Here is a 144,179-nt window from a genome sequence, read left to right on the forward strand (position 1 = left end):
TTGAGAAGGGAGACAATGATGCGATATGAATATTAACGACGAATGAATGATCATTGGCTTACACTTAAGACGGTTTGGATGTTTAGGTGCACCATGGTTGGAAATGGTTGATTTAAGTATGACAGGAGGCTAAGTGATGGCTAAGGAGGCTAGAAGGATGGGAACTTGAAGATTCAAGCACTCCTCACTCTTACTTGCTTACTATTTCTCTCTCTCACTCTTATTCTCTTTGTTGGTTGGTAATTGTTGGTGTGAAATGAGGAGAAATGAAGGGTATTTATAGCCTTTTGAGATGATTTTTAGGCAATTCTAAGAACTTTGAAGGGTAAATGATGATGTGACAGCTTAGGATTGGTGGAGGAAAAGGTAATGCCACACGACGCTCCTTATAGGTTTATAAGTTTGGTAGAATGGTAAATAGGATGAATTTTTTAGTCAAACATATCAATATAGTTGACTTTGGAGGAGAGCACTAGTTGTGAATTTTGAGGGCGCATCCGTTCCCAAAATTCAACTGGTGGGCTCTACAGGGGCACTGGGTGTGGCCCAGAGCCCGTTTTGAATTTTTGGCTAAAAAATTGGCTCGATTATGGCTTGAAAAATGGCTTGAGGGTGAGTTGAAAGATAGATGGATTTTGGGCATGATTTGGCTTGGGTGATGGCCTGAGTTAAGTTATGGTTTCGGGTAATGGGATGGCTCAGGTCTGGTTAGGGTTTAGATTAGTTTTTTTTTTGGGAAATGGTTGCGGCTTTAGGTAAGGTGTGGGGTTCAGGTTCAGTTCATAAGGATCATTCGTGCCTTATCAAATTGCTAGCCTAAGTGGGGTGTCTACAATATCATATCCGGAGATTTAGTCACCTTCTTAACCATTGGTTGTAATAGCGATCAGGCAATTTGCATGATGGTAGGAGTTAGTCAATCCCGATGGATTCTTTTTTCTTTATGTTCATGGTTTTTCTTTCATCAATAATTGCAGCCGATGCATTTCTCAATTAAACAAAGATTGCCAGATATAACAAAATAAGGCTAAAAACAATGCCATGTTTGTTAATTCAAGAATGATGCTCATTATAATCGACAGAGTAAAAAATAATATAAAATATACAAATACCTGAAATTGTTGAATGAACGGACGGTCCAAGCAAATGGTCGGTGGTTTGATTTCCTAAGAAAGATCTCAATCAATTAGGATCCGATAACAAAAGGTTGTGGATGATTTTACTAATCTTATGATGCTATAAAGGTGGTGCTGAACAATATTGATTTATGCTATAACTAAGGATGGATCGTGCCATGCTAAGATAAGTGTAAATGTAGTGAAGATAGATTATATTTGACGTGTGGCATGGAGCTCTTCATCGTGTTCTCCTTTTATAGCTCGTGAAAGTAATAAAACCCTAGATGAGTTTCCTCATTGGTTAGGATCATTCGTAGTCACAACTCTTATGTAGTGTTCCCAGAGGAGATCTTTGTAAATATGAAACCATTTTCAGATTTCACTTTTACATAGATGCTTCTTTAGGTCGAAACATTCAGGATATCGTTGCATCTAAATTTGGCTCAATTAGAGCCATCTCCACCCTTTTACTTATTGTGCTCTTGAATATTTATGGATTTGATAAGATTAGATCCATCAGATGCCGATCGAACTCCCAATCAATTAGTGTCAATCCGCTCATATGTTGGTCCAATCTTCTAATCTTAATAGTCTATATGTTCGCTGTGAGAGCTTCGAATATCTTTAGAAATATTTCTCATATTGGGAGGATTGCGAAAGATAGCCTTAGCAAGTACATCCGAATATGTGATAAGATCTTTGCCTCAATGGGTCTTTTGCAGGCATGCTACATGCATTACCTCGACCACGCACCTTAGGGCTATGTGTCATTCATCGGTTTGTTCTTCGAAAGGCATGCATATGGTTCTGTGCCACTACATTAATGACGAAAGGCACATCATTGAAGGAAATGTGGAAAGAGATATCTTCGGGTGCAAGTACAATTCTATTAGCATCGAACCGATAGTGCCTACATATGATGATATCTTATTAGTCCACATTGGTGTGTCGAAAATAGGTGTGAACATCGAAAACTCAAGCGGCGGCACGACGTGAAAAAATGGGTAGGAAAATGCTTACCATTGAAACATCCCTAGGTCGACCATAATGTTTATATGCCATCTATATAGTTAATAAGGTCGTTCCTACTCGGATGAACCGGAAAAACAAAATTAATAGTCAATACAAAACTAATGCGGTTTCCATAAATGTTTCAATAGTGGATGTTCGGTCCTAACTCTCTCTTGTCTTGTGGCTCGCTTGAATTTTGGATGTACCTCATTATTTGGTCACATGTCTTAATATGATATGGAAAAACATATGGCCTAAGTGGATTTCTCGCTAACATGGCGGTGGCCTCACTTAGCTTTATATCGCAGGCTTTGGTGGCAATTCACGTCCGTGATGGGGGATAGGAAATCCGCATGGTTAAAATTGAGCGTGGATTAGGTGAGAACCTAGCCTCACTCAAGATAGTGAAACCTTTACAATGGGCCCCGAATTGATGTATGCATTTTATATCCATGCCCTCCATCATTTTTTCATATCATTTTAGGGCACTGTAAAAATTTAAAAAAGAAAGAAAAAAGAAGCAAATCCAATTATCAAGTAGACCATACCATAAGAAACAGTGGCGACTGACCATCAATAGGCCACAAAAGTTTTAGATCAAGCTGATATTTGTTTTTTTCCCTTCATACCAACTTTTGTGACCTTGTAAATAGACTGGATGATAAATAAACACTACAATAACCATCAAGGTACGCATTAAGTATGCATGAAGAAATTTTTTATGGTATGTCGTTCAGTCACTGTTGTTCCCCATGTTCTTTATGGGATAATAACATAAAATGATATGACAAGAACTAATGGACAATGTGGATATAAAATACAATATCAAGGTAGGCTCCATGGTATGTGCTGCACCATCCAATTGTCCCCGGTAAAAACACTAATTTCCGATGTCCCAACTTTAAGTTTGCCGAGCACAAAGGGGAGCGAAATAGGTGAGGCCCCGGACTCACCCAAGATGGTAGGGCCCTTACTATGGGGCCCATCATGTTGTATTTATTATATAACAATGCTGTCCATCCATGTCAAGAGATCATTTCAGGCAATAAACCCAAAAATGGAGCAGATCCAATTCTCAAATAGATCATATCATAGGAAGCAGTGGTAGTTGACTAGTAACGAGCCATTAAAGTTTTGGACCAAGCTTATATTTGTTTTATCCCTTCACATAAGTTTAAATAAACTTATCAGTATGTTAGATGACAAATAGACATTATAGAAACCTTACCCTGGCCTTATTAAGTTTTCGATGGTAAGGCATTTTGTCACTGCTGCTTCCAACTGTAAGATCCACTTAACATTTGGATATTCTTAATTTCTGGGCTTATGCCCTAAAATGAAACTGAAAAGACAAAAATGGAACTGAAATACAGACAAATGGCATGGATGTAGAATACATACATCAAGGTAAGTTAGGGCTACACTGTCTTGGGTGAACGGCCGCTGTTGAAACATTTGTGGGGTCATAAAAGTTTTGTATTAGGCTAACTTTTGCGTTTTCCATTCATCCGTATAGGAAAAGACCCCAGGAACATTATGGATGGAATAAAGACCTTAGGGAGGTTTCAACGATGGGTATTTACCATCCTACCTTTTCGCTTTTTACAGCCTACTTAAGTTTTGGATTTGCATGATTTTTAGGTCCATGTATCAATGCCTCACAAACATCACTGTGGCCCTTCCGAGCTCCCTGTTGCTGGAAGACCCTGTGAAAAGAAGTGGTGTCCCTCAAGCAAGAAATGGACGCAGACCAACCGCTAGAGCCTTTTGCAGGAAATTCCTGCATGGGATGCCAGTGGGGCATTGTGATATTTTTTAGAAGATCCACGCCGCCCATCTTTGTTAAATCATTTTAAATATATGGGATAAAAATGAGATAAATCTAAAACTTAAGCAAGCTGCAATACAAGAAACATTAAAGATTGAGCTAATATTTTTGTGTTTTCAGTCAATCCTAGCAACAATGACCTTTTGATTGTGTGTTACGGATGACATATAAACATCGGGGGACCCATGAAAGTTTCAACCATGGGCATTTTCATACCTATTGTTTTCTACCGTGCGGCCCGCTTGAATTTAGATGTCTCAAATTTTTTTTTTTTATCCACATCCTGCAATGTTACGTAAGAACATCACGACAGCCCCACCTAGCTTCCCTCGTAGGAATTTCTTAGAAAAGTTTTTAGTAGAAATACATGTCGGCACCAAATTGATTTCAGCTGATCCCAATGTTTTTAAGGGGGCGTTGGGATGGTAAGTTGCTTAAGTAATTTATGCCACAATTATCTAATCTTAGTTTAAGATAAATATACTTGGTAAGTAATATATTTATTAGCTTCTTTCTTACGCCTGTCTTCGACAACTACTAAAAATAGAAAACTAAAAAAATTTACAAAATTGAGTAAAAAAGTTACTTAGCCAATGATAAATCAAAGGTACCTATCTAAAATAAGTTACTTTCTGCTATAAGTAGAAAAAGTAACTTATTTGATAGTATCCAAACGGGCCCTAAGAGCTTCACGGGTCCGTCTTAAAAGTTTGGCTGGCCCAATCTTTACGCTAACGAAACGTGGACGGCGAAACTGGACCGTTGGTCCAGCACAAAGGTGGACCCCCTTGTCAATGCACCATCCAGCTCATTTAGGTCGTGAATCTCGCACACGTGAGCAAGTGGCACGTGTATCGAGTCGAAGCTTGGCGCGTATAGTCTATAGGCACCTTCCTGCCTGGAATTTAGCAATTTCGCATACCTCGTTCCAAAGACCAGACCATAACCCGAAATTACAGCGTGGGAAAGACGGGCTGAAACTGGAAAGCTGCTTTTCCTATTTCAACTCGTCTCCTTCGTTGCCTCGTCCGATCGATTCCCTTTTACACACTCCGCTGCTCTACGAAAATTTCTGCTCGTTTCTCATCTCAGTTTTGCTGATATGGCGAGTGGAGGAGTAGGAGGCTACGGAGACGCTAACCAGAAGATCGACTACGTTTTCAAGGTAGTCCTCATCGGCGACTCGGCCGTGGGAAAATCCCAGATCCTCTCTCGATTTGCTCGGAACGAGTTCAGCCTGGATTCAAAGGCCACGATCGGGGTCGAGTTCCAGACTCGAACTCTCGTCATCCAGCACAAGAGCGTCAAGGCTCAGATCTGGGACACAGCTGGTCAAGAAAGGTACTTGAATTTATCAGAAAGTAGATTGAAAGGTGCAGATCTGATTCTAATATGGGCCTCCCTCTTTTCTGCACCGTACTATCTATAATTAGGGTTTTTATATTTATTTATATTTATTTTTATTCTTTTGCGCGCTCGTGAAGTGTTTTTGTGTAGCATCGGATAGCTTTTCTCGACAAGCAGAAATCCGAGAGAGATGCTTACGCAAATCGCGGGGCATGTAGGTCCCACCACGGCCTGAAAATTAGGCTGGTACGGCAATCAGGTGGGCCATGGAGTTTACTTTGAATAGTGACCATCGGCCAGAATTTTGTTACAACTTTACGCATGTGGTCGGCCTATTTTCAGGCCAGCGGCTGCTTACAGCGAGCCACACTTGAATGGCCGGCCTTCACATGCGGGCCATCTTTGTATCTTCACCGTGGATCGCCACAATAAATCTCAAAAACTGAAGATCTGAGCCGTCCATGGGTAGTATCATGATATCTTTCCCTTGTTATTAATCAAAACTAGTGAATGATTGGTGCATGCAATTAATATTTCATCGTAGGGCTTTTGTGAAGCATGCATCTGTATTTGTCCTGGGTCTGTCTCAACGTGCAAGTCCTGGGTACTCACCACCATGCACATGGCGTGGCTGTATGGATGGTGAATCTGAAGGCCCTGCCATAGATGACACACTGTAGGAAAATAACACTGATTGGATAAGCATAGGCATCCAGTTGGATGTTTTGGGTTTGAATATTGAAAATTGGCCAGTTTTAATTTTCATGAAACATTTGAAGCCTGTAGATCAGACAGTCGGCATTGTGGGATGATTCTTTGTGTGTGGTCCATGGCACAGTTGGGCGTAGAAGATGGATGGTCAGGATTCACCAATACAACCATGTGTATGATAGTGACAGAGTGGCAGCGCACCAGGTATTTTAGTAGTTTGATGGCCGAAGGACATTAGGCACGTCGAGTTGATACTTCAGAGTTACTGTTACACCCATTGCCCATGTTATTATTTATTTTTGTCTGCATAGTTATTCAGATAACCAAAATAAAAACCTTGGTCTTAGATCCACATGGAATTATGAGACTGCTTGAAGTCCCTGTTCCTATCTGTACCAAGGCTGCTGTAATGCTGTTGCTCCACATAATTGCAGCACTGTGCTCAGCTCATGAGGTTATGATGTGAGTCCATGTACTTCCAAACATAGTGATGGTAATCATTTTCATCAATGCAGACTAGCATGCTCATTGGTGGATGCTAAATAGAAAACATTATTGTCAATGCCACTCCTAGTGATACTGGTCGTAGATGTGGCTGTGGCTGGACATCTACATATTCATATATGTACTGGTTGTACACATTATTTGAAGTATCCCCGATTTTATCAAAATATCCCCAATATTATCCGTATCTCCAGCTTGGTGAGACTAATAACTCTAGTAGCGGTACTAATAACACTGGTAGTATCAAAATTCCAGGTATAAGCGATGCATCGCTAAGTATCGCCAATGTATCGGTATCACCAATGAATCGCCGATATTTTTGACCGTGTAAATTCCAGTGTCACTTTATTGCTAGTGTATTGACAATATTTCAATAATATCGCTAGTGTATTGATATTGCCAAAAATCGGTTTATTTAAAAACAAATTACATTTGAAATTTTTTTTTTATGGCCGTATAGTTGTATGCAGTGTTCAATTTATCGATGATAATATCACGATATTATTGTTATCACAAGATGGGTGATATCAAGAACACAATTTTTCCTTTCCTTTCCGGTTGTCGATGATTTTTCGGTGATACTGATACATCATGTGTTGTTGATATTTTGAAATATCGATGGATGTTTGTATGGAAGGTTGAATGATCGAATGGATGGTTGGACTGATTTCTCACAACAGAATATGCTTTTAGGCCCCCATTAAATTGAAAGTTATTATGTATGCATTCTTTTCACATTTTTTTTAAAAATTCCTAAATATTTTAATTCCACCATTTTCAAAATTTTTAGCTTCTCCTGAAATTTCATTGAAAAATTCCACCATTTTCCCCATGTTTCCCTGTATTTCTGGTTATCGGTGATATTATCATTGATATCGATATTGTTTCCATATCCCTAACCGGCGCGAAATTTGTAGTGATACCAATATTTTGAACACTGTCCATAGGCGTACCCCTTCCATATCAAGGTCTAAATTTGGTCTAAAACCAGCACCAGTTTCAATTCCTAATGGCATTGACCATACAGTATGCCTCACCTGTACAGAATAATACGGGGCTAGTTGGCTTGATCGCTCCTGAAACACCCACCATGGGTCGACTTGTACAAGTTAGGGTGATTTGGACTGAGTTGCCCCGGGTGACTCATTGAGTTGATAGGCAATGTTAGTGGTGTGGGTCCCATTGTTATGCTTATCTCAGGTTCACCTTGTCCATCTAGGCCTGGAAACTGGCAAAAAAAAAAGAAGTTATTCTGATGAGCCTAAAATCATGCCAATCCATAACTTAGGCGGGCCACAAAATAGGGAAGGTGATTTGGACTGAGTCACCCTGTGTGACTCGTTAATGGATAAATATGTTAGTGGTCTGAGTCCCATGTTACGTGAATCCACCCTGTCCATCTAGGTTTGGCATCGGTCAAGCTTGGGGCTGTTTAGGCCCTGATTTTGATCTTGTTGGCCTGGGCCTATTTATAATTTTGGTTTTGACTGGCTTAGGTCTGAACACACGCACAGACGCACACAAAAATGTTTTCCAAGGTGCCTGAAAATCAGGCCAATGCATGACTTAGGTGGGCTGCAAAATAGGGAACTATGGTGGGAGAGTGCCCACCATAGGAAAACACATTTTTATGGGGCCCACCATGGTGTGTATCTCACACCAATCCGTTCATAAAATGTGCTTAATCAGGATGAATGGACACCCGCCAATCCAAAATATTGGTGGGTCACACAACTTGAATTTGGAGGTTTGGGCATGACTTTACATTGTTCCCTATGGTGCGGCCCACATGAATTTTGGATTAGCTTGATTTTGGGACGTTCCATCTTCATAGGGGGCCACACCTAAAGCACAGTTTGGATGCCACACAAACATCACTTTGGGTACAAAAATCATTCCACCATCTGGGTACTAACACCATATGCTCGACTTCATTATAATAGATGATTTCCTTCTTGTTTTCAACAAGTGTTTTAAATAGTGCGTAGTGTATAGCATAGTGTTTGATCCTCTGTAGCATGTAGCATAAGCTACATAGCGTATAGCATAAGCTACACGATACTTAATATTTTTTAATTAAAATAATAGAAAATATGATAAAATTTACAAAATGCATAATTCCTTTGAGTTTGTAACTGCAAATTTGGATCATCAACCACATATTTTCATGTAAAATCTCTCTGTCTCCTTGCCTTTAGACATCTTTAAGTGTGACCTCTCTTTTTTCTTTACTGAAACATCACAAATTCACAATATGGATCACAAGTTGGATGGTTCGGATTGATCTAAATGCTCTATCAACAATATGAACCACAATTTAGATGGTCCAGATTGATCTAATGTAGTGCCACATGTGATGGGGCTGTGTCATCACCATTTAAAAATAGGCGTTGAACTAGCATAGAAGAAAACTAAAAAAAGGGAGGAGATTTCAGGTAGCATACGCTACCTGTGTTACATTGTATGCTACGCTACATGCTGTGTACACTACATGCTCCGTAGCTTATGCTACCTACATGCGCTACATAGCGTTTTAGCTACACTACACTACAAGGTCTACTGAAAACATTGGTTTCAACAGAGGGAGTTATTTGATACTCTAGTAGAGTACCATGCTCGATGCTATGCACTCATAAATTGTACACGTTGCGCGCGTGCGCGCACACACACACATATTTCGCGTTGCCTATATTTACTCGTATTAAACTTGCTAAATTGTGGAACCCATTGTCATGAAGTCAAGAGTTCCAAAATCAAGTTGATTGAACAATGCTAACCTAACCTCTGATTTAGGACAATTATTTGTTGAAATAGTGGTTTTCATTTTGAATGTCTAATAAATGCCCACCACCAATTTGGTAGTAAGATTGCCAAGTGTTTTTCTTTTTTGGTCCTTACTCGTGCCTCAGTGGCAGACTCACAAGAGTTTCAACACGAGGTCATGGGTTCGAGTATCCATTATGGTGAAATCCCACCGTGGTATGAGTGCGTGGGGTGTGAGTGCGTGTGTAAAAAAGTTTTTTTTTTTTTTGGGTTTCATTATGCATCTAAACTGGGGCCCATTATTTGGAAAGTTTAATTTGAATTGCTTGTATGCCACAGATGCAATTTCTAAGTGCTCATATGTTGGCCTATATTGGCTGATACGATCAACGTGTTGATTTTGGCGGCAACCAGCTTGGGTATACTAAAATTGATTTTTACACCTTGGTCTATATCCGTAGGCATACTAATGACCATAACCAGAGCTGGATGAGTAATCGCAAATGGTTTTTGTCATTGTTGGAGTTTCTTCTTGATAGCCATGCAGGCTACATATTTAAGGTGGCATGGAAGTGGAACTACCTTGTCAGTCACTAATGTCTATAGACCCAAGATTCCATGCAAAAGCCTCCTCATCGCATGCCAGCTATTTCTTTCGAAACACTGTCTCACTGTCCATCCATCATACATTAACCTAACCCCTTAAGTCTCTTCATTGGATCTATGTAATCCTTCATTTGCTTCATGTTATCATTCAAGTAATGTTCCATGATCCTATCAAATAAAAAAGTAAAAAAGGAAAACAGAGAGAAAAAGAAGAAGAAGAGTAATGCCCCATAATCTTAATGCGGTGTTGGAGGCTTCTCTAGATGCCCAACCGTCGCACTTCATCAATCATATTTTTACAGTGCGCTGCACATTGGATGGCTCATGGTTGAATATGAAGAACTTCAAAATAAATGAACCTATACTCTCCCTCACGATTTTGTTACTCCAAACATCCTTCAGCCACTTCTTCTTTGCACCCCTATGTCTATGCAATAATGATCTATCGGAGGGTCTGGCACCCCTGTGCTCCATGTGCAATGTATACCAGCCCCTTGATCTCCTAGTCCCTGAAATCCATTTAGAAGATGTATCACGATAAACTGAATATTGCCATATATCATCATGCATCAATGATATTATCATCGATGCATCAATTTTTTTGTATTCTAGGACTAACTTTATTGTGTCCCACACTTGCCAACACCGACACCGCCCAATATATGTGATACACAGAACACTCATGTCACCTACTCATAGAATGTGATTCCCCAAATGTACCCCATTCTTTTATCTGTGATCTCGCCATTCCATCTTTTTACATCCTAGTACTGAGTGAGCCGATTTCATGGTGATGTATGCATTCAATAACCAAAGTAGAAATCTATACTTAATTTCTCCGTGAGCAGACAACAAAGAAATGATGATTCACTGGCCCATGGTTTCACACGACACACGGCCCTAGAAATTCAGTTTTCCGTTTGTCATGATGATTTTCAAACAGTATCTGGTTTCAACTAGCCAAGCATGTGAACGGCAAGTCAAAAGGAATTATACTCTAAGCTGATTCCTCTTGTTTATTTGGACCAGTTTACTCTTTTCACTTTTCCCTGTTTTCTTTTACTTATGGAAGTTGGTGATAATTGGTGCTGCAGTTTTGAAAACTATTGGTCCATTTCATGCAATGCATCTATATTATTTTGGATTATAAAATATATCTATTGCTGGTGTGCATTCTGGTTACCAGACAATTTACAATTTCAATCTGGATAATAGAATGCGTTTTTAGCCTGCTCCATGTTTTATGATGCCATTTCTCGTACCAGATCCACTTTCCAGATTGTTCCTCTCTTTTGCTTCAACTCAGCAAGTCATTTCTTATAAAAAGTATCTGGTTTCTTTGAGTGAAGTCTAGCTATATATATGACTCTTCAGTTTCCTTCTCATTTTCCTGTTGGTGTTGCACGAGTATTGTTTCACAAGTGTGGCATCAACACTTCAATTTTGACTTCTTAAATTTGAGTTAAACTGACATGCTCCTTTACTGTGTCTAGCATGGGTTTATCATATAATTCAAATTGCTAAGAAAAAGTCTGAGATTATTGAATCTCAGTGGATTTGTCTTGAGCCATAGGCTCAAGATATCAACTGTTGCAAAAGTCCCTTTGTGGGAAACACATACTAGTTGTGCTAAGGTGTAGTGTGGGTGGGGCCTGGCTGTGCTGGCATGTGTCTTGGTAATCATGCATCTGTGGGTTCCTTGATACTTGAGCATGATTGTGAGATATCTGTGCTGAGCAGTTTGCATGGCATAGTTTGCCCCTCAATCACCCTACTCGCTAGACCTTTGGGGGACTACATGATGGGTGTTTGAGGAAGAAGTTTTTGTTCCATTCTCAATGTTGAGAACCTCAACAAAGTTGCACCCAGGGTGTGCAGGTCGACTATGATAACAAGACGATCAAGCTTACCCTGAGAAATAGTACCATGTAGGAAGTTACCAAAAAAAAGAGAAAAAAAGAAAGGGTAACATGCCCGGTAAATCCTTTGTTACATCTTCAACTTCTGTAGGATCATGCCTTGTGAAGCAATATTTTTCTTCAACATCCATCAGTTCCAACTTCCAACTTAAAAATTGGTAGTGGTTACCCCCTCAATTGCTAGCGAATAAAACAAACAAGATAATAGGAGTCTCAATGCTTGAAACTAGGAAAGAATTCAATTAAGATTTTCCCTGTAAAGCACCTGCTTCCTAGCTAGGGATGAGGCATTCTCCCCAGTTTATAGATTTCTAAAGAATAATCGAGAGGATGCATCACTTCTGCAATTATATGAGATATGACCTAGAAAAATTAAGAGAAAAATTGCGAGTGTGTTTCAGGAAAGATGTAAAGAGGTGCACGTATCTAACATGGCTGCAATGCAGTCAGCATGGACTTGTCACCATCATTGTTATGAATCAATACATTCTGTCTTGATATCATTGGGACTTTAGGTAACTTAAAATGGGCAGACCGAAGTACAAACTAGGTAGCTGTTGTTTGTAATGATTGTTGTTTGGGTTCGACTCCAAATGAAAAACAAAATGCAACCTAATGTTTGCCCGAAGGATACCAGATTAGCAGCTCAGTGCCCTCAATACTGTAATAGAGTAATGATTCAGAAGAAGAAAATGCAATAGTGTTCATGTTTTACATTTCTAGCTCCACCTTGATGATTTTGCTTACAATGCTTTTCCATTTTGGGAGTGATAGTACAAATAAAATAGAAAGTGGGTGTGGGCAGATCAATCAATGTGGGGCATGGTTATCGATTCCCCTTCTTGATTATTTCGGACTGGAAGAAAGATTGATAGTCTGCTTGAACTTTGGTCTTCGTGCTGCTATTAGCAGAAGACATGGTCAGTCCCATAAAAAAGCAATAGGGCCTGGTTTATTGTTTGTGCCCAGTGCCCACCGCTTGCACACCCAATAATGGAAATCTGAACATACTATAATTTGGGTGAACCACTAAACCGGGCCACTTGCATTCCTTCTGTAACTCTTCTCTCTATCCTGGACAATATCTTTCCTGGACTACTAACAATTCCTTTCTGTGATTATAATAACAAGCAGATACAGAGCTGTCACGAGCGCATACTACAGAGGTGCTGTTGGGGCCATGTTGGTTTACGACATAACCAAGCGCCAGACATTTGATCACATACCACGGTGGCTGGAAGAGCTGCGTGGGCATGCTGACAAGAACATTGTGATAATACTGATTGGGAACAAGAGCGATCTCGAGAACCAACGAGCAGTACCCACTGAAGATGCCAAAGAATTTGCACAGAAAGAAGGGCTCTTCTTTTTGGAAACTTCGGCACTGGAATCCACCAACATTGAGACTGCCTTCTTGACCGTGTTGACAGAGATCTTCAACATTGTCAACAAGAAGAACTTGGTAGCAAGTGAGGATCAAGGCAACAGTAACGCATCTTTGCTATCAGGAAAGAAGATTATTGTACCGGGCCCCGCACAAGAGATCCCGCCGAAGAGCACAATGTGCTGTAGATCTTGATCTGGTTATCCAGGATATGGGATTCAATTCCGCATGTTTTGCTAGGATCTTTGAGCTGAGTGTTTGTATCTAATTTATATTTTGTGAGAAGTGAGACGATTGCTTTTGTTCTAAGATGTCCAAGGAGGATTGCATAAACATGAGGAAATGGGTCGAGTTGGAGGAATTTGCTTTGTGTGTCTTCTCTAATGTTCCAAATCTCATAGTGACTGATTTCACCTTGTCTGAATGCTGCTAATGCTGCTATAGCTTTGCCAAGCTCACACGTGAGCACAAGATGGACCATCCACCTGACACCACACGTGCCATCCTTTAAAACAGGAGCAATGCCCAACCCTCCCATCAGCTGGGTCTGACTGTGTGGATGGTCTTGTTGAAATCACGCTATAACTCTTATCAAGTAAGCTTTTATGCTGGAAACAGATGGATGGCTTCTAAAAGTTCCGTGGTCTTTTTATTTTTATTTGGACCGAACTGATTCTTGGGCAAAAGACATCAACATAGTTGGACTGGCATGATGGATAGATTGGATCACATGCCATGCATAGGCTGCCCTTTTTTTGGCCAATGGCCAATGGACCCGGTAGCCCACTATATCAACATTCTTATGACAGATATGTTGGACACCACCTTGAGGGCTGAGCTGCGAAGATCTGCATTCTGGCATTCTTCTTTTCTTATTCTGGGCTAGGCTTCCTAACATTACCTACTCTGCTGTAAGCTTGTCCAAGCTACGGAAGACTGAGTGGCAGACTGGCTGATCCATAGCTCAACTGGCAGACTGAGCCCCGTTTGTTAAATCTGAAATCTGAAGCCTGAATCTGAAATCTGAAGTCAAAAAACTTGTTTGGTAATTATGGCTGAGGCCCTGTTTGTTAAATTTGAAATCTGAAGTCTGAATCTGAAATCAAAAGTCAAAAAACTTGTTTGGTAATTATGGCTGAGGTCTGAAATTAAGTACTGAATTTAAAATGAATCTGAAATCTAAAGTCAAAAAACTTGTTTGGTAATTATGGCTGAGGTCTGAAATTAAGTACTGAATTTAAAACAATCTGTTTGTTAACAAACATATTAAAGGTCTGAAATATGTTAATTTGACACATTTGCCCCTATCTCCGGTTTGGAAATGTTTTACATTATAAAGAAATTATTTTATTTAATTCAAATAAACTATAAAGGACTTAATAGAAAATTAAAATATCATTATTCAAAAAAACATATAAAAAAATTAATGATTTACATGTATAAGTGTGGCGGCATTTTCTTCTCGCATATTGGACATAATAATATGAGACAAAAAATGAGGTATATCCCAATCTCAAGTGGACCACATTCCAGGAAACAGTGTTGAATGAGCTTTGTCCATTGAAAATCTTTTGGAGGCCTTAAAAGTTTTGGATCAAGCTGATTTTTGTTTTTTCACTTCATTTGGGCATGTATGACCTAATCAACATATTGGATGTCAAATAAACAGTACAGTGGGCCCTAGGAGGATTTTAATGGTGGATATCTAATCACTATTGTTTTCCTGTGGTGTGGTCCACCTGAGATTTATATCCCTCTTATTTTTGGGATAGAGACCTAAAATGATACGTAAAAATGGATGAAACATAATATCATGCGGGCCACATAGCACCGACCACCACCCACCGGGCTGGTGGCAAGGGAGTAGCCAATCCGTTTCCGTGCCACACACCAGCTATATAGCTGGTGTAGATACGTGTCGTGGGAAGATGAACGCCGACGCTCCCCAGGGTCAACTTGTACGAATGGTTCAAAGGAGATCAAAGTTACATGGACCCTACAATAATGTATTTATTATATCCAAACCGTTCATCAAATTTTTGAGACCATTTTAGAGCATTATCCAAAAAATGAATCATATCCAAAACTCAAATGGACTACACCAAAAATAGCAGCGGAATAATGATTTTCACTGTTAAAAAATTCGCAGGGCCCACTATAATGTTTATTTTTCATCTAATCTATTCATAAGGTCAAAAATATCTATATGAAGAGGAAAAACAAATTTCATATTGATTCGAAACTTCTGTGACCCCAAAAGGGTTTCAATGGTAAATGTTCAATCCCCCACTTCTTTTTGCAGTGTGGTCCAGTTTATCTTTAGATCTGTCTTATTTTTCGGCTCAAGCCTTAAGACAAGCTTGAAAAATGGATGGACAGGTTGTATATAACAAATACATCATGATGGGATCCATGGAACTTGCTGACGTCAATACACCAGCCAATCCACTTCCCAATACCGTTCCCAGCCTATCCGCTTCGAACGCGGATTGCGTCCTACCCCTGCCGGGATGAATTACCCTCCGGGCAGGGCTCCGTGGGGCCCACTGTGATGTAAGTGTTTTGTCTAAGCCGTTTGTCATTTTTGCCATATTATTTTAATACATTATCCTAAAGATGAACTAGGTCCACAGCTCCAGTGAACCACACAAAAAGATGCTACAGTGATAATGACATCAACGGTTGAAACCTTTCTAAGGGCCACTGTGATGTTTTTTTTATACCATCCAACCTATTCATTAGGTCATGTAGATGTGGATGAAGTGAAAACACAAATATTAGCTTGATCCGAAACTTCTCCAGCTCCCAAGAATTGTTCCAAAGTCTTATGATCATATAAGAATAAATATGATCAAATATATCATTTTATTAAGTCCATTGAGATGAATATTTGAGCTAATTATTAAGTAAAACTAATCATCAAGTAGGCCCATGATTTCAAAATATATACAATATGAAGTAATAATTCAATTTAAACATTGGAAATGAAATCAAAAACATTAATAGCAAATATATTAATAAAAGTACATTAACAATGTCTTCTTGAATAATAAAAAATACATATTTTTCATCCGTAGTCGTTGAGCCATAAATTTAAGCATATGCAAAGCTCAAGTAAACCATGCCGGGAAAAGAGAAATTTACGACTGTACGACCCATTTATGGCCCAATTAGGAGACTAAGCCCACCTCATTTTCCTTTGCGAGAATACGCCCCAGCTGTACGGACGCCTTTCCAAAGGTCGAAAATGCCCCTCCTTTTTCAATTTTAGCCTACCGTCTCATTTACGCCCAAAAACACGTCCGGACTCGTGTCTATCAACCCTCTCTCTTCTTTTCACCTATTTTCTTCACTAAATCGCCATACAATCTTCATTTTCTTTACTAAATCGTCATATAATCTTCATTTTCTTCACTAAATCGCCATATAATCTTCATCATACTATCACATTACATATTCCCTGTTACATTCTCCTCGAGCCCAAGCGCATTCTTTTTACGAATGCACGCGAAATCTTGAAGACCTCTCTCCAAAGAACGTGTTTGACATCAACGCACTCTTATTCTTTTTCTCGAACACGGATTTCACTGAGTGTTAGGGAGTGATTGTAGTTCGCGGTCAACTACCTTGAAGTTTAAATTTTAGGTAAATTTGTAATTGTTTACATAGAAGACCATGGTCAATTTCACGTGGTCAATATCATGCATTGCTGAGTCAAATTTACGTGACCATCCAATTAGATGAAGTATCGTGGTCAATTTCACTCACTTTCCGGTCAATATACTGAATTGATCGGTCAACTTCATACACTACTTGGTGATTTTCACGCAATTTACTATCAAATTGTAGTGCATTTCTGTAATACGACGTTGAATCTGTAGTGCATTTAGTGTAATACGTTTGTGAATGTTATATATTGAATACATCCATTGCTTTCTTTGAGCCTGTTTGGTTTTCCATAATCCAGGTAAATCGCCGTAAAGAAGTAATTATTACATTTTTTCACTTGTTTGGAAACGAGTGAGTAATTTCACCTAGAAAACCAGTCTGAAAATGTTGCCTTAAATCCATGGGCCTACCATAATGTATATAATATATCCGTGTCGTCCATCTGTTAATTTAGAATATTTTGAGGCTAGATGCGAAAAAATTTGGAAGATCTAATGTTCAATTGGCCCACATGAAAGGAAACAATGGATTTAATTTGTCCACTGTTGAAAGTTGATTCTTTTACTGGGCCCACATTGAGGTTTATTCACCATCTAACCCGTTCATAGGGTCACATGGACATGGATAAGTGAAAAGTATAAATACAAGCTTGATCTAAAATTTCTAAGGCCCTCAACAAGTTTTTAATGGTAGGCATTCAATTCTCATGATTTCGTGTGGTGTGGTCCACTTGTTGTTTTGATTTGCCTAATTTTTGGGGTCATGCCTTGAATTCATTTGGCATAATGTATGGGCGGTAAATTCCTCGATTTATGAGTCAGCATTGGGAAAGATCTTACCTTGATAAATAATGATTACTCATTTACAAGATAATTACACTTGAGCCAGAAAACCAAATAGGCCCTGAAATTGCGAATTGTTATCACTACGATTCAAATTTCCAATAAGACATTCATTTGACGGTCAATACCATTCATTTGACGGTCAATCCCCTTCACTCCACGGTCTATTCCACGCATTTGTACGGTTAATTCCATGCGAATCCCCCTAACCTCACGGTCAATTCAATTCATTTCACGGTTTACATTGGGAAAGATGTTGTAATTACATAGGTAAATAATTATTACTTGTAATTACATGGTAAATACAAGTGAGCCCAAAAATCAAACGGGACCTGTTCACTTACTTTGCAGTCATTTTCAATCCTTTCAGGACCCAGAATTGAATGATAATTCATCGCGAAAAATGCGAACATTCCCTGGATGTGAGTAAAATTGACTGTGAAGTGAGTAAAAATCATCGCGAACTGAGTGGCATACATTCCTGTAATTTAAAACTTTGCGAATCTGACCGATAAGCCTGTCATATTTGAGTTGGTACAATGGTGGATTTCCTACTACTCGGTCAAATCCACCATATACATGTGAACACTAAGCGAGTTATATTATTGTGTTTGTTTTCAGGAAATGGCTTCAGTAATCATCCTATGCTCATATGGTGGGGAATTAGTTTGTGAAAATGATCGTTATACGTACAAGGGTGGAGAGTCGAAAACTACAGCTGTATGTGTTGACATTCCATATGAACAACTTCTATCGAAAATGTACAAAATTGCGAAGAGCAGAACTGAGGATTACGATATAAGGTTGAGGGTATTGTATCCTTGCACAAACCAATCAGTCCCTCCAGTTGTAATTGAAGACGATGACGATGTGAGAATATTCTTGACAACACAACTGAAGCACCCGGATCACTACATCCCTTTATTCATCGAGACAATGCAGCGCGTTAATGAACCAGTACTCGAAGACCAGGTCGGTTATAGTGGGTTCGAACATGACACCCCAGCAGTAGGAAGTTTGGGTGAGGAACATATCTTTACTTACAAATATAAGTGTTCACCTTCACAGGTTCCTCCAAGCAGCACTCCGGTACCCGTGCCGGCTCATACATTAAACTTCATAACAACTCCAGTTAGGTTGTCGGCTGACGTGAACCTCAAACTTGAATACATGGTAACACCTTCACTTACGAGAGTAGATTTGCCCTCAACATCCAACATCGGAAATGTGAGTGGAAGCGACATTTCATTGCCTGAGCAGGGTCGATCATTGGACTTCACCACCAGGCTTCCCATCGTGCCTTTCGATGATGCTGGTTTCACCAATGCGGACTTGTCACTGTATTCATGTTCTGTTGATGACCCAATTGATATAGCCGTTAACCAAATGTTCGAGGACAAGAGCCGGTGTCAGTATATTTTGAGGCAATTTGCAATCCGCAACAACTTTCAATACAAGGTGTTGTATTCCACAAAGAAGAAATTCGCCGTGGCATGTATGGAAGATAAGTGTGAATGGAGGGTGCACGCATCTAGGGTGAACGGTGCGGGAATATTCAAGATTAAGACCTACAAGGAAAAACATACTTGTGGAATGTCATGGATGAAGAGTGATCATCGGCAAGCAAGCAGTAAGCTGGCCAGTGAACTGGTTGTCAATCGCATTAAGCAATGCATGGGGTTAAGGCCGAAGGACATAATAGTCGCAATGCAAGATAAGTATAATATTGTTATTAGCTATAATAAGGCATGGCGCGCTAAAGAGATTGCAATGGATCGCGTAATGGGGTCTTATGAAGACTCTTACAAAGAACTCCCGATGTACTTACATGAGTTGATGATGGCGAACCCGGGGACTTTGACTTCTCTGCTTGTGAATCAACAGACGATGAGGTTTGAGAGATGTTTTGTTGCGCTCGGACAGTGTGTTAGAAGTTTTCAAACATCTCTGCGAAGGGTCTTGGCCGTTGATGGGACGCATTTAAAAGGTAAGTACAAGGGTATTTTGTTTGTTGCTACGGCATTGGATGGTGACAATCACATCTTTCCAGTCGCTTTTGGTATCGGAGAATCAGAGAATAGCAACAGTTGGAACTGGTTCCTTACATACCTCAACGATTCGTTAGGGAATTTACCTGGTCTTGTTATCATATCAGACCGTCATAAAGGTCTAATGAAAGAAGTTCCACAGGTCTTCCAGGCAGCAATCCATGGGTACTGCGCCTACCATATATACCGAAACTTGGTGGATACGTTCAAAGACAAGTCATTGGAAATCTACTACTGGCAGGCTGTAAAGACTTGTAGGAGGGCTGATTTCGATAAATTCATGCATCATATCGAACTTGCCAACCCCCCAGTACATGCATGGCTAAGGGAAATAGGTTATGAAAAGTGGGCATCTTCGCATTTCCCAGGAAAAAGGTTCAATTTGGTGACTACAAACATAGTTGAGTGTGTTAACGCTCTATTCAAAGAAGCACGAGAATATCCAGTGACTATGCTGATAGAGACGGTCAGATTGAAAATTCAAGAGATGTTTTGTAAAAGAAGAGAATCAGCCTCATCATTTGTTGGACCGTTGACACCGTGGGCCAAGAAACAAATAAAGGATCTCATACCGAAGGCACGAGATGTTCGTTGCCACGCAATTTCCCGAGATGAATACTATATTGTGGGAGACTACAATGATACCGTTAAACTCAATGAGCTTTCATGTACTTGTCGCGAGTTTGAAGTAAAGGGTTTGCCTTGTTTTCATGTTCTTTCAGCATGTATAAACTACAATCTTCTTCATTACTCGTATTGCTCCCCGTTGTACACGGCGAGGAATTATCAGATCACCTATGAAAATTCGGTGTACCCAGTACGGGACAAAAGTCAATGGGAAATTTCTCCTGCATTCAAGGAGTACTGTTCGAGAATCCGGCCTCCGCTACAGATGAGGTCAGCTGGAAGACCAAAGAAGGCACGGATCCTTTCCCGTGGAGAGGAACGAACTACAAAAATATGCGGACGTTGCAAACAAACGGGTCATAATCGTCGGAGCTGCAAATTTCCAATACCTTCCAAATAATGTAATTTGAAGTGCATTTTTTGTAATACGATTGTAAATGTTGTATATTGAATACATCTGTTGCTTTCTTTGAAATTGTTAGAGTATATTGAATTATGCCCATTCACTTCATGTTGTGAGGGCACTTCATGGTCATTTCAATGCATATCACGGTCATTCCTGCCTATTCCGTGTTGATTCACGGTCGTTTCGAGGCATTTCGCGGTCCAATCGCCTCACTTCATGGTCAGTTCCATGCATACCACGGTCAATCCCGCCTATTCCGTGTTGATTCATGGTCATTTTCGAGGCATTTCGCGGTCATGCCTCTTCATTTCACGGTCATTCTTGCCTATTCCGTGGATGATGTATGTTCTAAAGGAACAACAAGCATGGTTACTGGTTATCTTGTAAACAATTCCCTGTTGATTCACGGTCATTTCCAGGCACTTCATGGTCACTCCCCTTCACTTCACGGTCATTTGCGTGCACTTCACGGTTCACGGTCATTTCCAGGCATATCACTGTCACGCCCCTTCACTTCAAGGTCATTTGCAAGCATTTCACAGTCAATTCGCTTCAAACCATGATCATTTCCATGCATTTCACGGTCATTCCCAAACAATTTCGTGTTGATTCACGGTCATTTCCAGGCATCTCACGGTCACGCCCCTTCACTTCAAGGTCATTTGCATTGCATTTCTTCGTCAATTCGCTTCAAATCTTCGTCAATTCGCTTCAAACCATGATCATTCCCATGCATTTCACGGTCAATTCGCTTCAATTCATGATCATTCCCATGTATTTCACGGTCATCCCAAGCAATTCCGTGTTGATTCACGATCGTTTCGAGGCATTTCACGGTCATGGAAGGGTATTGAAGTCAGATGGAATTGAAATAGCCTTTCTGCTTTTAGCAGCTCTCTCTTCATTTGCAATAATATCCACCATCATTGTGGAATGATGCTTCTACCACATCAAAACTCTTTCTAGATCTAGTTTTATACTGGGAGGATACTTCCAATACTAACTTCTTCGTATCTACAACATTGCATCTAGTCCCAGATATTTCAACATCACACGAGCTCAAAGAAGCACTTCTACTTCTTGCAGCTCCAGGTAATGCACCTCTTGAGTTTTCAATGAATTGCCTAAAATAAGATATGGATAAACTTCAGGTAATACAAACCTCTCGATTGCTATCTGTAGAAACAATCGAGAGATTTGTAGAAACAAAATTGATGTAAAATCCATGCCTACTACAAAAACCAGTCATTGAGAATAAATACTCTTGAGATCGGATCCAGGTTCGAATTCATGCCTTTCAGACTGTAGTAAGAAACAGATAAGCACACACAAAACAGTAAATTTACTTCGCACCACTTTTGTTGAAGGGCCGTCTAAAAAAAAAGAGATTCATTTACAAACAACCATCTCAATTCCGGCAAAGCTTGTACAGTAGCTATTCCAGATTTGCTTGCAACATTTGTAGCCCCATTGACTATCCTTCCACCACAAACTCCAAACAGTTGTGTGGTTATTGATACAAACATCTTCTTTATACTTGCTCCTTGGAAGAGATATCTTGCAAATACACCATACTAAATTAGCTCCTCCACGAAAAGAAAAAAAAAAGGTTCCTCATAAGAGGTTGACCTATACCATCAATTTGCAAATAATTGAAAGAAATTTTCATTTTTATGCTGATATTAATTAAAAACTTATAGCACAATGTGTTTGGGGGGTATAATCAGTCTTAATCGAATGAATGGCTTGTGACGGGTGGCATGGAGGAACAAGATTCATGTAGTTGACCCCAATTAATATGGGTAAGGCTCAGATGATGATGATGATAACACATTGTTTGAGAAGTGTCGAATGAACTTGGGAAGTAAGTGTACTTGTGATTTGGGGTATTCTGCATATGGTTCAATGTGTAATAGAGTAACACTTTGATGATTTGGTACAATATGCCCAATTTGTAATCGTATTTTCTTCTTCACCAAATATCAGAAAAGATCTTTTTTTAAAGTAAACTTATGTTCGTATATTCTAATTAATCAACGGGCGGTTCAATGTGGGGTATCGACTCAACCCTCCGTCACTCCAGCGATCTTTGAACTATCTCCCCATTTACAAAGAATTCAGCTACAGTTCAATGTGGGGTATGCTTGCTTGTTCCGTCAAGCGGGTATTGTTTTACAGCTAGGTCGTATTCTTGCTTGTTCCGTCAAGCGGATCGGTGGTCGAAAATAATTCCGTGGAATGCATGGAATTGTCCGTGAAGTGGAGGGAATTGACGGTGAAATGCATGGAATACGACCATGGAGTGAAGGGAATTGACCGCGAAATGCCTCAAAACGACCGTGAATCAACACGGAATTGTTTGGGATGACCGTGAAATGCATGGGAATGATCATGGTTTGAAACAATTTGAGCGCGAAATGCACGGTCATGACCGTGGAGTGAAGGGAATTGACCGCGAAATGTCTCGAAACGACCGTGAATCAACACGGAATTGTTTCGGACGACCGTGAAATGCATGGGAATGATCATGGTTTGAAACAATTTGAGCACGAAATGCATGCAAATGACCGTGGAGTGAAGGGAATTGACCGCGAAATGCCTCGAAATGACCATGAATTAACACTGAAATGTTTTGGATGACTGTGAAATGCATGAGAATGATCATGGTTTGAAGCGATTTGACCGCAAAGTGCATGCAACTGACCGGGAAGTGAAGGGAATTGACCGCGAAGTGCCTCGAAACGACCGTGAATCAACACGGAATTGTTTCGGAGGACCGTGAAATGCATGGGAATGATCATGGTTTGAAGCGAATTGACCGCGAAGTGCATGCAAATGACCGTGAAGTGAAGGGAATTGACCGCGAAATGCCTCGAAACGACCGTGAATCAACACGGAATTGTTTCGGAGGACCGTGAAATGCATGGGAATGATCATGGTTTGAAGCGATTTGACCGCGAAGTGCATGCAAATGACCGTGAAGTGAAGGGAATTGACCGTGAAATACCTCGAAACGACCGTGAATCAACACGGAATTGTTTTGGATGACTGTGAAATGCATGGGAATGATCATGGTTTGAAGCGATTTGACCGCGAAGTGCATGCAACTGACCGGGAAGTGAAGGGAATTGACCGCGAAATGCCTCGAAACGACCGTGAATCAACACGGAATTGTTTAGGATGACCGTGAAATGCATGGGAATGATCATGGTTTGAAACAATTTGAGCGCGAAATGCACAGTCATGACCGTGTAGTGAAGGGAATTGACCGCGAAATGTCTCGAAACGACCGTGAATCAACACGGAATTGTTTCGGACGACCGTGAAATGCATGGGAATGATCATGGTTTGAAACAATTTGAGCGCGAAATGCATGCAAATGACCGTGGAGTGAAGGGAATTGACCGCGAAATGCCTCGAAACGACCGTGAATCAACACGGAAATGTTTTGGATGACTATGAAATGCATGAGAATGATCATGGTTTGAAGCGATTTGACCGCAAAGTGCATGCAACTGACCGGGAAGTGAAGGGAATTGACCGCGAAGTCCCTCGAAACGACCGTGAATCAACACGGAATTGTTTCAGAGGACCGTGAAATGCATGGGAATGATCATGGTTTGAAGCGAATTGACCGCGAAGTGCATGCAAATGACCGTGAAGTGAAGGGAATTGACCGCGAAATGCCTCGAAACGACCGTGAATCAACACGGAAATGTTTTGGATGATCGTGAAATGCATGGCAATGATCATGGTTTGAACCGCTTTGACCGCGAAGTGCCTGCAAGTGACCATGCAACTTAAGAAACTATAAGAAGCACACTACAAACACAACTTGGATAACATGTAGTGTGTACCAACATGGGCGTGTACTAACAAGCTAACCTATAAAAGCAAACAAAAATAAAATAAAATTCAAACACGTTAGAAAAAAATACAAAAAAATTACACTTCGATATATCGAATGTAACACGATATATCGAACATTATCGATATAATCGAAACTTAATCGATGAATTCTATAGTAAGTTGTCGATTATATCGAAATTTAGTCGATATAATATTAGTAAGTCATCCTTACAACCGACCGATATATCGACACTTGTTCGATTGATCGAAAATGGTCACACACTGTCCAGCGTCATAATGCGTTTTAAATTGTATTATCGATATAATCGAGTACATGTCGATATATCTAAGTATCGATATATCGAATAGTATTCGATATATCGAATATAGTTCGATATATCGATAAGTTTCAGAAAATGTCCTGCTTTTTATAGTGGTATGGGCTTTATGCCAGGGCTTAATGGAGATGACCGTGGTAACAGTCAATAATATTTACAACCTTAACCTGACGAGCAATAGTATTTGGAGTGCATAAGCAATGAGATGCCCTTTTGGCTGTTAATCTAAAGTTTCGGTTGAAATTCAGATTACACACACAAACATGTTGATGGTTCGAAATTATTTGAGGAGACCTTTTGCCGCGATGTATCATAAAAGGTGTCCCTGGGCATGGCATTTCTTACAGATGGAGTTGAGTGGAACCTTTTTCTTTTATATTTTTCGCATGCAACTGGAAGGTTTACATTCACCATCATTAAATTACCTTGGATTCACTAATGACCGCACTTTTTTCCATACTTCTCCTAACCCACAATATTGCAAGATATCAGCCACTGCCTTTCACTGTAAACACACTGTATCGAGATCGTCGATATCGATTCAAAATACGAAAAACTTTCATGGTTTGAAGCAATTTGACCGCAAAATGCATGCAAATGACCATGGAGTGAAGGGAATTGACCGCGAAATGCCTCGAAACGACCGTGAATCAACACGGAATTGTTTCGGAGGACCGTGAAATGCATGGGAATGATCATGGTTTGAAGCGAATTGACCGCGAAGTGCATGCAAATGACCGGGAAGTGAAGGGAATTGACCGCGAAATGCCTCGAAACGACCGTGAATCAACACGGAATTGTTTCGGAGGACCGTGAAATGCATGGGAATGATCATGGTTTGAAGCGAATTGACCGCGAAGTGCATGCAAATGACCGGGAAGTGAAGAGAATTGACCGCGAAATGCCTCGAAACGACCGTGAATCAACACGGAATTGTTTCGGACGAACGTAAAATGCATGGGAATGATCATGGTTTGAAACGATTTGACCGCGAAATGCATGCAAATGACCGTGAAGTGAAGGGAATTGACCGCGAAATGCCTCGAAACGACCGTGAATCAACACGGAATTGTTTCGGAGGACCGTGAAATGCATGGGAATGATCATGGTTTGAAGCGAATTGACCGCGAAGTGCATGCAAATGACCGTGAAGTGAAGGGAATTGACCGCGAAATGCCTCGAAACGACCGTGAATTGTTTTAGATGATCGTGAAATGCATGGGAATGATCATGGTTTGAAGCGATTTGACCGCGAAGTGCCTGCAAGTGACCATGCATTTCGAGGCATTTCACGGTCAATTCCCTTCACTTCCCGGTCATTTGCATGCACTTTGCGGTCAAATCGCTTCAAACCATGATCATTCCCATGCATTTCACGGTCCTCCGAAACAATTCTGTGTTGATTCACGGTCGTTTCGAGGCATTTCGCAGTCCAATCGCCTCACTTCATGGTCAGTAACATGCATACCACGGTCATTACAAAATTGATGTAAAATCCATGCCTACTACAAAAACCAGTCATTGAGAATAAATACTCTTGAGATCGGATCCAGGTTCGAATTCATGCCAGTGAGACTGTAGTAAGAAACAGATAAGCACACACAAAACAATTAATTTACTTCGCACCACTTTTGTTGAAGGGCCGTCTAAAAAAAAGAGATTCATTTACAAACAACCATCTCAGTTCCGGCAAAGCTTGTACAGTAGCTATTCCAGATTTGCTTGCAACATTTGTAGCCCCATTGACTATCCTTCCACCAGAAACCCCAAACAGTTGTGTGGTTATTGATACAAACATCTTCTTTATACTTGCTCCTTGGAAGAGATCTCGGTAGAATACACCATACTAAATTAGCTCCGATACGAAAAGAAAAAAAAAAGGTTCCTCATAAGAGGTTGACCTATACCATCAATTTGCAAGTAATTGAAAGAAATTTTCATTTCTATGCTGATATTAATTAATAACTTATAGCACACAGTGTTTGGAGGGTATAATCAGTCTTAATCGAATCAATGGCTTGTGACGGGTGGCATGGAGGAATAAGATTCATGTAGTTGACCCCAATTAATATGGGTAAGGCTCAGATGATGATGATGATAACACAATGTTTGAGAAGTGTCGAATGAACTTGGGAAGTAAGTGTACTTGTGATTTGGGGTATTCTGCATATGGTTCAATGTGTAATAGAGTAACACTTTGATGATTTGGTACAATATGCCCAATTTGTAATCGTATTTTCTTCTTCACCAAATATCAGAAAAGATCTTTTTTTTAGTAAACTTATGTTCGTATATTCTAATTAATCAACGGGCGGTTCAATGTGGGGTATCGACTCAACCCTCCGTCACTCCAGCGATCTTTGAACTATCTCCCCATTTACAAAGAATTCAGCTACAGTTCAAAACAAAGTTCAAAAAACAGGGCATAGGAAATTCCATCAATCTCGGTAGGCCTTGGGATTTAGAAATCTCACATAAAAAATTGTGGATCTATGATTGAGCCCGTAAATGGTCTCATTTTCATTTCAAATCTGACAACTGACAAAAGTAACAATGATGCCTACATAAATGAATCCAGGGATTGAAATGGGCCTACTGGATGAGCTAGAGAGATGAGTCACCTGCTTAAAACCACTATTAAAATATATGGGAGCGTTTAAAACCACAGCCGTACATTTGGCCATTGAGTTACAAATCCACTCATCAGGCAAGTCACCACATATGAGAACAACAGGTAGTTCAATATGGCCATTGAGTTATGTCCCGGTTGCATATATCATCACCAGCATTATATCTTCTGTTGTAGGCAGATGGATTATTTTACAGCTAAAATGAACTTCATTTTCCTTCATTTTCCGTCAAGCGGGTATTGTTTTACAGCTGGGTCGTATTCTTACTTGTTCCGTCAAGCGGATCGGTGGTCGAAAATAATTCCGTGAAATGCATGGAATTGTCCGTGAAGTGGAGGGAATTGACGGTGAAATGCATGGTAATGATCATGGTTTGAAGCGATTTGACCGCGAAGTGCATGCAACTGACCGGGAAGTGAAGGGACTGGACCGCGAAATGCCTCGAAACGACCGTGAATCAACACGGATAGAACATGAGGGAGAATTTTGATATGCGTCCATTAGCATTCAAAGCAAAACATTGACTTTTAAGGTTGTTTCACTTTGCAAAGTTGGACTGAGGATATAAGAAACACAATGTACATCCATAATCATTCTACTGACAAGAAAAATATAGTTTGGTCTCAATAAAATCAGTTTCCCTGCTTACTGATATGTGTCTCCATTGTACAAATGTTGAGAGAACTTTAGCTCGAGTTGATTAGCATTCAAAGGAAAATATTGCCTTTAAGGCTATTCCACTTTACCAAGATGGACCGAGAACATTAAAATCATGGCTTACATGACGCATCCATAGAATTGTATGTTCTCTCCATATTGATCTGCAACCCATTAATAGATGGCATATAATCTTGCCAGTCCAACAAGATGGGTTCCTTTTTCTGTGTTTGGCAAAAAAAAACATTAACAAAAACAAAAAGAAAATAAAATAAAAACAATTGCAATGCGTAGATGAGGGACAAAATCATTCTATAATAATCGCATTATAGAAATGTGTTGGGTAAGATATGTAGATGGGAGAAAAAAGAGGAGCTAATCAATTTGCAATGCCTGTTTTACACATCACATAATATACTTACACAGGCCCTCCAGGCATATGCAATGTTGTCAATTTGAAATCCATTCCCTCCATCAGGTGTACATGAAAAAGATCACCTGGATAGAACAATGTGACTTGTGCCTAGAGCCATTAAGTTTGAGTGTTGTGGCCCCACTATGGAGGCAGCAAGGGTAGAGCTATGCAAGAAACACAGCATATCATATACCCAACAATTTGCTAGACCACGTATTATAATCTATCACCCACACCCAGTAGCATGAAGGAGGCACACCTACATAAACAGGGCATAGAGACCGTCCAAGCAGAGGAAAAGCAAGAGGCTGATGCAGGATGACGGTAGACCTATACTACCTGCAACTGCATTGTTTGCATTGTCTTACGAGAAGTCACCCAGTGCATTGCAGTGATAGATAAATGCAATTCATCTACTAAATGCGTATACTACTAAGACCCAATCCATTGCTTGGTCCAACTAACATTTTCACGTGCCCCCTGTGCGATGTGGCCGCCTAGCTAGCTAGCTAGCTAGCCATCTCAAAAATCTCATATAGTTGAAAACCAAAATTATCATCATTCATTCATTGATTCACCATAGTCACAAGCAAAATTACTACCCCAAGTTTGGGTAGTATGATCATCGTCCAAAAAAAGAATAAGAAGCCCTTTACGGGCATACAAAATCCAAAATAATTCAATTTACATAATTTTGCAACTACGCATCTGGCTGGGCTGAAGGACCGGCACCATGTGGCACGGTGTCATCTCGTCTGCATGTGATCATCGACATCAGGTCATGCAGCTTCTTCTCCACTCGCTCGACGGCTTCTTTCGTCGCAACTGCGATCTTCTCGATCTGCGACAATCGTTGATCGTGCCGCTGAAGTTGTTCATCTTGCTGGCGAAGACGGTATATAATCGATGTTCGACGGTCTCGGTGGCCAGCATGACGACGAGTATGTGGGACTGGTGAGAACGTCGGTTCACTGTGTTGGGGCCTCTCATCTCCAGTGTCTGCTGCCCCAATGTCCATCGCATCAGTCTCAGCTCCTTCAGCTTCAGTTTCGGCCATGGTTTCACGTGGAGCGGAAGAGGAAGCTGGTGTGTCAATTCGCGGTCTCATTCTTTTTATGTTTGTTTCGTTAAATTTGCGAGGCTGTCGGGGACGGTCAGAAGTGGGAAGCAATCCCACATGTCGAGACAATAGAGAGATGAGATGAGGGAATGGAATGTACACATCTCTAGAGGATTGGATTGCCACGACCAGCTGATGCAACATGAGTGTGGGCAGACACAGTTCCACTTTTTAGCTGACGGCATAGAGAATCCCCAACATGAATGGGGTCAGATCAGACCTGTTGGTGCTCCTGGGATAGACGTTTGTGCAAAAAATTGCGTGAAGAATGCGGAATTGTGGAGACATGTGGGATGCACGCAGAGAGTTGCCCTCTGTCCAAGGAATGTCTTCGCCATTGCATACATGTTTTGTAATTTCTGAGCGTACTTCAAGTAAGTCGAAGTTGTAGTCTGCAAAGCCTTGTGATTTACATGGAATTCCAATTAACTGACCGATAATGGCGGGAGTGATGTGAGTTGTGGTTTGGCCAATGGTGACATCTATTGCCGGGGGGTCAGATATGGGGGAATGACAGTAAGATAAAAACCTGTATATTTGCTCATTTCGTGTCACTCCGCCAAAGTCAAGCATACGAGACCAGCCAATGGCCTCGAGCATTGGTATAATCCCATATGGAGCTAGACAAGACCTATCAACTTGCCTTTCATAGTCCATCTTCCTTCCCAAAAACTTTTGATATACATCCTCAGGAGGTGGTGGCACATTAGGGATTAGAAGTTCGGGTGGTGGAATGTTTGTAGGTGGTGGAGAGAGAGTTTGGGTTGCGGGCTGGGCACCTTTTCTCCTGACAACTGTTTTAGCACGTTTTGGCCGAGGATTGGATGATTCTCCCTGATGAACTGATTTACTCCTCTCTTTTCCCATGTAGATGAAAACTTGAAGAGGATATCCTGATAAAGGAAGTGGAAATCAAGGAGATTGAAGAAGTGGAGAGCAAGTAAGGATGAACAATGAACAGGAGAACAAAAAGGGGCAGAAATTATAGGGTTTTGAAAGATTGTCAAATAAAAACGAGTTACAAACCTTAAAGTGCTCCACCAAAAAGTACCCGTGAACGACTTCTTCGAGAGGTGCCGTCGCAGAGGAAGAACAGAGGAAGATGAAAATGAAATGGAGGGAAAGAAAAGAAACGTCCGACGCTAACTATAAATACACTCACAATTTCGATATATCGAATTAGACACGATATATCGACGTAGAAACCAACGGTCGGACAAACGGCTTATGCCCTTTCAAATATTTTTTCAATCGAGGGGACTTCGATATATACCGACAATTTATTCGATATATCGACTCAGTATCGATATTATCGATAATTCGTTAACGAGTCGCAGTTCGTCGCTGGACAATCGAGGAGCATTTTCGATATATCGATTATTACTCGATATATCTTTACTTCGATATATCGAAATATCGGCGATATAATCGATAATTGAACTAAAAAGGCAGTTCGACGCTGGACAAATCGGACCATTTCCGATATATCAAAACATTATCGATATATCGACAATATATATCGACATCTACTCGATTTATCGATAATTCAATTTAAAATGCATTTTGTCGCTGGACAGTGGGTGACCATTTGCGATCAATCGAATGATAGTCGATATATCGGTGGGTTGAAAGGATGACTTACCTTGTTTATATCGATTATATTTCGATATAATCGATAACTTATTATACGATTAATCGATTATATTTCGATTATATCGAAGTTCGATATATCATCTTATATTCGATATATCGAAGTTTAATCTTTCCTTTTTTTTTTCTAATGTTTATTTTATATATATATATATATATATTTTTTTTTGTATTCATTTTTTAGATTAGCTTGTTAATACACGCCCATGTCGGTACACACTCCATGTTATCCAAGTTGTGTACACGCCCATGTCGGTACACACTCCATGTTATATTCGATATATCGAAGTTGTGTTCATAGTGTGTTTCTTCAAGTCTCTTGAGGATACAATTGCATTCAGTGCTTTTGACTTGGGGCCAAAAATAAATGTTGCAGCAAATTGGTTGGCACTTCCTCATTATGAATATGCTTGCTAGGAAACATCATTCATCATCATCATAATCATTTCGCGGTCAAATCGCGACAAACCATGATCATTCCCATGCATTTCACGGTCGTCCAAAACAATTCCGTGTTGATTCACGGTCGTTTCGAGGCATTTCGCGGTCAATTCCCTTCACTTCACGGTCATTTGCATGCATTTCGCGGTTGATTCGCTTCAAACCATGATCATTCCCATGCATTTCACGGTCGTCCAAAACAATTCCGTGTTGATTCACGGTCGTTTCGAGACATTTCGCGGTCAATTCCCTTCACTTCCCGGTCAGTTGCATGCATTTCGCGGTCAAATCGCTTCAAACCATGATCATTCCCATGCATTTCACGGTCGTCCAAAACAATTCCGTGTTGATTCACGGTCGTTTCGCGGCATTTCGCGGTCAATTTCCTTCACTTCCCGGTCAGTTGCATGCATTTCGCGGTTGAGTCACTTCAAACCATGATCATTCCCATGCATTTCACGGTCGTCCAAAACAATTCCGTGTTGATTCACGGTCGTTTCGAGGCATTTCGCGGTCAATTCCCTTCACTTCACGGTTAGTTGCATGCATTTCGCGGTGGATTCGCTTCAAACCATGATCATTCCCATGCATTTCACGGTCGTCCAAAACAATTCCATGTTGATTCACGGCCGTTTCGAGACATTTCGCGGTCAATTCCCTTCACTTCCCGGTCAGTTGCATGCATTTCGCGGTCAAATCGCTTTTCCCATACATTTCACGGTCGTCCAAAACAATTCCGTGTTGATTCACGGTCGTTTCGAGGCATTTCGCGGTCAATTCCCTTCACTTCACGGTCAGTTGCATGCATTTCACGGTGGATTCGCTTCAAACCATGATCATTCCCATGCATTTCACGGTCGTCCAAAACAATTCCGTGTTGATTCACGATCGTTTCGAGACATTTCGCGGTCAATTCCCTTCACTTCCCGGTCAGTAGCATGCATTTCGCGGTCAAATCGCTTCAAACCATGATCATTCCCATGCATTTCACGGTCGTCCAAAACAATTCCGTGTTGATTCACGGTCGTTTCGCGACATTTCGCGGTCAATTCCCTTCACTTCCCGGTCAGTTGCATGCATTTCGCGGTCAAATCGCTTCAAACCATGATCATTCCCATGCATTTCACGGTCGTCCAAAACAATTCCGTGTTGATTCACGGTCGTTTCGAGGCATTTCGCGGTCAATTCCTTTCACTTCACGGTCATTTTCATGCATTTCGCGGTCAAATCGCTTCAAACCATGATCATTCCCATGCATTTCACAGTCGTCCAAAATAATTTCGTGTTGATTCACGGTCGTTTCGAGACATTTCACGGTCAATTCCCTTCACTTCACGGTCATTTGCATGCATTTCGCGGTTGATTCGCTTCAAACCATGATCATTCCCATGCATTTCATGGTCGTCCAAAACAATTCCGTGTTGATTCACGGTCGTTTCGAGGCATTTCGCGGTCAATTCCCTTCACTTCACGGTCATTTGCATGCATTTCGCGGTGGATTCGCTTCAAACCATGATCATTCCCATGCATTTCACGGTCGTCCAAAACAATTCCGTGTTGATTCACAGTCGTTTCTTGACATTTCGCGGTCAATTCCCTTCACTTCCCGGTCAGTTGCATGCATTTCGCGGTCAAATCGCTTCAAACCATGATCATTCCCATGCATTTCACGGTCGTCCAAAACAATTCCGTGTTGATTCACGGTCGTTTCGAGGCATTTCGCGGTCAATTCCCTTCACTTCACGGTCATTTGCATGCATTTCGCGGTGGATTCGCTTCAAACCATGATCATTCCCATGCATTTCACGGTCGTCCAAAACAATTCCGTGTTGATTCACGGTCGTTTCGAGACATTTCGCGGTCAATTCCCTTCACTTCACGGTCAGTTGCATGCATTTCGCGGTGGATTCGCTTCAAACCATGATCATTCCCATGCATTTCACGGTCGTCCAAAACAATTCCGTGTTGATTCACGGTCGTTTCGAGACATTTCGCGGTCAATTCCCTTCACTTCCCGGTCAGTTGCATGCATTTCGCGGTCAAATCGCTTCAAACCATGATCATTCCCATGCATTTCACGGTCGTCCAAAACAATTCCGTGTTGATTCACGGTCGTTTCGAGACATTTCGCGGTCAATTCCCTTCACTTCACGGTCAGTTGCATGCATTTCGCGGTCAAATCGCTTCAAACCATGATCATTCCCATGCATTTCACGGTCGTCCAAAACAATTCCGTGTTGATTCACGGTCGTTTCGAGGCATTTCGCGGTCAATTCCCTTCACTTCACGGTCAGTTGCATGCATTTCGCGGTGGATTCGCTTCAAACCATGATCATTCCCATGCATTTCACGGTCGTCCAAAACAATTCCGTGTTGATTCACGGTCGTTTCGAGGCATTTCGCGGTCAATTCCCTTCACTTCCCGGTCAGTTGCATGCACTTCGCGGTCAAATCGCTTCAAACCATGATCATTCCCATGCATTTCACGGTCGTCCCAAACAATTCCGTGTTGATTCACGGTCGTTTCGAGGCATTTCGCGGTCAATTCCCTTCACTTCACGGTCAGTTGCATGCATTTCGCGGTCAAATCGCTTCAAACCATGATCATTCCCATGCATTTCACGGTCGTCCAAAACAATTCCGTGTTGATTCACGGTCGTTTCGAGGCATTTCGCGGTCAATTCCCTTCACTTCACGGTCATTTGCATGCATTTCGCGGTCAAATCGCTTCAAACCATGATCATTCCCATGCATTTCACGGTCGTCACCAAAAATTCCGAGTTGATTCACGGTCGTTTCGAGGCATTTCGCGGTCAATTCCCTTCACTTCACGGTCATTTGCATGCATTTCGCGGTCAAATCGCTTCAAACCATGATCATTCCCATGCATTTCACGGTCGTCCAAAACAATTACGTGTTGATTCACGGTCGTTTCGAGGCATTTCGCGGTCAATTCCCTTCACTTCACGGTCATTTGCATGCATTTCGCGGTCAAATCGCTTCAAACCATGATCATTCCCATGCATTTCACGGTCGTGCGAAACAATTCCGTGTTGATTCACGGTCGTTTCGAGGCATTTCGCGGTCAATTCCCTTCACTTCACGGTCAGTTGCATGCATTTCGCGGTCAAATCGCTTCAAACCATGATCATTCCCATGCATTTCACGGTCGTCCAAAACAATTCCGTGTTGATTCACGGTCGTTTCGAGGCATTTCGCGGTCAATTCCCTTCACTTCACGGTCAGTTGCATGCATTTCGCGGTCAAATAGCTTCAAACCATGATCATTCCCATGCATTTCACGGTCGTCCCAAACAATTCCGTGTTGATTCACGGTCGTTTCGAGGCATTTCGCGGTCAATTCCCTTCACTTCACGGTCAGTTGCATGCATTTCGCGGTCAAATCGCTTCAAACCATGATCATTCCCATGCATTTCACGGTCGTCCCAAACAATTCCGTGTTGATTCACGGTCGTTTCGAGGCATTTCGCGGTCAATTCCCTTCACTTCACGGTCATTTGCATGCATTTCGCGGTCAAATCGCTTCAAACCATGATCATTCCCATGCAATTCACGGTCGTCACAAACAATTCCGTGTTGATTCACGGTCGTTTCGAGGCATTTCGCGGTCAATTCCCTTCACTTCACGGTCATTTGCATGCAATTCGCGTCAAATCGCTTCAAACCGTGATCATTCCCATGCATTTCACGGTCATCCAAAACAATTCCGTGTTGATTCACGGTCGTTTCGAGGCATTTCGCGGTCAATTCCCTTCACTTCACGGTCATTTGCATGCATTTCGCGGTCAAATCGCTTCAAACCATGATCATTCCCATGCATTTCACGGTCGTCCAAAACAATTCCGTGTTGATTCACGGTCGTTTCGAGGCATTTCGCGGTCAATTCCCTTCACTTCGCGGTCATTTGCATGCATTTCGCGGTCAAATCGCTTCAAACCATGATCATTCCCATGCATTTCACGGTCGTCACAAACAATTCCGTGTTGATTCACGGTCGTTTCGAGGCATTTCGCGGTCAATTCCCTTCACTTCACGGTCAGTTGCATGCATTTCGCGGTCAAATCGCTTCAAACCATGATCATTCCCATGCATTTCACGGTCGTCCAAAACAATTCCGTGTTGATTCACGGTCGTTTCGAGGCATTTCGCGGTCAATTCCCTTCACTTCACGGTCATTTGCATGCATTTCGCGGTCAAATCGCTTCAAACCATGATCATTCCCATGCATTTCACGGTCGTCCAAAACAATTCCGTGTTGATTCACGGTCGTTTCGAGACATTTCGCGGTCAATTCCCTTCACTTCCCGGTCAGTTGCATGCATTTCGCGGTCAAATCGCTTCAAACCATGATCATTCCCATGCATTTCACGGTCGTCCAAAACAATTCCGTGTTGATTCACGGTCGTTTCGAGACATTTCGCGGTCAATTCCCTTCACTTCACGGTCATTTGCATGCATTTCGCGGTCAAATCGCTTCAAACCATGATCATTCCCATGCATTTCACGGTCGTCTAAAACAATTCCGTGTTGATTCACGGTCGTTTCGAGGCATTTCGCGGTCAATTCCCTTCACTTCACGGTCATTTGCATGCATTTCGCGGTTGATTCGCTTCAAACCATGATCATTCCCATGCATTTCACGGTCGTCCAAAATAATTCCGTGTTGATTCACGGTCGTTTCGAGGCATTTCGCGGTCAATTCCCTTCACTTCACGGTCAGTTGCATGCATTTCGCGGTGGATTCGCTTCAAACCATGATCATTCCCATGCATTTCACGGTCGTCCAAAACAATTCCGTGTTGATTCACGGTCGTTTCGAGACATTTCGCGGTCAATTCCCTTCACTTCACGGTCAGTTGCATGCATTTCGCGGTCAAATCGCTTCAAACCATGATCATTCCCATGCATTTCACGGTCATCCAAAACAATTCCGTGTTGATTCACGGTCGTTTCGAGGCATTTCGCGGTCAATTTCCTTCACTTCACGGTCATTTGCATGCATTTCGCGGTCAAATCACTTCAAACCATGATCATTCCCATGCATTTCACGGTCGTCCAAAACAATTCCGTGTTGATTCACGGTCGTTTTGAGGCATTTCGCGGTCAATTCCCTTCACTTCACGGTTAGTTGCATGCATTTCGCGGTGGATTCGCTTCAAACCATGATCATTCCCATGCATTTCACGGTCGTCCAAAACAATTCCATGTTGATTCACGGCCGTTTCGAGACATTTCGCGGTCAATTCCCTTCACTTCCCGGTCAGTTGCATGCATTTCGCGGTCAAATCGCTTCAAACCATGATCATTCCCATGCATTTCACGGTCGTCCAAAACAATTCCGTGTTGATTCACGGTTGTTTCGAGGCATTTCGCGGTCAATTCCCTTCACTTCACGGTCAGTTGCATGCATTTCACGGTGGATTCGCTTCAAACCATGATCATTCCCATGCATTTCACGGTCGTCCAAAACAATTCCGTGTTGATTCACGATCGTTTCGAGACATTTCGCGGTCAATTCCCTTCACTTCGGTGCATGCATTTCGCGGTCAAATCGCTTCAAACCATGATCATTCCCATGCATTTCACGGTCGTCCAAAACAATTCCGTGTTGATTCACGGTCGTTTCGAGGCATTTCGCGGTCAATTCCCTTCACTTCCTGGTCAGTTGCATGCATTTCGCGGTTGATTCGCTTCAAACCATGATCATTCCCATGCATTTCACGGTCGTCCAAAACAATTCCGTGTTGATTCACGGTCGTTTCGAGACATTTCACGGTCAATTCCCTTCACTTCCCGGTTAGTTGCATGCACTTCGCGGTCAAATCGCTTCAAACCATGATCATTCCCATGCATTTCACGGTCGTCCAAAACAATTCCGTGTTGATTCACGGTCGTTTCGAGGCATTTCGCGGTCAATTCCCTTCACTCCATGGTCATTTGCATGCATTTTGCGGTCTAATTGCTGTAATTTCCAAAAGTTTTACGTATTTTGAATCGATATCGACGATCTTGATACAGTGTGTTTACAGTGAAAGGCAGTGGCTGATATCTTGCAATATTGTGGGTTAGGAGAAGTTTGGAAAAAAGTGCGGTCATTAGGGAATCCAAGGTAATTTAATGATGGTGAAAGTAAACCTTCCGGTTGCATGCAAAAAATATAAATGAAAAAGGTTCTACTCAACTCCATCTGTAAGAAATGCCATGCTTAGGGACACCTTTTATGATACATCGCCGCAAAAGGTCTCCTCAAATAATTTCGAACCATCAACATGTTTGTGTGTGTAATCTGAATTTCACCCGAAACTTTACATTAACAGCCAAAAGGGCATCTCATTGCCAGTGCACTCCAAATACTATTGCTCGTCAGGTTAAGGTTGTAAATATTATTGACTGTTACCACGGTCATCTCCATTAAACCCTGGCATAAAGCCCATACCACTATAAAAAGCAGGACATTTTCTGAAACTTATCGATATATCGAACTATATTCGATATATCGAATACTATTCGATATATCGATACTTAGATATATCGACATATACTCGATTATATCGATAATACAATTTAAAAAGCATTACGTCGCTGGACAGTGTGTGACCATTTTCGATCAATTGAACATGAGTCGATATATCGGTCGGTTGTAAAGATGACTTACTAATATTATATCGACTAAATTTCGATATAATCGACAACTTACTATAGAATTAATCGATTAGGTTTCGATTATATCGATTATTTTCGATATATCGTGTTACATTCGATTTATCGAAGTGTAATTTTTTTGTATTTTTTTTTCTAACGTGTTTGAAATATATATTTTTTGGTTTGGTTTTATAGGTTACCTTTTTAGTACACGCCCGTGTTGGTACACACTCCATGTTATCCAAGTTGTGTTTATAGTGTGCTTCTTCTAGTTTCTTAAGTTGCACGGTCACTTGCAGGCACTTCGCGGTCAAATCGCTTCAAACCATGATCATTCCCATGCATTTCACGGTCGTCCAAAACAATTCCGTGTTGATTCACGGTCGTTTCGAGACATTTCGCGGTCAATTCCCCTCACTTCCCGGTCAGTTGCATGCACTTCGCGGTCAAATCGCTTCAATCCATGATCATTCCCATGCACTTCACGGTCGTCCGAAACAATTCCTTGTTGATTCACGGTCGTTTCGAGGCATTTCGCGGTTAATTCCCTTCACTTCACGGTCATTTGCATGCATTTCGCGGTCAAATCGTTTCAAACCATGATCATTCCCATGCATTTCACGGTCGTCCGAAACAATTCCGTGTTGATTCACGGTCGTTTCGAGGCATTTCGCGGTCAATTCCCTTCACTTCACGGTCATTTGCATGCATTTCGCAGTTGATTCGCTTCAAACCATGATCATTCCCATGCATTTCACGGTCGTCCAAAACAATTCCGTGTTGATTCACGGTCGTTTCAAGACATTTCGCGGTCAATTCCCTTCACTTCGCGGTCAGTTGCATGCACTTCGTGGTCAATTCGCTTCAAACCATGATCATTCCCATGCATTTCACGGTCATCCAAAACAATTCCGTGCTAATTCACGGTCTATTCGAGGCTTTTTTATACATTTTTGTAGTATAAATTAGCACAGAACCCTCTTATATCTTTACTATTTTGAACTAAATGAAGGGCACCGATAACCTGATTTGTTCTTTATGTATAGATTTGTTTAATTGTGTGAGTGTAAAATAAACGTATCTTCATAAAATAATAAAATAAATAAAGTAAAAATAAAAATTGATGTGACGTGAAGGGCATGACCGTGAAATAAGACGAAAGGACCGTGAATCAAGATGGAATAGGAGGGAATGACCGTGAATGAACATGGGGTAGGCGGGAAATGACCGTGATGTGTGAAGAAATGACTGTGAAGAAAAGATATCATTTACTGCAAAATGTTGTCTTAACCATTCATAATGAAAATAATATTACAAATACATCATTTCCTTCAAATTTATGACAAAATATACAACACATCATTTACATCCTTTCACCATGAATGTTTTACCGTACATCATTTACAACATTTCACAAAATTTTTCGATTCCTCTTAAGCCTAAGACAAATATATCATATTTTCAACTCACTAAGGCAATCATAGGCTATTGACTCCCTAAAGCTGGAAGTGAATGGCTGCAAGTCTCTCCCTGTCAAAATGTGGTCGCTGCACAAAATGTCGATATATTTCATGACAAAAATGCCACAGTCATATCCATTCGTCTGCTTTGGTATAGATGTATCTTCTCTGACCGTCCAAGCATTTCCTTCCAGCGCAGCCCTATCTCCAGTGGCGTAAAATAATATAGGCAAGGCCTCCTTTATCAGATCAATATGTTGCCTGTATCGATTAAGTGCCCTCGAGTATAAACTGTCAAGTATAATGATTTCTCGGTCTCGAGGGTGGATGACCATCAGGTACCAATGACTGTTGGCGTGATTGACTGGTACATATGCCTGTCCATGTTTGGCAAGATAAGATATCAATATCCAGAAATTTAAGATTTGGGTATACCTAGCATTGATAACGTGTAACGACACCATTACCTCTTCATGTTGCCACATGGCCTTCTGCCCTTCATGCGGCTTGACAATGCTGATCGGAGAGAGTTTTTCTAGCCCTTCAAATAATAAACGTGAATCGTCACTGCCAACATCCAGATATATTCGCAATGTCGACATTTGCATGCCGATACATGGCTATTACAAACAACATAGTAAATTAGAACATATATCATATAATGGAATAGCATATTAACGATGATCCAAATCATATAGTCACCAGGAAATATGTGGGACAGAACTTGCAGTCCTTTGTATATAATAGAGGAAATGATCGGTGTCTTCTCTCCAAGAAATCGACGTACTTGTCAATAGCCTAATCAATAAAGAAGGAAAATTAACCTATATACTCTTTTATATACAAATTCTGAAAATAACCATATATGTATGTGTGTGATTTTCTTACCACGCTGTCAACCCAAGCATTCTTCTCCCAAATGGTCTTGAACCATCGAAATTCAGGTGATTCTTTGTTTGCGTTGGCCCAGCTTTCCAATTCATGGAGTTCGTCCTGCGATATTACCCTAAGTGGATCGATCATGGCCTGGAGGGGTATCGGAGAAGTCGGAAATTCTCTCTGTTTCTCATCGTTGGCGGCGTTGCTTGGAGTGGTTTGCACGGCAGAGATAGAAATGAATGGAGAACACTTGTAGACAGACAGCTTCAGCACCCTCTTAGGTCTCCTCGTATATACTGGAATAGATTGCAGTGATTTCTCACGTATATCAACGCCCAACGCGTCCTCGTCCTCCTCAGACTCTTTCTTCTGATTCTCACAGTCCTCCTTCCAGAATCGAATCTTCTCTATACGAAATGCCTCCATCTGCTTCTTCAACTCCACTTTACCCTCCTCCAACTCTTCCCTCTCCTTCTTCAATTCTTCCTTCTCCCTCAGCAGCATTTCCCTCTCCTTCTTCAAAACCTCCATCTCATTCAACTCCTCCTTCTCTAACCTCAAAGCTTCTTTCAGTTTCAGCATTAGTTCAACCTCATTAAGTACTACTTCTCTCTCCCTCTTAATCGATTCTTCTCTCTCTTTTAGTGTGCGTTCGAGAAGCTTCAACTCTTCCCTCTCTCTCTCCAACTGAAGCCTCTGCGCCTCCAGCTCCTCCCTATCTTCCATCGACTCCCCAGTGAGTTGCAACTCCGCTCCCTCTCCCTCTCCATCACCAGTACTATCTTCCTCTCCCCCTTCTCCCTCTCTACCCTCTTCACCCTCTCCCTGTCCCGATTTCTCCTCCATAACTTCATCATCTTCATCTTTAGTGCTCTACAGAATGAAGCAATGTATGTATCAGTTATATAACATGTCAAATTAAATATAAAATATCAACATAAAGGAAGATGTTTCTGACATCTTACATCAAATATATCACGGGCCAAACGAACGGACTCTGTTTCCAACTCCTCTGTGGTTGGCTCTAAGTTAACAATGATCTTAGCCTGCAAGAGAACATCTTCATTTTCTGTCTACAAAAACACACACGCAAACACACAAAGACACACACACACACACAAATATATATAGTTAAATGAGTGACCACTTAGTTTCATAGAAATTGACTTACATCTTTACTCTCTATAATTTCATGAATCTTCTTATACCTCGGAAGCTTCCATCCCCGATATTGTATGATTCGTGGAAATTGGAAGGGAACGTATGAAATTATACATTGTTGGAGAGCTGGTACTCTCTCAACGGCCCATATCTGTTACAATGAAATAACAAGATTAAATATATTTTGCTATAAACTATGAATTAAAAAAGACCAGGAAAGAATCCGTACCTGTAGGGGAAAAATGCAACCGGTGACATTATAATGAGGCCCTTGGGATGCCATGAAGGCATTCTCGATCCCTTCTGTCATCGTTTGGTAGGCCAAACTACCCCAGGGGTAGATATTAAAGTCTTCCAATGAGTCGACAAGGTCAATAAACTCTTTACAACGTTTAATTTTCGTGTCGGTACCCCTAACAAACCACTCTACACATAATATTAGGGCTAACTTCACGACATCTTTGTGCTCATTGCTATCAACTATCCTATTGAACACCTCCTGTACATGCTTCTTTAGGATAGGATATGTATGGAAGTATTTGTCTCTTAATGACTTCTTCGAATAATGGATATTGGGTATATAGAGATCACTAGTCTTCAGCCCTGTTATTAGGGTGAAGTCCATCTTGGTAAATTTTATACGGTTCCCCTGTATCTTGAATACAAGGTTGCCTATATATCTGTTAATAAGTGCGTGAAAAATGGCTCCTATAAACCTGAATGATGGAATGTCTAATAAAAATGAGAATGGGGTCTGCCTAAATATATTTAATCTAGTGTTATTCTTCTCCAACCCCTTCTTCACACTATCAAACCACCATGTCAATGAACATCTGCATGAGATGGTAGGGGCCGACTCGCCAATTCCCTTATGCAAGGGTTTGTCATCTGCAATGATGAATTAGAAATTAAATCAACGATAATATTCTGTATTTAACGACACATAATGTAAAAGTTGACTTACTGTGGTGAAAATTCATAAAATATGGTGTGACTATATCGAGTTAGCGGTCAGTTTTTGGCAAATTCCAAATGAAAGTACAAGACTTATTAGTGAATTTTCACAAGTTTTGGGCCTCTTTCACTCATTTGTCAGTGTATTTCATACAGTTCTTGGTAAATTTATATCAAGGTTGGCAGTCAAAAAAATGTCAATATCAAGCAGTCAATCGGGCATTTTGAAGAATTTCATGTCAAATGGTCATCTCATGGGTCACATTCAACAACTTCACGGCCAATTTCACTAAGATATGGGTCAATTTCAGAGTTATATGTTGCATTTTGGCCATGAACGTCATGAATTTGACCATGTGCGGATTTGTCTAAGGACTGTAATCGACCGTTAAGTGAAGGGGATTGACCATGAAATGCATGAAATTGTCCGTGAGGTGAAGGAAATTGTCTGTGAAATAGGTGGAATTGAACGTGGTGTGAAGGGTATTGTCCATGAAAAGCATGGAATTGACCATGATGTGAAGGAGAATGACCGGGAATTGACCGCGAAATGCCTCGAAACGACCGTGAATCAACACGGAATTGTTTCGGACGACCGTGAAATGCATGGGAATGATCATGGTTTGAAACGATTTGACCGCGAAATGCATGCAAATGACCGTGAAGTGAAGGGAATTGACCGCGAAATGCCTCGAAACGACCGTGAATCAACAAGGAATTGTTTCGGACGACCGTGAAGTGCATGGGAATGATCATGGTTTGAAGCGAATTGACCGCAAAATGCATGCAACTGACCGCGAAGTGAAGGGAATTAACCGCGAAGTGCCTCGAAACGACCGTGAATCAACATGGAATTGTTTGGGATGACCGTGAAATGCATGAGAATGATCATGGTTTGAAGCGAATTGACTGCGAAATGCATACGAATGACCGTGAAGTGAGGGGAATTGACCGCGAAATGCCTCGAAATGACCGTGAATCAACACGGAATTGTTTGGGATGACCGTGAAATGCATGGAAATGAACATGGTTTGAAGCGAATTGAATAACTCAGTGGGTCCTCGGTCTGTTAACTCAGTCAGTGCTCAGTCACTTTCATGCTCTTCATTTAGTTTCATATCTAATTTTATTCTTTGTTTAAACAACTCTCAATGTGGGCGATTTGAGTCCTGATTTCACTCATTTATCAGGACATGCCATACCATTAAGAATTTTAAAAAATTGAAATTGAATTGGGGACCGTGCGAATAAGTACTATAATATACAGTGGGGTCCACCCAAACAAAGCTTAATATTTTTAAAATTGAAAATGGATTGTGGACGGTGCGCATATATAGTAAAATATATAGTGGGGTCGAAAAAACGAAAGCAGGGATTACAATATACCTGCCATTCGAGGCTTCTTAGCTGGGGGGACCATATTTTGTCCTATCTTGGGCTCAAAAAAGTCGAAAAAGACGTCTGTAAGGTGTATATTTTCGACCAGATAAAGGGGAAAGAAGGAAGCGGTAAAAGAAGGGTTTTACTGCTTCAATGGACAGTCAGAGGGGGGAGAAGTGATCAGAAATTGGTAATCTACGGGTTGGATGAACGATCAGAGAGAGAAAAAAGGAAAAAAGCTAGGATTTTTTCGGTGGAGACGCAACTGGCAGCAACAGTAAAACCCGTCGTTTACACCAAGGGCATTTTCGACCTTTGGAAAGGCGCCCGTACAGCTGGGGCGTATTCTCGCAAGGGAAAATGAGGTGGGCTTAGTCTCCTAAATGGGCCATAAATGGGTCGTACAGTCGTAAATTACTCCCGGGAAAAAGTGGAAATACTGATTTCGGCAACTGAAACCTTTCTAGTACCTATAGTGATCTTTATTTATCACCCAACATGTTAATAAGATCACAAACACACGGATAAAGGGGAAAAATAAAATAAAATCACCTTGATCCATAACTTCTATCCCCTCAGAAATTTTCAACCGTATACACTTTCATACTACTTCCAGAGGTGTGGTGCACTTGATCTTTGCATATAGCTAATTTTTGGGATCAGTACTTAAAATTAGCTATTAAAATGGATGGACACTGTGGATCAAATACATGTGTCACGGTGGATCCGGCATTAATCAGCACGCAGTCGCTTCTCGCAGAATACTTAGCCACGCACCAGTTGGCAGGAGTTCTCCTCAGAACTTTTTTGGGAACTCATCATCATGCTTGATTTGAGTCCAAAATCTGAACGGTCCAAGTGATGAAGAGCCCCATGAAACCTCCATGACCTTTTACTTTGATCTAAAACATTGGTTGGCCATGACAAAAGAAAACATTTTCTTACCTTGATTTGCATCTTTTTTTTTCCTATGGCCTACCAGAGTTTTAAATCAGGGAGAAAATTGGTCCCTTATGGTTTCATGGGATGCCGCATCGCATGTACCGTTCGGATTAAAAGCTTATGACACGTGTGAAAAAATGCGGCACGTACGCACGTGCATAAGTGAGCATGCCTTGTATAATATCGTCAAACCACTTCCGTTTTCAAAGGAGAAAAAAGGACCGATGAAACCCTACCGTTTGCGTGCGGAGGGGACGGATTGGCTACTCCCCCTGACATCAGCCATTGGCTGGTAGTCGGTGCTCTGTGGGGTCCACCATGATGTATGTGTGTCATCCATGCAGTCCATCTATTTTTATATATCATTTTATGATATCATAAAAAAATTGAAATATATATCAATCTCAAGTGGGCCACATTATAGGAAACAGTGTTGAATGAATTTTGACCATTAAAAACGTTTTGGGGGCCATAAAAGTTTTGGATGAAGCTGATATTTATTTTCTCCCTTCATCTGGATCTTTATGACCAAATCAACAGATTGGATGTCAAATAAACAGTACAGTGGGCCTTAGGAGGATTTTAATTGTGAATATCTATTCATTATTTTTGTCCTATGGTGTGGCCCACCTAAGATTTATATCCCTATCATTTTTTTTTATCAAACCTTAAAATGATCCGTAAAAATGGATGAACGGAATGGATGAAACACTTACATCATGGTGGGGCCCACAGAGCACCGACCACCAGCCACGGGGCTGGTGTCAGGGGGAGTAGTCAATCCGTTCCCGCGTGGGGATTAACTACCGACAGGTTGAGTAGCGAGACCGCTACTGGAGTGACGTCACCAAGTTATGTGGACCCAGATGATGTACGTTTTGTATTCCGGCCGTCCATCCATCTGGAGAGATCATTTTAGGGTAAGATCCCAAGAATGAGTTACATCCAAAGCCCAAGTGAACCCCTCCACAGAAAACAGAGGGGGAGTGACACCACCATTAAAAACTTCTAAAGGCCAAAAACAAGTTTCCGATAAGCTGATATTTGTGTTTTACCTTAGTTAATGTCTTTATTAACTTTTGAATAGGTTGGATTTCGAAAAAAACATCATGGAAGGCATTTAGGAAGGTTTCAACGGTGGGCATCAATTTTACCGCTGTTTTCTGTGATGGGTCTACTAAAGCTTTGGATCTGCCTCGTTTTATGGTTCATGCTTTAAAATAATATTTCCAAATGAATGAACGTTGTGGATACAACACGCGGGGCCCACAGAACTTAGTGACGTCACTTCGGCAGCGAGTGTCGCTACTCAACCTGTCAGTATCTAATCCGCGTCCCTACCGTTTTAGGAGGAGGACAGACGGAAGGCGGTAATTGCAGAGAGGGAGGGGGAAAGAGATTGCAGAGGGGAGAGCTGTTGACTGGTTGATGAAAGGCGAGGAAATGGTGCGTTTCTCCCTCTTCCTCTCTTTTTAAAAATCCGACCGTTGAGCCTGTAAGTGACTTACAGGGAAGTGACTTCTCACCCCCATCCTCCTGCAGTTTTTTGGTAGATTTGCCTGTCGGTGACTAACAGGTGATTTTTCTCCCCCAAACACCACCTGTAAGTGACTTCCCTGTAAGAGACTTCCCACTTACCCAACTTACAGGCATCCAAACAGGCCCTAGGGTTAGTTATTCTCTCCCGCCCTTTGCTCTCTCTCTCTCTCTCTCTCTCTCTCTCTCTCTCTCTCTCTCTCTCTTCAGTCTTTTCCTGCAATGCTCAGCAAGAAACGCAGACGCATCGAACCCCCGACTATCCATCCCCGCAACAAATACTCGGAAACTCGACCCGACTTCAATCTCTTGGCCTCTCTCTACCCTTCATTCCAACCCTACGTCTTCTACTCTCGCGATGGACGGCCCAGGATAGACTGGACGGACTTCAACGCCACCCGAGAACTCACTCGCGTCCTGCTCCATCACGATCACGGCATCAATTGGTGAGCTCCTTCTCCCACCTTCCAAATTATTTACTACTTTGCCACTAATGTATGGAAAACGGTTGCATACCTCGTGTAGGCAACCTACGGTGGCCACTTTCTCTAACGCAGGGGAAACGACTCAATGTCATGAAATCCACCCCGACCATCAGGTGTATCCCAATGTGCTAATGGTAAATGATTACAGGGACTGTTTGGATTCTGAAAAAATGCCTTTAAATGATTTGCAGGCTCTAAATCATTTACAGCTTTGAAAACCTGCTGAAAAGCTCTGATTTCATTTACCTGCAAATGAAACTCGGCCTAATGGCTAGAATTTTGAAATTTGGCTATAAATTAATTACAGCTTAAACAGCTAGAATTTTGAAAATTGGCTATAGATTGATAACAGCTTAAACAGGTAGAATTTTGAAATTTGGCTATAAATTGATTACAGCTTAAACAGCTAGAATTTTGAAATTTGGCTATAAATTGATTGCAGCTTAAACAGGTAGAATTTTGAAATTTGGCTATAAATTGATTACAACTTAAACAGCTAGAATTTTGAAAATTGGCTATAAATTGATTACAGCTTAAACAGCTAGAATTTTGAAATTTGGCTATAAATTGATTACAGCTTAAACAACTAGAATTTTGAAATTTGGCTATAAATTGATTACAGCTTAAACAGCTAGAATTTTGAAATTTGGTTATAAATTGATTGCAGCTTAAACAGCTAGAATTTTGAAATTTGGCTATAAATTGATTACAGCTTAAACAATTTACTGGTTATCCAAACATGAACAATTATTTATCTGTAAACAGATTACAACATCAAGCCAAACAGGACAGGCTGTGAACAATTTACACCTGTAATTCAATTACCTGCAATTCATTTTCCACTTACAAAATTTACAGGCATCCAAATGACCCCTAAATACACGTGGTATGGTCCACCTGAGTTTTGGAGTAATGTGAATTTTGGCTAATTCTTTCATCCTGATGAGGAACGCTAGATGAATGGATTGGGTGGCATATAAAAGCTTTCAAGTTGGGAAAGTCACTTTCATGCCTCCTGTTTGGAGGGAGGGGGAGGGATTGCAACTTAAAGTAAAGTGAAACAACTTACCTGTATGCCTGTGCGTCACTTACAAATAATCTAACTTACATGCATCAAAATGACCCCTAATGGTAGTGTCCCATCCCAACTGTTTCCTCTGGTGTGGCCTACTTGAGTTCTGGACAGTCATAATTTTTCACTTCCAAGGTGATCATGAGGGCCTGATGGAGTCCGATGGCCTGCACTCTTTCATGAGATCATGGGTGGATCTCATGAAAGTTCCACTCCCATGGCTCTTGGTGTGCAATGTCTGCTAGCATGTCCCTCTATTTATTTATTTGTTTATTTTTCTGTCAGGGGGTGAGAAAGCCTGCACTATTTTGTAGGTGGATTCCCGATGGACAACTTTGCCCCACTATCCCCAATAGGTCAAATTACATCCATTGGATTGAAGATCTGCTCTCATCTGACTTTGTTGCCAAGATGGACAGCTGTGGAGATGGAGTGAGGGGCTTTGATATTGGAACTGGAGCTAACTGCATTTACCCCCTTCTTGGTGCTTCCATTCTGGGCTGGAGCTTTGTTGGGTCAGGTAAATTTTCTTTTCCACATTATTAATTGTGTCTAACTACATGTGTCTCACATTCAGTGATCTGGACCGTTCATTTGATGGGCACAACTGTGGATGGATCATATTGGAAATCCATCCTGATTCCTGATCGGACTGTATTGGTTATTGGACATTGACCTGCAAATGGATGGTTAAAAATGTAATTTATCCAATTGTTCCTATGTGGTGGAAAAATCTATGGATTTGATTTCTGGTTTAGTTTGACGGAGAAGATTATTAGTCTAGCACTTATCCACTGATAGACACATGGCATTACAAGCTTAATTGGGATTAAGTGCTTATCCCCCCCAACAATGAAGCCCTCATTCAGTCCACATTGACGCTCAGTGATGAGTCCATATCAGGACTGCCAAAAAAGGCCTATTCTAGAACTAATGCGGGCCCAACACGGTGCAGCCCACCAGACGAACAATCTGGATTACTTATCTGTGGACCCCACCTGTAATGAATGCCAGATGGAATTATAACCCTGCTAATCAGGCTGAGCACTGTATGCTCTTTTGTTCTAATGCAATTTCATTATTTGCCAAACTTGATTCTAGATGTGACGGATGTAGCTTTGGAATGGGCACGAAGAAATGTCGAGAGCAATTCACATCTTTCAGAGTTGATTGAGATAAGAAAGGCCGGGGAAAACCTACCGAGAGAAGAGGAGACTGTCGATCAATTGGTTTCTAGTGGAACTGCTTTAAATTCAGAAGAAGATACCAATAAAGATAGCTGCACTGTAGGAAATGAGGATGCAATTTCTGATGAGAAGATAAGTTCTGGTGAGCTGCCTGTACTTGTTGGAGTTGTCAGGGATGGCGAGCAATTTGACTTTTGCATGTGCAACCCTCCATTTTTTGAGAGCATAGAAGAGGTGGGAAGAAACCCAAAAACTTCATGTGGGGGGACATATGAGGAGATGGTTTTCCCTGGTGGAGAACAAGCTTTTATCACTCGAATTATACAAGACAGTGTCATGCTGAAACACTCTTTCAGGTTGAATCTTCTCGACGCGTATTACTTCTTCTCGAGGAATATATTATAGGTTCTTGATGCACCACAGCAGCATGCTTGTTATGTCCTGATGCATGAGTCCGTTCATGTTAGGCCCATGGTTCAATGATACAAACAGCTGATTGGATGGGCCCCACCCCATGGATTACCCTACCAGAAATCTCTCAGATTGGCGCGTTCTCTATGCCAAGGGTTGTATTCTTCTCTTAACAGCCTATTCATAGACTACTGATTTGGTGTTTCGGGTTTTCTAATCTGGGAGGTTTTTGCAGCATCGCCAGGTGAGTTGGGCCAGATCAATGGTTTGGATAACCAACCATGGGCTTCATTTATATGGATTAACACATCTGGAAATTAGACATGTCCTGCTGCTTCAGTCCTATAATTCCTCTTATTTTACTTAGATAATTGATCATGTACAAATGGTCGTTCCTTGTGGCTGCTACCTCAGCAGTTTTCTTGTATGCTCTTCTCGTTTTTAATGCATTTTCTTTGTTGCTTTTTTTAAAAAAATGTACAAATGGTCGTTTGTTATGATCCATTTTTTCATGCCTTCTGAGTTAGTCTCCACTTTTGCCCTTGAAAATATTGGATCGGGGAGGTTTGTGGCACCCCCATCCAAGGTGGGAGATCAATGTTTTGGATAACAAACCATGGGCTTCATTTATATGGATCTTCACATCTGGACACATGTCCTGATTCATCGCAGTACTATAATTCCTCTTATTTTATTTAGAGAATTGATCATGTACAACGGTCATATGGACCCAATTTTTCATTCCTGAATTTGTCTCCAGTTTTACCCTTGAAAATATTGGATATTTTCAAGGGAAAAATGCTTACAAAAATGTTTTGTAGGTTAAGTTGGTCTACAACTGGTTGTAGGTGATCAATTCTCATTTCATTTCTCTCATTATTGTGTTTGTTAAATGCGCAATGCTTATTCCTTGACTCGCTTTCTTTTAGGTGGTTCACATCGATGGTTGGTAGAAAAGAGTCCTTGAAACAACTTGCACGCAAGCTTCGTGAGGTTGGGGTGTCAATAGTAAAAACTACTGAGTTTGTCCAAGGCCATACTTCTCGATGGGGGCTTGGATGGTCGTTTATGTCCCCAACTAAGAAGATATCATCACATGTGCCTGAGAACAATCACCAGTCCTTCATGCTTGAGGTGTGGATATTTTAACTGTTTCTCAAAATTTGATCCCATTTTTGGATCTGTCTCTTCTCCTCTTAGTTTTCTGAAATTCCCCTAGTGGCACTTTATATTTTGTCTTTTGTAAATGAGCTTTGGTTAAGTGCCTCCAAAGTTTTTTCCATTTTTGAATCTTGAACCATGCAGACTGTAAATTTTTTTTATTCTCCTGGTATTCTAGTCCTTTTTTTTTTTTTGGGCAAATCCGAGCTCACTTTTAGCACTTGAAAGAGTTCTTGAGTCTCATGTAACTTGTTGTTTAAGTTTTCTTGTATGCACGGAAAGCTTCTGTCAAATGTTAGAAGTTAAGCAATCTCCTATTTTACTAATTCAGGGCTCCAGGAAGCAATGGCATATACGCATCTTGCAAGTCACTAGGATTGCATTTTGAACATCAGTCTGATATACTAGTTATTGCTTTATGATCACCAACATGTAAATCACCCACCTGATGGATCTTTTAAAATGGCCTCTTCCTTTAGGTACCCCTTCTAAATGAAACTTGCTTGTATCTCTCAACTGAACTTTTTGTCAAGTATTGTCATGCGAGATGAACCTTGATCCTCGGTCCTCCCGAGATACTATGGCCAAAATATCATCCACCACCGGGTCAAGAAGCGTGGGAGAGAGAGACATAGGTCTTTGAATCTCGCGAGAAGATGAGAAAATGGATGTAAGTTCCCCTTTACTTTTATACCCCAGAGATCAAGAAACTTCCTCCTCGACCAAGTATACGCAGGCACAGACGCTAGGGTCGAGTAAGGCGAAAAGATCTTTCTTTTATAGCTGGCCTTGCTGTAGGCTACGTGGCAAGCTCTCGCCCAAGTATTCAAAAAAATCCTTCTTCGCACGAGTGTTCGGAGAGGATGTGTTGTCACACAAGTAGCGGTGTTAATGGGCCGGGCTCAAGCTTGAAAAATCGGAATTTTGAATAGGCCCAGCCCAATGGTCCTGCCCGAAATAGTTCAAAATCTGGACTGAGACCTACCCTAGGCCCGACCCTTGACAGCCCTACACACGAGCGATTCAATCGGCTCACTGGATCGCGGGAGCACACAACCGGTGTGCCTTCACTTTCTTCTTCTTCTTCATGGGCTTCTGCTTTTCCTTCCTGAACCTCCTTCTGAGGGCAAGGGTTGAAGCCTCCATCATCTTTGTTCTCTCGTACAATTGGGATCCTCAATATTGTGTCTCCAACTTAGACAGAGATTTCCTTTGATCTACTGGTCCGAATACAGAGCCTTACCCAGCGAAGCTCCTCCCATTTTGCTGTCGCTTGATCCACCAGAATGAGCTCACCCAAGCAAGAACCTTGAGAAACAAAGAAATCATTATACCAAAGTTCCAAAGGGACTCCTGAAAATCGAAACCGGGAATCAGAGAAACCAAATAAGGACCATTCAGACCATCTGAAAATTGAATCCATTGGTCCAACCCGGATGGAGCCTATCAGTGAATAGAATCCTTTCAATATCTTCCCAGGGATGAAGAGATACCCAAATAGACAACAAGTTGAGGGGCCGCATCAGAATGTTATCCGAACCAAGATTGCATTAGAAGTGAAACCAAGATTCCAAGTATTAAGTCGTTAAGCCAGGTCGCATATAAACCACAACAGTGGATTGGAAAGTGCTCCAAGCTTTTGAGACAATCCCAGCAGGCACCGACACAACAAGATGCATCGAATCGGCCTTGTTGACCAACGGGACAACACGGTTCGAGGAAGAAGGGGACCGGGCAGGAGGGGAGAGCAAGGTGGAAGGAGGAGAAGGCTAGGGAAGAACGTGACTGGGTGGGGATGGGGATCCTACGAGGGCATCCTTGTAGGACAGAGGAGGTGAGGGTCGGGGTTCGGAAACTTCCAGAACCGGGGAGAGCCAAGGGGGATCAGCCTTAGGTGGTGAGGAAGGACCTTGCCCTTTAGGGAAGCTCCTATTCCGTTCCTGATTCACTTCCCTAGGGTCATGATGGGCCACATGAACCTTGAGTTCCTTACCGTAGAATCTCTTGCTATTTAAGCCTTCAATGGCCTTAGAGGGGTCTTCTTCCTCTGCCATCGGAACAAAGGTGAAACCTCGGATGGTAGATGATCCTTTAATTCTAGCAATGACGACCTCCATCATTTTCCCAAACTTTCCAAAAACCCTACAAAAGTGAAGCTCCATCCACTCTTCCAAAAACTGATTAACAAAAAGAGTGGGCAAGACTCGAAGAGGATTAAAGGAATTACTGTAATATGATGTTCTACCTTTCTTTCTTATCTTCGAAACTCGAAACCATTTACCTTGAGTAGAATTGTTTTGGCTGTCGTGATCGATGGCGATACGTTTACCTTTGGAGGTTTCACGATGACGGGAAGAGTTGTAAGGTTTGCTTCTTTCCTTTTTAAGAGAAGAGGATGGTAGTCTCTTGCTATGTTGCTTGGAGAGATGTTGTCAGCCCTCTCTTCGTCTTTCATACTCTTTAGCAAAATCCCCATCTAGATAGCTTCTATCATTGTTGCTACTCCAGAACGAATAGCCTCTCGAGGAAGTTGGATTCTTACCTTTGCTGTTTCTTGGAAACTCACTTCTGCCTCATGAGCGATGAGATCCACTGCGATATCATTCCTGAGAGGCATCTCTGCCTCGAGATTGGTGCCCATGAGATATGGACGGTTCAACGCATTCTCTCTCGAGTGAGTGATTTTTCGAGATGTGGGTCGGGTTTCTCGGGATTTGGGAAGGGTTTCTCAAGCTCATGTGGGTCGGGTTTCTCTCTCAGATTGAATATTTCAACCCTATGAAAGATAAATTTTTATTGCCTTTCTTGGACTGTTCAGGTTATCAAGAACTGGATATCATATAAGTGGGGATTTCATTGAAGGTGACTGTAAACTATTGTAGGATTCTAAAGCCTGAATCCATCTTGGAAGCAAGGAGATGGAAGAACTGCTCTTTGGAGGAAGTTCCTTTGCTGATGGGCCCCTGCACAATATCTGAAGGTGGTCTGACTCGGATGAGCGGAAGGGGGAGCTCAAGATGGTTTTGCCTTAGCAAAATCCCTTGGGTTGCTGGGACCTCTGGTACCATCATTGCCCTAGCATCTTGTGTCAGACGAAGTAGAGGAAATAACGACAAAGTGGCTTCGATGGATTTCGCCAGGGTCAGATCAGAAATCGTCAGGCATGGGAAGGGATCAAAAGGCTGAAGCTATGGGTTGATGATCAGTGTGACGCAGTAGAGGCAGAAATGGAGAATGAATATTGGCTCTGTAAGTCAATTCCATCTCGCTGATCAGAGCTCCGGAGGGGATTGTTGGTGGGATCTGATCAGCAACTCTGCCTCTGTGTTTGGAGGAGGAGAAAAAGGAGATGGCGCTTTGCCAGGTTGGCATCCATGTAAGTTTGGGTAGTCTGTCACATGGGTGCATTCAGGTGGGGCCAGGCACTGTCAGCAATGAGTTGGCAGTACCCAGGGGTCGACAGAGCCTTCCTCATTTACCTTTCAAATTGCCGGGACATGTGGCAACATCAGGGGATGGCCGCCATGTCACTTGTCTGGAATTGTCAGGCGTGATGCTCAAGGTGGGGGAAAATGACACAAATATCCCTATTACTTAGTATCAAATTAGAGCCTAACTAAATGCTTAAAAACATGAATAGCAGATTGCAGTTAAGGCTCTTCTGTAACTACTTTGACAATGGATTGGACTGGGATTTGTTTGTAAGTTAAATCAGCCTACCAGATTAATAGATGTTCAGGCTCTTCCTTACAACCAGTGGCTGAAGCTGATTTTGGAAGGCAGCAATAAAGGCAATCCTAGTAAGGTTGGTTTTGCGGTCAGGATCTCAACTGATGCATGCACCACTGATTCATTATCTTCACTTATACTGCATAGAGAAGGGTCATTGATGACTGCCGATGCTGAGGCTTTAGTTTTGTGGAATAGGACATGTTATTTCTTTTCTGGGCATTCTTATTTGAGTTGATTCTAATGCCATAAGATGACAATCCTGCTTAGGGAGGATTCGCCTCATCCATGAGGAGCCTGACACTCAGGTCCACACATTGGCGAATTATGGAGTGCACTATAGATCAAAGAGAATTTGGCTGTGAATTCCAGATGTGTGGTCGCTTTTGCTACCCTTAATTATTGTTCTCTATTGTTGCTTTTATATTTTATATTTCTCTTTTATTTTCTGATAGGATTCTCACTTTGTCAACAGAAAATAAAGAAAGATATGAATACCATAGGTGATCCTTAGTGCTTCTTCCAATGTATGTCCTTAATGCTCATGAGCATGTGTGTACCTATGCTATTCGGTCAATTTTTGTATATAACATTCGTAGGATTTTCTTGCTTGTTGGATAGATCATCGTTTTTAAGCAGGATACTGGCTATTGTTTCTGATTTGAACATAGTTTACATGCAGAGAAATCTCTGTGGGATTAAAGAAACGTTTTTGAGGGATTATTTTACAATTTGCAATCATTGAGATCCAAATATTTGAATGGACATGCAGAATGGAAAGTGGAGAACTAGGTACTTGTAAGGGGAAATGGGTTTCCAGAAAACTATGGATTTGATTTAGTGTATCATTACATGTAACAAAGAATCTGAATATTTTCTTCTTTTAGTAAATGTTTTTCTATGCAAGTGATATGGTTTCTAGTGTGCAAAGGGTGTCTTTCTTTGCAAGATTCACGTAAATAATTTCATTTACTTTCTTCATTCTTATCTTAATACCTTTTATGCTGGAAATATGGTCTTATTTTGATCCCTCTTTTGTTTCAGGGTCTTGGACGTCAATTTGGTGCCATACATGTATTGAAATCAGTGGAATCCTTTTTCCTTGCTAGCGGTGCATCTTGCAAATCTAATTTATCATCATTTATTGTTGATGTAAGACATGGCAATGCTGATAATGGTTTTATAGCACATTCATATTTTCCATTTTCTAACACAGAAAACAACGTCCTTTCTCATAGGTCACTGCATCGAATGAACACTTTGATGCAATTCTAAAAGATGGCCTACGGATTTCTGATGAAAGTGTAGGGCAATTTATATGTGATGGATCCAATGGCTCAAATAGTTTGCCCTGTCCACTGAGTGAACTCTGTTTCCGTGTCACGGTAAGCTTAGCTCCTTTTGGTCCTGGCTGAATTATGGTATATGTTTACGCATTTTGTCTCTGATTTGTTTGCTATTGGTGTAGGTATTTGAGCAAATTCCTGGCACACTTTTAGTCAGAGGATCTCTACTTCACAGACAAAGCCCACTTTCAGGTTCTTACACACTTATTATCTAGTTATGATTCATTGTTATTGCCTCAACATGAAAAGCATCGGAATTTAGGTGCTTCTATGTACAATTTTAACATGAGAAGAACGCCACATGTCTCAAGGATCGGTTTCTAGGAGCATTTACTTAAGAGTTATGACTTGAAAATAAATGCCTCTAGAATCTAGAATGACATTTAGTGTTTTTTTTTTTTTTTTTTCTTTCTATCACATGCACTCACACCCCCCATGCGCTCGCGCACTCACACCACAATGGGTGCTCGAACCCATGAGATCATGTTGAAACTCTTGTGAGTCTACCACTGACCCATAGGGTTGCAGGTAGAATGACATTTAGTTGCCTTTTCCCTAGAGTTCTAACATGCAAAGAGTGATCAATGTCGTAAGAAAAGGCATTTAGGTGCATTTATCTAGAATTTTAACATGAAAAGAGGGCTACACGTCCCAAGGATAGTCATTTAGATGCTTTTGGCTAGAATTTCAATTTGAAAATAGGGCTAAATGCCTTTAGGTAGGAATCCTAGTGCCTTCTCCAAGAGTTTTAACACAAAAAGAGGGCTAAATGCCATGAGGACAGGAATTTAGGTGCCTTTATTGATTTTTTTAATGGTAAAAAAGGGATTAATGCCTTAAGGATGGGCATTTATTTGACTTTACCTAGAATTTCAATTTGGAAACAGGGCTAAATGCCGTTAGGATAGGCATTTTGGTGTCTTTCTTGAAGAGTTGTCAACATGAAAAGAGGGATAAATGCTGCACACCCCGCCCCGCCCTCCTTTTTTTTTAACACACGCAATCACACCCCACGCGCACTCACGCCACAATGGGTACTTGATCCCATGACCTCGTGTTGAAACTCTTGTGAGTCTACCACCGAGGCATGAGTAAGGACCCAATGCAAACTGCTAGATAGTAAAAAATAAAATATAAAATCATGTGCCTGGAATGCACGGGGTCACGGGGGAGCTCCCTATTCTACCATTTTTCAATGGGATACACTGATGCTTGCATGTGCTTTGTTGTTGTATGAAACTGGAAGGTATCTAGTTCCTTTATCTATACTTTTAACATGAAAATAAGGAAACAAATCTCAAGGAGGTGTCTAGGTGCATTTCCATAGAGTTGTGACTTGTAAATAGAGCTAATACCTTGGATAGACAATAATGTGCCTTTTTCTAGCATTGTAACATGAAAAGAATAAATCCCTTAATGATAGGCATTTAGGTGCCTTTATCTAGAACTTCTAAATGAAGATAGGGATGAATGCTTTAGGTATATGCATTTAGGTGCCTTTATAAGTTTAAATTTGAAAATAAACCTAAATGCCCCTAGCATAGGCATTTATGTATCTTTTTCTCGAATTTTTAAATAAAAAGAGGGGTAAATATCTTAAAGATAGCATTTTAGGTGCCTTTATCTGGAATTTTAATATGAAGAAAAGGCCACATGTTGAAGGATAGGCATCCGGGTGCCTTCACATAGAGTTGTTTTCTGAAAATAGGGCAAAATGCTATTAGGATAGGCATTTAGGTGCTTTTTTTTTTTTTGGAAGGGTTATGAATGAATTTTATTGAAAACAACCTGGCAAAACCAGGAAAAAGAAAACAAGAGACTAGAAGGTTAGACTTCCAACATAGAACAGACTATGTTCAGGTCTAACTGACCGGGCCAGTAGCCCATTTGATTACGTCCCTTAAGACCTTCCTCAGAAACTAATCTTGAGAGGAGCACTTGTTATAAAAATAGGGCAAAATGGCATTAGGACAGGCATTTGGGTACCTTTTCCTAAAGTTTTTACATGAAAATTGGCCCAAATGCCTTAAGAATAGGCACTAGGTGCCTTTATCTTTCATTTTAACATGAAACAAAGAGATACATGCCTTAAGGATAGGCATGTAGGTGCCTCTACATCGACTTCCAATTTCAAAATAGGGTTTAATGCCTTTATCATAGGCAGTTAGGTGCTTCTTTTTTTTCTTAGTGTTTTAACATGAAAAGACGGATAAATGCTTTAAGGATATACATTTAGGTCCATTTATATAGAATTTTAAAATGAAAATAAAGCTACTTGCTCAAGGTTAGGCATTATGTTGCCTTTACCATGAGTTTCATTTTGAAAATAGGGCTAAAATGCCTTTTGTATAGGAAATTAGGTGCCTCTTCCTAGGGTGCTAACATGAAATGAGGGATAATTGCATTAAGCATAGGCATTTAGATGCATTTATTTAGAATTTTAACATTTGCCTTTATCTAGAATTTCAACATAAAGTAAGGCTACACGTTTAATGGATAGGATTCTAGATGCTTTTACCTAGAGAAAATAGGGTAAATGTAATGCAGAGGCATTTTCATATCTACCTCGAGTGGGGTGGCCAATGGGATGCAGGGGCACACTTGGGGTGGGCGGCCGCATAACCCATGTGATTTGGGGCCGGTGTGAGACGGGTGGCTTGTGCGAGGCGGAACCCATGTGATTTGGGGCCCACGAGGGGGCAGAACCCATGGATTTGGAGCTCACGTGGAGGGTTCGGCCGAGGACCTAACCCATGGATGTGGGGCATGGGCTTATGAGATAAAGGGATTAATTCGCCACGCTCTATCAGTTTGAACTTTTAGAGTAAGTGGTTTATTGTCCTGCATCAAAATGCCTTTAGGATAGGCATTTAGATGCTTCCCCAGAGTTTTAACGTGAAAAATGGGCCACGTCTTAAGGATAGGCATGTGCTTTCACCTAGATTTTCAATTTCAAAATAAGGTTTAAAGCATTTGGGATAGGTATTTAGGTGCCTTTTTCAAGAGTTTTGACATTAAAAGATGTCTAAATGCCTTAACAACAGGCATTTAGGTTTCTTCATTGAGAATTTTATCATGAAAAGAAGGCCACACATCCTAAGGATAGGTGTTTAGACGCCTTTACCTTAAGTTTTACTATGGAAATAGGGCTAAATGCCTTTAGGATGGGCATTTAGATGCCTTTACCTAGTGTTTTAACATGAAAACAGGGATAAATGCCTTGAGCATAGGCATTCAGGTGCCTCAAAAAAAAAAAAAAAACACACGAAAAGGGGAATAAATGTCTTACGGAATGTGCATTTAGATGCTTTTTCCTAGAGTTGTAAGTTTTTAACTTTTAAAGAGGGCCAAATGACTTCAGGATAGGCATTTAGGCACCAATACAATGAATTTTAATGAGAAAAGAGAATAAATTCCTTAATGATAAGCATTTATGTGCCTTATGTGCCTTTACATAAAGATTCAATTTGAATATAGGGGCAATTACCTTTTGTTTAGGCATTTAGGTACCATTTCCCAAAGTTTTAAGACTGGAAAGAGGGCTAAATTCCTTAAGCATAGGCATTTGAGTGCTTTTATTTAGCATTTTAATGCAAAAATAAGGGTGAGCATCTTCTTATTTATTTATTTATTTTTATAATGTGAAAATAAGGGAAATGAAAAGAAAAGAAAATAAGGGTAAACATCTGATGGATAGGCGATAGCTGCCTTTACCTAGAATTATGATTCGAAAATAGGATAGGCATTTAGATGCCTTTTCTTAGAGTTTAACATGAAAAGTGGCTACATTTCTGAAGAATAGGCTTTTAGGTGCCTTTACCTAGATTTTCAATTTCAAATTAGGGTTCGGTGTCTTTTGCTAGAGTTTTAACATTAATAGAGATCGAAATGCCTTAACAATAGGCATTAGGTTTCTCTATCAAGATTTTACCATGAGAGGAAGGCCACACATCCTAAGGATAAACATCTAGATGCCTCTACCTAAAGTTTAATTTGAAAATAGGGCTAATTAGGACAGGCATTGAGGTGCCTTTACCTGAAGTTTTAACATAAAAACAAGGGTAAAAATGCCTTGAGAATATCCATTTAGGTGCCTTTATAATAAAAAAAATCACATGAAAAGAGTGATAAACGCCTTAAGGATGGGCATTTAGGTGCATTTTCCTAGAGCTTTAGCTTGAAAAAAGGGCTAAATGCCTTCAGGATAAGAATTTAAGTGACTTCATAAAATTTTTAACATGAAAAGAGAGACAAATGCCTTAAAGATGGGTGTGCGAGGCAGATATAATTACACCCTCATACAGGTGAACTGGTTCGGTGATTGCAGATGTGAAACTGGTTTCGCATGTTTGTTTGAAGTCATAACATGATGTTTCAGTCAAATCCTGAGCTAGTTCTGCAACAAAGATCTTCAAAGACCCCAGTCATGCCTTGCTTTCTAGAAAGCACACTGCTTGAGTGGATTGACAGTAAGTGCTCATTCCTCTTAGTCATGTATACATCTCACAAAAATTCCTTCATGGAGAAGTGATGAGGACGGTCTTACATCCATGAAAAAACTGAAAGTTGTGCCACATCAACTACTATATTTTACGTTAAATGCATGTAGAAGTGGGTTTCTTCATTATACAGTTTTAGCACTCAGTGAATTAAATGTTGATGAAAGCTCTCAATTTCATTTGGATAGAATGGAAACTGAACTGAAATGGTAGTTGCTATTATATCTTTATGATTTGAACCTCGTCAGCATGCTTTTAATTGTCACTATTCAACTATCTATAATCTTGGGCATGAAAGACAACAAGTCAACAATTCTTTTTTCTTTACACAACCCATATGGGCACTCGAACCCCTGCCCTCGGTGTTGAAATCCACTCTGTCTACTACTGAGCCATGGGTTGTAACCCTAACAATAATTCTAGTTGCATAAGATGTTGAGCCATTTCTGCTTTTCAAATCTTCAATCCTCTGCATATTTCTTTGAGACTATGGCCACCTATTGGCTGCTGAAATAGGTGTTGACGGGACACCATTACTTTTCAGACTTGGGACCTTGCTTCCTCATCAATGGGGTTTGTAGTCCTCCTGGGCTACCATATTTCAGAATACTAAGATAATTTTGTCTTCATTTTTCTCAATTGCTTGGATGCTGATTTCAAGCCATGGATATCTTTTGTGGCAGGAATGTTTGCAGCAATTTTACAGCGATTGGAGGTTGCTCTGAAAAAGGAAATCTCAGGGAAATTCAAGAGATAGTGAACAACTTAAGAGTGCAAATGTAACCACACTGAAACCATGGAAAAGATCACGTGGATCCTACTAAAGCAGGACTTTGGCAATGAGACTCAACATCGGTGACAAGGATTCTCTAGTCTCATATTGTGGGTCCATGTTCCTTCTACGGTGGCAGGCTGAACAGACTGATGATCTGGATCACCGAAACATGTTCTCACTTGTACAAACTAAAAACATGAATATAACCATTGCATGTAGTTCGTCCATTCTCATTTTCATTTCCCTTCATAGCCTGTTGCTGAAGGTGCCTTACCCTCCCCAAATGGCTTGATTAAGCAAAAAAAAGAAAGAAAGAAAGAAAGAAAAAAGACTACTAAGCTATATCAATAGGTGTATCATCAGCTTTTCAGGGACACACATCTAACATTTGATTCATCCTATACCTTGCTAAATAGTTGGATTACATAAACATGTTATGGTGGTTCCAATGCCTCTTAACTAATTGCATTTACAACTATTTTTATAAGTTGGCATTTTCAAGACCTAGGATCCATTTGGTTTGCTTGGATGATCTGAATGATCATGAATGACTTCAAGAATATGCAAACTGAAACATGTGATACAAATTCATGTGAAGAGAGATTAAAGAGCTACTTTGCGGTAAGCATGTGCACGCAAGCGGGGCAATTCATCAGGTGGAGTACACAATAGTAAACAATGCACAACCATCCAAAATCTTCCAAATTCAAATTCGACCCTTATATCAGCTTGGTCTTTGGTGTCCCATTGTAACAGTAGTGCATCCTTATTGAATGAGTTGAATTAGTCAGAATATCATTCCAACGTGTTGGCAAAGTAGCATCAAATGTCATGCAGTTGGCATCTAAAGCTACCAAAAATGCATATTGTATTGTCTGTGAAGAGACTAAGTTTGCAAGAGTAAAAACTGAATGGGAAATTACTCTTTTATCTGATTTGAGGGTAAGGTTTTGTTCTCTATAATCTGGTTCATCCAATTATTATAACAACAAGCCTAATCTACAAGATGTGAGCTTTCCATCAGGTGGGATGAGCCGTTTAGATCTCACAGTGACAGTGAACGAAGTAAATGGATGACGGGAAGATCTTGTTTTAGCCACACATTAGTGTGCCGCATGAGTAAAACAACCTGGTTTTACATCAGAAGATCCAATTGATGCAGCCCACCTTATGGAAAGATCAGATCTAACATGTGTGCCATAAAAGCATGTTTGCGCGTCCTATTAAAAAGACGTTGATTTCCTATTAAAAAGACGTTGATTTGGATGAGCGAATTGAATTCTACATAGAATGTTCGAAGTGAATGGAAACCGAAGCCCTTTCTATTTACGACATGTGGGCAATATATTACCTGTATCTAATATCTGACCCATCGAAAAATTTGGCCTGGCCCACTATCTGTGGCAAATAATCTCAAAATAGGACCACGTTCTCTAAGAGATCATTATTTAGTTTCTATATAGATATATATATACACACACACGCGCGCACATACCCCACACACACACACACACGCTTACACACGCACACACACCCCTCACACGTACGCCGTGGGATTTCACCACTGATGGGTACTCGAACGCTTGACCAGGTGTACCACCCGGGTAAGAGTAAGGACCATATATATATATATATATATATATATATATATATATCTGTGTGTGTGTGTGTGTGTGTGTGTGTTGAGAAGGTCTTTAAGTCCAACTGGTTGGATCACTAATTATGGTCAGGGACATCAAAGCCGTCGCATAACTTGTCCCCACCATGAGGATCAATTTGTGAAAAAATAATCCATGTCCATCTGATGAATAAATATGGCTGATTTTTGCACTAGGTGATCCTTGGAGCGGATTGGGCGCGGATTGGATACTGACTAGGTCAGTAGCCAAATAGCTACTGAAGTGATGTCACCAAGTTCTGTGGACCATACCATGATGCATGTGTTGTATCCATACCGTCCAACGATTTTTAGAGGTCGTTTTATGGAGTTACAAAGAGAATGAGATAGATCTAAATTTCAAGTGGACCCACCACTGAAAACCGTGGGAGCCGTCCCATTGAAACATTTATAGGGCTCACAGTGATGTATTTTTTAGATCCATCCTATTCATAAGTTAACATAGAGATAGATGAAGTGAAAACAAAAATATCAGCTTCATCCGAAACTACTGTGGCCCCTAAGAAGTTTTGAACGGTGGATGTCAATGTCCCCACTATTTTCCATGGTGGGGTCCATTTGAACTTTATATCTAGCTCATTCTCTTTGTAACGCCATAAAATAATCTCGAACATTGGTTGGACGGTATGGATACAACACCCGCATCATGGTGGGGTCCACAAAGCTTGGTGACGTCACTTCAGTAGCGATTTGGCTACTGACCTTGTCAGTATCCAATCCGCGGCCGAGCGGATTAGCTGTTGGGTGTTACCCTTACCATGGGGCCCACCTTGATGTGTTGTATATCCATGCTGTCCATCCATTTCTCTGGCCCATTTTAGGACGTGGTCCCAAAAATTAAGCAGATCCAAATCTCAGGTGGACCACACCACAGGAAACAGTGGTCATTGAGTGCTTCACCATTAAAAATTCCAAAGGGCTCATAGTAAGGTTTAATGTTTATTTGCCATCCAATCTGTTGGTAATGTCAAGAAGACCTGGATGACGGGAAAATACAAAGATCAGTTTGATCCAAAACTTGTGGCCCACAAAGTTTTAATAGTCATTCATCACTGTTTCTAGTGGCATGATCTTCTTACGGTTTGGGATCGCGTCCTATAATGAGATGGAAAAACAGATAGATGGCGTGATAAACAACAAATACAGCAATCTGGGCTCCTCATGGTTAGGGTAACAACTAATCCACAAGTTTTCAAAATATCTATCAATTATCAGTCTTGGATGAACATCGAGTCAAGTCGTGTTTATGGGTTTTTGAACTAGATTTTAGCCTATGGTAGATTGGCATGGGAGTCAGTTTCTAATGTTTATCTAATGCATCGATGACCAATGTACTGGTGGGTATGGCTTGTGCAACACAGCTGGAGAGAGTACGTGATTTTAGCTGTTGGATTAGGGTTCTTTCAATGACCCACACTGGTCATAGGATAGGGTACACTTTACAAGTGGAATGTATATTCAACCCTTCGATCCCATTGGCTTTGGGGTCGTTTCAGTGACCCAAACCGTTTATGGGATAGGTACATCATGGATGTGAAAAGCCCAGAAAATTTCTAATTAAATATTTCAACCCATTAATCATACAAAGGTTATGGTGACCGACCATTTTAAAAGCACAAAGCCAAATAGTCAAAGAAATGAAATAATCCAATTTTCTTAATTGGAAGATGGCCCAGATTCCACAGGTTGAAGTCTTGGGGGCGCCCGCATGTACCTAAGCTACAGTTTTCCTGTGTCGCAGGCCACCGTGACTTTTCAACCTGCCTAGTTTTGAGGCAGACATCCTAACATGAGCTACATAATAGATTTAACACTGACGTCATGGTAGGATCCACAACTAATTTATATATTTATCACCAGTTCTCCCTCCTGCTTTTTTTTTTTTTTTTTTTCCTTTCTTTCTTTCTTTTTAAATGATTAATAGGCTACTTTGTAGGAAAAATTGTGCAACTCTCCCCAGAAAAGGAGAACCGGCCAAAGTTGCCGACCATGGTTCTAAAACTCAGTGACTTTACTCAAAAACTTTGGTAGAGTCACCACAAAACTCGTTGGTGAGCTCAACTCAATCATGACTTATCCACAACTCAGTAGAGTCAGATCACAGACTCAATCAACTCAAAAGCAACCGGCTGTGACTCAAACCGAGCCACTCACTGGGTAATTACTTTTCAGAATATTAAAAGTGGAGGATGGAGTGATAGATTGACACCTGACCTGACCTTGGAGAGTCGAGTGACTCTTCAAGTCATGCGCTTCATCTATGACTGTTTTTTTGCCATTTTTTATATATATTCCTAACCCATTAAATAGCTATTATCACTTAATTATAATTATTAATCTAATAATTAAATATCAAGTTGAACCTTGGAGTTGATCCAACCCAGCTGGTCATCGAGTTGAGTCTTAAGTTTTTTGGGTTTTTAAACTATGGCGCCAACACTCATATCAATTAATTCAAGAATCTTAGACCAACCTATAGTAGATCCCATTTCACCAAAATCTAGAAACTTCCCCCATCAATCATAAATGCATCACTATTTATCTGAATGACAACACCCTACTCCACCCTACTGTGGAATATATAAGATAACACAAAACCTTAAGAAAGATTGAATCTAAAAAAGCTTAAATTCACCTCAGTCTCAACTGACTTCTTGTTCAGCAGTTTCGAAATCCTCAATCAAATCAGCATCATTTGCATTTTCATCTACAGCCATAACAGGCTCTGAACTATCACACCCGTCCGCCTGTGCCAAGGAAACTTTGTCCTTCCCCAAACGTACGGAAAGCCTTTCAAGCAGCTCCTGGCTATCTGTCTGGGAGACCATTACACTCAAGTTGGTCTTACCTTTCCAGCAGCCAATAGCAATTGTGGATGCATCTAATACAATGGTCTCTGGTGAATATTGGTCACCTGCAGTCACACAACAGTAACAAAGTGGAAACTTTCAAGTTCACAAACACAACAGCTGATAGTGCCAACCTGGCACATGTAGGACATCCAAGCCATGTATCATGTAGGGCTCACCATACCAAAATCTCAGGTCATTCAACTATCAGGTAGCCAGATATGTCAAGTTTCTTTAGACCATCCATTGTTCCCATACTATGTGGCCTACCTGACAGTCAAAAGGGTGGAGTTTGTGACCAGAAGACCTAAAATGTTGGCTCTATGCCCTGAGTTGATAGTTCTGATGTCCTGCATGCATGCCAGATTAGCACTTGTGGCAGCGGGTGGAGCTCTAGGACTAGGAGACCTAAACATAGATAATGTCCACATTATCAAGAACTCATCTCAGTACAGGTGGCACAATTGCAAGGGATCCGCACTGTTTACAGCTGGGCTGAGCAACTGTACCCCAAAAGAACACCAATTGGATGTCCCGAGTCCCCAATTGGAGAACTTTTGGTAATAGGAAATGGAAGGTTATACTCAATATTCAACAAGCAAAAAAATCCTCCAACCAGTCGGTCGCTGGGATCACCCAATGTTGTGATTTTTGGGGTAAGGCCAATCCACTGTAGGGCCCAACTGATGGATGGTTTGGATCTCATGCATGTACACTGAATGTACAGATATTGAATGCTCAGTAATTTGAACAATATTACTAAGCACTGGATATTTTTCCCAAAAGAACATTTAAGTATCCTAGGCGCACCTGTGTTTAATACTACAATGCAGCAACCTAACATCAACTTTGATGCCTTTTCGCCAAAGGCAGCGTCAACAAAATCTGCAAACTTGATGATTCTGTATCGCAGAAGGTGCTCAAAGTCAGCATATGACACAGATAAGATCTGTTTGCTGATATAAGGGAGCAGCAATGGCAATCCTTCCGACGATATCCGGTACGCAATCTGTGATGGACCTTCTTTTGATGTCTGCCGCTCCTGAAATACATCATAAAGCAAGAAATGATGTTTCAGGTCATTCACAAACCAACTGCTATGAATTTGAATTTGGGGAACAAGAGAAAGCACTGAATGAAACTTAGCAAGTAAAAGAGAAAAAAGAGAAGGGGAGTCAATACAGAAAGACAGTGCTTACGAATATCTTCAGGCCAAGGGAAGTAATCTTAAGTTGCTGCCCCACTTGGAAATTCAGTTTCAGAGCATCACGAACTGATTTTGATACATAGTAAATTCTCTTTACGTGGTGGACATCACTGTTCCTTGTCACAAGGTGGCCATCGAATGGAAATGATTCACTGACACCATAAAAGTTCCTAATGCTATTGATTATGGTATCATCTCTGAAAAATACAACAGGGTCAACCCCTCTCCACTTGCCTTGAATCTGTGACTTTCCTTTTTCACCCTTCGGTCTCTCCAGGTCACTCTCCCTATTTTCACATGCTTTGGCTTCCAGTTTATTTTCTTTGGTGGTATTCTCATTGGCGTCAACTTCCAAAGAAATTTCCATGGGCATTATAGATGTTTGTTTGTCCAGTAAATCTGCATTAGAAGCTGCTTCAGCAGAAACTAAGTTTTGACTGGGACCATCTTTTGATGAACTTATCTCTGGCATATCTTCAATAATATCGTCCGATAATTTCTTGGGCAACAAAGTCCCCTTTTTAGAACACTTGCTGATAGGATTCTCTGAAACAACCGGAAGACAAACAAAAAGAAAAAGAAAAAGAAAAAAGAATGACATGAGTTGCAATACTGTAAATTATCCTAGTAAATACCAGATGATAAATGCAGAAGATAATCGATGAGGATTGCGGCTCTCTTCACGAGCACAAAAGCGTGGCACCCGTGTGCAAGATCCAAGAAGGCTAATTCAGTAATCAGTTTGACTGAAGGCGCACATTTGATGGGGAACATTAGTTTTTTTATCGCACATGTGGCCCACCTGATGAGCAGACCAGTCTGATTTTTAGCCAGGTCAAATTAACAGCAAGGCTTGCCTGAAGAATACCCTGGCTCTCACACGTGGACTGCTCACATGTGTCCATATTGCCACCAATATCTTTAAAAGGGCTCATTTTGGACAACACCTTCATATAAAGAAGGAAAATCAAGTACGTTCTGTACCATTGTAAACAATTGATTATAGAAGTTACCCTGCAAAGGAGAAAGCTTGTGAAGAACAGCAATAAAGAAGGCTCCACTGTTTTGATCATGAGGCAGTATCCTCATGCAATGTTCAAGTGGAAGAACTGAGACTTCCCCCTTGCAATCAGTATCCGAACTCTGTACGGCTGTGCTATTGGGAGGTTGCACCAATTCAATAACAGTTTCACCACCATCAGTTGTGGTCATATGATTGCTACCATTCTGATGGCTCCCTTTCAAGTCAGTAAGATTTCCCGTCTCACTTTCAATTTCAGGTTTGCCCATCTCATTTTCTAAATCATCAGAAACTCTTTCTTCCACCACGCAGCTTTCACCAGAAGGAAACATGCTCGGTACAATCCCAGTTCTCCTGTATTTCGGAACATCTTTGTAAGAAGTGAGCCAGAGGCCCTTATCTCGAACCTGCCATGTTAACATTTGAGGATTAAAAAAATTAGATGCTTCATTTGGACACAATAAGACTAGGTAGATGACCTGTGAAGTTGTTTCACAGGAAAAGGAGAGGCCCATGACGCTGCACTAGAGTGTTACACGTGCACTTGTCAGCCCCCAAGAACATATGCATGTGTGAAATTTCATATGTTAAGAAACTCTGCTTTAACTTCATCAAATATACACTAAGCTGGTACAATATGGCCTGTTGTTTCTGTAATTCCAATAATATACCACAAGCAACTCAAGATTTATGGTTGTATCCACATACATGTTACAACAGACTCTAATTGTTCGACATCATCATAGAATTTAGGATCGACTTATGGTAGCATACAAAAGAGAACAATTCATACACTTAGCATGTACAATATGACCTATTGTTTCTGTAGTTTCAATAATATACCACAAGAAACTCAGGATGTATGGTGGCATCCACATACATGTCACAACAGACTAAGTGTCTGATATCATCATAGAACTTAGGATCTACTTATGGCAGCATACTAAAGAGAACAATGCCTACACACGTCTGACGATATTACTAGCTTACCTTCCATTGTCTAAGACCTGGGCGACGGACTAACTGAGGGAGCTCAGCAGAGACATCAAGAAGCTCGACCGCATCCCCACTTCTTCGAAGAACCTGAAGAAAGGACAGAGAGATGGTGGATAAAAAAGAAAACATTTGTCCCAGACGTGAAACCAAGAAGAGAGAAACAACACCCCCAACAGAAAGATTAGAAAACTTAAGAGAAAAATGCAGCAACAAAGCATTAGAAATAATACTTGCCAAAAACCAACTAGAATACATAGAGAAAGCGGCTGATTTTCATTATTATCTTCTTTAGGATAGTGATCTTTATTATCATGGCAAAGAACATGCCTACTTGGTAGTAGCAAGGATGCTGCAGGTTTTGCGTCGGGTTTGGGTAATAAGATTAGGCAGATCAAGAATCATGCTCCTGCACTTGGGGCATTAGGGCCACAAGACTCACAACCTTGACATGAAAATCCAATCTAGATATTTAATGGATCAAACTAAAGGTTGAGAGAGAGGGAGAAAGGAAGGGATCGTTCTCTACATGAAACATCACATCATTGCTTTCAAAAGCTCCTGTGCACCAATCTGGGTTACGAAGTAGGCGGAACATGTCATCAGTTATTTAGCAAACGATGAATGGCATGCATTTCTTCTGAGAACATAGAAGTTGATGTATTAGGTATTAGAGCAAGCCAAACCTCTCACAATTTTCCTAAGGTTTCCTTGTTTCATCTCTTCTACTAAATTCCTTGAACTTTAGAAGGGGGGAAATCCATGATAAACTGGGTCCACAACAGTAGCCTCTAAAAGAAACCTGTTTTAAGACCTCTGCTTGCATCCCTTTGCATCTCATCCTCCTACCTATTTCCCTCCAGATAGTTGCAAGCAGAAGAAATCATTGTTCAGTTGGTATGTGCACTGCAACTTCAACCAGGTCTGTCTCTGACACATTCTCCGAAGTAGAGAACATTAGACTGGAAGAATTGATGGCATTCACAATAGCAGCAAGAGGCTGATGAAATGCATTAAAAAAATTTCACCTAATAAATGAAATATCGCAAGAAGTCGACAAACTAAATGCGTCCCACACTTGTGTGGTATGTCTATGGTTCTTGTGAAGATGTATTATGCAGTTTGGAGGTGTGCGATTTGAGGAGAGGGATATTTTGCATTTGAATAATGCATTCATTCATACAATATCCACTTGGGCTGGTGGTGTGCAACTAGATCATCGTGTGTACCTTCGCAACAGCGAAGATTTCGATTAGGTATGGGACTAACCTGAGATCAAGAGCTTACCACATTGTGTTTAGCTATCCAAACCATGTATGAGACTGGTTTGGATAGAAGCTCCTTGTGATGGACCCCGCAGCTGGTGGTACCGTGTACTATCATCCCAACTACACCATGTATTAGTTTTATTCTTTACTTGTTATAGCATGCTTAGTCATTTGCATGCATTCATGCAGCTTGGTATAGTAAAAGTGCAAATTGTAATCTTCGTGTGATCTTTCGTAAGCCATGGTCCTTAATAAATATGGAACCATTCCTGGTTGGAGGTTTTATCTTCTTGGAATCACGCTGCACGTTAGGAATGGGACTAATGTGGGTTGTGATTCTTGGTGTGAGGATCCTATTGGCCTATGACATTGCGAGTTGTATTCCGATCATTCTTCATGCATTCTACTCACATTGTTCTATGTCATGCTTTCTTATGGTAACATGCCTTATAATAGAATGTAGAGTTTAACCGTCTTGGATATGATCACTTGCTAGGCTCATGACTCATAGTTACATATTTAAGTGGTATGCTTAACATTGATGACATACCCATATGCTAAACTATGATAACATATCTACCTTTGGTAATGTGCTCATCAATGATAACCTGCTTATCTGTAGTGACCCGTTCACGTATGATGATATGTCCCATTATGATATGTTCATGATAACTTGCCCATATGTGATAACGTGCTTGATTTGATAACATGCTCATGGTTGTTTTGGATTTTTTTTATTATTTATTTATTTATTTATTTTTTTAAAAATTTTTACGGGAGCATCTTGACAAGCCGTGTTTTATTCCCGGCATGCCGTTGACTCACTGAGTCAGGTTTTGCTCATACCAAAATTCCCAACATTTTTCAGGATACACTCAGCCTTAGGATGCATGCAGGAGTTGTTGGAGCTTTGTTGTTGAGATGATTGGACCACTGTATGTATATGATGTGAGATGATGTATGTGAGATGTTAGGCGACCTTGGAAGGAATCGGTCTGCCGTTAGATGTTGATATTGTATGTGATGTTTTTCCCTTTCAGATTTTTAGTATTTGTAGATGTAGCTCACCTAATTAGATTACACTTGTTAGAAAAAAAAAATTCTCTTGTCGTCATCGGATTCAGGAGTCAGAAAGTAACATTTCTAGTTCTAGGATTCTGGATGCGACAATTTGGCATTGATTTCATGTGATTTTATAACCAAAAAAATGGATCAAAACTTGAAAATGTTCATAGGATCGGAAATGGCCCCAAATCAGCTTAAATCTTGATATTGACTTGAAATTCGTGTTAAAGGGATTCAAGCTGAAGGGTTGAAATTCACAATAGATCTAGTTAGAAGTAGAGAGGAATCAAGAAAAAGAGATGAATAATTTTGTTTCTAAAGAAAGCCTTGGACTTCTCAAGTTTTTGTGCGATTTCGATCAATATCAACCAATATCAAGAATTTTATAAAAGGGATTGGTCATAATATCCCGCGATATGTCACGATATTTGCGACATTATATGATACATTACGATATTTTTGTGATATAAAGAATTTTAGTTACTAACTTGGGGTTTCGTATCGCCCAAGTGGGATACATGATCTCCTGTGGGATATCAATCGATGTCGTCGATATTGAAAACACTGCTAGCCACCACTATAACAACCCCCATAAAATGAGATCCGTTTCAGTTTCTCACATTGTTTCCTGCATCCATTTCTTGGTCTGATCATTTATGGCTTTAAATAGTTACATAATATACCGGACTACTGGTAGATAAAATTTCTTGAAAATTAGAGAAAAATTAATTGTGGTGAGATTAATAAATTGGAAAATGAAACAGAATATTGTACATAAAGGAAGTATTGCAGATTAAAAACATGTGTGCTCAGATTGCAAACATTCAAACAGACAAGTAGCAAATTCAATTGGTGAGGAAACGTCAGGTTGGAAGAGAGAATTAAGTAAAATACAAATAATACAATGTAGGACAATTAATCACTTGCTCTAAAAGCTTGAACTGATATAACATGGCGAATTAATCCATTTATCTCATAGCCTAAGTCCCAAATCCATGGGTTAGGTTTTCGGCTGAAACCTCCTCGCGGGCACCAAATCCATGGGTTCTGCCTCCTCGTGGGCCTCAAATCCATGGGTTTCACAGGCCGCCCACCCCGAGTGTGCCTGCGCATCCCACAGGCCACCCCACTCAAGCCCAGTGTGAAAATGCCCCCACATTATAATATCCTTGCTAAATACCACATTACCTCAGCAACGACAGCCTCATTCTCAACTGGATTCATTGAGCATGTTGAATAGACCATTCTTCCACCGACTTTAAGCAATGCTATACCTGCAATGAACACTACACATCAGTAGTAGTACATATGTTGGTGTTTATAGACTCGGCTTCAATGACCTTCCAACCTTCCAAATAAACTACAATGAATACTGCTCTTAGCCACAACCCTTAGCTTGCATTTGTGAAAGCAATTCATGTAAATTCAATATTGAGGAAACAAAAGCAGCATCTAAAATTTCAAATTGCAAGATATACAAAAATAACATTTGGGCCAACATGGAATAAGCATACGCAAGTTTCCCTTAGTAATGAAATTCGGGTGAAAATGGAGTCATTCTTGGTATCAATCAGACACCATTAGGGAAGCCCATACTTTGGGAGATGTACCGGCTAAAGGTGTCTTCAGAAGGGCCGTGTAGCAGAACCTCCTATCCATTACCTCGATGGGCAGCATGCCTTTTTTTTTTTTTTTTTTTTTCATTTCTTATATTGATAAAAAGAAGATAAATAAGAATAACATCTAGTGAAGAGACTAAATAATGCTCTTGTTTCTCCATTTAACCATACCGCGCATAGCAATCTGCACTTGAAGGCGGTGGACCCCATTGCCCATTCCTGCATTCCTGACATAAATACATACAAATTCAATGAAATAATTCAAAGTATAAATGGCATTAAAGGACAAACTAAAGTTATAAAAAAACATCTACCATTTCCTCCAAATGTCAGGGGCCTTACGAAGTGTACCATCTCCACTGCATGGAACATCACATAAAACACGATCAAATAACAGCTGTCTTTTGTTTGGCTCTTCTGCTCCATTTGATTGAGGGCTAGCCAACCCACCATCTATGCTTCCCTTGTCCAAGAAATTACCATTCACACTGCAACTAGGGAAGTGTTGAGCTTCATGGTTTGTTACTATCAAGTTGGCACTGCACATTCTTTTTGTCTGATGGATGAGAAGATTGCATCTTTGCACGTCAACATCATTAGCTATAATCTGGATCATCCAACAAATGAGAACCATGATCAGGACAAAAGAAAATTCATAGGCAAAATAAAGTGGATACTAGCCAATAAAGCAGGAGAAATTATAGAGTTCGGAACACCATTAATAGGAACCCAAGACAATAAAAATAATGAAAGTGATGCTTTTTCCCCTGCTACATGCAGGTTTGAGGGGGCAAACCTCCAGAAATAAGACAGAATTTTCTTCCAGAGTAGATAAAGGAAATAAGTTATTTTATTTCATTGATTGATTGATGCATATTTATTTTCTACTCATTTATAATCTCTTATGTAGGATCTTCCCAAGTCCTAATGATCTCCATTAGATCTAAATAGATCCATCCAAATCCTAATACCTCCCAAAGATCTAAGTGATATTTCCAAAATCTTACTGATCTCCTACTACATGTAGGAACGCTTCCTTTGGTAATAAATCTATATTCAAATGCCTAAATGCAACTAAACTAATTATGATCATTTTTTTCAACCTTGTCGTCAATGGTGTTTCAAAGTTAAAACATCTTCCTGAATCCCATGTAATATTTTCATATCAATGATTTCTCTTTAAATCCCACAGCTTACAAAATGCATGTGATTTGTTGAGATTTGCAGAATTTATTTGATCAACTACCTTGAGGGCAAGATTGATTTCCTCAAGGAGTGATACAAGTAAATGAATCACTTGAAGTTGTTTGTAACTCTCTTCAGCCAGACTTTGTCTTGCTTTCGAGCATGCTCTTCTTAAGTTATCTTCATGTTGTCTACCTTTACACTCAAATCAATAATATTTATCACCAAAATAGAAATGCTCATTTTTGATGAGGACATCACTCCACGAACACCTTTGCGTACGTATCAAATGAGGTGGGCCACACCGATTTTCCTATGGCTACGTGCGTACCCGTGATCGTGTTGAAGACCCCATGTGCATGTGTAAGCATCTAGAAGACCCCACGTTAGGAAGATGCACATGGACTGCTTTATGGAGTGATCCAAACTGTTGGATTGGAGGGACGTGACGATCGGATCATTGGATCACATGATCGGGCCATTGATCGTGGATCATCCACACTAGTTTTTCTTAGATTTTATCAGCTTATAGGATTTAGTTTTGTTTATGTTATGTTTGGACACTGTTATGAGTGTTTTTAGTTGATTTTCGTTAGACTATGGCTATTTTCGTCAAAATTCACAAAATATGGTGTTTATTGTAATTTTTGAACTTTCTTGGAGCTATAAAAGAGGGTGGGCGTGTGGCCCTCTCCCTCGTTAGATTTTGTGATTTAAAAAAAAGAAAAGAAAAAAAGAAGAAGAAAAAGCTCCTACTTTCTTCTTCTTCTCCCATCTCCATAAGATTTGCAGATACTTTCATGTGATTTGAAAAGAAGATTGGTGTGAGGCTAATCTTCATCAACAAAGGTGTAAGATCTCTATCTATTCCCACATCATCATATCTTTTCCCCTCCATCAAGGTATTTTCTTTAAGTTATTCGATTTTCCCATCCTAAGCCTTCATGTTCTCCTAAACCCATCTTTCATTTACCTATTTACAATCCCAAACTCTAAGAGACCTAACCCATCCATTCCATGCCACACGTGTGCCGTACGGCCACACCTTGTCCCTTTTGGCTTCCTTTCACTCTTAAATCATAAATCCCTTCCTTCTCTACCAAAACTTTAATCCTAAATCTAGAAATCCCTAACTTTTCTAGATTTTTCCAATTTCCTAAAACCCTAATTTACCCTAGGTTGTATTAGGCCCCCTACTTTGAAATAGACTTATACCCTATGCTAATAGGATGTCCCTACATCCATTAGATCCTAATTTTCTTTTATTTAATGATCTTGTGTGACGATGTTGGTAATTTAGGCAAGGATTATGCATGATGTTCTTTTTATTTTCATGGTATTCGTGATGATTATGGCAATGTTTGTGTTTTTTTGTTAATTGTTTTAATTCTATCACTTGATCTCACATGTTATTTGGTTCAGGCATTGGTCCTGCATCAGTTTCCCTTGGCCTCTTTTCCAAATAACACTCCTTTACTAACAGGGTATTTAGATGGCATAGAATACTCAGATGATTTGCCAAAGCTCCCAATTGGGAAGTAGAATCCGTTCCCATTCCCTGCTAATCACTCTAGAACCTGCTCAAACTTATACTTCATGGAGAAAACATAGTTTTGATATCTTCCATAGTATTCTTGGAGTTCTCCTGGAATTGCTTAGCTTTGGATTCGTTTTTTGATAACAGGATTTGGTCATAGCTCAGGATTCCAGCTTTGTATTGCCATTTTTGTTGACACAACGTAACTGCAAGCATCAACGAATTTTTGTTGCTATGATACTAGATGAAACAAACCCAAAATAATAAAAAGTGTTTTTTTCTTCTTTTATAAATTGCACTTTAAGATATTCTTCTGGAGCAGCAGATAAGGAAAAGACATTATTTTACTTCATTCATTGATTGATGCATACCAACTCATTGATTTTAATCAACTTATGTGATAGACTATTACATGGAGCGTACGGGTGTAACAATATTCGTGCAGCTGACCACAATTAATTGGGATAAGGTTTAAATGGTGGTGATTGACGCGTACCCACTCGTGTGTGTGTGTGTGTGTGTGTGTGTGTGTGTGTGTGTGTGTTATCTTATGTAGAATCTCCCCAGATCATAATGACCTCCGTTAGATCCAAACAAATCCATCCCAAACCTAAAAAATCTTCCTAATATCTCTTCTTCTTCTTTTTTTCCAAAATCTTATCTCATACCTCATGTATCATTCCTATTCGAGGAATGCTTATTTTGGAAATACATATATATTCAAATACCTTAATGCAACTAGCCTAATTCTGATCATAACAACCATGTAAATCAACTTGATTAAAGCAACCGAAGGAAAAAAGTGGAAGGACACAATTCAGAGAGAAGAAGAAGAAAAAAAAGGAACAGCACCAATCCATCAGGTAGTGATCCAGGTTCAGTTGATTGGTGTATTATCTCAAGCAATTGGAATGTTTTTGAACCTGGTGCTGCACACACTGCATCAAAGCAAATAGAACAGTCAAAATTAAGAATGTAAAGAAGTAACATCAGATATGGTACTCGAAATGATAATGCATATAAACAATATAAAACTTTTGATAAAACTCCAAATTGGAATATTAAAACTATAGCAGAAAATTTACAAACTCCCCACAATTTTTATTTTTATTTTTTGAAGCAAGGGTAAAAGAAGGTACCTCGTTTCAACACTTGAGGTCTTGGTATCGATCCCTAGTGGGGGTAGCTAACAGTGAAGTGTCAACTGACAGTGGGGTGTACTAACAAGCTAACAAAAAAAAAAGGGTAAAAGAAGGTAGTCCACAGGTAACTATTTTATTTGGTTCAGTGAGTTCCCACTGTCGTTAAAAATGGGACCCGCCAGTAAAATGATAGGGAACACCGTTTTATCGTGTGAGCCCTCTTTTGAGCAAGAATAGACCCAACTGTTTCAACCAGCAGGATCCTGCAAAACCAAATAAAATGGTAGACTTTGAACTGCCACATAAGACATCTTTGCAGAAACTTTCCAAATAATTTCATAAGTGTCTTAAATTACCTAGGCTACCACACAAGTATATGTCTACAAAGGCATTAAAATTAAGGGTCAAGCTAATATTTGAGTTAATTTTAGGGACTTCACTGTGATAGAGGACCCATGATTTTGGGCAGAACGGGCGTTTTTTCCCAATTACAAAAAAGTTATACAAAAAAGAGGAAGAAGAAGAAGAAGGTTAGACTGGTTTTATTTATTTATTTATTTAACATTGACATTTTTTTTTGATAGGTAAGTATGGGCTCAATCCCAAGACCTCAACATTGAAAGGCACTCGGTCCATCACTGAGGCATGGTCTTGGACCCTTTAACAATTTGGAGCAGAGTCGTGTTAATCAAGCCAATCAATTTTATGAGAGATTGGGCAAAAACCCCAATTTGTTGGAATTACATTATGTGGACTTCTGTTTTTATTTTTTTAATGACAACAAGGTGCTTCTAAATGCAACTAGAACTAGCAATAGGCATGTAAAATCACAATCTCGGATACGGAGTTGTGTGAGTTTTGCAAAATTATCGATCCTGGTTAATGGATCTCCGAGTGGCTTCTTCTCAGCTACTAGGGGGTTGAGACAAGGGACCCCCTTTCAACATATTTATTCGTGGTTGTAATGGAGGCTTTGAGCAGATTGATTAATAGAGGGGCAGAGGCAGGTTTGGTGATAGGATTTGGGGTGAATAATACAGATATCTAGAATACCCACTTGCAGCATGCTGACGATACATTACTATTTTCTGAGGCAGATGATCTAAAAGTGGGAAACCTTTGATTGATTATAGTTTGTTTTGAGCCTGTATTGGGGTAAGAGTGAGATTTTGGGGGTGAGTATTTCTAAGGAGGAGATTTGGGTGTAGGGAGGGTTCCTTTCCTACTTCATATCCTGGTCTCCTGTTATCATTTGAAGACCAACAAAACATCCATGGGACAAAGTGATGGTCTCAATGGAAAGCTCAGCACTTATCTTTAGGTGGGAGAATAACTTTAATTAAGGTGGCAATCAATGTTGTCAAAATCTTTATCATATCGTAAATCGTAGTAGGGGTTGAATCGTATCGAATCGCAAATCGTAAGAATTTTTACAAATTTCTTAAAATTTTGGAAAAAAAAAATGAAAAATATAAATACATCGGACAAATTTTTTTTAAACTCATCAATCGTCCTTTTGCCATCAATGTGTACTAAGTAATACCATGTCATGATAGTGTTAAAGGATTCTTATTCCTTTTTTTCGCCTTTCAAGAAACTACCCTCAAAAAAATACAAGGATCCTTTAATAATTTATGTTCTTATTACCTTTCTTGAATATAGAATCATTGTGGAAAAGCGGACTTTGATACTGTAGACCAATCAAAAAAGATATTTTGATTTCCAAACATCATTCCATAATACATATAAGTAAGCATGGTTGTAACGATCCACTAAAACATTACATGATTTAACGTTAGATAAAGTATATATCATTTAATCTCTTATAAAGAACAAATAAAATAATTTACCTTTTTTAAACGATTCTTAAAGCCCACACCAATTTAAAAACATAAAATGAAAGCCTAGTGAAGCTTAAAATAGAAGAGAATAAGTATAATTTGAATCGTAGATCGTAGGATTCAAATCATAGTACCGTAGGATTCATATATAAAGGGATTCAAAGTCGGATTCAAATCATTTTGCTTAAGATTCGACTAGGATTTTGACAACGTTGGTAGCAATGTTTGATCTCCCAGTTTATTATATGTCATTGTTCAATTGTCTGAGGTCAATATTGAATGGATTGGAAAAATTAAGACGGGATTTCTTGTGGAAGGGAGTAGAAGATAACTACAAATTTCATCTCATGAAGTAAGATTTTTTTTTTTTTTTGGGGGGGGGGGGGGGGAAATTGGAGGATATGAATCTAGCTTTATTAGGGAAATGGATTGGAGTAGAAGTGGGTTCCCAATGATGCGAGGTGATAGGCAAGAAATATAGGGTGGAAGAAAGGGGGTGATGGATTAAGTCATCATAGTTGTACTGATCATCATATCAATGAAAATATAGGGCGTCAACAAAACAACAAGTCTGGGAAGGGGTTGGTTTCTATCTCGAAGATAAAAAGAATATTAGATTTTGGGAGGACATATAGGTGGGGGGTAAAAAATTAAGAGGAATTTTTCCATGTTTAGCAAGGATCTTAGGAGGCAAATTTGAGGGTGGCTAGTTGCTTCTTCATTCAAGGAGAGGAAATTACGTGAGCTCCTAAAAATTGAGTTGATGAAGTGGTTAAAAGATAAGTATGGCAAGTTTTCAGTGAAATGTTTTTATATGTTGCTAAGCAGGGATGATAGTAATGTTGGGTTTTGTCCGACTTCATTTGGCATTATGGCACTCCTCCAAAAGTTGTGGCGCTCGCTTGGCTAGTAGGGAGGAAGAAGGTGCTTACAAAGTTACAATAGATAATTTTCACAAGAGAAAGATGATCCTTCCGAATGTATGTTTGTTATGCCTCCAAGACGAGGAATCAATTACTCATCTTTTCATACATTTTTTGTTTATGAAAACAATGTGGGATAATTTTTTCAAGTTCTTTGGAGTAGCGTGGGTGTCGCCGGAATCCATTGATAGTTTCTTTTTTATGTGGCATGGTGGGAGCATAGGGAAAATTGGGAGGAACATTTGGCGGTAAAGCTTGTTAGCAAGTATATGGGTCCTACAGTTTGAAAGGAATGAGAGATGTTTTAGAAACCGAAAGGGGCAGGTTATAGAGGTGTTTAGTAGGGCTAAATCCCATATGTAATGGAATGGGTAATGGCATCAAAAGTCATTGCATGCTTCTTGAATGAGTTTGGGTTACATCTAACGGGCCGGGTTTGCGCCAGAAAATGAGACCCATGAGCCAAACTGACCCATCCCCTTACAAGAAGCTTATAAATAGTGACAGAATTATGCAGCCCTATCTTCTATTTTAAGTGCATTCATATTGTTCAAATTGAGTGAAAACACTTCCCACTTTTCTTAGACAAGCAGTTAGCTATCATCTGGAAAATTGATCAAATCAGCAGTTGGTTTATTTATCTTCATAGTTCATACATAAGAAAAGGGTTAAACTTCTAAATTGGACATTTTAGGAATGATTTAACCAGTCAAGAGGGGAAATTTTGTGGTGATTCTATTATGATGACTGTGCTATGCAATCAAGTCCTTGCAAAAAAAATTGGGACCTCAGCTATAGTTACCATCTCCAGCATAGATTCATAAAAGATATCGGTTTTGAGAGAGTTATTACACACATAGTTTGAAAGGCTTCCTTTTTCTTTTGAACTGACAAATTTTTTTTTTGAAAGATGAAGCAATTTATAAACCCAAAGCCAAAGAGAACAAAACAAAGATTATCAGGCAAGTTTTGAACTGACAATGAAAATCAGGCAAAAGATTATCGAACTTATTAAAACAGCCCCAGCAAGCATCTTCAAGGCAACACTGAGAAAATGCAAACTAACACCATCTATGCTAAAAAGTCTGTTAAAGAAAAGAATTGTTTTTGCATTTGCCACATCAACTGAAGATTAGTAACTATTTCAATTTGCTGAATTTTGTAGGCCATTTATTTTTCTTCTTATTTTACTTTTATTAGAATCAATTTTGTAGAACATTTCAATCCTTATGTATTAGAAGAATCCAATTTGAGTTGTTTAACTTAGTGATATGGAGGAATTTACAAAACCAAGTGCAAAACAAAAGAGAAAGGTTTCTCTTTTTAGTATTGTACTGGGTTTTTTCTTTGTAAGGCAAGAAATTGTTATGGAGTTTAGATGAATTCTAAATGCACAAATAGCTTACTCACTATCAAGCACACAGTGATCTGGACGTACATCCAAGAATAATGGAGGTACCTGCATCCCAAAGATTGGAAGACAAAAAGTAAATGTTAGAGCAGTGAGATAATGCGACTACCGACCCTAAAATACCAAGACTGCACAGGAAATGGCAGAAGAAGCAGAGGTTCACAGTAAGAAGAAAAAAGTCATAAAATCTACAGTTATTAGATGAATCTGCAGACCATGCTAACAGCCTCTTGTCTTGTTATGTTCCCGATTTCATTTTCCTGCTTCAGAAACTCATGGAACCTGAAATTTATCAAACAAAATAATGAGCAACAATGGTTGTTGTGGGCAATGTTGTCATATGCGACCGCCTATGCGCATATGAGATTGCACATGCCCATATCCATATGCGATCGCATATTGGTCATGGCACATTAAATGTTTTTATTTTTATTTTTTGCAAAAAAAAAAAAAAAAAAAAAAAACCAACAACAACAACATTTTTCCTATAAAAAAGGCTTCCAAACCTCCTCAATTTGCAATATTCTCACCCTGAAACTCTCTCTCTCTCTCTCTCTCTCTCTCTCTCTCGGAAATTGGAATATCAAGATTCAAGCACTTTCAAGTTTCAAGGAAGACAGCTTGTTGATTTTGTTGTTACTTCTTACTTCTCTCAAACGTATGTTAAATATGCAAAATTAGTTACCTACTAACTTAGGAAAGTTCCCCTTAGTTTCTTATATATATATATATATATATGCTGTTGCATATGCAATTGTGCAATCACACATGATCGCATATGCGATTCGACAACATTGGTTGTGGGCAATCCACCATGGGCTTATTCATTGATGACACAACAGAATAGGCCAGAAGACTGGGTAACCAATTGGTCGTGCATCAAGGTGAACAACCATGGAGCCAACTTGTGATTCTTCCCACTTCATTGCTGATATGTACATACTAGAATTATTATTGTTGTTTTCTTTTCCCTTTGGTATATTTAGTGTTGCACTGCCATCTTACAGCCATTGTTCGAAGTATCCTCGATATTATCGAAATATCCCCGATATTATCTGTATCTCCAACTTGGAGATACCGATAACACTAGTAGTATAAAAAATCAAGTATCTCGCCAATATTTTTTATTGTGTAAATTCCAGGTGTTGCTTGTATCATCTATGTGTTGGTGATATTTTCATAATATTGTCAACGTATTGATATCACCAAAATTTTGTTTATTAAAAAAAAAAAAAATTTAAATTATTTTTTTTGCATGGTTTTATGCAGTGTTCAATTTGTCGACGATAATATCAATAATATCACGATATTGCTATTATCGCAACATGGGCAATATCGAGACAACAATCTTTCATTTCCTTTCCAGTTGTAGACGATTTCTTGGCAAAATATTATGTATTGTCGATATTATGAAATATCCACAGATGTTTAGATGGAAAGTTGGATAGTTGAATGGATGGATGGATGGGATGGTTGGACTAATTTCTTACGACAACAACACATGCTTTTAGGCCTCCATTAAAAGAAAACTTATTATGTATGCATTCTTTTTGCAATTTTTTTATTCCTAAATATGCAAATATTTGTATTTTATAATCTCTTGAGGTTTTACTGAAAAATTCCACCGTTTTCCCCTATTTCCTGGCATTTTCGATTATTGGCGATATTATTAGTGATATCAATATTGTTTCTGTATCCCCGGCCAGCGAAACTTATAGCAATACTGATACTTAAAACATTGGTCACAGCATGAGACAGCAGCATCCCACTTCAGCTTTAAATATGGGAACTGACATGTCTTATTACTGTTCATAGTTTATCTTGCTTTTCATCTTTTTTTTAAAAAATATAATTTCTTTTTCAATGAAAGAACAAACCAACTCGCCGTTGTCACACTATAAGCACCAACTTAACTTGGCCGAGGAGGACCTAAGTCAGTACTAACATGATTTTTTTTAATCCTTGAACAAAATAGAAATGCAAAAGCACAGCCAAAATACAACACCTCACAGTTTCACTAGTAATTGAATCAGGTTATAATAGAGGAGAGGATTAATGAGGTACTTTCGGTCATGTTCTACTTCGAGTATTCTTTTCACCAATATGTTCTACTTATGGGCCAACAATAGCAAAACCAAAGTCAATGCATCAATTACCTCTCAAGGGTTTGATTTTTCCTGAGCTGCATCCGAGAGAAATTTAAATGCCAAGCAAGATTCTCCGGATACCAAGGCAAAGGTCTAATAGCCTCCAGTTCATTATCATCTGTGACCTGTTAAAAATATACAAAACAAAAACAGTACAAACACCTATGAAGGACTGCAAGATAATTAGTATAGAGTTAAAAATTTAGGAAAATTGCAGGGATGCATCTACCTCAGACTCAAGTGATTTCATAAAATCATTCTCCAATTGTGACCGGATGTCCTTGAAAAACTGGCCGCTGAAAAATAGAGAAGGAACTGGCATTTCAGTGATGAGCATTGACGTATAGAAGTATATATAGTCGTGCACATGAACAATGCTATGATGCCTAGATGTTGTTTCCTCATTTACACAATATAACCTAGCATATTACACTAAATACAACAGATCAGCTACAGATGGCTTCATGCTAACTTAGCATGCGGCCCTGCCTTTTCCCACCAACCCGTTGCATGTGTGGGAAATCTGTGCCATACAAATAGCAAACCTTACCATGAAGATCACTAGCACAAAAAACATGAATGTTCATTCGTCGAGTGGGCCATGCCTTCAAAATTAATGGACAGCTGAGCTGTGACTCACATACACATGTGGCCCACATAACAAGTGAAAGAGCCTTGATGGAGGGGCCCACCTTGTGCACAGGTCAGATGTCTCAAGCGACATGGTAGTGGGAAAGTCACAGGTACATGCTACGTTAGACTGCAGCCGCCAAATAGGTGATCAGTTATCTGCACCAAGTACATTCGAATTACAGGGTTCGAACAATTGAATGAAAATAAAGAAAAATCCATATCTCAAACATCAGTTCTCGGCAACAAATATATTTGATTTATAGCAATTGATTAAGAAGTAACAAAATCAAAATCTTGACCATTTTCACTACACCCACTAGGGTAGCAACAAAAAGAAATTACCATACTAATAGTTTGAAGGGCGGAAAAAAAGCTTGCTAAGTGGAGGAGTCTGTACTTTAGGATGCCGGATTACTCTCATCAAAGCAGCTTTATTAAATTTGCCCATTTTCGATGCTCACAATTAGCCATGGACAACGATAAGTTAAGAATAGATTTTTTGTGGTAAGGGGTGGAAGAAAAAAAAATAAAATCATTTGCTAAAATGAGGTGAGGCGTGCAAGAGTTATGATGCAGGAGGAGCGGCTATTAAAAATTTAGGAGTGATGAATAGGACGTTGTTGGGCAAGTGGTTGTGGAGGTTTGGGACTGATGATGATGCATTTTGAAGTGATATAATTATATGCAAATATGGTTGTATTGAAGATGGTTGGTTCATGAAAGGCTCTTCCCTGTATATGGCTTCAATAATTTGCAAAAGGATCGCTTTGATAAAACCGTGTTTTAACAATGGATACAATTTTTGCTTGGGGATGGTGAAAACATTCGTTTTTGAAACAATGTATGGCAGGAAGGAACCCTTGCAATCAATATTCCAGAGGATAGGTAATATATCTTCGGACCAAAATGTTTTTGTAGCGCATTGCTTTTCGATGAGTGGCAATCTCGTGGTCCTTTTGAATGAGGAGGTGGCGGAAATGGCTTCTTTGCCGAACCATATCAATTTATATCATCGGTGAAAAAGATAAGATGTGTTAGCAAGTAGATAAAACTTGATGCTTTTTGTCCGGTCCTTCTATAAGGGCTTCAACAATTTGCAAAAAAAAAAATTGCTTTGATAAAACTGTGCTTTAACAATGGGTAGAATTTTTGCTTGGGGATGGCGAAAACATTCGTTTTTGAAACAATGTATGGCGGGGAGGAATCCTTGCAATCGTTATTCCAAAGGAAAGCTAGTATATTTTCGGACCAAAATGTTTTTTTGGCGCATTGCTTTTCGATGAGTGGCAATCCCGTGGTTAGGTCATCTTCTTGTCATCTATTCCTTTTGGATGAGGTGACGGAAATGCCTTCTTTGCTGAATCATATCAATTTATATCATTGGTGAAAAAGATAAGGGCCTGTTTGATTTTCCATGATACATGTAAATCCAAGTAAATAAGTAATTATTACTTTTTCACCTTGTTTGAAAATGTGAGAGTAATTCCACCTCGAAAATCGATACAAATGTGTTGACTTAAATATGTGGACCCCACAGTAATGTATATGATATATCCGCACCGTCCATCTATTTTAGTAGAATTTTTTGGGGCATGAGTCGAAAAATGAGGCAGATCTAACACTCAAATGGCCCACGCGAAAGGAAACAGTGGCCTTAATTCGTCCATCTTTGAAAATTATTTCCTTCACTAGGCCCACATTGAGGTTTTTTCATCATCTAACTCATTCATTGGGTCACACAGACATGGATAAGGGGAAAACACAAATATCAACTTAATCCAAAACTTTTAAGGGCCCCAAGAAGTTTTTAATGGTAGGCGTTCGATTCCCACTATTTCCTGTGGTGTGGTCCACTTGAGCTTTGGATCTGCCTCATTTTTTTGCTCGTGTCCTAAATTCAGCTGGCCTAACAAATGAGCGGTGTGGATAAGTAACATACATCACGATGGGCCCCACATTGATTTTGTAAATTCCTCGATTTAAGTGTTAAAAAAGTAAGTTGTCACATTCGCATTGGGAAAGATGTGGTAATTACCTAGGTAAATAATTATTACCCATTTACATGGTAATTACAGTTGAGTCGAAAAATCAAACAGGCCCTAAATGTGTTAGCAAGTGAATAAAACTTGATGTTTTTCAGTCTAGTCCTTCTATAAGGGCTTTAACAATTTGCAAAAGTATCGCTTTGATAAAAGCGTGTTTTAACAATGGGTACAATTTTTTCTTGGTGATGGTGAAAATATTCATTTTTGAAACAATGTATGGCAGGGAGGAATCCTTGCAATCGCAATTCATGAGGATTGCTAGTATATCTTCAAACCAAAATATTTTTGTGGCGCATTGCTCTTCGACGAGTGGCGATCTCATGGTTGGGTCCTATTTTTGTCATCTATTCATTTTGGATGAGGAGTTGGCGGAAATGGCTTCTTTGTTGAACCATATCAATTTATATCATTGGTGAAAAAGATAAGATGAGTTAGCAAGTGGATAAAAATTGATGCTTTTCTGTCCATTCCTTCTATAAGATGGGGGGGGGGGGGGGGGGGGGGATATTTGGTCCTACTACACTACTTCGAAGATAGTTGTATGTGCTTGGTTGGTTGAAAGGGGAGGAATCCTAACTGTGGAAAATCTCAAGAATGAGGAACGGTTCTCCCAAATATTTGCTTGATGTGTATGGTTAATTTGGAGTCAATGGATATAAGGGTCTTGGAGACTACAAAACATATTTGGTCATATGGAGTTCCTTCGAAGATAGTTGCATGTGCTTGGTTGGTTGAAAGGGGAAGAGTCTTGACTATGAATAATCTCCAAAATGAGGAATGGTTCTCCTAAATATTTGCTTGATGTATATGGCCAATTTGGAGTCGATGGATATAAGAGTTGTGGAGATCTGGAATGAAGAATGGTTCTCCCAAATATTTGCTTGATGTGTGTGGCCAATTTGGAGTTGATGAATATAAGAGTCTTGGAGACTATGAACTTAGCTCTCCAAGGGAAGTGGTGGTAGTAATTTGGTACGGAGGAGAACTCTCTTGGGAGAAGTCGATTGCGGTCAAGTATGGCTATGAAGAGGGGGGTGGTGGACAAGAGATGCTTCTATGTATAGAGCGTCTAGAGTGTGGAGGGGAATTTTTAGAATGCAAGCAAAATTCAAGGGATAGGCTCCTTGATAGGAAGCAAAGAGAGGGTTAGATTTTGGCAGGACACTTGAGTGTCGAGTTCCTCTTTCAAGGACGAGTTCCTATATGTAGTCTAGTAGGCAGTGTATAAGGACACTTAGATGGGGAATTGTTGGTCAGGTAGTGGATCCTTAGGAGTGTGGTTGCCATCGTGTTGTTGGTCCTATCAGACGAGGAAATCGAAGATTTTGGTCTACTTTTGCAAAGAATTTACTTGGTAGACTATTTATCGAGGGAGCTCAATAGCTTGGTGTGGCGAAAGGATGGTACAAGTCACTTATCGGTTAGCTCTTTCTATAAATTGATATGCTCTAATTCGATCATTGGTCATACTTCGATGGTGATGTTATGGCATTTCGGGGCTCCTAGAGGCATTTGCATGGCTAGTTGGGAGGAGGGAGAGTTTTGACCATTGATGACCTCCGCAAAAGAAGAATGGTGATCCCAAACATGTGCTTGTGTTCAGGCAATGCTGAGATAGTTGATCAACTTTTCATTCATTGCCCCTTTTACTTAGGGGATTTGGGATTCTATTCTTTCCTCTTTCAAGGTGCAGTGGTCCATTCCCGCTTTGGTGAAGGGCTTATTGAAGGCGGATCATGGGGTTAGTCTCCGCAAAAAAGCTCAGGCAAAGTGGCGGTTGGAGATTCTTGTGGCCTTTTGTTCAATGTGGAGGGGAATGAATGGGAGATACTTCAACAATATTGAGAATGGCGTTTCTTTTGTCATCTATAGTGTGAAATCTTTTATAGCTCAATTGGCCTTGTAATGCTTGTATCTTGCTTTTTGCTTGATAGGGCTGTTAGCTTTCGAGCACCATCTCGGCAACCCTTCGAGAAACAAAATAAATGAAAGTTCGTCTCTAAATCAAAATTCAAAAAAGAAAATCAAAGAAGAACAAGTAATCCAATTCCAGGATCGCAGGCTATGGAATGATGAGAGTAAATTTTATTATACTAAGTTCCCCACCACTGCCACCTCTATAGGGATATGCCTCTACCCTGTCGAGTTCCTCATATGCATATAATATTCTATTTCAGAGTTATTTCATCAAACCAAAAGAGGACAAACACCCTCGTGCACTTTGGAACCCCAAGTGAAATCCATGATTCAATCCGCAAGACCACAACCATGATATCAGGCATACAGTTCATAGCTCAAAAAATGCAAGGTGATTGGACTATACAAGCTGTTATGGGAAAATATAGTCCGACCACCTTCAAGGTCAGCTCGGCCTGACGAACGCTCGTCCCCGAAACACCTCACCTAGGAAAGCTGGATGACTTGACAAAACTAAGGGACCATCTAGAACAGATAGATCTGACGAGAGATCAAGTCCGAGCTATAGCTCGAACTGATTTAGTCTTGATTAGATCAGTTCGGATCGTCTTCGGCTGACCAATGGAGCTCAGCTCAAGTAAGCTTGGCTCGGATCGTCCTCGGTTGACCAATGGAGCTCGGCCCAGATTAGCTCGGCGTGTGATCCTCTCTAGTGTCGCATGATTCAAAGGTAACTGCCAACTCTCATCACTTGCACATAACTGCCCAACGCATAATTCCAGGGTAACTATCGACACTCACCACTCGCGCACATCTCACTTAATGGCCGAGATAGTGCCTTAGATTGCGGGCCATGCGGCCCTATGAACTCTATAAATAAAGGACTCCTTGATAAGGACAGGTATGTTGAATCTCACGCCCTAAATCCCTTAACACAACCAGACCCAGATTCCTAGCCTGACTTCGGCATCGGAGGGTCCCCTGCTCTAGCCAGGGTCTCTTTTGTCTTCTTCCTGTGCAGGTGTTCAGATGTCGGAGGAGGGCAGTCCAGATTCGTGCATCAACACAAGCCATCGAATCAAAGCCCATAAGAATGGACGGTCAACTTAAAACATTAAAATTTTTTAAAATAAATAAATAAAAGAGCAGCAGTCCGACTCAAGCAGGCAAAACTTGCTGAGATACGATGGTCAGAGTTGTCCAATCACTATTATGGGGTCGTTTGGATGCCTGTAAGTTCTGTAAGTGGAAAGTGAATTACAGGTAAGTCACAGGTGGTGTTTGGGGGAGGAAATTCACCTGTAAGTCACTTACAGAAAAAAAAAAAAAAAAAAAAAAACTGCCAGGAAACTTCAGGGGATTGGGGTGAGAAGTCACTTCCATGTAAGTGACTTACAGCTGAAAGTCACAACTTAGAAACTGACAGGCATCCAAACGACCATTACGATTTTCCAATCCATGGCACATCTACGTCTAAACAGACAAGATCAATGGTCTCAAACACATGGTATGACAGCATCTATCATCCTTAGCATTCACTTTCCTAACAAAAAAAAAAAGAGAGTTTCATATCATGTTCAGGAAGAAATTCATTGAATGAAATCGACCTAGACACGTTGTGTTTCATACTTGCCAAAGGAGAAGCAGAGAGAGATGAAACTGGAAGAGACGGAGAAGGATGAAGAAAGAAAGTAGCATTAGAGAAATACCTGGAGTTGATTCTGAAAGCGGCCGGCAACGGCTTGCGGAGAACGTGAAGGAATTCTTCCCATTCTTCTACAGGCACTATTTCTTGTTCCTGTGAAACGAAGCATATCGTCAGTGGAGAGCGAGGTTCTTAGAGAAAGAGAGAGAGTGTGAGAGAGAGATGCCTTGTAGTATTCTTCGAAAGCAAGGTTTTGGGTGGCGAAGGGCTGCCAGTCGGGATTGTTGCTGGTGTTGTTGCTATTGCTGTTATTGTCGTTGTCTGATGGAAGAGCGCGACTCTTCTTCCAGACGTTCTCTCGGTTCTGCCTGAAATGCCTGCGTTGAGTCCGCCCGCGTTTCTGTCCGCCTCTTCCCCCGCCCATGATCGTGCAGCTGCGGAGGGACGGCGAATGCTGGAGAGACAGAGACAGAGATTCGCACGATCCACAATCAGGGTTACCCGGACTAAATACTAGGAAGGTCGACGCGGGCTACTGGGATTGGAATCCACTCGAGGCTATGCACGTGGGAGAAGTTGCAGCCGTTCATCAGTCGGACCATGTGCCCGGCGCAAAATTCAGGTCGTTTCCGTGGACCGCGTCTGGACGAAAGAGCGTCTTTGTCGGTTTTTTTTTTTGTTTTCAACGAGGAGGATTAGCGGTCAGAGATCCCTGGGTACGGACAGGTGTTAGTGATCAGGACCGTTCATCAGGGACGCAGATTTCCCTGCTCTGGGAACCCAGGTGGGTCCCAATGTAATGTTTATAAGAAATCCTCTCCGTCCATCCGTTTTGTGAGTTCATTTTAGGACATGAGGCAAAAAATGAACCGTATCCAATTCTCAAGTGGGCCAAAAACGTGATAATTGAACGTCCACAGTTAAAATATTCATGGCCACAGAAGTTTTGAAATGCTAACATTTGTGTTTCAGTTCATCCAAGTATGAATGACGTTATTAGGAATTTCTATAACCACACTTTCCTTTAATACGGCCCACTTGCGTCTTGGATTCTGTTCCCATTTGGTCTCCCATCCTAAAATGAGCTAACAAAACCGATCAAAAGAGTGGATTCCTGACATCACGGTGGGCGCCACCTAAGCTTACGGCGCAGGAACTTCCTTGGAAAGGCTTTCACAGGAAATCCGCATCCGTTCATCAGGTAGGATGCATCTCGAGCATGCCATGGGCCAAAACTAATGCTAGGCCGCTAATCAGGAAGAACAAACTTGAACTTGAATAACATGAAATTTGTGGTTAGAGCTAAAAAGTCCAACCGTGAAGATCAAACATATGCGTGCCTCACTTGATCAGTGTACTACCCCGAGTTTTTGGAAGCGGATTGGCTGGTGTACCTCACACCAGCTATTTATAGCTGCTGTATTGACGTCAACAAATTCTGTGGGTCTGATCATGAGGTATGTGTTATATCCAAACCGTTCGTCCATTTTGTATTAAGTCTTGAGACGAAAAATAAGACAGATCTAATTATCAAGTGGACCACACTGCAAAAAGCAGTGGGGGATTGAACGTCTACCATTGAAACCCTTTTTGGGGTCATAGAAGTTTTGGATCAATGTGAAATTTGTTTTTCCTCTTAATTTAGGTCTTTGTGACCTTATGAACAGATTGGATGGAAAATAAACGTTATAGCGGGCCCTACGAATTGTCTAATGGTGAAAATTATTATCTCCACTACTATTTGTGGTGTGGTCCAGATGATCTTTGGATATGATTCATTTTTTGGATGATGCTCTAAAATGATATCTAAAAATAGATGAACGGTGTAGATATAATAAATACATCACTGTGGGGCCTATGTAACTTTGATCTCCTTTGAACCGTTCGTACAACTCGAAGCTCGAGGAGCGTCAGTGCTCGTCTTCGCACGACACGTACCTACAGCAGCTGGTGTGTGGCCAATCCGCTTCCGAGTTTTTTTGGTATATGATGTATTCAGAGTGCCCCTACATGAAGGATGGCCTGGATCTCTTACACGTGTGCTGTGTGCAAGGATCTCGGACCTTTTAACTGAATCATTCCTCTTGCTTATCTTGGATGTTTTAGTAGAATTCCCCAAACACAGTAAAGCCAGTCAAATGAACGTTGCCGATTACTGAATCATTGGGCCCATTCTCAACTGTCTACCTAGGCAGGCTACAAATCGAAGGTTTGGATTTTCTCATCGGTGAGAATTTGGGGGCATAGACCATCCGTGGGTGTGAAGCAACAGACCATGATCCGATCCCACAGCTATAGCGCCTTGGTCAAGCTTGAAAGCTCTGGGTGTACGGTTTACTGGTGGTGGTGCATATCACTATCAGCATTCAAATGTACAGTCGTGACCTGCTCATGAGCAGATCAGCTCATTTCTGCTTCAGGGCTCACGAAACACGGGCCAATCTCGGATGACCATCCATGATCCTGCACATTGTCAGCCACCCTTGCACATTTCTCCCCAAGAATAAAATGAAGTTTCTGCAGTATTCATGCATTGCACATTATTTTCTGCATAGATAGACAGGGTATTGATCTAAATCCATAAATCCATCATACACTGATTGTGTTCTCTACAAGCACTTGAAAAAGATGGGAGAGTCTTAGTTTTCGGAAAATAATAATAATAATTAGGTTAATTCAAACATTTATCCAGAAGGATTTATATCTAGAAAAACCAGACATTTGGTTTAGTGCCACCGGCATGAAATGAATATAGATTAGGCTAATCTGATCCAAATCAATCACCAATCCCATCCTCTTGGATTGAAAGAAACAGACCGCTTATAGAAAGATCTAGGACAACCCTATAGTAACTCATTTAAAAACATTACAACATACAAGGCCATATGATCAGAACTGTAAATAATTAGTGGTAAGATCAGCATTTCCCTTGAACCAAAAAATGTTATCTTCAATGCAAAAGCTCCAGATTGCTATGCAGCAATCACAAGTGGCATGTGAACTGTGAATGGTGTAAATCAAAGGCTTCAACCAAACAGCTGGGGAACGAGGAGTCCTCAACAGAAGACTTGGTATTTGTTCAACTCTCCCCAAACAGTCTCTTCAACTTCTTCCCAGGACTTGGCTGACTTTAGTTCCTTCTGTAAGCTGAACACGGCTCCCAAGACATTATCCTCATGTAAGATACAATAGCACCTGGAAAAAACAAAGGAACCATATTAGCAAGGGATTTCTGATGCTCTAAATGATTCTAAGTGCTTTGTGACGCACCAAAATAAAAAAATTAAACAAAATAAAACAGATGAAAATATGCTGCATTTGACCCCTGCAGCGATATACTAATTCACAATCTTTGGGATTTCTGCTCTTGATTGTAATCAACCTATGTGTAATGGACTATTAGACAGCGCTTGATTGTAATCAACCTATTTAATAGTAGGGGTGTCAATGGGCCGGGCTCAGGCCTAAAAATCAGAATTTTGAAAAGGCCAGCCCGACAGCCCGGCCCGAAAGAGTTCAAAATCCGGGCCAAGACCTACTCCAGGCCTGGCCCATTGACAGCCCTATGTGATATATATGGTGCCTGTGGGAGTTTTGTGCTCACATTGCGGGTCCCGAGCCTGGATAAAGGAGGGTTGTGTCAGGTTGGCAGCCGGCATCGAACTTGTGCCATTAACTTCCATAATGAATCCAAACAAAGGGTGGAATGGCGGAACATGATTCATGTTGCTGACCCCAATTAACTGGGATAATGCTTAGATGATGGTGAATTGGTGATGAATGAAACAATATTGCCGTGGATACAGAATAGCTCTTTCTTTTCCCGAAATTTTAATACAAGTAGAAATTTTGAAATCACATGTCCCTCCACTCCTGAAACAGCCATCGATCAAAACAGCGATATAATGATGAGATTGGAGTTAAATTTTGCTGTTGGCTGACCAATGCACTTGTGTGATACCATTGTTTGTACCCAATCCCTGTTTAGCTAAAGCTGGTCCAACTATAATACCTATGCAACATGGAGAAAAGTATTATGGTTTTCTTGCAATATAAAAGCATCAATCTAGTATAGTGGGAATGCTTGATCATTCAAGACATTTGACATTTTTAAAAGAAAAGACCATGCTGCAAATTCCTTTATGTATGGGACCCATTACTTACACCCACTCATTAGGTACACATCCTTTCGCAGTCAGCTGCTATATAGCCTCGCAGAAACATTTCATCACTTGATTTGTGGGCCACTTTGGTACTGATACGCTATCAACTTAGAGAAGTTTTAGTTGTAGGCAAGTTTTACACAATCAAACTCTGTGTTTTATTTCTCAAAAGGTCAGTCTAACTCTATTTTTCAGGTTCTAATAGGTTCTAGAAAATCCTTGTATGATAGCTACTAGAATTATGAGAGGTGCTGCATTTTAGAGTTTTTAGGTAGTTATAAACAATGTTTTGAGTATCGATGATATCGGCCAATATATCCCATGATATATCTTGTATACTACTTGTGCGATACGAAATGCACAAGTTGTGGGATATATCCCACATGTTCGATCCAGTGAGCATTTTCGATTTTCGATCCTTTTTTCCTATAAATCATATTAAATCAGTGTCAAATTATTACAAATCCATGATTTTTCATGTTTTGCATAGAAAATCATGGATTGGGAGCTTCAATTTTGAGATATGGAGGAGATGGGCCAAGTTGTGGAAATTTGAAAAAAATCAAAATTTCCCAATTTCTAGCAAATCGGTTGTAATATGTGTCCAAACATAAAATCAAACATGCATGTAACATGATCTAGTGATTCATCTTTTGATTTTGAATGTATTGCTTGTGTTTCCACACGTCTTCTTACATTTATAAATTATATGAATAGACTTTGAGTATACTAGCATCAATTCAGTTAGACAACGCATAGATTAGGACCCCATACAAAGAAAACCTATTATGTGCACTTGTTTTTTGCAATGTTTTGATTTATAAGTGTGTATTGATGTCTTTTTTAACAATCACTTAAGTTTTATTGAAAAATTCAACCAATTTCCCAATGTTTCGCCATGTTTCCAATAACAATGATACATTACTCGATACAACCGATATATCCCATGCGATAACTGATACGTAACACGATACCAATGTTTCAAACATTGGTTAAAAATATGGCCGTTAGCTCATAAGGGAGTTATTTAACATGATATTTGATTATTCAATGTAACAAAGTTTTCTTTACCATCCTGTAATATGATTATTTTAGGAGAGATTGTTCTACATTTGTGTATGATTCCACATTTGAATTATCGATTCTATCTTACAACGTGTTTTTTTCCTGAGACTTACTAAACCATTGGACTTTACGCACCATAGTTGTTGTAATGGTCAGTTTTCTGTGCATATAACAAACACCAGTTGCTGGAAATTTACAGTTCCACATCTATCCTACGTCATATAGCCCAATGTAAAAAGGATGGGTATATTTATTTGTCAAAGTGGGTGCTGATAGCATCTTCCTTATGGAAATAGGAAGGCATTTTAATAATTTCAAAATAGAGTTGCTTCTACAGAGTGTGGTTGAGACATGCAACTAAGAAATGCATCATTCCAGTGAGAAGAATCCATGGCAGATTTTGCAAAAATAAAATAAGTCATGCACTAACGCACATGGCACGATATGAGAGCCGCCGAAACTTGCTCTCCACTTTTCCATCTAAAAGCATATCATCTTCTGATGGTCTTCCTGCCAAAGGAAGTCTATAGCTTTCTAGAAACTTCTTAAGTAGCTGTGAATCTCCTCTGAAGATGTCAAGGTGTATTGGAATCAAGTCAAATATTGGATCCCCTGAACAAAGGAAAAAATTTTAATATTGTATTTGGAGAAAATATAGAACCATAGAATATAAATTTGAAAAGACAAGGAATGCATTTTTTCTCCAACAGAGGAACTGAATACATGTGTGTGCATGTGGGTTGTGCGCATGGATTCATGCTTTCAGGCGATATATGGAAATACTGATATCAATATGTGCGGTGGGATGACTCCAATTTTCTGAAATCCAAGATATGGATAAGGTTATATCTCATCCATGGGTCAGTGTTCATGTTTAGTAATATGGTTTTTTTTTTCTAGGAGTTCACACTTGAAACAATGTGCCAGCCGGTCCCGAGCCTGGGCAAAGAAGTAGGGTTGATGTAAGTGGAACTTTTGTCAAGCAATGTGAGAATTCCTATTTCGAATATGATTGGCAAAACTGGATTCATCAAAATGAACGCATGGAGCTGGAACAAGGCTATAGTGTCAAGGACGACAACGATGATTATAATGATTTCACGTGATATTATTATCATTAGTTTTGTATTAGACCTAAATGAAGTCTTAGAAGCAAGTTTCTTGTGTCTACAGCCAGCTTCTTCGACGAGATCATGAATCCATCAATATATTCACAAAATTAACCTCACCAAATTTGTGACTTACGATTAGGCTTGTGAATCAATTTCTTGAGTCATACATCAGTACAGTCATGATATTCTTTTCTTTTGTCCTTTTTACCTCTTTTCCCTATGTTGGAAGAAGTGACATAAATATGAGAAGGAAAAGAGGATATGTGATGCAGGACAATTAACCACTTGCTCTAAAAGCTCAAACTGTTAGAGCATGGCGAATCAATCCCTTTATCTCATAGCCCAGGCCCCACATCTCATGGGTTAGGACCTCGGCCGAACCCCCCTCATGGGCCCCAAATCACATGGGTACCACCTCACACGAGCTACCCACCTCACACGGGCCGCCCACCCCGAGTGTGTCCCCGAATCCCACATGCAACCCCACTCGAGCCCGGTGTGAAAATGCCGCTGCATTAAAATGGCATGCAGTCATTCCTAGCTTAGAAACAAAGTCATAGATCATGCAACTAGAAAAATAGCAATAAGAATGTGCACACATAAAGGCTGGTGGAACAAAAGCACCAGCTTGTAAGAGGAGGTGTCTCAAAATGGAAATGCATGCGCAATGGATGGATTGCAAGCTTGCCACTGTTCATGAGAAAAAAGTGCAGCACTTCAACCCTCGATGCATGAGCTCAAGGATAAACATCATTTTAGGATGCATGCCAGAATCGCTTCTGCAGAGCTCAGATACTGCGCATAAATTTCTATTGAATACTACTGATACAAAAGAAAAGGTAAACATACAACAGATAAAAGATAAAATTGTGAGGTACCCTGGTCATATATAGTGCATGATAACAGCATAAGTGCCACTACTGAATAGATAATGGCATGACAAGATCAGGAGCACATCTTCAACTTCTGCTTTGACTAACCCATCTTGATTTTGTCACAACTAGACTATAAAAATATTATCCAAAGTTAAGATGCCAGATAAGCATGCTGCCTGATCTTATTCTCATGTGGAACAGACGTTGCAATCAGGGAACATGTAGGACTACTTGTGTTATTGGGGAAGCCTGGAGGAACAAAAACAGGAACCAGAATCCTCCAGGAAGCAGCAACTGGTTAATGATGTTGATGTCCACAAAAAGAAGTGCCGTAGAAATAACAAATATAAAAATACGGGATGAAGAATGTGGGAGAAATTGACTCTCTTATCCTAAATCACTGATATGATATGAACTAAAACTAGCATGTGATAATGTGCAGAAGTCTGATATATAGAGCCAAATGTTACTACTAAAACCCAAGTTTACAACAAGAAATTTGCATGTTCTTAAAACAAGTGTGCAATCTTGCAATATTAGATAAGCACAAGGTAAAAGGCTAACATGATGATGATAATTAAGTGCGGGGAGTAGTTGCAATGATTCAAATAACCAAAAGAAGAAGAAACAAAATTGCCAGAGATGTGTCCCGGAGTGCACATGCACTCCTAAGACGTCTTGGGATCAAATCTTGGTTGCAGTGAGGTGGTGGTCCAAAACCCTCAAGAAAAGAAGAACGTCATCATCATCTAAGCCTCTTATCCCACTGAGGAGAAAAAATGGAAAAAAGAAAAAGAACAGCACAGTCAAAATATCAAAGAAAGTAGAATCAATGAAGAGGATTCACCTATCGACAGATCACTGAAATCAAGAATATGGCTAGGATTCCACTTCCTTTGTTTTTCATCACCATTACAGCCATTCACTGTAGCATTAGTTGTCAAGGTAGCATCTAAGCCATTCTCATCCAAGCAATGAGTGGGCACACATGGCTTCATGTGTACATTATCATCCATAATATCTGAGTGTATCCAAGTAGGAGACTTAGAAACCTTGTACAGACCATCTTTATCCTAAATACACAAATGCCAAATGTTAGAGCACACAGATAATCAAAATGGTAGTTACTTCATAAAGAAGATAAAAACTAGGACTATGAATGAACCTTGAATGTGTCGAGCAACACTGCAACATTATGTGGAATGTACTCATCAATTTTCTCTATCAAACTGCTTGGAATAGGAGACCCCCTTGCAAAGGAAAAGAGTGTCAGAGCATCGATATAGATGCCTTTAATGCCATAGTTCAAACATGCTGGAACCTTAGAGACACTATTCAAGTCTCATACTTATGATGAGGGGATGCACAAAAAAATTAAGCCACCGTGGTTCATGTATGCTATCTAAATTGTGCACCTAATGTACCCTACCATGATGATGAGACGTGCAAAAAATCGAGCCAACTCAACCATTAGGTGGGCTCCACCACTTGAAATCGAGCCAACTCAACCCTAGTGTGGGCATGCGCCCCAAAAATCAATCTCTCTCTCTCTCTCTCTCTCTCTCTCTCTCTCTCTCTCTCTCTCTCTCTCTCTCTCTCTCTCTCTCTCTCTCTCTCTCTCTCTTGTAGGCTATTCTCTCTTTCTTTTTTTCTTTTTTTTCTTTTTTTGCAATTTGGGTATCAAGATCTCATTGACCCGACAACCGGGTTGCACCACCTTCCCTCCCTATGTGCACACATGAGTGTGTGTTACGTATGGCATCTTGTGCATTGTTGCTGCAAAGTTTTGACTGAGAAAGTAAGTAGGCACTTGCAAAGTCGCATATGTCATGATTCTAAGAATCAACTAACTAATGGCTACAACATTTTGTCAAAAAGAACTTAATTTAGCAATCCCATCAAAAGAATAAAACATAGATAAATTCATTGTGATTAACATAAGGATGATCACTTACCATTTAGCCAAATGATTTGAGACATTTTTTCTCCTTTTGGTCAAAATTTTAATAAAAAGATCCCATTCTACCGGGATACTAAAATTCTCACAAATTGCTTCTCTAGAAGCATTCCCTGAAGGTCTATTAGAATCTTTCCCCGAGTCATTGTGGATTGTTCTTGTCGAAATCATCTCATATTTGACCTCTAAATACATGAGATCATGCAAAGATGGCAGTGGTAAGATGTGAAGGTTATGCAATTGATCGCCCAAAAATGAAGCTAGATTGAGAACATCATCCCACGGCAATTCATCTCTTCTGCAAAAAGAGAGATTAATGTCAGTAACCTTTTGGCTGAATCCAGACTTGCATTTTGTACAAAGTTGAACAAGTCAATGCGTGGAATGCCAAAAATGTTTAAATTGGAGCTTTCCACATCTAAACTGAAATCAAAAGCGGACTACAAAACTTACAAATTGGCAAATATATTCCCTTTGCATCTTTTAGTTATTATGTATGGCCATATCCTTGGTTGTGCAGAAGCAGTGGCAATTGGCAGTAAACTTCCATCTTTTCTGGCCTCCAACTGTTTCTTGCTCCATACACCAAAATGAAAGCCATCTGTGGTACAGTTTCCACGTACCAGATCACATTTTGCAATCACATCTGGCACCCCTTTGCCATCCCATGGTACAATTCTATGGGAACCACTTTCATGGAACAGAATACCACTTGCCAAAACATTAGGAATGTGTTCTCGTAAAGGAGATTTGACTTTATCAAGTAGACTGTAGAACTCAAGCTGCAAGAACATAGGAACGATATTCATAAAGGTGACTGGTGAAAGGAGCAGTGGTAAGAAATGTGTTTTATAGAAATTTCAGGTGATACCTCTGTGCCCAAACTGTGGATAGAAGATTCCAGTCCTCCTTCAACATATATCTTAATTACTTTGTCACCAGTGAGATAAACCTGACAAATTTTACACAGGTTTATTATCAGCTAGGATCCATGTAAATTATGTATATAGAAGATTCAACTAGTATTTTCTGTTTGCAAACAGATAAAGGATTTACTTACAGGATTGCTACCTGTGCCAACAGGAAGCCTCTCATCATCCAGTGGAGAAGGCAAATCATGAGAAGCACAAATTTCCGCCATGCGTGCTGACCAATTGCCGGCATTTAGTGCCAGACAAGCTCCCTAAAACAAACAAATGATCATCTCCAAACAAGGAAAGATGAAACTATATGAGAAGGATGGAGTAGTTTTCCCCCCCCAAAAAAAAAAAAAAAGAAAAAAAGAAAAAAGAATTACAGTATTGATACACAGACATGGTCATGAAATAAAGTGTCAAAAACTGTTTATATGATCCACCCAACTGCAAGCAGAAGGATTCAAGGAACTAACTGAAGAACAAAATGTATGAAAATACCTTCCATATCAACTCTCTTATCCCTGGTTTTACAACCCAAAGCTTGTGCAACCACTGTCTCATTTCTCTCTGTCCTATACAATTGCTCTCACTCCAGATAGAGTTGTAATGGTCTCTATCTTCCTCTAAAAACCTGGATAAGAAATTTATGTGATAAGAAAACTCTTGATTCACGCCATTGGTAGCATTCCCATCACCATTATCAACACATGGCTCTTTTCTAGGCTTGGAAAATCGGCGCCTCTTTTCCCTCCGAGTCATGTCTGGGAAATTGAATTGATCTGTATCACAAGATAAGTCCTTTTCGACATTGACAGAATAGTTCTCATCAACAGCAAGCAATCCAGCACGACAGACTCCTTTATGATGATAGCCAGGAGCCATATCAAGACATACAAATTCAAAGTTTGATGTATTTACGAAGTTCTGAGTAACAGCAATAGTAGTTTCTAGATTTAGCACACAATGCCACCACCCACTTGGAACATATATTGTCTCCCCAGGTAGTTGGGTGCACTCTATTGGCTTGTCCTCATCTGCAAGAAGTGGATAAATATCTAGCCACCACTGTAAGAATGTAAAAGGCAGGTAATTAGAAGAAGATATAGAGGTGTCTTGTGGAAATGAAGTGTGCTAAATGCCAATTAAGATATGGGATGAAACATACATGAAAGAGCTACCATACCTGCAATGATGATGGGGCCTCAACATTGACATCACCATCTTCTTCATTCACATGTACTGTAACACCTAAAGGTACTCTACCTGGAGGGTACAATGCCCACCTACAAAAAAAAAAAAAAGCTTAGGAAATGGCCTCTTGCACATAAACTGTTTCAAATACGGACGGCAGGCAGAATAAAAGAGAAATAACTGAAAGAGAAATCAGAAGTATATCAAATACAGTGAAAAATAAACAATCAAAACAATGACAGTATGTAGAGTGATTGGCTATAGAGAACTGTCATTAGAATCAGCAATATGACAATAAGAGACTACAACTCAATTCTGACAGGATGCAGTCATCCAACAAGGAAATCAGCCAGAAAGGAAAGATTTAGTTCCCTACCCTTGAACTTCTTCAATTAAGTATATCAGATGGTTCAATATCACGAGGAAGGACCACAGAGATGAAAAGAATGCAATCATCACAGTAACAGTATTTCCAGACTTTCTGATGATTAAAGATGCAATATAATGAGATGCTGACTCCATTCAAATTACAATTAATCTAACAAGGCAAATCCCTGGCCCAAAGAGTAGCTAACATGGAATGGATGACCAACTTCATTATTGCATTTCTTAAACAACACAAAATGACAAACATCTGTTGTCATCCAGGCCGAAAGATTAAACAAAAAAGAAGGGATTCAGTTCCCTCTTTAAACGCCTTCAATTGAATTCTTTAACAGCACAACATGACATGACAACCTATGTCCCATAGAAACTTCAAAAGAGGTGAACAACCAAAGTCCAATACATCAACATAAGTGTAGAAACTTCAAATAGGTTGTAACATGAATTGATGTGTCGTCAACATAAAGTCCAGCAGTTCTTCAACCTTAGTAGGACAGTTCTCAATTTCTAATAGGCTCAATGAGTTATAGAATTTCAAGGAGACGGGCTAAAATTTCAAGGATATAGTGAAAGATGAACTTGCAATTGCAAAAAATATTCTGTACTACAAAGAGGGGTGAACTTGTAAAAGTGAACGGATATAATGCATTCACATGATAGACTTGCCTTTTCCGTCCAGATAGAAGAGTGTTCCAGGCACTTGTAAGGGCCGGATCTACATGCCAAGATGCACCAGACCTCTCTGGCCCAATAATTAGCCATCTAAAAGCCGGCCGCTGATCTCTCTCTAAGACATCAAAAAAGTCTTCTCGAAATAGATGGGGCACACTGTAATCTTTCAACAAACCCGGTGCAACTTCCCCAAACTGTAAGAATGTCCAATTAGTAATTATAAATAGTTCCAAAGAGCAGTTCAAGAATAACTTAAGCATCACAGGCACCTTATCATCAAAAATGTAAAGAGGATCCTCATCATGCTGAAGTTTCATGTATGCAACATAATCCGTAAATCTCATAGTAATTTTCTTCGAACTCCTTTGAGAGATCTTGAATGCAGTGTCTCCATAGTTCTGTAATAGCTGGTCAGTCGTCCAAGTACTTCTTGCTGGCCAAGTCTCTGCCAAGTCTGTAAGCAAAACCTGGAAAAATATGCAGGATACACTTAAGTAGGCTGTTGACTGAATGCATCAAGAATCCCAGGCAAACAGAGAAACCCAAGTACTGGTAGTAAGTTTTTAGGCAGTCAATCCAAATATATTTCCAAGTAATGGAAATGCTTATTATGCGCAACAAAGAGCTGCATCAAAAGTAAAATATGCACTTTGAGACAAAACAACAATTTGAGAATGTGATCGAGATAAATGACTGAAAACCTCTATCATTTAAGAAAAAAAAATCTGAGCAAAAGAAAAAAGAAAAAGACCTTGAACTTAGAAAAAGAACATTCAGGTGCATTATTCCCATATGGAGTCGATAAGTCCTTGTCCAATATTTTGCAATAATACCAAGTCTTTCATATTTCGAATAAACAAAAAATGAAAAAGCATTACCGGTTTTCGTACGTCGTACTCACGACGGAACTCCTCTAAGGAGAGGTCTTTCTTTCTTTCTAAAACTCCCTTGTCAATAAAGAATGAATCCAGTGTTGTGAAACACCTATACCATCTTCTGTATAGGAATAGAGAATTGAATCCTGCAGACATTGAGGAAAACTCCTGTCAAGAGACAACTGCTGGTACTGAAATCCCAAGATGTCCTTCAGAAGGAACTACAGTGAAACAAGAGTAAAAGCCCACAAAGAAACAACAGCTCATTACCATCGAAATGCAGAGGTTTTGTGGGAGACTTTGCAAATTCATCAGACACGTTTAGGCTGGAAAAATAGCAAATAGCCTTCAATTAATAACATTACGGGCAGTTAACAAAAACAAAAATATGAAATTTACAATAGAGTGGGATGACTATTTGCTCATTCTAAGTTCCAAATCTGCAATTCAGAACACTGCATCATCGGAAAATGTGCTATTTATACGTACTGGTGTAGTGTTGTCCCTTTCCAAGAGCCTTTGTACTCAAGCAAACCCCTAGAATTGTTTAGGCATAGATGCATCCAGAGCGGCTCTTCATTGCACAATATGTACATGACACTGCAGAATTGAATGTCAACAATTCAATAAAAAAATAAAAAATGAGCATGTCTGGCAAATCTAGGGTGTGTTTGAATGCTCTATTGAATTGCAATAGATCAATTTGATAATGATGAAATGACCATAGCGGGTGTGGCTCTCCATTTTAATTCATAACGACGACCAAACCCCTAATTGCAATTCTGTGCATTTCAACTTGTTTTGAAACAACTTGGGTGCTAAATGGCAATTGGGGCGGGTCCCTCATAATGGATTGGAGCAGTTATCACCCCCACATTATTGAATTTAATTCATTTCATGAGCAAACAAATACATCCTCATGGTTCGATTCAACCATCTAAGAGATGAGCAGGGAAATTAAACTCCAACCAAAATGAAACAAACATGTTTCTTTTGTTTTATTTTGTTTTCTTTCCCTTTTTTATTTCTTTAATAAGAGAAAAAGAAAGCAAACAATCTTTAAACCCAGAAACCAAATTGAGTTTTTTGGGTCATTGTGGGGCCTGCCTCGCGGCCTACACTTACACCCAATGTATAGTGAGGCAGGTCAAACAAACTGGCAGCAGCAGAAACGTGATTAATGAGTGAATTTGGTGCAAATTTTCATAATATTTCGTGAAAATTGCACCAACCAACACATCCTCAATGTCTTGATTAGTTTTTTTGTTCATTACAACTAAAATTCCAAGACGATTATGTTGGGTGTCCCTCCTCATGTGAAGGTCAGACCCACATGTGTGGGCTTAAGTAGTCTATTTTGTCCACATGAGCCTAGTGGGGGTATTTTGGTCTTTTGGCCAAGCAAACTAAAATAAGAGAAAAAGGAGTTTTTTGCCGAGAGAGAGTTCTAGCAATGTGTAGGGTTTTTTCTTTCTTGGAGAAAAAGGGAAAGAAGAAGAGAAAAGGGTTTTGTAGAAGAAGAAGATCAAAAGCTTCTACCACCGAAATCTTCGCATCCGGGTTCATGAGGGTCCACCCACAACACCGGTTTCTTTTATTGTCTTCTCTACGGGTTGTGTTGGGGGTTTTCTACAATCCCTAGTTGGTGGGAAACTCTTTTTCTTACATTGTTGCTTGTAATCCACATTTGGGTGATGTATTTGGATATCCAAGAGAGGTTAGTCTCTTGATGATTGTACTTCCATTATTTCTATAATAGTGCGCCAAACTAGGTTCCGTGGTTTTTCCCTTCACACTGAAGGGTTTTCCATGTAAAAAATCCCAGTGTCTCTTGCATCATTCATGTTTGATGATTTGTTTGCTTGTGTTGAAAGTAATCATCATTTTTTAAATTTTCTATATAGTTAATCCCATTAAGGAGGTCTGCATGCACGTTAAACAAGGTGGCGAGGGAATCAGGGACCTCAAAAGGATGAACCGTGCTCTCTTAGGTAAATGGATTTGGAGGCTTGGAACGGAAGATGGGACTCTACGGAATTCGCTAATTAAGAGTAAATAGGGCCGAGCAAAGGGTGGTTGGTGGACCAAGGACGACTCAATTTATAGAGCATCTTCCGTATGGAAAGATATCTTATCTGTAAAACAGGACGTTCTCAAAGGTATCGGTTTCGCTGTTGGAAAAGGAGTTAACATCCAATTTTGGGAAGATATATGGGTGGGGGAAGTGGCGCTAAAAGAGGCATTTCATAACATTTTTCGTCTTGCCCCCAAGCGAGACATTTCAGTAGCAGACTACTATACTTTTAGTGGGGAAGAAATCGTTTGGAATCCCATATGTCGCAGAAATCTTCAAGACTGGGAGTTCAAAGAGTACTTGGCTCTCCTTCGATGTATCAACAGTAGCAAGCTAGATCAGCTGGGTGTAGACAGGCTAGAGTGGAGACTGGACAGATCTGGGACGTTCTCGGTTGCTTCCTTATACACTTCCCTAAGCAGCTATAACTCCTCATCAATAGCTTCATTGACTGCTCAGGTATGGAAATACAAAGTTTCTCCAAAGATAGGCCTTCGGATGGTTGGTGGGCAAGAAGAAAGTTCTGAGAATCGATAATTTGAGAAGAAAAGGAATGATTATTACAAACATCTGTCTTTGTTGTATGGCAAACAAAGAATCAGTCAATCACCTGTTTATTCACTGCCCTTTCTTCATCAGTGTTTGGTCAGCAACCTTAAGATCTTTTCATATTTCCTGGGTTTCTCCTGATTTGACGGATCTACTTCTCCAAGCATGGCATGGTTCTTCTTTTGGCGAGGAAAAGAAAACAGTGTGGAGAATGGCCCTCCTGACAGTTTGGTGGTCTATATGGGAAGAAAGGAACGGGAGGTGTTTTAATGAGATTTCCAATTTAGCGGAGTCAGTGCTTCTTAGAGTCCAGCATTATATAGCAGAATGGGCTTCTGTTTTCGTTAACTTAAAGGGCTGTAATTTCGTTCTATGACCGAGGGGATTCAGCTCGCTATCTCAGTGGAATTTATTCCCTCTTTCTGTCTTTTGCTTTGCTGTTTTCTGTTTTCTGCCTTCTGTTTTCTATTTTTCCTGTTTTTAATAAAGTAATCGTGACCTCTAAAAAATAAAAATAAATAAATAAATATTTTAAAAAAAAAAAAAAATCCCATTGATTTGCACATATAAGGGAAAGGTGTGTGTTTCCCAACAAGTGGTATCAAAACTCTAGGTTGGTTTGAATTATTTTGGGTGTGAATCATGGAGGCTAGCACAAGTTGAATGGTTAGTTTGGATAGAAATAATTCAATGATTTGGAAAGCCAAGATGGAAGACTTATTGTATCGCAAAGACTTGTATGCACCTATGAAAGTGACAGGGTCAAACCAAAAGATATGACCGGTGATGAGCGGAAGAAACTAGACCAAAAAGCCGTTGGGTTTATTCGGCAATGGTTGAATGATAGTGTCTTTCATCATGTGTCCACAAAAACTTTGATACAATCACTTTGGAAGAAATTGGAAGGGTTGATTGAGAGAAAGACCATGGGCAATAAGGCTTTCATGATTAGGAAGGTCGTAAATTTGAAGTATCAAGAAGGAAGCTCAATTGCAGAGCATTTGAAGGAAATTCAAAGTATTGTGAATCAACTTTCCTCTATGAAGATTATGTTAGATGATGAGTTGTAGGCCTTGTTACTAAGTTCTTTGTCTGACAATTGGGAGACCTTAGTGGTGTCTCTAAGTAACTCTGCTCCAGATGGAGTTGTTACCATGAGTCAAGTAACGAGAAGCTTGTTAAATGAGGAAACAAGAAAAAAATCGTCTGGTTCCACTCAATCAGAAGCACTTGTTACAGAAAATTGAGGAAAGAGCAAAAGCAAAAAAATCCTTATTACCGTGAGAAGCCAAAAGGCAAGTCCAAGTCAAGAGAGGATGTTAATTGTTATAATTGCGGCAAACTAGTCCACTACCAAAATGAATGTAGAAAGCCCAAAAAGGAGAAGAAGAAAAAAAAATGGAAGGAAAAACAAGAAGAGAAGGACACGACTGCAGTTGTTTCAGATGGTAATACTATTATCCTCTCAAGTTGTGAACAAGCATTTCTAAATCTCACTTATCAATATATAAATTGGGTCGTTGACATTGGTGCCTCATATCATGCTACTCCTTGCAGGGACTTCTTTACATCTTATAAGTCGGGAAACTTTGGTATTATGAGGATGCGTAACAATTGCTCTTCAAAATTTGTGGGGATGGATGATGTGCATGCTGAGACCAATATTGGTTGCAAGTTGGTTCTCAAGGATGTGAGGCATGTACCCAATCTTCGTCTAAATTTAATTTCTATGGGAAGTTCAGATGAAGAAGGCTACAACAATCATTTTGGTGGTGAACAGTGGAAGCTTACAAAAGGGTCTCTTGTGGTAGCAAGAGGCAAGAGGTGTTGTACTTTATACATGACGCAAGCACAGTTATGTAAGGCCGAGGTGAACACAACGGAGAATGATTCTTCTACTAATCACATGAGCAAGAAGGGCCTACAAATCCTCGCCAAGAAGCAGTTCCTTCCTGATATAAAAGGTACGTTTTTAAATAGTTGCGTCGATTGCTTGGTTGGAAAACAACATAGGGTTTCATTTCATAAAAATCCTCCCCAAAAGAAAATAGATGCTTTGGAATTAGTTTATTCTAACGTTTACGATCCTATAAAAGTGAAAACTCTAGGTGGTGCTTCTTACTTTGTTACCTTCATAGATGATGCTTCTAGAAAGATGTGGGCATATGCCTTGAGAAATAAAGACCAAGTCTTGAATGTGTATAAGCATTTTCATGTTATGGTAGAACGGGAAGCGGGTAAATTGTTGAAGTGTATTCACACAGATAACGCTGGTGAATATAATGGACCATTTGAGCAGTACTGCAAAGACCATGGAATTTGACACAAGCAATTCATTCCCAAGACTCACACAACACAATGGTATAGTAGAAATGATGAATTACGCTATTGTGGAAAGAGTCGGATGTATGCACTTGCAAGCAAAATTACCTAAATCATTTTAGGGAGAAGTAATGCGCATCACATGTTACTTAATTAATTTATCTTCTTCAACTCCTCCAAATGGAGATGTTGCAGAGGATGTGGACTAGGAAAGATGATTCATATAAACACCTAAAGGTGTTTTGTTGTAGACCATTTGTGCATGTACTCAAAGATGAGCGGTCCAAACTTGATGACAATGCAAAACAATATATTTTCTTAAGCTATGCAGATGAAAATTTTGGCTACAAGTTATGGAATTCAATTGATAAGAAGGTGATCAGAAGCAGGGATATGGTCTTTCTTGAAGATCAAACAATTGATGACTTTGAAAAAGTTTAAAAACACCAACCTAGTGTTGAAGACGTTATTAATGTACATACAGTTCCTCCTCTTGTGGTGCATGATGATGGGAGAGATGCGCAAGGCCAAGAATAGATGGCTGGTGATGATGTCCCTATAGGTGATTGATGCAGGACAATTAATCACTTGCTCTAAAAGCTCGAACTGATAGAGCATGGGGAAATTAATCCATTTATCTCATAGCCCAGGCCCCTCATCTCATGGGTTAGAACCTCGGCCGAACCCTCCTCATGGGCCCCACTTCACATGAGTTCTGCCTCACATGAGCCGCCCACCTCAAGTGTGGCCCTGCATCCCACAGGCCACCCCAATTGAGCCCGGTGTGAAAATGCCCCTGCATTAATCACCCCCAGTGAGAAGTCTCGAACACGAGACCTCCCGCTTTGATACCAATTTGATTCAGGACAATTAACCACTTGCTCTAAAAGCTCGAACTGATAGAGCATGGTAAATTAATCCCTTTATCTCATAGCCCAGGACCCACATCCCATGGGTTAGGACCTCGGTTGAACCCCCCTCATGGGCCCCACTTCACATGGGTTCCGCTTCACACAAGCCACCCACCTCACACGGGCCGCCTACCCCGAGTGTGCCCCTGCATCCCATAGGTCACCCCACTCGAGCCCAGTGTGAAAATGTCCATGCATTAGTGATATTAAACAAGAAAAACATGAGAAGTGGCCCCCTCAAGAACCACAAGTTGAGCGTTAGTTACGAAGGTCCACTAGAGTGAGCCAACCATCCAGGAGGTACCCACCTCCTAAATATGTCATGATTACAGATAAGGGTGAATCTGGGAATTATTAAGAAGCTCAAACTAATGAATATAAAGGGGAGTGGCTAAGAACTGTGCAAGAGGAGATGGATTGTTTGCATAAAAATCATACCTATGACTTGGTGAAGCTGCCAAAAGACAAAAATGCACTCAAGAATAAGTGGGTGTTTAGGTTGAAGAATGAAAAGAAGAACTCACAACTAAGGTACAACGCAAGGTTGGTTGTGAAAGGATTTGAGCAAAAGAAGGGAATTTGACTTTGATGAGATTTTTTTGCCTGTGGTGAAGATGTCATCCATCCGGGTCGTATTGGGTTTAGCTACAAGCATGAACCTAAATATTGAGCAACTAGATATCAAAACAGCATTTCTTCATAGTGATTTGAAGAAAGAGATATATATATATGGAGCGGCCGGAAGGTTTCAAAGTCAAAGGCAAGAAGCACGTGGTTTGCAAGTTGAAGAAGAGCTTATATGGGTTAAAATAAGCCCCAAGGCAATCATACAAAAAGACTGATTCATTGATAATGGACCATGGGTATAAAAGAACCGCTTTAGACCATTGTGTATTTACTAAGAAATTTTTTTATCGTGATTTTATTATTCTTTTACTCTATATTGATGATATGTTGATTGTTGATCAAGATATTGACAAAATTGACACGTTGGAAAAGAAGTTCAGCAAGTCTTTTGCCATGAAGAACTTAGGGCTGCACAACAAATTTTAGGCATGAAGATCTCTCGTGATAGGAATGTCGGTAAGCTTTGGTTATGACAAGAAAGGTACATTGAGAAATTACTTGAAATGTTCCATATGAATAAGGCAAAACCTGTCAGTTCTCCACTTGCAGGTCACTTCAAGTTAAGAAGTGAGCAAAGTCCTTCATGTGAGAAAGAAGGAAGAAATGAAGAAAGTTCCCTATACATCAGCAGTAGAAAGTTTGATATATGCTATGGTGTGCACGAGGCCCGACATTGCACATGCAATTGGTATTATTAACAGATTTCTTACAAATCCTGGCACGGAGTCACTAAGAAGCAGTTAACTGGATTCTCATATATTTCAAGGGTTCCTCCAAGGTGTGTTTATGCTTTGGAGGTAGTAAGCCAATGTTAGAAGGCTACATAGATGCAGATATGACAGGAAACATTGACTCTAAGAAGTCCACATCGGGATACATGCTTACTTTTGTAGGGAGAGCAGTGTCATGGCAATCCAAGTTGCAAAAATAGGTGGCCTTATCTATTACATAAGCGAAGTATATTACAGTTACAGAAGCTTGCAAAGTAATGTTGTGGATGAAGAGTTTTTTAAAGAACTTGACTTAATGCAAGACAATTATGTTATTTATTGTAACAATTAGAGTGCCATCCACCTGAGTGAAAATCCATGTATCCATTCCAAGTATAAGCATATATAGATGTAAGGTATCATTGGATTCGGAATGCTCTTGAAGAAAAGTTGCTACCACTTGAGAAGATCCATACCGATAAGAATGGTTTAGATATAAAGATTGATGCCTTATCTAGAGAAAAGCATGAGTTTTGCATAAGCATGGCAAATTTGGGCATGGTGGAGCCCTCATGTGGAGGTGGGACCGACATGTGTGGGCTTAAGTAGTCTCTTTTCTCCACATGAGCCTAGTGAGGGTATTTTGATCTTTTTGCCAAGCAAACTAAAATGAGAGAAAAAGGACCTTTTGCCGAGAGAGAGTTCTAGCAATATGTGAGGTTTTTTCTTCCTTAGAGAAAAAGAGGGGAAAAAAAGATGAAGAAGAAAAAAGGGTTTTGTAGAAAAAGAAGATCAAGAGCTTCTACATCCGAAATCTTCGCATTCGGTTTCGTGAGGGTCCACTCACAACTCTGGTTTCTTTGATTGTTTTCTCCAAGGGTTGTGTCGGGGGTTTTCTACAATCCCTAGTTGGTGGGAAACTCTTTTCTTACATTGTTGCTTCTTGCTTGTAATCCACATTTGGGTGATGTACTTGGATATCGAAGAGAGGTTGGTATCTCGGAGATTATAATTCCATTATTTCTATCGTAGTGGATTTGCGTCGGACTAGGTCCCGTGGTTTTTTTCTTCACATTGGAGGATTTTCCATGTAAAAAATCTCAGTGTCTTTGGCATCCTCCATGTTTGATGATTTGCTTGCTTGTGTTGGAAGTGATTATCATTCTTTAAATTTTCTATATAGTTAATCCCATTGATTTGCACATAGAAGGGAAAGGTGTGTGTTTCCCAACAGATTACTTAGGCAATATGATTAAATAAGCTTCTTCTTTCTTTCAGTTGGCAATGAGATCTAGATAAAAGGTGAATGTAGAAAGGCCATGCGAAAGTGGTGGCCCACTGCAATGGATGGTTAATGGGGGGATGAAGGATCACCCTACCGGCATACAATTTTCTCAACTTGAATCCAAACAGGCAAATAACCATGATTTCATGTGTCGTGTATTCACTGTGGCCATGATCGATCTATAGATACATTTCAACGGCAGGGATTTTCTAATCCATAATCAATCAAGCAGTAATCGTTCTGATCAAAGTATCTAAGTTCAAGTACATGATCGACCCCTGTGTCTGAGTAGAAAAAGAGGAGCCATGAACTGTAATTCGAGCACTGCGGACATTCTGTTGTGAATACAGAATTGCAGGACAACAGCTCGCAGAGAGAGAGAGAGAGAGAGAGAGAGAGAGAGAGAGATTCGACCTGCTAACGCAAGAAAGACGAGCGACGTCTCGAGGAGTCAGGTATTCCAAAAGAGCGCAGAAGAGTTCGTCGGGAAGGATTCGCAAGTCTCCGAGAGCATCGTGTCTGCGATCATTGGATTGGGGGATTTCCATGGCTGCGAGATCAGACGGTTGAGAGAGAGAGAGAGAGAGAGAGAGAGATTTGAAGAAGATGATTGCTTGCCAGATTCTGGATTGGGACCGGTGACCTGAAGGCGAGCGCGGAACGCGGGCGGGACGCGGGACGCAATCCTACGCGGGCGGGAGAGTATCGGAACGCGTGTTTGTGGAGTTTGTGGAAGGGGTCCGTTATCAAGGCTTGGCTCTTCTGCCCCACCGCTTGATGATCCAGACCGTTCGTCTACGAGATCCTCAGGTGTACAGACGGAAAGAATCTGATTGATTTGGGATCACCGTTTACTGCAAAATTGAGTTTGAAACTAATTTTCTGGGATAAATGGTCTGACACAGCGGCTATGGAAGTTCTGATAAACTAATCCTTTTTCCTGGTAGCATTTCACATTTGCAGAATATCCAGTCCGTGCAAAAGGTGGGCCACACCATAAATGATTACCTGAGCACCTTTTTAACGGACTGGATTTCGCTTCTTCTTCTTTTTCCTCTGGACAGATGTTAGTCACGTTTAATGGATGATTAGACCTCCGGTGAGTGACACTTTAACGTGTGGACCATCTCCTCTGATGATTTCCGGATAAATGGTCTGGATCATCACATGCTGGGGCAGATTGGGCTAGCCTCTGGAGAAACTGACCACTCCCCCTCCAAATAAATGGATGGCTGAAAGAAAAGCACGAGAAGATTCGTATCTTTATACAACCAAGGTCTCTGGCATCATGGCTCACTAGGATTAGCATGACTCGTGGAGCAGAACATCTGTGCGGAGTTGATACTCACACGTGTGCTGCTTTTGGCACGGTGTACGTGCCATCTCGAATTTGCTGATCTGGTTGGTTGCGTAAAAACTACGAAGAATCAACGAAACTGAAACCTGACTGGCTTCGGCGTAGTAGATGCGAGGCCGAAGCGCCGAGCACACGCCTCGATCAGAGTTTTACTCCTCGGGCGGGTACGCGCAGGCTAGCTAGTAACAGACAGGGCTCTGGGGGGCACCGTGATGTGTGGGTTTTATCCACACCGTCCATCTATTTTTCCATATCATTTTAGGGCACAAGCCCAAAAATAGGCAACTCCATACGTGAAGTGGGCCACACCATGGGAAGCAGTGGTGATAATGACACTCACCGTTGAAACCTTCCGAAGGCCCACCGCGATGTTTAATTTCCATCCAACCTATTTATCAGGTCACATAGACATTGAAGAAAGGAAAACAAAGGCTTGATCCAAAACTTCTGCGGCCCCCAAAGTTTTCAATATACAGTGTTTAATCCCCACTGTTTGGTCCATTGACCCCTGAAACCTCCTCATTTTTGGGCTTTTTCCAGGAAATTGGTTTGGGAAAATGAATAGATGGTGTGGATAAAAGCCACACATCACGGTGGTAGCACCCAAGCTGCACTCTGCATCCATTAGGCAAAGCTCATTGCTTATAACACGTATCTTTTGTAAATAGTTGTTTAGATGCATGTAAAATTATTAAGTTGTAATTAAATTATAAGTAATCCGATTATAGAAGTAAAGTATTTACATGCAATTCTATTTTAGTTCAAACTATGATACTTGTATAACTTGAAATATGTTTACAGCTTGTATTTAAGTATTCACTCACAATAGAACTTTGAATGATAAATTCGTTAAAAATAATTAAAAGACATCAACTTTTAATGTAAGATAGATCATTAAAATAAGCTCAAATCAATAAAACACGTAGCCGATTTTTATGGTAAACAAATCATTTGATCAAATTCAGATACGGCACTATGGTTTGACAACATCTTAACATATGAGAAATTTTAACCCTATCTGCAGCAACGGTGAGAGAATAAGAGGTTTGTCTTAATTTTCTTCTTTTTTTGTTTTGAATCATCATAATCCTTTGAAGATGACCTGCAAGTCTCATTGCTTTTAAATTTTTCAAAAATTATATCCGTTGCCCGAAATCCATTTACCTGTAATATATAACATGGCTTATTCTCATGTTTCAAATTACAGCCAAAAGTTGTAATCGGATTACAGCCTACAATCTTATTACAGGCAGATATATCCATCTAAACGGCCTTGTAATCTTATTACCTATAAACACATTCCTACCTAAGCACTTAACAGGCATTCAAATAACCCCTTATTCCATAGACAGTGTGCAGTTACCATTCTCGTGTTTAAGAAGAGTTTGTTAATACCATGAGCACCTCGAGTGTCTGTGTATATGACAGCACAAAACTCTCAAGCATGGTTACAGGACATGATCAGGCAGGTCCCTTCTTTGTTGATGGCGTGGGCCAAATGACATACAGGTCATATTGCAACACAAACTCATTGAATGTGGAGCATTGCCTGTTGAATCGGAGCATAAATGCATGGAGTGAACTGATGTTGATCTTAACCATTAGTCACTTACACAGCTAGGAAGCAGACCATGGTGCAAGAATTATGCATATTGGATGATCTTAACCTTTTGAATGGGGCGAATTTATTTACAATCATCCGTTACTTATTAGTCACAAGTCACATGATTAAAACAAAATGTTACTTTCAAATCATGAGAAATACAAATTGGATCTATTTATCATATATTTTAAAGTAGTAACATAGCCGTGGGTCATAAATAACATGCATGTAACCTGTTAGGTTAGCTAAGTAGTCAGTAATTTGGGTAGCCCCACCGTGATGTTTATTTGAAATCTATCCTGATCATCAAATACCTATACTTGTGTAAGGTCAAAAGGCCATAATTCAGCCCCATTTATGATCGAGATAGATCACATTATTGGAAATAGTGTATACGGCAACGCTCACTGTCCAAATTGTTTCTCTTTGTGTGGCCACCTAAATCATATATGACATTGTCTTAGTGTTATGCTTGAATTTTAGTTTTGTTGCCTAATGATTAAAGCATATTTCATCTATTCATCACAATGGGCCTTAAGAAAATCAAGGGCAGACATCTCTCTTCCAATTATATCCTTTGATGTAGGCCACTTGTATCACACGTCAACTTAATTTTTTAGCACCTGACCTAACTTGGTATGAATCATCCAATCATAAGAGAGGATTTCACGTAAGCATAATAATGAGCTCAGTAAAAATTAAGAGCGGGCAAACCTCTTCTAACTGTTTCCCTTGACATGACCCCCTTGAATCTCAGACCGGCTGGACATTTGGGGCTTTTGCCTAACATGGGATGATGTTACTTTTAGTTTGAGTGAATTTCACGTTAACATTACAGTGGGGCCTAGTTAAGCCAGCAACCATCTTGCTTGTAGGATACATATTCCGTTAACTATAATAAGGCTTGCATGATGACATTTATACATGCATGAGTAGAGTTGTACACGAACCGAGTCAACCTGACTAACTTGCTCGACTCAACTTGGCTCGAAACTAGATTCGGACTGAGTCGAGCTAGTTTTTAGGAGCTCGAAAAAAATCCAAGTTCGAGCTAGACCAAGCTAGACTCGACTCGGTTCGACTCATTTGACCGGGTATAAATACCCGGTCATCTATAACCCTAGTCTAATTTCAATTCCCCCTTTGTCCAGTGACTAGCGCCCGTCCGGGAACCAACCCCCCTTTCCCCTCTCTGGCCAACGACCAGCACCTAGCCGGACCCTAACCCACTCGGTAACCCCACCCATTTGGGCCATTTCTCTTTGACTCTCTTTATCCGAAGTTCCAGTCCGATCCGGCAAGCACCGAGGTATCTCTCTCTCTCTCTCTCTCTCTCTCTCTCTCTCTCTCTCTCTATTCGTCCCCTCCTCTTGCTTGGTCAACCACTGTCTATGATAGCTCGACCGGCCGCTATCAATTAGGCTTAAACTCAGCTTGAGTTGGCCCGAGCTGCTAACCAAATGAGGTCGAGCTCGAGGATCAAGCCAAGCCAAGCCGAGTTCGAGCTAAGGTTTGTTGTTGGCCGAGTTGAGCTGAGCTATGCCAAGCTTGACTTGGTTTGACTCATGTATAACTCTATACATAAGTCACATATGCTCACCCAACATATATACGGAGACAAATATGCACATTACTCAAGGCATGTTCGTTGTTATTGGACCCATGCTTGATGAGCGAGTGGTGGCCCAGTATAATGTACATGCACAACCAACCTAACAAATGGCCAATTCCATTTTATCTATCCCCATTATTTTCATGGTATGACAGACTTTTTGTATAGTTCATATACTCCCTGAACGAAAATTAAATCATCGTATGCGTAAGTTGTTATGAGATGTATTCAATTTATACGTGAAACAAAGTTTGATCGATCGACCACTATTGTTGATCAATCGAGCCAGCCTCAAATTATACAAATTAGTCTTTGGACAATTTTGGACATCTTCGATTGATCGAACTGTCGAATCAATCGATCAATAAAAATTCAAAAAATATGCATAAACTTTAGACTATTCTGAGCATGTTCGATCGAAATCGAATATGGGTGCTCGATCAATTGAACTGTCAGGACGTCAATCGACGGCGCACATGGAATTGTGTAAAAGTGTAGATTATTTCTTATTATGGGTGCGACACTATATATATGGGTGTAAATTGGATTAGAAGTATTTCAATAATGGGCTAATTGATTTTAGATTTGGGAAGGTGAAGAAAAAGGTTTTTCGAGCACTGTAAGTGATTTTATCTCTTATACTTTCTGCCTCCATAGTGATTCATTGTCGCTTTATACCATGATTTTTTCGTGTAAGAGTTTTCCACGTAAAAAATGTGTACTTGTGATTACTTTGTTTACGTTTGTTTAGATCGTGTGGTTCAAATTAAGGGTCTGGTTTTATGGACTCCCAATAAGTGGTATAAGAGCTAACATTGGGATTTGAGTTTGGATCGACATCATGACAATTAAGGGATCAAACGTGAAGTATGAAATGGAAAAGTTCATTGAAAAAAATAACTTCGAATTATGGAAGGTGAAGACAGGAGGCTTTTAAGTTCAACAAGGGTTGTAACATGCACTTATTTGTGTCGAGAAGCATACAACGTTTATGAGCAATGAAGAGTGGGAAGATTTGGATGAAATAACGAAAACATCGGTCCAACTGTGTTTGGCGAATGATGTCATTGATAATGTCCTTGGTCAAAAGACCACAATAGGACTTTGGAAGAAGTTAGATAGCTTATACATGACGAAATCAATGTCGAATTGTCTGTACCTAAAGAAGCAATTATATGATGTGAAGCTGGCGAAGGCGTTAGATCTTGATAAAATATATCAGTGCATTAAATCAGATCCTTTGCAAATTAACGAGCATGAAGTGAAGATGGGTGAGGAAGATCAAGCCCAAATTTTATTGAACTCTCTTTTAGAGTTTTACAATAGCTTAATAGCCATTATGCGCCACGGTAGAGAGACCATTGATGTTAAAACTGTCATCCCAACCCTTCGGTCGAGGGTGTTGAGAAGAAATGACAGTGGCGCAGGTTTCTCTATAGATATGTTGGTAGTTAGGGAAATGAATTCAGAGCGGGAGAAGGGAATTTCATCGTGTTCACGGTCCAAGTCTAAGGGCAAGGGGAAAATGAAGTGCTGGAACTATGAAAAACAAGGGCATATGAAAAAGGACAGTCGAAATCTTATAACCTATAAGGTAGAGAAATCAGATGATTCATCAAGAGAGGCAAATTCAATGGAATCTAATGTGGATACGAGCGGTTATGATGTGTTAACAACGCTCAAGGTCAGTCACTTAGATGATGGATGTAGGAATGAGTGGATTTTATATAGGGGTATCATACAACATGTGCAATCATCAGAGTTGGTTCACTAATTACAACGAGTACGGTGGTGGCCATGTGTTTATAGGCAATGACATTGCTTGTAATATTGTTGGTACCGGATCGGTGCGTATCAAGATGTTTGATAGGATGAAGCGTATCTCGATGGATGCAGGACACGTTCTTGATTTGAAAAAGAATTTAATATATTTGAAAACTTTTAAGACAATTGAACGTAAGTTCACTAAGTTTGGTTGTGTCTTGCAGGTTTCAAAGGGGGCACTCATAGTGTTGAAAATACAGTAAAACGGCAACCTTTACATGTTGATCGAGATATCGTATTGGGTGAAGCTGTAACATTTGTAGCAGATTTTACGTAATCATGTTTGTGGCATGCGTGCCTAAGCCACATGAGTGAGTGCAGTTTGAAGGTACTCCTATATCGTTTTTTAATTCCTGCTTTTAAATTTTTGGATTTGGATGTATGTGAGTATTGCATATATGGTAAATAAATAAATTTGTTATTTAAAATCAGGAAACATGTTAATAAGGGTACTTTAGATTATGTGCATTATGTTGTACGAGGGTTGAAACATGTTAATAAGGGTACTTTAGATTGTGTGCATTCTGTTATAGAAGGTTTGAAATGTGTTAATAAGGGTACTTTAGATTATGTGCATTCTGTTGTATAAGGGTTGTCACCTGTAGTTTTTTGAGGGATGTCATCATTCTTTATATCATTAATAAATGGTTATTAAAAAAATATTCAAGTGTACTTTACAATGTACAAGTCATATGTTTTTGCTACATTTAAAGTGCGGTTGTAAAAAAATAGTCGGAGCGAAAAGTTGAAAATTATGAAGACATATAATAGAAGTGAATTCACTTCGAATGAATTTAACTAATTTTGTAAAGATGAATGGATTATGCAGCAGAACACAATCAGGCATGTACCAGAGCATATGTGTGGCAAAACGAATGAATCAGACTTTATTGGATAGAGCTCGAAGTATGTTAAACAATTATAGGTTAGGCAATGAGCTATTGACTAAGGCCGTTAATACGACGTGTTACTTCTTAGATCGGTTCTCGTTTATACCGATTAGTTGTAAAATTTCAGAATAAATGTTTAATGGTCGTGATGTTGATTATTCTCATGCACCGTCAATTGAGAGATAAGCTAGACCAAAGGGTTAAGAAGCATATCTTTGTTGACTATGACGATGGTGTGAAGGGATATATGTTGTGTGACTATATCACACGGAAGATCGCGATTAGCTATGACGTCAGTATTTGATGAAGATTCTTTGTTTCGTAAGAAATATAACAAGGAATTAGAAAAATCAACAGCGATTGACATTAAAATTGATAATGATAAAATGCAAGTTGAAGCTGAGTAACAATGATAAGTACAAGAGCAAGTGGAGTAGCCACCTTTAAGGAGAAATTTGCCGCGAGATCATAGGTTACTAGCGAAATACATAGATGATTCGAACATTGCATTCGCCCTTATTATAAATGATGGGATCCATCTACCTTGCATGAAGCACTGAATGACCTAGATACTGAGAAGTGGATAACGATGTTGTAAAATGAGATTGACTCTTTGTATAAGAATGAGACTTGGGAACTAGTGGAGCTTCACGTTGGGCATAAAACGATCAGGGTCTAAGTGGATTAATAAGAAGAAACATGGTAGATACAAGGCAAGGTTGGTAGAGAATGGGTATGCTCAGAAAGAAGGTACTGAGTTCAATGAGACATTTGCGCCAGTTATCAAACAAGTATCTATCGAGTTCGTGTTGGCGTTGTTTGCCCAATACAACTTTGAGCTTGAACATATGGATGTGAATACTAGTTTCCTATATGGGGAAGAGTAAATATACATGATCCAGCTAAAGAGAATTGAAATACAATCGATAAAGAATAAGGTTTGTAGGTGAGGAGGTCATTATACAGTTTGAAATAGTCACCTAGGCAGTGGTACAAAAGGTTTGATAATTTTATGATGGGTTAACGATTTACCAGAAGTGAATACGATCAGTGGGTTTAGTTCAGGACAATAGATGATGGGCAATTCATTGTCCTGGTATTATACGTGGAAGACATGCTTATCACCAGTCATAATATGTCGAAGATTAACATATTGAATATTCAGTTGTCAAGGATATTTAAAATGAAAGGTATGAAGATGCAGAGAAGATTTCCGTTATTAACATACACAAAAGATAAGGAGAGGAGTATATTATTGTTATCTTGGTCATAATACATTGAGAATGTATTGATAAAGTTTGTGATGAACAAGGCTAAGCCAATTAGCATATCCCATGTTACTCATTTTAGGCCTTTATCAAAACAATTGCCCGTTATATATTAAGAAAGGAAGGTCATATCTTGTATGCCCTATTCAAGTGTGGTTGACAATTTAATATATACCATGGTCTCTACGAGACTGGATAGTTCACATACAGTCTATATTATGAGTATATACAAGTTAAACCCTGACATCTAACATTGGAAGGCAGTGAAATGACTACTTCGTTAACTGCGAGGTACATCATACTACATCTTAACATGTTAGAAATTAGAGGAAAAGCTTATAGGCTATGTTTATTTCGACTTCTCAAGGAATGTGGAGAACAAAAGGTAACTTTCAGTTACTCGTTGTATTAGCGGGTGGAGCGATCAGTTGGATGTCGGAGGTTCGGTATGTGATTGATTTTATTACAACGAAAGTTGAGTATATGGTGGTGACAGAAGCAATCAAATAAGGTGTTTGGTTGCGATTAATGGTGAATGAACTTGGATTTCAATGAAAGGTTGTGCAAGCTAATTGCGACATTGGAAATGCGTTCAATTTGGTGAAGATTTTGGTTTACTATTATAGAATAAAAAACACTGATGTTCATTATCATTTTATCCGGCATGTGCTTGGGGAAGACAGTGTCATTCTTGAGAAGATCCACTAAATATGGAGGATAAATTGACGAAGATAGCTCTCGTAGAGAAGTTGTCAGGCCCGTATCTTAAACCGTACCGTTCCGTAGGCTTCCGCAGCCCCCCTAGTCGAATCCCAACAACTCGTGATGTGTAATCGGCATTTGCGCGTGACCCTGAGTCGCATTCTGTCGATTTGAGTCAGCTCGACCTGAGACTTATACCATCGCGACTGCACTGTCGCCGCGATTCCAATGCCGCATCTCATGCGCCGATACGACACTCAGGCCAAGAGATGGAGGCCCGCGTTCATTTCGAGGAAAACATTGTGCGTTGCAATTTTTGAGAGAATCTCTACGACATATCACATCAATCAATCAAATCAAGTTAAGTACAAGCAATCATGCCCAAGTACAACCACCCCTCTCCTAAAGTCAACTCTTTCCCTTACATGTCAAGTACACACCCATCACTCCCCATCACTCCAACACCTCTCACCATCCCTCTCTCTCCTTACAACCTCTCTCTCTCATCTATCTCTCTCATTCTCTAAGTAACACACGTCCCAACCTCCATGAGAGAGCTTGGTGTGGCCCACCTTCCTACCCCCCATCTCCACTATCCAAGCTTCATCTCGACCGTTGAATCTCATCCATTGGAGCTCTAGAATACGTTGATGGAAGGAGAAGTCCATGATCAAAGGTGGGTATTCATAATACTTCTTCTTTTGAGTTAGGGCCCACATATAGTAGGACCCACATTGATGTGTGCATTGTGTAGAGGGGCTCATAGTGGTAGGGTCCCTCCGTTACTCCGATCTCCCTCTCTCTCTCTCTCTTGATGTGTGTGGCCTACCCTGATGCACCCCACCATGAGGTATGTATTATATACATGCCATCCATATGTTGGCCCATATTGTTGGACCGTCCAGCGCAGGCCCACTAGCCTCTCCGTCTGGACAGGCCCGGATGAAGAGAAACCACAAATATCTGCTTAATCTAAACCGTGGTGGGCCACTATATGGCACCCACCAGATGTCCTTGTTTCATGGTCTATCCATTGCTGGACATGGGGCCACTTTGGTGGCGTGCCCCACTCAGACTGTCCGCCTGCTGGGAGTCCAGTACCCCTGGACGGAGTGAAAACACAAATATCAGTTTGATCCAAAAAAATTTGGTGGGCCACTCATGTGGACCCCAACTTGATGTATGGATCTGATCCCCACCATCCATCCAATTTCCCAGCTCATTTTAGGCGTTGAGCCGAAAAAATGAAGCCAATCCAAATTTTTGGCGGGCCATGTTGTAGAGAACAGTGATATTTATGGTTAAAGCCTGTTAGGGCCTACTATAATGTTTCTACACACCAAAACATATTGAATATTGGGCTTGTTTGGCCCGTTATGAGCCATAGAACCCAGTCGGCGGACTAGATTGTCCTGATGTGGGTCCCACATATGAAATTTCTTAGATTTAAAAAAAATCAACGTTGGGACGCTGCAGTAAGCAGCGTCCTACTGCTTGGAAACGGGCAGGGTCAGCGAGCCCCACCTCAGGCCCCACCATGATGCGTGTTGATCATTAACACCGTGCATTCGATGGGTCCCCTTTGGGAATTGGGATCCCCCAAAAATCAGCTACTCACGGGACTCAGGTGGTCCACACCTCAAAGCAGCAGCAGTTGAACGTCTACCATTGAAACCTTTTTGGGGTCCCATAAGTTTTGGATATATATGAAATTTGTTTTTCTTCTTAATTCAAGTCTTTGTGACCTTATAAACAGATTGAATGGAAAATAAAATGTTATGGTGGACCCATGTGGGACCCACTTGTGAAGAGATTGGCCAGTGTACGTATACACCAGCTATATAGACACTTTATTAACGTCTGCATGATCAGTGGGTCTGATCATGTGGTACGTGTTATATCCACACCGTGTAATTGTGGGCCACACTATGAGATATGCTGCATAGCAGCCGTGGAACCCACACACGTGTGGACTCCACATAATGCATGTGTTTATCAAGCCGTCCATCTGCTTGGACGAGGGACCCACCTTGGTGGATGCCTTGCATCCACACGTGTGGGGCTTACATTAATGAATGTATTTTGTAACTGCATCATCCATCTCTGGACGGTGCCATGTGAGACGCACCTATGATGTATGTTTTGGTCCCGCGCCGTCCATTTGGACGTGGGGCACCACCGTGATGTACCTGTTTTATTCATCGTCCATCAGGACGGTGGGAACCCACCTTACGTATGTATCATATATCCACGCTGTCCATTTTTGAACGGTGCAGACGGGGGCCACCGTGATGTATGTTTTGTATTTTAGACCGTCCTTACTGAGACGGTTCTGTGGGACCCCACCATGATTGTATGCATTTCATCCACACCGTCCACATATCTGGACGGTGCTGGACAATATTTGGATGGTGCTAATTTACATAGAAAATGTTTGGATGGTGCCGATTTACATGGGAAATGTTTGGATGGTGTTGATTCACCTAGATAATGTTTGGACAGTGCTGATCATCATTAGTGGGCCATGTGCCCCATGGAATGCTAGTGTATAGTGATACACATATTACACCTACAACCATTGAAATGATTTTTGGTGTGGTCCAACCCATTTAAGGCCCATTGGTGCAGCCCATCCATAAGGCTCATCATGATGCATTTTTGGCCCGTGTGAGGGGCCCACCTATTTGTATTTTTGGCCCATGTGGATGGGGCCCACTTATTTTGTATTTGAAGCCCATATGATGAGGCCCGACTTGATGTATTTTAGGCCCAGATACGTGGCCCATTTGATGCATATGAGACCCATGTGTAGGGCCTACATGTTATGTATTTGAGGCTCATGAGCAGGGCCCACCTGTTAAGTATATGAGGCCCATTGGTGCGGCCCATTAATACGGCCCACTCATTGTATATGAGGACCATTGGTGCGGCCATTGATGTAGCCCGCATGATGTATATTAAGGCCTATGGGTTACAGCCCGTTATGATGTATATTGAGGCCCATGGGTATTGAGGCCCATGGGTCATAGCCCATTATGATGTATTTGGAGACCATGGGTCGTGGCCCCTGATGATGTATATTAGGCCCGAGTATTCGGCCCATTGTGACGTGTATTAGGCCCTTGAGTAAGGCCCATCGTGATGTACATTAGGCCATTGTGTAAGGCCATGGGCCCACTATACGTTTGACTCTATGTGGGCCACTCCTTGGGAGCAATGATGGTTAAATGTTCACATTGTGACCTTCCCTTACGTCCTCTGTTAGGCCGAGCAAGATTGACGAGGCTGATTCCGATTCCGATTATCGAGGCCGATTGTCGAAGCCGAGTCAGATTGATGAGGCCGATTCCGATTTCGATTGTCGAGGCCGAGTCAAATTGTCGAGGTCAATTGTCAAGGCCGAATTAGATTGTCGAGGCCGATTTCAATTTCGATTGTCGAAGCCAATTCTGATTATCGAGGCCGAGTTAGATTAACGAGGCCAATTGTCAAGGCCGAGGCCGATTCCGATTCCTATTGTCGAGGTCGATTCTGATTTTGATTGTTGAGGCCGATTCTAATTGTCGAGGCCAATTGTCAAGGCCGAATCAGATTGTCGAGGCCGATTCCGATTGTGATTGTCGAGGCCGATTTCGATTGTCGAGACCAATTCCGACTGTCAAGGTCGAGTTAGATTGACGAGGCGATTCTGATTTCAATTGTCAAGGCCGAGTTAGATTATCGAGGTCGATTCCGATTCCGATTATCGAGGCCGATTATCGATGCTAGTTACCGATACCGATTATGAGTATGTGATATCGAGACCGATTATCGATGCTAATTATGAGTATGTGACAAGATAATATCATGATACATGCCCATACGCATTATTTGCATGTTGTTTGAAATGTGGTTGACTATTGCATATGTCATTGGACAGGTTGTTATGAGACTCCTTGATAGGCGGAGGTTATCTCACATGAGCGCACGGTATGCGCAGGATTGATGCATGACTGGATTGTATCACTCATGCATCTTGCATTGTGTATTGTGATTACTATATGCCCTAGCGACATCAGGGCTATAACCTCCACACGCATGTCGTGGATGGCTAAATTGGATATCGAAAATGTTTAGTTCGAGCATCTGGGCACTTTGGATGTCCGTGGGTGAAAATTCCTAAACCTCCCTGGTCGGGAGACGCTCCAACATCGAGACCGAGTGGATACATGAGCGCTCGAGTGCCAAATACCAGTAGGCCGCGTCTTCCACTGTATCGTGGTCGGTTGGGAGGGGGTGTGGCCTTATCCGCCCAAGGGTAGGGGGCATAACTAGGCTGAGTTTGACTAACTCGTGATTAGGTTGCCATCGATATGCCAGGTAGATATTGGTTGACTACTGGCCAGGCGGATGATGAGGTCTCTTCCACTTGTATGGTCGCACGTTAGTGGGCGGCGATTGCATGTAGAGTGTACTAGACCTTGGTGATGATCCCATAGATGTACAATACTGCTTTGTGGACTGATTGATCAAGAGTTGTATACTCAGCATTATACTCACTCATTCATTCATTTACTATCCACTCGGGTTGGTGGTGCGCAACTAATTGTTATGTGTACTTTCGTAATGGCTAGGATTTCAGTTGGAGCGCGCGGCTAACCTGAGATCAGAAGCTTACTACTTTGAGTGTATCTATCCAAATTTAGGTATGAGACTGGTTTGGATAAAAGTTCTTTGTGATAGGCCCCATAGCCTGCGATATCACGTACTATTATCCCGACTTTACACTATGGCTTGATCATTTCATTCGCACCACATGTTGCATATTACATTATATCCTCGGCATATAACATTTTGGGTTGCCATGTTTTTGCATTCATATGACTTAGATGAGGCTGATGGTATTCGTAGCTCTTAAGAATTGTATATGGTATTGTTTCATCGGTATCTGATATTTGACTCATTATGTTTCTACATTGCATAACTGACCTACATTACTTTTCTCAGTATATGACATTGGCTTGTTATGTCTTTTCATCGCATATCCTAGATTAGGTTGATGATATTTTTATAGGACTTGTTAGTATTTCTGTTTACTATGATATTATATTCTGAGCATGCATATACTGTTCATATACTTACATCACCATCCAAGCTTTCTATAAGCTTATGTACGATAGATGCGTGCAGGTGACGTTAGGTTGCAGTAGCATTGAGCATGGAGCGTGCAGTTATCTATTTGAGCCTTGATTATTGATATATGTATTTTCCTTTCGGCACTGTATTCAAATGTTTATATTAGTGGATATGTGATGATGATGTTATTCTTATGATTTTAGTATACCTGTGGTTATACTTCTTACGAGATAAATGTACGTTGGAAAATCATTCTTGTAGGATCCCAGGATCGGATCTGACACATGCGCGCTGGGAGCCGAGAATGGAGTACTACGGAGGCTGTCGACACTGGATTCGATGATCGAAAATTATGTGAGCCTGGTTTTCGAGTTTGGGGCGTGACTAAAGTTCTGATTTTGTTTGACTGATATGAGTCTAGTGAAAGGTCAATGAAGACGCAACGTGCACGAAAAACGATGACAATTAAGAAGCTATGATGGAGGCACAATTAGAGACGGAGTTGTGGTTCATGATCGTAAATTGAAGCCACTGCAGAGATTGTTACGAGATGTCTTAAATATGTACATGAAACAAGGGTTCGATTAATCAACCAGGGTGGTCAATCAATCGACCCAACCCTGAATTATACAGAATGGTTTTTGGACAATCTTGGACATCCTCAATCAATCGAACTATCGGATCAATCGATCGACAAAAAATTAGAAATATGTGTAAACTCTTTAGACTGTTTTTAGCATGTTCGATCGATCAAACATGGGTGCTCAACTGATTGATGGTATGCTCAATCAATCTAATGGTCAAGTTAATCAATTAACAGCACGCGCGAAAATGTGTAAGTGCACAGATTGTTTCCTATTTCAGGTGCAATATTATATATATGGGTGTAAACGAGATTATGAGGTATTATAATCATAAGTTAATTGATTATAGAGTTTGGAGAGGTGGAAACAAGGGTTTTTCGGTCATTGTAAATAATTACATCTCTTATACTTTCTGTTTTTATAGTGATTTGCTGTCGCTCTATATCATGATTTTTTTTTTTTCCCTGCATATGTTTTTCTACATAAAAATTATGTGTTTGTGGTTATTCTATATACATTTTATTAATATAATGTAATTGGAATTTTGAGTGTGCTTAAGCATATTTCCAACACAAGTCACTTCGTAAAGTAGTTGGTGAACGTTCTCTCTTTAAGCTTTGAAATGGCACTTGCATGGATCTCTTCCATCAAGCCATGGTAGGATTCCATTGCCTCACTGACTTACTCCAGTATTTTGATCCGTACAAAGAAGAAGAAATAAGAAACATAATTACTACGGTCTACCATTCACTCAGATTAAGAATCCACGGTCGTTGAATGACCGTGACGTCAATGACATTTGTTTGTTGAGATAGGACCACGAGATACTTTTATTTTAACCGTACAATAAATGTCCACCAATCTCGCATTCCGATAGTTAAATAAACCTAATGTCTGGTTCATGGTACAGAAAAGCCTAATTTGGATATTTATTTGAACTAAATTGCATACCCAGAATGCAATTTCCAAGTGTCTGCATCCCATCCGCCATGGTCTCCGACCATCAAAGGTTTTTTTTTATGATTAATACTATTTTAAAAATCGTGTTGCAGGAGGTCCTCGTTACACGCAAAAGGTGGCCCACCTGACTAATTACTTGACTTTTAATCGCGGGTTGACTGAGACCGATCGGTCGCGCGACTAGTTGCGAGAAACTGCGATCGAATTCACATCACGATATGACAAAACCACGGAATCACTGGTTTTCTTCCGTCGCACCGCGAAGAAGAAAGTACGAAGCTTCTCTGTAACTTCTCCGAACTTTTAAAAAAATCAATCCAGACCGTTCAAATATTCGGCCTCGTTGTAAGGAGCATGAACGGGAAATTTCATTGTCAGATGATCTCAGCTACCAGGTTTCAAAAATTGCTACTGATGGCCGCTTGCTTTCCAATTGTCCATCAATGGGTAGGATTGTGCAATCGAGGTGGATTTCTGTCCACCCAAAATAGACGCCGTGATTGATGGTCAAGATCGAGGCACGCCTAAAGCAGGGGAACGCACAACGTTACTGTGAGACAAGGATGGGAAAAGCTTTGATACTCTCGCAGAGTGTGATGGATGACACACATGCACTTATAGATTAACTAGAGATTGAACACGTGGCATACAGATAATTCAAATTTAACCGTCCATACTATGTGTACCAGTTTAGATGTATCATAACCAAAAGATACGCTTATTTGATTACCTAACTATCCAGATTAGTGGAAATTTATTGGAGGGTTAAAAATGAATTTGATCCAATGGTCTAATTTAAACAAACAAGTGTCCACAAATCAGAGTTTACTATTATGCAGTCCATCTCGTTTTAGGATCGTAACTTGGATACAGTGCATTTCACAATTTATCCGGTTTGATTTGAGTCCATTTTCTCCACGTATACCTTTTCGATGTGCCTGTATATCAACGGTCATAGGCAGCAGAGCATCTACTACACCACCAAGTCAAGCAAAGTCAGGAAGAGAAAGGTACACTGCAGAAAAAATTAAAAATAAAGAAAGAGAATAAAGATTAAAAAAAAAGAAGAAATAAACAAGAAAGAAAGTAACAATCTCTGAGATGCTACTCTGCTCGAGCCGAGAGCGGGTTAGAAATTGTAAAAGGTGTGCCATGCTTCAGCGATCCAAACCTTTGATAAGGTGGGCCACAATATGAATGTCCATCCCATTAGAGAAAACTTGGTGGGAAGATCTTATCCATCAAATAATGAGACTTTTACTCAGGTTGAATATGGACCGTTGCTGTATTTCCTTTCTTAATCGTTCACGTACATATTATCAGTTAGCAATTGAAGCTTAAGAACTTCCGATCTTTGAATATTTTTGGTACATGAGACATCCATATGAGACCCCATAATACCAACGGTTTTGATCACTTAAAAGTGGGCCCGCTTTCACAAACCGGAAATTCGAGCCTGCTATAAAACGCCTCGGCCGGAGCGTCGTATACTTATAATTACCTCATCACCTCTAGGGCTTCTCAATCTCAATTGCTTTTCATTCTTCAGTTGCGGAGGTTTTAGCTTCTCTCTCCGTCTCTCTTCAAGAATCAAGATGCCGCCGCGAGCTGTAAGGAGACCCTCCACAGCACCGGCGCTGAAGAAAAAGGCACCTCCCAAAACAGCTCCCGTCGATATGAAAGAAGAAGAAGTAGAGGAAGATCGCAAACACCTTGAGACAACCGAAAGGAAGAAAGTCGTGTCCCTTCCTTCCCTCAACGAATTACCACGAGATCTCTCACCACCTCCCAAAGGTTCTCTCTTTCTCTCTCTTCACTATAAACCCTATCTTGAATTGAAGTTATAGACATCAAAACCTCAAGATTTCTCTGAATTACGTTTCTTGCCAACTATACCAGATGAAAATGAGTACGCCGCCCCCCTCGATCACGAGATCGACAGATCTGAGCGGTTAGATCTTGACGATAACGATCCTCAGTCGGAACCGGAAGACTATGCTGCCGCCGAACGTAATGACGGGCGGGGTGAGCAGCACGAGTACATGGAAGACGAGGAAGAAGATGACGGTCATGATGCTGCTGCTGACTTGGAGGATGATGAGATGGAAGGGGAGGAGGAGGGAGACGGCGAGGGCGATGGGCATAATGGGGAGGAGGAGGAGCACCATGAGATCGTGCAGGAGCGCCGGAAGCGGAAGGAGTTTGAGATTTTTGTTGGGGGATTGGACCGGGACGCGACAGAGGAGGACCTGAGGAAGGTATTTAGCGAGGTCGGGGAGGTCACGGAAGTGAGGTTGATGAAGAACCCTTCGACGCAGAAGAACAAGGGGTTTGCGTTCTTGCGATTTGCAAAGGTTGAGCAGGCTAGGCGCGCCCTCAACGAGCTTAAGCATCCGACGGTATTCACCTTTGTTTCCTTTCTTGATCGTTTGAATTGCTGAATTTTTTTGCCATGTAAGGAAGCTTTATTTCAATGCTCCACCTTCCATCCAGTTGCGACCCAGTATGGATCAGCAACCGACAAATAGTACTCATTGATCAGACATTACTAGGCATCCAATCAGTGGGCTTCTTTCCTGTTGCATATAGAATTTGGGTTATATCCTTTTGCCTGACTGTCTTTTCAACAGACAAGAAAATGATGTGTGGGATTTGTTTGATGAGAGAGTGCTTTGTGGCATTTTCTATCTGTGGTGTTGCCTGCAAGATGAACAGTAGGGGGTTACTGTAAAATGGTCTCCACTAGTACAGAATGCTGGCCTGAATGAAACCCATGAATATACCAGCTGAGCATTTGTTATTTCCGTTTGATTGAATTTGGGAGTCACCATTAGATGACGAATGCACGTGCCTTTGTTCCTCAGGTTAATGGTAAGCAATGTGGAGTGGCTCCGAGTCAGGACAGTGACACGCTTTTCGTTGGCAACATATGCAAGACATGGACGAAAGAGATTGTAAGTGCAGAGATTTTGTCTATCGAGTATTTGGCATAAAGTTTCTTTCCTTACGCCTAATGAAGGATGCTTGTTAATTGTACAGCTGAAGGAAAAGCTTGTGAAGTATGGTGTTGACAAATATGAAGATTTAACTTTGGTTGATGATATGAAAAATGAGGGGATGAATCGTGGATTTGCTTTCATAGACTTCTCTTCCCGCTCAGATGCATTGGATGCGTGCAAGCGGTTGCAAAGGAGGGATGTTGTCTTTGGTACTGATCGGTCCGCGAAGGTTGCTTTTGCGGACACTTTTATTGAACCAGATGATGAAATTATGGCACAGGTATGTAGTATATGCTTGCCTTCCTTTTGTTATCCATCTACCATTTGGATACATTGCTTGATTTTTCGGGTCAATCTTCCTCGGTCGGAGATGACTCTTACACGTTTAAGCAATGTCGTCAAATAGCATATGCGATCCTGTGCGACGTAAGGGTAATTGCATATGTGGCACTGCGCCAGTGGGAGAACAAAGCAAAAAATGAGTCCCAACAGCTAGAAATCTAACTGTTGGGAGGTTATGCCATCAGATACTGTGTACGTGATGGCATAACTATGGCTTATGTGGTCACATGGTTCTGTATGAGAACACAAGGGTAGAGAGAGAGAGAGAGAGAGAGAGAGAGAGAGAGAGAGAGAGAGAGAGAGAGAGAGAAGCAAAAAATGAGTCCCAACAGCTAGAAATCTAACTGTTGGGAGGTTATGCCATCAGATACTGTCTACATGATGGCATAACTATGGCTTATGCGGTCACATACTTCTGAATGCGAATGCATAAGCCCCAACGGCACAATAACCACATATGCCACTATGGGATATGTGGCCCACTGGTCCTAAATGGCATATGCGAGGGTATAAGTGCTTATGTGATCGCATAAGACAACACTGCGTTTAAGGCAACTTACTACAACAATCCATACTCATTAAGGATCCAGAGCATCTAACCATCTGGATTGAACATATTGACCACTTTGATGGTCTAGATTTTTCTGCTAGAAGATCACTAGATGGATTAAATAAGCAGTTATTCAGTTACTTATTATACTTAGAATTAGTTGTTGGAGGGCCACTCTGATGAAGACAACATTGGTCCCTTCTAAATGCCTATTTAGTTATTTAAATTTAACACTTTCAGGTCAAGACAGTATTTGTTGATGGTTTACCTGCTTCTTGGGATGAGGACCGTGTTAAAGATACTCTTAGAAAGTTTGGCAAAATTGAAAAGGTTGAACTTGCACGCAATATGCCAGCTGCTAAGAGGACAGACTTTGGTTTCATAACCTTTGATACTCATGATGCGGCTGTGGCTTGTGTGGAAGGTATTAACAACACTGAACTTGGCGATGGTGATAAGAAGGTTGGTCGATATTCCCCTATCAGATGTTTCAGGCATATTCTGGTCTCTTGTGCATGTAATTGACTTTTTGTATGCACACATTACTTATAGGTAAAGGTCAGGGCAAGGTTGTCAAGGCCACGTCAGAGAGGCAGGCTGGGGAAATATGCTCGAGGAGGTTATTCAATTGGGCATAGTGGTAGTCGAGGTGGTAGGTCTTCCTGGGGTCTCGGTATGCCTCACATGGATACTTGGAGGCTTGCAGGACGCAGTGGACGAGACACTCAAGACCACAGCACATATACTACAGGCTTGAAGCGGCCGCTTGGTCTCAGGGACAGACATGCAGTTGTGGATGAAGTTCCTGAAAGGCTTGGGAGTAGACGGCGTTTGCCACCTGTGGAGAGATCCTTGGGTCGGAGGTCTCCTGGTACATAACTCATGACATAGCCTACCTGTATTTGCATTATGTCATTGAGCTTGATGCACAGACTTCCAAATTGCCTGTATTTTTATTTTTATTTGGGTTCTTATGCAACAGTTCCAGCTTACGGCAAGGTGAGCTCAAAGAGGGATTATGTTCGTCATGAAGAACCTTTTCCTAGGTCTTCTGATTTTGCAGCTAGAGCTGTTAGCGGAAGGCGCTCATCTTATCAAGATGCTTATCCTACTCGTGCATCAGAGTACCTGGAAAGTCCACCTAGGAGCAGTTCTCGCAGTGCTGCTCGTAGACTGCCTCCTTATGAGGAAGAAAGCTATGGCAGGCGTATGGAGAGACCCACAAGTTATCGGGATGGACACAGCCGTGATTATAGTTCTATTTCTGGCACAAAGCGCCCTCGTTCTGCTGTGGTTAGTGTTAAGAGATTTTTTGTCTGTCTAGTCTCTTGATGCTGGTTTTGTTGTGATACATATTTATACATATATTTTCATCTTATTACTGTAACCCTATATCTTGTGAGCATTCTCAGGATGATGATCTTCCCACTCGGTATGTCGTTTCTACGAGTAGACAGTCAAGAGCACGCTATGAGTACAGTGGCAGTGGAGCTACCTTGCACTATGGTGAAAGTGCTTATTATGGAAATGAGCCAACGAGGTTTATAAGCTGCTTGGAAATTTGCAAGTGTTTTTTGTTGAGTGATATGATCTCTTGTTAAAATTTCCCCAGTGCTGACTATTGTAGCTACTGCCAGGCTTGGTCGGAGTTCTCATATAGGATATGATGGGGGCAGTCGGAGTTCTGCAGGACATTCTCATGGGATGTATGAGACTAGCACATCGAGCATGGGGTACAGCCGCGGTATGAATGCACAGTATTTCAGTTGAGGTGAGGGGATGTGATGCACTGAATGATTCCTGTCTTCACTGAATGTCATTCTTGCAGGTGCTGCAAGCAGGGGCGACAGTGGGGGGATGTACTCCAGCTATGGGAGGGATTATGAGCATGGTGGAGATGATGTGAGATCTCATATCTTTTCTTCCATCTCTGTTTTATTTATTCTGGGGCTTATTCTTTATTCATATCATTGCCAATGGCAATTACCTTCACTCTGTTTTCACCTTTTCAGTTGGGTGGTGGTGGTTCTTACTCATCCCTCTACTCTAGTCGTGGCTTGAGTGATGGCTATTTAAGTGGAAGGGGATCAGGCTCATACTATTAAGGCGGAGTTTTGCCTGTGGTTTCTTCAAAGCTATTACCTTCGAAGCGAGCTTCAGATAGGACGAGTTGAGACCCCTGAAATGAGTTTGTGATTTAGAATTCTTCTGGAGGATGTTTTATTTACGGCAGTGCCTGGCTGAAGTGCCTGCTTCTATTTATCACAACACTTTCTTTGTGAATGGATGGGACTGCATATGACACAGTTGTAGGTGTAGATAACTTGAAGACTACTTGAAAAGATTATTGGCTCGATATTCATCTTCTGTAGTATTGAATCCGAGTTCTTCTGGAATTTTGGAGTCATACTATATTGTACTCTGAGGATAAATGATGAGGGGGATAGCTTTCTAGGAGCAGAGAAAGATGGTCTGACCATTTGATTCACATGGTGTCTGAACAGGGGAAGCTTATCTCATTATACATGAAATATTGATGTGATTCATAGATCTGTTTGAACAAAGTTTGATGGATGCAAGTACTTTGTGGCTGCAATCAAGTTGAACTGTTCCATGGATCGTCACGGTTTGGCCTTTTGATCTGCTCTTTACAGCAGGGGTGCTATTTGGTGTTTCAAGTTAGTATAAACATTGAAGTGGGAATATAACATACTTCTAAACATATGGAAAACTATCTAGTATGATTCTATCTGAAATGGAAATGATTCCGGCTCAGGTGTGAGTGTTCATTCTTCCATCAGTATTTCTGCATGTCTGCGTATGTTGCTTTGGAGTAAGAGTGTATCTATTTGAGCCATCTTCTCAAGTTTACATAAGATTTGCTGACTTCTAAGTTATAGTTCCAAGGTGAGGACTTGTTTTACCCTTCCTTTCGCTTCTGTGGGAGCTGAGGTTCAAGACTTGCCTAATAACCACATTTATAATGCCCCATGCCTGGAAAATAAGACATACGGTTGAGTTAACGATTTTAGCAGTGGCAATTTTAGGATTATTTTGAATTGGGACAGCAATGGAGTCACCAACACAGACTGTTCTATTTTGACTGGAGTATCCTTACAATCGTTGACCTCTTAACTGAAAAGTGGAAACATATTTTTGGATATATTGACGTATCTAGTCTGTGGGGTGATAGCAAGACTGAGAGCAGCTAGTGGTTAGTTACTAGTTCTCATACCGTTGCTGTTGTGCATTTGTTCAATGTATTTAATCACATGCAATAGTCGGTGGTATCATTGCCTCCACTTCCATTTCCATAGAATTTTCCTTACACATGGGAGTCACAGGATGTGGTTGCAATGGGAATTCTAAAACTGTAATTGGTCTAGTACTTGGGTGCTAATTCATCTTTCATACACAATAGCTTATCTAATTCTGAAAATAGATTGAAAGAGCATTGGATGTAGGCAATAAGGTGAGATAAGACTTGAAGAATTGTGAGATACTTCCGTGTTACTCTTCAACTGACCTTATTAAGAGGGGATTTAAGCAAGATGAGTTGCCTATCTCAAACCATGTGGTAACTTGGCTCATCAGTATGAAATTCTCGCTGCACCAATCTAGATTTATTCTGTTAACTGTGTAATGACCAAGAAGCAGAATAAGGATGTCAAACAATGTATAGTTCTTGTTATTCATATGTTTAGTGCTATGTTAGTTATGGTGAATGTTTTCTCTCCTGTTCTTTATGCTGTCGGGAAGGCTTTTCAGTCATGTTGATAAAATGCAAGTTTCTGGTCCAATGATGTCTCATTATCTGATGCCTTAAAATGCAGGAAATATGCATCCATTTTGCAAAGCTTTTTGTGTGTGATCTTTACATTATCATTTATGTTAATGGTCTTTGTGCCATTGATTTTTCTTTTTAACTTCATTCTTTTGTTTCTGTTTGTTTTGACCAAGAAGACTTTTTCCTGTATATCTGCAATATTTAACACATGATTTAATGAAATAATCCAGGAAAGTGACCAATGATTTGTGGTTCTCTCTCTCCCAAACTTCCATGTAGATTTTTAATCTCTGTCCTTGTTGACATTCGCTTTCAGTTACCTCGGATTTGTCAATGCTCTGTCAGAGAGAATCAATGTAAAAGCTTATTTCATTTTACCGTGAGGTGAGACTCAGTTTGGAAAGAGTGCAAATGTGCATTTGATGCCTCTAGACAAGGACGACTTGTGTTTCCAAATATGCCTTTTCCCCCACCTTTCGTCTTCTATAAAGTGCAGAAACCCTACTCGCACAATGGAGAAATTCCAAATCGGCTTGAAATGGCAGGTTGCTCAATGTGTCTCGTGCCTAAATTGATCACAATGACCGTTTTGGCTACTGGTCATTGCTCTCAATGCAACTTTAGTTTGAAAGCATCTGCTAAAGCTTCTTACTCCCTTGCTGATAAAAACAGCTTCTAACCTTCCTGCTTCTGTCCTTGTACACTTTCCTTCTATAGCACACAATTACTCGACAACCTATACAGCCCTTGGAAGTAGAAAACAACAGGGTATTCAGAAGGGTAGGGGAATGGTTAACACATGGAGTTTGCAATCACCTTTGGAAGTAGAAAACAACAGGGTATGCAGAAGGGTAGGGGAATGGTTAACACATGGAGTTTGCAATCACCTTTTCAGGACCCTACTTCTGGTTTTTGTGGGTAGTAGGTGGATTCATCAATCGTGAGATTGATCAATCCCTTGAGGCCTCGAACATGGAATTGAATGCAAATCCAGGATTGATAAATGCAAGAATCAAAGTAAGCCCCTGAGCATATTGTGTGGAAAATTTAGTTTTAAGATGACGAGTGCAGGATGGAGAATGAGGTTTAGGTTCTGCACTGGTCTGGAACTAGAGCTGGGCATGGGACACTCGACATGGCAGACTTGACTCGTCCTACTTGTTCAGACCTGACTCAACCCAAACCGAGTGAGTGAGTTGGTCAGAACCGAGTAGACTTCGTCCAATTTGAACTCAAACTGAGTTGAGTTCGTCTCACCCAATAACTCGACTGGACTCGGCCCAAAATTGACTTGGTACTGACTCAACTCGATCCAAAACTCGATCCATACATTAAAAAAATTAACAAACCCAGATTTGACGTTTCGGATATGAGATATTGTGTAGCTGGAGGGGCTGCAATTCCGACTGGTGCACCTGGATTCTGAGTTGTGATTTCAGCCCATGAATACCGGCTGCACCTGACCTGAATCAACCCGACTTGGTACCCGTGACCGGGTCGGACTCGGTCTGGATTAGTTCAGGCCAGACTTGGACTTGGATCGGGTCAGGCATGCTGGACTCGGTACCGAGTCGGGTCGAGTTTGGGTCAGGTCTATTTCAAAACCAGGTTGGGTTCGGCTCAGCCCTAACTCGGTCCAACTCGACTTGATGCCCAGCTGTATCTGGAACCTGGTGTTTGGATTAAAGCTAGAGGGTGGAAAATTGTTTCTTTTGGATTTCTCAGGTAGGCTAGATGAAGTGTATATTTTTTGGAGCAGCATTGATGAATATTCGGATTTGGTAAACATCATGGGGCATGTTTATCAAATCTCTTCATTATTTTCCTCCGCATTCTTTCTTCTCCTTGCGGATTTGGTAACATCATGGGGTATGTTTATTGAATCTCTTCATTTTCCTCCACATTCTTTCTTCTCCTGAGCCAAAATTTTTGGGGCACAACGGTTGTGCCTAAAACTTCGGGCTTTTGTTGAAAGCATGATATTTGCAGTGCTTTGTGTTTAGAAGGATGGAGATTCAATATTGGCTTCTCTTGTTCCAGGGCAAGGAAACCTGTGCATACCTGGCCTTTTTGGTGTTCGTTGGGGACCTTTTTAGTGATCCAGCAAGCAGTCCTTTTGGTGAAAGACAGTTGTTCTTTTGAGAATGATCCCATTGGCTATATTGTGGTCTGCTTGGTATAAAAGATTTTATTGGAGACGGTTATGATATCTATGTAGAATTGAGTTTGTGGTGTGCTAGCTTGAAGGTGGGGTGATACGGGAAATAACAATTCATGCTATGGTGGTTTCTTGTTGTAGTTCTATTGATTTGAATGTTGATGGTAGTCCAATGGATAATGTGAATCGGGCTGGTATTGGATGTTTTTATGGATATAGTGCAGTTGTTAGACTTGCTTTCTCTGGTCTAGGGGGAATAAGATCCAAATTAGGTGGAAGTGGTGATTTCGTTTGCTGGTTTGAAGTTGTTTAGTTACTATTAGGGAAGGTGTCTCATCGTTGATGGTGACTTGATGAATTCCATCTCTGGCGTCAATACCATTTAGGAAGATAAAAAGGGATTATTTTCATGTATTTGAGATTGAATTTTGGCTTATTTCTGTTGGCAATTGATGATGTTGATGCCTTAGTTTGGATTAGATTTTATTTCCCATATGATTCAGCAGAATCACTTTCTAGTTTCCAAAGACATCGGTGGATGAATTTCTGCGGAAGAAGTTTGGGGGGGGGGGGGGGGGGAGGATGTCTGAAGAAGCACCCAACATTTCTGATTGACACAGTTGGGATCAATTCTTGTTGATAGCAAGCCTCAAGATGTGTGGAGAATGTACGGATGTTGATTAGGGCAGGAGGGATGGGGAGGAATTTCTACTACCAGTTGTCAGGCAGGCCTTGTTTCATGTGCATTCTGGAATATTTGTGAAATCCAGGCCATTCGTGTGGTGGGCCTGCTGTGTGCTGTTGCCCGAAATTCAGTTGAATGTGAATTGTTTGGCATTTTCTTTTGTACATGTGTGATACATCTGATGACAGGATGCCCAGACTATTTGGCCGTGTCACAGCATGGTGTGGCCCACTGATGAAAGGCTTGGATCTTCTACAGTGTCATGTGTTGTAGCCCTTGTACTTCTCGTTGTAATAGTGTGTTGAATTAGCTACATTTAAAAAAAAAAATTTATTATCACAACGGTGGATGAAATTATAAACTGTAACAGAGACTCTGAGGATTCATAATCTACTTGGGCATTGTTTAGAACTCTCACTTGTTGCAATGCTGGAATAAATGGAAATTCATTTCTAAATAACGGGTGGATTACTCCTTTTGACAGGAGGGACTGCTGTGCTGTGATGGGTGATGCTTACGAGTGGGACCCATCATAAAATGTTCATGCTTCGTAAATTTTTGCCATTAGTAATTACACCTTCGAGATATTATTTTGGTTGTGCGGATCACTGGCAAGGTCGTCAAATCACATCAGCTCCCGGTGGGACCATTGAAGAGCTTCATTTGGAAGAGAATTTTGGTGCATTTTACATGGATATACACCATATGAACAATTCCTGGTAAGTAAAGGTGGGCCACTCTTTGAGGTGCTGTGATGATCCAAAAATCATTCATTGTCCGGTTGAGCATCAAGCATCATCTGATTTTATACTAGCATCGACTACTGCTGTGCGTAATCGACCCAGTTGATGATTGATCTGGTTCATGCAATCAGTAGGCCTTCTCATGGACAAGATGCACCCAGACACGGCACTGATTGGAAGATTCCAATTATACTGTCCGTTTGCTCCTTTGATGGTAGAAAATGGTTTGGAGGTGAGAGAGAGAGAGAGAGAGAGAGAGAGAGAGAGAGAGAGAGAGAGAGAGAGATGGGAGGCTCTGGAGGCGTGGGTTGTTAGAGCGAGGAGAGGAGAAAGAGAGAAGTAAAAGGGGTTGCTTGATCTGGTGGCCCCACTGTGGTGTATATGTGAAATTGACCCCGACCACCAGCTACGTCACCTTATTAGGCCTATGGCCCAAAAATAAGCCTCATCCATAATTCAAGTGGACCACAAAATTAGAAACAGGGTACAACCCAATGCTCATCCTCCATATTGTTTCCCTTGGAGTGGTCTAACTGAATCACATATGAGCCTGACTTTTGGGTCTCGGGCCTACATTTTGGTAATAACATACTTACAATTTGGTAATAACATGATACTTGGAGTGGATTTCATATAATCATCATATTTTGGGCCAGCCCTACTCAAATTTCTGATTTTCAGGCCCGAGCCTAGCCCATTGACACCACTAGAGTAGAAGTGCATGAACTCTCCTTCTAATTGTGGAAGGGTGTGGACCTGATCAACACTGGCCTTCTTTAATTTTAATGGGAACTTATATTTACCAAAAACCAAAAGAGAGAAAAAGGAATTGGGAACATTGTATGCTATACATAAAGCTTGAGATGGTTGTTTTCCCATCGCCAACATGTCCATTGCACATGTGGCAATTGCCTACGGTTATCAGAATTGCCAATATGGTGGTTCCATGTAGAGATTGTAAATTTATTTAGATGCGGAAATCCCTAAGATTAAGTTGTGCATAGGACAGAGAGTTTGGATGACTTACCTGACTGAGACGCCATGGATGAATGATCAGAACATCAAAGAAAATAAAGATGGGATCTTCCTCTCCTTCACACCCTTTTGTAAAACAATAGATGAGACTTAAACTTCTACCGTGGTGTAAGATCGGAGACTCAGCTATATTATATAGTAGATGGGGAAAGAGAGTTTAAATCTGGTATTCCCAGTCTCAATAATCCTGATAGAGTGGGAAGGACAGTAGAATCAATAGCCCTTTGATCTTTTTGGATATCATGTGAAGAAACAACCTACGGTTCTAAGATCAAGCTTTTTTTTCATGCAGGTTAAAAATTTTGGCATCAGCAGGACAAACCCAGACATGCAGATATCGGAAACTTGGTTTTCTCCCATTTCACAACTCAAAAGGAGTTTTGCTTACTGCTTTGCTGGGGACCCTGTTTAGTATATGAACCGCGGTTTTGATCACATCACCCCACATGGATTCTTGCAATGTTTAATTACTAATCATGCTTCACACCATATTCATAAGGGTGCAATTACGTCTCTCAGCCACACCATTCTGCTCTAGAGTATCAGCATAGTGTACTAGGCAATAATGCCACAATCCTATAGGTATCTAGCGAATGACCCTGGATTGCGTCCTGATTCGTCATATCTGCCATAGTATTCACTACCATGGTCAGATCTGACAACTTTAATCCTTTTATCTAGTTGATTTTCAACTTCGGCCTTATAGATTTTAAAAGCATCAAAGGCATCTGATTTCTCACTGATAAGGTGGAGGTACCCAAAATGAGAGTAGTCATCTATAAAGGTAATAAAATATTTGTGTCCACTCCATGAAGCCATAGGAAATGGTCCACAAATGTCTGTATGTATCACTTCTAAGAGACCTACACTCCCGATTGCACCTTTCTTTCTTGTTTTGGTCTATTTTTCTTTTATGCAATCAATGCATACTTTATAGTCGGAGAAGTCTAGACAATGCAGAATTTCTTCTCGCACAAGCCTATCTAATCTCTCACAAAATATATTACATAATCGCCTATGCTACAACATGGAGGAATTCTCATAGTCTAACCTTAGCTTAGATCCTACTTTATTTCTATGTAAGGTATTAACATTATAGACATGTAAGGCAGTCAAGTCTAACTGGTATAAGTTGTTCACTACAGATCCGGTTCCAACTTTAATCGAATTAAAATAAATACTAAAAGCTTTATTCTCAATTTGAAATGAATATCCTAATTTATCCAAACGAGAAATAGAAACTAAATTACGCCTTATATAAGGCACACAAAATGTATTTATTACATCCAAAAAATGACCCGACTCTAATTTAAGCTTATAGACTCTAATTGCTTCCACGTCTACCTTGACACCATTGCCTATGTATACTGAGCGCTCTGCATCAGTTGGTGGCTTGGCCTATAGTAATTCTTACATAGAAGTGCATATGTGAATAATAGTTCCCGAATCTATCCACTAGGAATCCACTGACACATCGGTTAAATTAATTTCAAAACAGACAAGAACAGAATAATTACCTTTCTTTATGAGCCATTTCTGATACTTTCGTAGTCTTTCTTCAGATGACCCGTCTTTTTGCAAAAGAAGCACAGATTGCCTTTAACCCATTTGCATTTCGATCCATTTCTAGATTGATTCTCATGGTTTCCAGATGGAGGACCAGAGGATCTATTATTAAAACCTTGGTTTCTTTTCCTTTTACCTTTATGTCCATATCTATGCTCATGTCTTGTTGTCACCATATTAACATGCTGCACTTTGCCTAACTGCCTGATTCTTTCTTCTTGAACGCATTGAGTGATCAGTTCATCCAATTTCCACATGTCCTTCAGAGTGTTATATATAGTTTACTAAGAACGTAACGTATTGAGGAGGTAGTTTATTCATGATCAAGTGAATCAGTTGGTCATTAATAAGTACGAGGCCTAGAGAGCGGATCTTAGACACAACTTCAATCTGCTTTATAATGTATTCCCGTATATTTCCTTTTCCGTCATAGGATGAGCAAGTTAATTTATTTAAAAGAATGCCCACTTCAGATTTATTAGATTTCTTGAATCGTTTTCCCATTTCGATCAGGAAAGCTTTGACTTTATCTACTTTAGGCATGACACCTTTCATAGATTCGGAAATCGAATACTTTATGACTTTTAGGCATGTATCATTTGATCTAAACAATGCCTCCTAGCGATTATAGTCTGATTCAGTGGCATCATCAGATGGTTTTGACAGTTCTGGTGTTATCAAGGCAAGATCTAATTGTAGGCAGCCCAAGATAACTTCAATGGAGTCCTTCCATTGAGCATAATTAGATCCATTTAGAGCAGGGACTTGGTGCGTATTAGTTGGAATTGGGATTGAAATAGAAGAGATATATATACTCACATTAGTTCATTATTTCATAAAGCAATTTCATGAATGTGAACAATTATTAGGCAAAGCTAATCAATTCAGTTGCTAAAAGAGGCATCAACTGAATCATCCAAGATGAAGATGGGCCCAATCATCAAATTCTGGTGAAGATTTGTTACATCATCATCATTCCTCCTATGGGTGGTAATGATAATATATCAGTGATCTTCCTGAACATGAAGCTAAGTGATGTTAATTATGTAAATCTGAGATACTCAACACTTGTAGGTGAGATGAGTCTTTTAGCCTTACATCACTAGCACTATTTACTTCACCCATTCATGTGACTGACAAACGGTAATCGTTTGTGTTTTCATTACCGTACACATGTAAACTTGAACGCAACTGTATGCAATCCTCCTAATCCCAATGACACAAGTTTGTACTTGAAAAATTTTCATCGATCGAGATCACTATGGTGACTAACACAACCGAATTCAATGCTACAAATATAGACTTAGGATTGCGATTATAATCTTGCCTCTTAATGGATTATATCTAAATTAGTCTGATGCGGCCCACAAGATGGTCGATATTGATCATTGGAACATATAGGAACCTTAAAGTGAAACATACGTATAAGTTTCATATTATATATTCCAATGGTTTATATTAACTTTTAAGGATGGGTAATGGGCTATAACTAGGCCAAATTAAGACTCCGCATGGTAAATGAACATTACAAGTCTAACCCTTGACATTTACATGATAAACAGTTGGTCATAAGAACCTTTTAGATGGATGGTTAGATCTATACATTAGTGTCCATATGACAAACAAATCAGGTCATATTCTATAGATCCATTTCCTGAAAGGTTGTATCTATATGGTTATCTAGTGAATGATTCAAAATTGTGAACGTTTAATAGTATGGCCTTTAAAGTAAAATCTTTATATGTACAATCACTTGGCCTTAATTGGGCCCAAAGATAACTGGAGTGTGCCCACGAATTCAGAATGAAATCGGATGGCTCTAAAAATTAGGCCTAGTCAAGGACTCATGCTATAAGGTGATCAACCCCAAGACCTGGTACATAGGGGTGCACACGGGTCGGTTCGGTCCGGTTCTGGGGTGAAATCAGAACCGAACCGTTCCATGATTTTGGGAACCGGAACCGGAACCGGACCGTTAGTACCCTAAAACCGAACTGGAACTGGACCGTGAAAAACGGTTCGGTTCCGGATTGGGTCCACGGTTCTAGCCTAAAAATCAGGTTGTTTTAATTTTTCAGATGTTCAGGAATCCGCCGTTAAAGAAATAACAAGAATGGCTTTTCTTACATCAAAAGTCCTCCGATGCCAGATTTATATTTTGTGAACACCGTAACCAGTATCCTCTGACGTCAAGCTCTCCTTCCAGTTCTCAAATTCTGATCCACCAAACACCAACTGTTTAATCTCGATAAAACTATCAACAGAACACCAAATGGCCATCAGTTAGTCTAAAAGATGAAACAACGAAATCATTTTAAGGTTTATCACTGTTCTAAAACTTTAAAAAAAATAAAAATGCCATTCAAGGTTTATATAGGTCAGTTCAACATCAACATGTAGCTTCATGTCTTACATTTATGGTCCAAATGCCACAACACTATCGTGTGCTCAAGCTCATATTGCCCAAAAAAGGGGGCAGATACCTAAAACTATATCATTAACTGTCTTTCCGTATTAGCCCCATCATAAAGAGTAGAATATACCACCCTTAGGTAAACTTTATCATCAAACACTTAGCACGATAATAATGATTTTGACATTTGTTTTCAAACCTCAAAGGTGAACATTTTTAAGGGGGGTAGATCTCAATGAGCTAGGCTAGTGTATTTATTATATACCCTAAAACGTATATAAACCCGAAACCAACAAAACTTAAGCAACTGAAATGATAAAATCTTTACTTATTATCCTTAGGCAATTTCGGGGACAAAATTATTTTTAAGGGGGTAGATTGTAACATCCTGGATTTTCACTGTTTTGTATTTCCAAAAATCCTTGAATTTTTTTAATTAATTAGCTTATAATATCACTTAATGACCATTAGCACTCAATGTTAGTTTATACAGGAGTGGTACCTGTAAAGAACTGCACAAGTCCGATTAATCAACCATAGGAAGCCAACGAATCCGCCCGATCACTTGAACATCAGGTGTAGCCCCATGATTTACTCACATAGGACCCAAATTTAACTAATCCATCGCTAACTAATCAAGACAATCAT

The 144,179-nt window shown here is 40.3% G+C and overlaps 5 protein-coding genes across 8 annotated transcripts; 3 read left to right on the plus strand and 2 right to left on the minus strand.

The window, feature by feature from the left end:
* Positions 1 to 4,870: 4,870 nt before the first annotated feature.
* Positions 4,871 to 13,552, plus strand: LOC131234279 (ras-related protein Rab11A). Its single transcript, XM_058231054.1, has 2 exons — positions 4,871 to 5,298; positions 12,942 to 13,552. The coding sequence occupies exons 1-2, from the start codon at positions 5,060 to 5,062 to the stop codon at positions 13,384 to 13,386; spliced, it is 684 nt and encodes a 227-aa protein (XP_058087037.1). The 5' UTR covers positions 4,871 to 5,059; the 3' UTR covers positions 13,387 to 13,552.
* Positions 13,553 to 46,712: 33,160 nt separating this feature from the next.
* Positions 46,713 to 62,024, plus strand: LOC131234293 (uncharacterized). 2 transcript variants are annotated; one of them, XM_058231062.1, is made up of 9 exons: positions 46,713 to 47,304; positions 47,384 to 47,477; positions 48,701 to 48,935; positions 49,517 to 49,958; positions 50,943 to 51,147; positions 55,948 to 56,055; positions 56,142 to 56,288; positions 56,372 to 56,441; positions 61,432 to 62,024. In XM_058231062.1, the coding sequence occupies exons 1-9, from the start codon at positions 47,081 to 47,083 to the stop codon at positions 61,503 to 61,505; spliced, it is 1,599 nt and encodes a 532-aa protein (XP_058087045.1). In that variant the 5' UTR covers positions 46,713 to 47,080; the 3' UTR covers positions 61,506 to 62,024. The 2 variants fall into 2 exon arrangements, with proteins under 2 accessions (XP_058087045.1, XP_058087054.1); XM_058231071.1 differs by lacking the exon at positions 47,384 to 47,477 and having other exon boundaries at positions 46,714 to 47,304; positions 48,730 to 48,935.
* Positions 62,025 to 65,667: 3,643 nt separating this feature from the next.
* Positions 65,668 to 90,073, minus strand: LOC131234303 (uncharacterized). Of its 2 annotated transcripts, none has more exons than XM_058231089.1 (15): positions 89,876 to 90,073; positions 89,714 to 89,802; positions 83,639 to 83,702; positions 83,419 to 83,534; positions 81,478 to 81,544; positions 81,262 to 81,310; positions 76,798 to 76,883; positions 73,538 to 73,830; positions 73,395 to 73,450; positions 72,793 to 72,878; positions 69,269 to 69,361; positions 68,271 to 68,685; positions 67,250 to 67,803; positions 66,861 to 67,092; positions 65,668 to 66,115 (listed from the first exon to the last, which is right to left on the minus strand). In XM_058231089.1, the coding sequence occupies exons 1-15, from the start codon at positions 90,071 to 90,073 to the stop codon at positions 65,844 to 65,846; spliced, it is 2,670 nt and encodes an 889-aa protein (XP_058087072.1). In that variant the 3' UTR covers positions 65,668 to 65,843. The 2 variants fall into 2 exon arrangements, with proteins under 2 accessions (XP_058087072.1, XP_058087063.1); XM_058231080.1 differs by having other exon boundaries at positions 83,639 to 83,705.
* Positions 90,074 to 92,387: 2,314 nt separating this feature from the next.
* LOC131234312 (lysine-specific demethylase JMJ21) lies at positions 92,388 to 112,165 on the minus strand. Of its 2 annotated transcripts, XM_058231107.1 has the most exons (17): positions 111,753 to 112,165; positions 103,350 to 103,460; positions 103,131 to 103,186; positions 102,864 to 103,006; positions 102,255 to 102,452; positions 101,980 to 102,179; positions 100,922 to 101,021; positions 100,237 to 100,803; positions 99,882 to 100,004; positions 99,693 to 99,773; positions 99,275 to 99,603; positions 98,820 to 99,119; positions 98,030 to 98,114; positions 97,820 to 97,937; positions 97,712 to 97,780; positions 95,312 to 95,489; positions 92,388 to 92,844 (listed from the first exon to the last, which is right to left on the minus strand). In XM_058231107.1, the coding sequence occupies exons 1-17, from the start codon at positions 111,884 to 111,886 to the stop codon at positions 92,706 to 92,708; spliced, it is 2,931 nt and encodes a 976-aa protein (XP_058087090.1). In that variant the 5' UTR covers positions 111,887 to 112,165; the 3' UTR covers positions 92,388 to 92,705. The 2 variants fall into 2 exon arrangements, with proteins under 2 accessions (XP_058087090.1, XP_058087082.1); XM_058231099.1 differs by having other exon boundaries at positions 97,712 to 97,937; positions 111,753 to 112,164.
* Positions 112,166 to 128,674: 16,509 nt separating this feature from the next.
* LOC131234323 (uncharacterized) lies at positions 128,675 to 133,919 on the plus strand. Its single transcript, XM_058231120.1, has 11 exons — positions 128,675 to 129,047; positions 129,153 to 129,652; positions 130,118 to 130,207; positions 130,293 to 130,532; positions 131,385 to 131,606; positions 131,697 to 132,015; positions 132,127 to 132,437; positions 132,557 to 132,684; positions 132,782 to 132,888; positions 132,973 to 133,046; positions 133,157 to 133,919. The coding sequence occupies exons 1-11, from the start codon at positions 128,849 to 128,851 to the stop codon at positions 133,247 to 133,249; spliced, it is 2,283 nt and encodes a 760-aa protein (XP_058087103.1). The 5' UTR covers positions 128,675 to 128,848; the 3' UTR covers positions 133,250 to 133,919.
* Positions 133,920 to 144,179: the final 10,260 nt, after the last annotated feature.

The sequence above is a fragment of the Magnolia sinica genome, chromosome 2, assembly GCF_029962835.1.
Source record: "Magnolia sinica isolate HGM2019 chromosome 2, MsV1, whole genome shotgun sequence".
Lineage (NCBI taxonomy): Eukaryota > Viridiplantae > Streptophyta > Magnoliopsida > Magnoliales > Magnoliaceae > Magnolia > Magnolia sinica.

Coding starts and splice junctions, on each gene's coding strand:
- LOC131234303 (XM_058231080.1), bottom strand. CDS start 90,073: ATGGGCGGGGGAAGAGGCGGACAGAAACGCGGGCGGACTCAACGCAGG. Junction 83,535..83,638: donor TGAAATCACTTGAGTCTGAG/GTAGATGCATCC, acceptor TATTTTTAACAG/GTCACAGATGATAATGAACT. Junction 73,831..76,797: donor GATCACTACCTGATGGATTG/GTGCTGTTCCTT, acceptor TGGATGATCCAG/ATTATAGCTAATGATGTTGA.
- LOC131234279 (XM_058231054.1), top strand. CDS start 5,060: ATGGCGAGTGGAGGAGTAGGAGGCTACGGAGACGCTAACCAGAAGATC. Junction 5,299..12,941: donor GACACAGCTGGTCAAGAAAG/GTACTTGAATTT, acceptor AATAACAAGCAG/ATACAGAGCTGTCACGAGCG.
- LOC131234312 (XM_058231099.1), bottom strand. CDS start 111,886: ATGGAAATCCCCCAATCCAATGATCGCAGACACGATGCTCTCGGAGAC. Junction 103,461..111,752: donor CGTCTTTCTTGCGTTAGCAG/GTCGAATCTCTC, acceptor TCAATTCTGCAG/TGTCATGTACATATTGTGCA. Junction 92,845..95,311: donor CGGCTCTCATATCGTGCCAT/GTGCGTTAGTGC, acceptor TGTTTTTTCCAG/GTGCTATTGTATCTTACATG.
- LOC131234293 (XM_058231062.1), top strand. CDS start 47,081: ATGCTCAGCAAGAAACGCAGACGCATCGAACCCCCGACTATCCATCCC. Junction 56,056..56,141: donor TATCATCATTTATTGTTGAT/GTAAGACATGGC, acceptor CCTTTCTCATAG/GTCACTGCATCGAATGAACA. Junction 56,289..56,371: donor AACTCTGTTTCCGTGTCACG/GTAAGCTTAGCT, acceptor CTATTGGTGTAG/GTATTTGAGCAAATTCCTGG.
- LOC131234323 (XM_058231120.1), top strand. CDS start 128,849: ATGCCGCCGCGAGCTGTAAGGAGACCCTCCACAGCACCGGCGCTGAAG. Junction 129,048..129,152: donor TCTCTCACCACCTCCCAAAG/GTTCTCTCTTTC, acceptor CAACTATACCAG/ATGAAAATGAGTACGCCGCC. Junction 130,533..131,384: donor ATGATGAAATTATGGCACAG/GTATGTAGTATA, acceptor TAACACTTTCAG/GTCAAGACAGTATTTGTTGA.